Source organism: Arachis ipaensis, chromosome B9 (genome assembly GCF_059453495.1).
Source record: "Arachis ipaensis isolate K30076 ecotype BB chromosome B9, ASM5945349v1, whole genome shotgun sequence".
In the NCBI taxonomy this organism is placed as follows: Eukaryota; Viridiplantae; Streptophyta; class Magnoliopsida; order Fabales; family Fabaceae; genus Arachis; species Arachis ipaensis.
Window position 1 is genome coordinate 131,867,397 of NC_142444.1, and position 144,179 is coordinate 132,011,575.

At 34.4% G+C, this 144,179-nt stretch overlaps 7 protein-coding genes, 1 non-coding gene and 2 pseudogenes across 13 annotated transcripts; 7 read left to right on the plus strand and 3 right to left on the minus strand.

Annotated features, from left to right (window-relative positions):
* Positions 1-159: 159 nt before the first annotated feature.
* Positions 160-4,242, plus strand: LOC107619703 (low affinity inorganic phosphate transporter 1-like). Of its 2 annotated transcripts, none has more exons than XM_016321996.3 (3): positions 160-294; positions 2,360-2,760; positions 3,029-4,242. In XM_016321996.3, exons 2-3 carry the CDS (start codon positions 2,363-2,365, stop codon positions 4,173-4,175), a joined length of 1,545 nt encoding a protein of 514 aa, XP_016177482.1. In that variant the 5' UTR covers positions 160-294; positions 2,360-2,362; the 3' UTR covers positions 4,176-4,242. The 2 variants fall into 2 exon arrangements, with proteins under 2 accessions (XP_016177482.1, XP_020968234.1); XM_021112575.2 differs by having other exon boundaries at positions 162-294; positions 2,363-2,760.
* Positions 4,243-14,342: 10,100 nt separating this feature from the next.
* On the plus strand, positions 14,343-16,577 carry LOC107615875 (mRNA-decapping enzyme-like protein). 2 transcript variants are annotated; one of them, XM_016317894.3, is made up of 5 exons: positions 14,389-14,610; positions 14,708-14,748; positions 14,834-14,883; positions 15,374-15,518; positions 15,684-16,577. In XM_016317894.3, exons 1-5 carry the CDS (start codon positions 14,452-14,454, stop codon positions 15,742-15,744), a joined length of 456 nt encoding a protein of 151 aa, XP_016173380.2. In that variant the 5' UTR covers positions 14,389-14,451; the 3' UTR covers positions 15,745-16,577. The 2 variants fall into 2 exon arrangements, with proteins under 2 accessions (XP_088356449.1, XP_016173380.2); XM_088500323.1 differs by lacking the exon at positions 15,374-15,518 and having other exon boundaries at positions 14,343-14,610.
* A 7,132-nt stretch (positions 16,578-23,709) lies between these two features.
* Positions 23,710-26,119, plus strand: LOC107615874 (replication protein A 70 kDa DNA-binding subunit B-like). Its single transcript, XM_021112005.2, has 10 exons — positions 23,710-23,859; positions 24,040-24,113; positions 24,203-24,309; positions 24,436-24,532; positions 24,646-24,767; positions 24,868-24,952; positions 25,064-25,175; positions 25,417-25,571; positions 25,679-25,808; positions 25,928-26,119. Exons 1-10 carry the CDS (start codon positions 23,710-23,712, stop codon positions 26,117-26,119), a joined length of 1,224 nt encoding a protein of 407 aa, XP_020967664.2.
* A 93-nt stretch (positions 26,120-26,212) lies between these two features.
* Positions 26,213-26,883, plus strand: LOC110267141 (uncharacterized). Its single transcript, XM_088498360.1, has 4 exons — positions 26,213-26,404; positions 26,506-26,607; positions 26,659-26,661; positions 26,725-26,883. The coding sequence occupies exons 1-4, from the start codon at positions 26,213-26,215 to the stop codon at positions 26,881-26,883; spliced, it is 456 nt and encodes a 151-aa protein (XP_088354486.1).
* A 21,389-nt stretch (positions 26,884-48,272) lies between these two features.
* Positions 48,273-92,776, plus strand: LOC110266925 (uncharacterized). Its single transcript, XM_021112006.2, has 8 exons — positions 48,273-48,649; positions 49,810-50,055; positions 82,991-83,232; positions 84,124-84,330; positions 84,422-84,514; positions 84,627-84,728; positions 84,826-85,086; positions 92,457-92,776. The coding sequence occupies exons 3-8, from the start codon at positions 83,068-83,070 to the stop codon at positions 92,496-92,498; spliced, it is 870 nt and encodes a 289-aa protein (XP_020967665.2). The 5' UTR covers positions 48,273-48,649; positions 49,810-50,055; positions 82,991-83,067; the 3' UTR covers positions 92,499-92,776.
* LOC148546354 (small nucleolar RNA R71) lies at positions 68,425-68,532 on the plus strand. Its single transcript, XR_015901162.1, has one exon. It is a non-coding gene; the product is annotated as a small nucleolar RNA R71 (small nucleolar RNA).
* Positions 85,661-88,862, minus strand: LOC107615872 (protein argonaute 1A-like). The gene is made up of 8 exons (XM_021112577.2): positions 88,532-88,862; positions 88,215-88,295; positions 87,849-88,085; positions 86,990-87,106; positions 86,797-86,904; positions 86,614-86,685; positions 86,240-86,288; positions 85,661-86,152 (listed from the first exon to the last, which is right to left on the minus strand). The coding sequence occupies exons 1-7, from the start codon at positions 88,544-88,546 to the stop codon at positions 86,250-86,252; spliced, it is 669 nt and encodes a 222-aa protein (XP_020968236.1). The 5' UTR covers positions 88,547-88,862; the 3' UTR covers positions 85,661-86,152; positions 86,240-86,249.
* Positions 92,777-96,848: 4,072 nt separating the features above from the next.
* On the plus strand, positions 96,849-101,206 carry LOC107619110 (uncharacterized). Of its 4 annotated transcripts, none has more exons than XM_021112578.2 (9): positions 96,849-97,000; positions 97,110-97,222; positions 98,494-98,558; positions 98,710-98,793; positions 99,991-100,057; positions 100,197-100,319; positions 100,399-100,482; positions 100,552-100,638; positions 100,724-101,206. In XM_021112578.2, exons 1-9 carry the CDS (start codon positions 96,913-96,915, stop codon positions 100,808-100,810), a joined length of 798 nt encoding a protein of 265 aa, XP_020968237.1. In that variant the 5' UTR covers positions 96,849-96,912; the 3' UTR covers positions 100,811-101,206. The 4 variants fall into 4 exon arrangements, with proteins under 4 accessions (XP_020968237.1, XP_020968239.1, XP_088353845.1 ...); XM_021112582.2 differs by lacking the exon at positions 96,849-97,000 and adding an exon at positions 98,379-98,416 and having other exon boundaries at positions 97,092-97,222; positions 100,724-100,947; XM_021112580.2 differs by lacking the exon at positions 100,399-100,482 and having other exon boundaries at positions 100,724-100,947.
* A 29,855-nt stretch (positions 101,207-131,061) lies between these two features.
* LOC148546355 (PR5-like receptor kinase pseudogene) lies at positions 131,062-132,435 on the minus strand (annotated as a pseudogene).
* Positions 132,436-132,487: 52 nt separating this feature from the next.
* LOC148546356 (receptor protein kinase WSS1-like) lies at positions 132,488-134,986 on the minus strand (annotated as a pseudogene).
* Between the last annotated feature and the right edge of the window lie 9,193 nt (positions 134,987-144,179).

Below are 144,179 nucleotides of genomic sequence, written 5' to 3' on the forward strand. Positions count from 1 at the left end.
GTGAAATAGAATATTCTGCAATAAAGATAGATTCTTGATAGTTGTTAATCAACTTAACTCTATCTTTCTCTGCTCATATATAATAGAGTCCTTGGGAGTTAATAAATACTGAACCTCATCACATAACTCAACACAACACAACACCACACTTCACATTGTCTTTTATTGCGTTATCCTTTTTCTGTTTGTGTTCGTTACTGGTCCCTCTCCTCACTCTTATAAAAACACAGACACCACTATCATCTTTCTTCATCACTTGTTTTTCTTTTCCCTCATTCACTCCTTACTCATCAGGTACAATCTATCTCATCAATTTTTATATATCTCTTCTTTCTTTTTTCTTATTATACTTTGTTATTATTCTTGTTTTCTTTCATTAGACATGAATTAGCTAATTGTTCTTCACAAGTCTTAATTTATTTAAAATAAAGCAGAAGTTTAAATAAAAATCTAGTGGTTTTTTATGGTCTGACATAATTTGGTATGTATTCACATGAAGCTTGTGAATTTTGATCCCGTTTCCCTATTGCTGGTACTCTTCGTTTGCTTATGATGTTTCTACCTTCCAAACTTGTACAAATTGCAATTCGAATTATTTAAATAAAAAATAAAAAAAATGGCTTCCCCGTTGTCACATGATTTTTGTTTTGCTATAACTTTGGCGATATCACTACAAGAAAATAGAGTTATTTTAACACTTTATTTTTTAACACCATAATTAAATGTCAAAATTAATATATATTTTTGACAAATATCATAAATGTCAAATTTTTTATATTTTCTTGATGAATAATTTGACCGTAAAAAATTACTCCTCAATTTTGATACTCATTTGTTTTTAATTACTCCACTATTTTTCTTCTTCTTTGGGCTCTGTTAATTTTGACATCACACTGCTCTCAGTTTAGGATTATACTACTCATTATTCTTTATCTTCAAAATCTCAATTTATTCTTTAGTTTCAAGATCTCATTTCATTCTTTGTTAAAATATTTTGTTAAAAATATTTTATAGTCAATAAGTGTCAAAATAAATAGTATTTTTGACAATTAATAAGTATCACAAAAAATATATTCTCAAAATTTTCTAACAAATTATTTTTGACAACCAATATTTATCAAAATAAGATTTAAATTTTTTTCACAATCACTTATATGTTAAAAATACTATTTTTGACAAAATTTTTATTAACATATTTTCATAGTTAAAATAGTGTCAAAATTTATTTTTTTGACAAATTTTAATTTTCTTTTACACATTATAACCCTAAAAAATAATCTATATTGTTGTAGTGTATTTTCTGTTTCTACTTTTTCTCCATTCATCTCGGATCTTTTGATTTATTCTATTATATTTAGTGGTGGAACATACACTTTCTGCACATCAGCTTCTATCATTATTTTAACTAAGGGATTAAAATAAATAAAATTGGAATAGATGTAAATAGATTAAAAATAATAAGTAATTTCACCGCCTAAAAAATAGAAAATAATATTTTAAAAAAAACATTTTTTAATCTTCCATTATATACCATAAAAAATTATAAGAAATTGTATTAATTTTTAAGTAATTAATATTAGATAATTTTTTGTAAATTTTTTTATTTTTATTTTTAATTTTTTGTAGACATGCATATCATAACTAGTGGCACTAACAATCATATGATGATACTCATGGTTACACTGTGTTATGCACCTGTGAATCTCCAATCCGTGTTCATAGCCAAGCTGAACCAGCAAAGGTTGCATCATTGTGTTGACCAGTGCCAATGACTCTGTTGAAACCCGTTTCTTTCACATTGACTGCACGTGTCCTATTGTTATTAGAGAAAATATAAGAAAATAATATTTTTTTAAATAACTTAAATAATAAATTAGAAAAATTTTAATTTTAATTTTAAAATTTAAATTTTAAATTAATTAAAATTATTCATATTTAATAAATTTAAAATATAATCCATTATTTATATTATTTACAATCTTCATTGTCTATCTAACAAAATTGTTGTTATTATTATTGTTCTATCTCTACAATTTTCTCTATTTGTTATTTTTTATTTGAATTCTCAATGTTGTTTGATTACTCGTCCATTTATATAGTGGAGCGTGTCACATGCACATATTCATAAGTTAAAATAACAAGAATTTTTAGAGAATTCTATTAAAAAAAATAAACATAACTAATTTTAAAAAAATAAATATAATAAATTTTATTTTTAAAAAGATAAAATAATAAATAAAAATAAAATAAAAATTTAATACCACTCACCACCCGCACCTTGTATATTTATCATTGAGATGAGAATAGTTGTTTAATTTCACAGTTATACATTAAGCTAATCGATCTTCGTTATTATCAGAAGATGGCTAAGGAACAATTGCAGGTGCTGAATGCACTGGATGTTGCAAAGACACAATGGTACCACTTCACGGCTATTGTGATCGCTGGGATGGGTTTTTTCACCGATGCCTATGACCTCTTTTGCATCTCCCTCGTCACCAAACTCCTTGGCCGCTTGTACTACTACGATGGCTCCAGCAATCCCGGTTCTCTTCCGTCTAACGTCTCCTCTGCCATCAATGGCGTTGCATTCTGCGGCACTCTCGCCGGTCAACTATTCTTCGGTTGGCTGGGCGACAAGATGGGAAGGAAGCGTGTCTACGGAATGACACTCATGCTCATGGTTATTTGTTCCCTTGCCTCTGGACTCTCCTTTGGAAAAGAGCCTAAATCTGTTATGGTCACTCTTTGCTTCTTTAGGTTAGTATAAATAACTTATTATCCTTATTTCTTGTTCTTAGAGTATAAACATCTAATTAAAGATTTTGGCGCAATTATCTTTATATATTAATTTAAAAATAAATAATTAGTTAAATAATTTGATATATGTAACTAAATTCTCAATTTTTAACTATCAATTTCGATTATCAACTTGTTAGCAAAAAAAAGGTGCATGCAAGTCTCCAATCAAAAACAAATAACCCTAATATCTTATTATTAATAGTTGATTTATTTGTCCTTGTTTTAGGTTCTGGCTTGGGTTTGGGATCGGCGGCGACTATCCTCTCTCTGCAACCATTATGTCTGAGTACGCCAACAAGAAGACACGTGGAGCATTCATCGCGGCAGTCTTTGCCATGCAGGGATTTGGAATCCTTGCAGGTGGCATGGTTGCGATCATAGTTTCGTCCATTTTCAAGGGACTGCACCCTGCTCCGGCCTTTGAGTTCGACCACGTGGGGTCCACCGTGCCAGAAGCCGATTATGTTTGGAGGATAATCTTGATGTTTGGCGCGCTTCCCGCTCTTGCGACGTACTATTGGAGGATGAAGATGCCGGAGACAGCAAGGTATACGGCCTTGGTGGCGAAGAACGCAAAGCAAGCAGCTTCGGACATGTCCAAGGTTCTTGAGGTTGAGATTGAAGCAGAGCAAGAGAAGATTGAGCAGCAAGAAACAGGAGGAGGCAACGATTTTGGATTGTTCTCGAGAGAGTTTGTTAAGCGGCATGGGCTTCACCTTGTTGGAACCGCCACAACTTGGTTCCTTTTGGATATTGCTTACTACAGCCAGAATCTGTTCCAGAAAGATATCTTCAGTGCCATCGGTTGGATCCCACCCGCGAAGACAATGAGCGCAATTGAAGAGGTTTACAAGATTGCGAGAGCACAGACTTTGATTGCACTGTGCAGCACTGTTCCCGGTTACTGGTTCACGGTGGCACTCATTGATAGGGTGGGGAGGTTTTCCATTCAGTTGACGGGGTTCTTCTTCATGACAGTTTTCATGTTTGCATTGGCAATACCTTATCATCATTGGACCTTGAAGGGAAACCAGATTGGCTTTGTTGTGATGTATTCATTGACGTTCTTCTTCGCCAACTTTGGACCCAATGCCACCACTTTTGTGGTCCCTGCTGAGATCTTCCCTGCTAGGCTTAGATCAACATGTCATGGCATCTCAGCAGCTGCAGGCAAAGCTGGAGCTATGGTTGGTGCTTTTGGATTTGTTTACGCTGAGAAAGGAATTGGCATCAGGAACACCCTTATAATCATGGGTGTGGTTAACGTCTGTGGCTTCTTCTTCACATTCTTGGTTCCTGAATCCAAAGGAAAATCACTAGAAGAAATGTCTGGTGAGGTTGAGGACCAACAAGCTGTGGATAATGTTGTTTAAGCTTTAGTTAATAATTATGAATCTTATACATGCATGGTTGATTAGCTTTTACAATATGATTTTAAGACGGTGGTATAGTACATCATGGAGTCTTAGCTTTAATTATTAATTACGGAAAAGTCTAGGAGGAGCAACTTTATTAAAAACATGTAATCAGTAAAAAAAATGAGTTATTGAATAAAATCTTACACTATTAAAATCATCATTGATAGCTATTTGATAGGGGTGACAACACGGGTTGAATCCGTCGGGCCGACCCATTAAACCTGCTAAAAAGGATGGGTCGGGTTAGGATTTGGAGTCCGCCAAATTAAAAAAATTCGGCAAATTGGCGGGTTTTGGCAGGGCGGGACAGGCCGGTCCACCGGGCCGAAAATTTTAATTTTAATTTTTTTATTAAATAAAATAGTGATTACTATTATAAAATTAATAATTATAGAATTTTTAAACATTTTTTTTTTGTTTTTATTCTTCTTTTAGTTATTAACTTTATTTATTTTATTTTATAATTTCGTATATTTGTTCGAATTATGTGACTCTTGTTTTTTAAAATAAAGATAGTTTTATTGACAAATATTATTTTGAACAATTTTATTGAAGTTAAAAATAAAAAAAATAGTAAAAAAATTATATTATAATTTGACTATTTTTTATTTGTATTTGATTTTTTTAATTATTATTTTTTAATTAATTTTAATGAATTTTATTTTTCAAAAAAAACGGACTAGCCCCCCGACTCGCTAATCCGCCAATCCGCCATAAAGTGGGACAGACTAGCATTTTGAACCCATTTTAGTTGGCGGTGTGAGCCGGCGGCGGGACAGGACGGGTTGGGGCGGGCTGGCCCGCTTTGCCATCCCTACTATTTAATGGCTACAAATTACAAAAGTTGCTGACTCCTAGCACTCCTCATTAATTGTTATAGACTTAAAAAAGAAAGTATAAATTCTACCCAATTTTTTTTTAAATAATAAAAAATAAATTATTTTTTTATGACATATTTTATTATTATTGAATAAAATAAGTTAGTTTATCATAGTTAAACTTAGTTTAACCTAAATTTTGTTAACTTAATCAATCAGTATTACTATTTTTACAAATTATAAAAATCACTAAAAAAGTTTTATTTTATAATTTTTTTTATTTTCTTAAATCATTATCATACATCATTTAATTTATTTCAACCACAAAATAAAAAAATAAAAAAAAGACAAAAAAAGAGACATGAAATTTAAAATTCTTAAAACACTTTTTTAATAATTCTCTCTTACTTTTTTTATTCTTTCAAAAATCTTCTTTATTCTTCTTAATAATTAAATTAGGTCCATTAAAAATATTTTAAAACAATGAAACTTTTTAAATATTTGACTTTTAAAGCAATGAAAATGGAAAGGATTTTAATTGAAAATTCTTTTTAAAAATGATGGATAAAAAATAGATATAATTAGTTAACAAGAGCAATGAGAAAGATTTAAAAAAAAATTAAGAAAGTCTCCGAGAAAAATTTTTGAGAATTTTAAATTTTTGGTGTCTCTTAAATTTTTTTATTTATTCTTTTTGCTTTTGAGATTTATTTTTTATTTTATGATTAAAATTGATTAATAAATATATAATTTAAAAAAATAAAAAATTATAAATTTAAATTTTTTTAATAATTTTTATAATTTGTAAAAAAAAGTTATATCATGATTAATGGATTAAATTAACAAAATTTAGATTAGATTAAAAATTAAAATTAACCATAATAAATCAATTTATTTTATTTTATTTAATAATAGTAAGACATGTCACAAGAGATAACTTACCTTTTAGTTTAGAGATGGTTGGATAAAATATATTGATCTATATTGTTAGAATATATTAAAATCAATTAGTATTTATTAGAATTATTCAGCATATTTAAATATTTATTATAGGATATTAAATCTTTATTATTTCGATTGTCTTAACACCTATAAATACTCTTCTATATTGTATCATTATTCTACACAACTTGAATAGTTGAATAGATACAATTATTTTCTCTTCTGCTCTTTCTTACCCTTTCTAACATGGTATCAGAGCCATGGTATCCTCCTTGAAGAGGATATATTATTTTTCTTTTGGTGAAATCACCATATTTTTTACACTTTTTCTCTAATCCATTTTTCTTGTCTTTTATCACTTCTTTGATACTTTTTCACCTCACCGACTAACATATTCTCTCCGCCTTGTGTCTTTCCAAGTCGAATGATCAAATATCATTGTCATCGCTGCTTACCTATTCTTATGGAGAAATCATATAGTTTTCGCTCTCTTTCGATAGTTCCGTCTGCATTTTCTCGTGGCAGTTCCGTCTGTGTTTCGTCTACATTTCTTTATGGCAGTTTCATCTGCGTTTCCTTGTGGCAGTTCCGTTTGTGTTTTCTTGTGGCAGTTCTGTCTGTACTTTCTTGTAACAGTTTCGTGTGTGCTTCCTTTTGGTAGTTTCGTCTGTGCTTCCTTTCGATAGTTCTGTCTGCACCCGTTCCGTTAGTTTATACAATTTTTTTCTTTCTTTATTTCATTGTTTTAAATAAATTTCAAACTCAAAGTTGTCATTTGAGTTTGAGGGGGATGCTAGAATATATTAGAATCAATTAGCATTTATTAGAATTATTTATCATATATGAATATTTATTATAAGATATTACATCTTTATTATTTTAATTCTCTTAACACTTATAAATATCTTTCTATATATATATTGTATCATTTTATACAACTTGAATATACACAATTTTTTTTCACAATTCTCTTTTATCCTTTGTAATACAGACACATCTTTTACACTAGTAAACTTAGAAGAATTTATGCTGATATGTAATTTTCATAGAATTTAGAATTTTCTTAAAAAAATCTCTTGCTTGTATTCACATTTAGAATTAGGTGCTTCTATTCCATTATTTAATTTGAGAGCTACGGGGATATTTATTGTCTTAAAACTTGTTCTTCATCTAATATGTAGGGGGTCACTAGGTTACAGAGTTCAATGTATCTTCTATTGCTTATATTCACATTTAGAATTTGTTTAAAAATCAAATTTTCTTTACATTAGTTGTAAATATAGAGTAGGTAAAGAATTGCAAACATGGAGTGATTGACTGAAAAACTCTACTACTCTTCCCATAAGTAAGAAATTGCACATACTGGTAATGATTGTTTTATAATGTCCTTCATATATATGTTGTTTTAAAGGGTTAAGTACAATTTTAATGTCTAAGGTTGGGACTGAAAATTTTTTTCGTTTTCGATCTTTTTTTTTACTTACAAAATCGTCTCTAAAATTTAATTTATTTTTAAAATTGTTCTTTTTACCAAAATTTTAATTTTTATTACTCCTAATTTAAAAAATATAAAAAGAAAGAAAAAAATAGATTAAAAAAAAGGGGGAAGGAATCACACTAGGGGAGGGGGTTTTCCAGGGAAGAAGAGGGGGAAGGTGGGGCAGAGAAGGGGAAGGAATTCGCCGCCACTGCTACTCGTCGTTCGGTTCTCGCCAGTGCCACTGCTCCTCGTCGTTCAGTCCTTGCCGCCAAATCTAGTCGTTCCTCTTCCTCGCGTTCTACTCCACTGGCAGCGGCATGCACGGCGACGACTTCAACCCACCGTGATGACGACAGTGGCCAGGCTCCCTTACAGCGGCCGCAACATGCACGAACGGTGGCAGCAGTTTCTCCCTTTTCGTGTCGCATCGTCGTATCGTCATTTATCCCCAATTTTGCTTTTGTTTCTGATTTTGATAATAAGATTGTTAATCACATATTTCTGATTATGATTTTGTTAATCCACCAATTTTGATTCTGATTCTGATTTTGTTAATCACATTGTTTTCAATTTTGATTCTTTGTTCTTTTACTTCTGTTACTTCCACATCTGGTTCTGCTTCTATTTCTAATTTTGATGTTTTACTTCTGTTTCTAATTCTGCATTTGATTCTTTGTTCTTTTAATTTTGATGCTTCTGTTACTTCAGTTTCTGCTTCTATGTCTATTTCCAATTTTGCTTCAACTTTTATTTTCAATTCTGCTTATGCTTCTGCTTCATTGTTGTTGCTGAAGAAGGAAAAAAAAAAGAAAAGATGGCTTCATTATCTTTGCTTTTGATTCATTGTTCTTGTGCTTCATTGTTTTTTTTTTTGATTCATTGTTGTTGATTTTATTGTTGTTGTTGCTGGTGATTTTATTGTTTTTGTTATTGTTGATGGAGAAGAACGAAAAAGAAGAATAGAAATGAGGTATTTTGGTGAAGCAGGAGATGAGTATTTTGGTCCGAAAGACGGTTTTAAAAATAAGTTAAACCTTGGGGACAATTTTGTAAGCAAAAAAAGGTTAAAGACAAAAAAAATTTTCAATCCCTACCTTAGGGATCAAAATCGTACTTAACCCTTTTAAAACAACATATGAAAGACATTGTAAAACAATCATTACCAGTATGTTCAGTTTTTTTTTTCTTTTTGTTCATTGAAAAGATACTCCAAACTATCATTTGTCAGTGTAATCTTTTCATTTCATTATCCTATTTCTTATTTTAATTATTCTGATTTCTAATTATAGTTCTCTAAAAATAATGTGAATTCTATAGGGCTTTTTCTTTTCTTCTTCCTACTTGTTTAGAGATGACATCCTATTTTCTCAAATTTTTTAGTTTTTCATAAATAATATTTTACTAAAATTTTGATTTTTTTTTTTGTGCAGCATATCCAAAACTCATAGATTGTACCAACTATATAGGTTAGTTTTATTAAGTTTCAGAATTGTATAAATTGTCTTATCAGCTAAAGAGAGTGGATATGTATTTGTTTCACCTTTGTTTTCTTTCCAAAACTCAGTCTTTTTTTCCAATCTCTTGCAAAACAGTAAAATAGGTATGAAATCAAGTAATTTGAGTGTTGACAAAAAAAAAAAAAGAATTAAGAGAAACTTCTTTTTTCTTTTCCTTAGAATAACCATACTCAAATCATATTTATATAATATATTATTAGTTGTTTAATCTAAATTTGTTTATTTTGAACGAAATAGTTACAACTTAATTGCTTGGTAGTAATAATAAAGTCGAGGAAGTTTTCAAAAAAAAAAAGGTTATCCAGGGGGTTTAACAAAATTAGACTGATTTGAATTTTATTTTTTTCAAACTCCATCCCAAAAATGATGCCATTTTTGTATTAAGAAAGAAAAGGAAAAAAAATCCAGAGAAAAGGACAAACTAGTCCCTGACCTTTTGTCCCATGGACATTTTTGTCTTTGATAATTGGAAATTACTTTTAAATCCCTCACCTCTTTAAAAATTGGACGGATTAGTCCCTCCGTCCAAATGCCTCCGTCAAACCCAAAGGAAAAGTCTGACGTGACTCCCGTTCTGCTTACCTGGCATTACGGCTGCCCACGTGGCACATTAGTGGAAGGCAACTTTTGAAAAATGGACAAAGAAGTCCCTCGCTCTCAAAGCTACGTCGTTTTGTGTGCTGCCCTTTATATACACTCTCATCCCTTAACTTATATAGAATACCTATTACACTCACACAGCTATTACAGAATTACAATAAACCCTAAGAATACCAACGGTCAAATGCAAGATTATTTTGTTTCTTCCCCCAAAAAAACCACTATCCAGACTGAGAAGGTTCCGGTGTGTACTCGCTGTCGAAGAGGGAAAACCCTTTAGTGTTGCCTGAGTTGTTGTCTTCGTCACAGAAGGTAAGAATTCGTTGCGCTGCTTAGTAAGTCGATTGTCAGGTTCAATGGTTATGAAAGTATGAAAATTGTTTGTGAAAGGAATGTACGTGCATGTTGATAATGTTGAAAAAAAAAGTATGTGGGTTTTTCCTGTGAAACTGATCCAATGTTAGGGCAAAGAAAGTTTCTTGGCTGATTTCTGTTTCTTTTTTTGAAGAACATTGCTTTTTGAGTGTATAGTTAGTGCTTGTTTGAGCGTCATTATCTTGATAAAAAAATATATTTTTTCAATGAAAAAAGATTTTTTTTTATTTTTTAGCGTGTTTGTCAAATTTCTAGTAGTAAAAGTAAAAGCACTAGAAAAATAAAAAAAACATCTTTTTTGAGAAGTTGTAATTTACATCTTTTTTTAAAAGATCTTTTTTCCTTAAAAAAAGATGTTTTTCATATAATAAATAAACAAAAAGTACTTTTATATTGTTATACCCAAACATAATTGATAGATAAAAAGATTTTTTTACATGAGATACCCAAACATAAAATTACTTTTACTTTTTCATAAGATCTTTTAAAAAAAGATAACTCAAAAAAAGATCTTTTCTTAGAATCTCACCCAAACAAGCCCTTAGTCGATCATAGATTTTTGTTTTTTTTTTTCCAGATGATTGATGTGTTTGTGGTGCTAGTTTTCCACCATGGAGGTAGTTTTGTAAGAACAAGTAATGGTTCCCTTATTTATCAAAATGGAAAGGTAGAGAAATTTTCCAAAATGGACCTGGATTTTGTGAATTTTGGGGACTTGATCTCACTGTTTAAGGGCTTGGGGTACCAATCATACAAGGCAGTTTATTGGAATGATCCAATAAGTGCTGATGTTGAGTCGGGGTTGCACATTTTGACAGGAGATGTAGGGATTAATGCCATGCGAGAGAATAAAATGAAGAATGCAGAGACGAATGAGTTTTACCTATACTTTGACCACCCTGTTGATGAGCCTAAGATTGTGGAGGATGATGAAAACCAAATTAAGAGTCCTGTGTTAGAAGAGATTCAGAGTTCATCTTCAGATGATGGGTACGAGAGTACGGATGATGAGCCATACAAACCTCCACCACCCAGATTTGAAAGTGACAGTGACAAAGGTGATAATAGTGCTGATGACAAAGTAGGCAAGAGGAGGAGAGTAAGTAAGGGAAAGACAAAAATTGTGTCTCCAAATAATCCATCTGCAAAGAAGCCACCTGCAAAGAAGACAGGTAAAAGAGGTAATGCCAAATGCCCATCACTGAAACTGTGTGATGCACATTTGGAAAAATTTTATAAATCGGTTTAAGGATTTGCATATTTGGGAGGTGGTTTGGGACTGTGCTAAATGCACCACCATACTAGAATTCAAAGAACAGATGGAGAAGCTCAAAGGAATTAATCAGGGTCTGTGGAAATACCTATCAAAGTTTGAGCTAGCTACTTGCACTACCAAAAATACGGGAGTTACCAATGGGAAGGTACCCACGAACGACAAACAGTGGCAAAGTTCAATAACCATGGTAACCAATTGCAACGTATTATATCTCTGTGGCCAAATTTTGCGGAGTTTTCCGACGTTCTCGTTTGTCCGTGGCCAATTTGAGATGGATTTTCTCATTTGCCACAGACCCAGTGATCACCGTGACAAAATGGAACGATGTCCACTTCCAATTCCGCGCTTAATTTGGTCATTCCCTCCAACCCTTTCAAAATATTTTTATGCAGTTCATCTTTTTCTTAAATTTAAACCGTAATTAACCTCAGATAAATATTAGGGTGCAGATTTTTTTCAAGAATCCTAATAGTTGGTTTCTTCTCCCTCCTTCCAAGTGATGCCACTGAGAATTTCTAAGGTATGTTAATTATTTAATTTTAGATGCGGTTCATGATTTATAATTTTCACCCATTCTGCCAAAGTGGTTAATTTTCGCTTCTTGATTAAATAGTAATTTCTCAGTGTGGTTATGTTGTTCATTAGCGGTATAAAAATTAGATGCGGATCATGATTTGCAATTTCACTCTTTCTTTCATTTTTACCATGCATATTTTTCCTGTCGATGTTCTTTCTGGCCAAATGCAATTTATTCTTTCCTATTTATTTATGGTGGTTATGTTTGTATTTATTACCCTTTTATTCTTTATTATTTATTTATGCTGGAATTAAATTTTGATTCTATTTGACATGCATACTTGATGGATTTTTTTCATTATAAATTATTAAAAATATTTATTTTCACCGAACCCACTTTTGATCTTTATTTACAGGAATGCACTTTTTTTTTTAATTAGAGCAAGTTCGTCGTACCCCCGGCGAACTCCATATAAATTATGGAGTTCGCCATACCCCCCGGTGAACTCTATATATATTATAGAGTTCGTCGTAACCCCCGACGAACTCTATAATATATATAGAGTTCGCTGCACCCCTAGCAAAATCTATACAAATTTTCCCCCATAAATGGCCCTAACACAACGAGGCTGAGCACCCAACTTTGTTCTCGACAATCATTTTTGTAAACCCCGCTAAAATTAGTGAATAATTAGTCAATAAATTGAATTTTAATTAGAAAAATTAAAAATGTAAATCTAATATCAAAATAGGATAGAGCTATTCAAAACGAGAATTTTGACACCAATTTCGAAAAATTTGGCCCAAAATTGGCCGGATGGGCCGAACCAGTTAAACTGGGCCCAAATCGAGCCTGTAGGTCCAACCAGACCCATAACTTAAAATGGGCAGAAGCACCTCCTTTCCCATTCAGCTTATAAATACGCCGAAACAGCAAGGGGGAGAGGAGAGCTCCCTAATCCTCACTCCCACTTCCATCCGCCATAACTTCTCCATTCGAGCTCCGATCGCCGTACCGTTTGCAGCCACGCATCCAGCACGTCGAGCTCTACGTTTCTATCAGATCAATTTCACAGGTAAGCCACAATCTCATATCAGATTCTCTACCCCCTTTTGATTTGTGAAATTGAGCCCTGTAATGAGATTTTGCCAAATTTGGTGTTCTAGGTTTGATTTAGCTTGCAGAGCTTATCAGGTTTGAGTTACTTTGAGCGTGGATAAGTTGACGAAACCAAAATCCTATCTAAAATTATGAATTTGTGCATTAGAGATTGAGTTGGCTATATATATGTGTTATATATTTGTATTAGGTGGTGTGTTGTAATTGGAACTTGGAATTGTGGACATTTAGAGGCTAGGTGGAGGATCGGATTGGTGCTAAAGCCTTGGTATTTGTTTTGAGTTGTGTGGGCCGTGTATAGCATGAGTGGCTGCCTTGGATCAAGCAGATCAAACGTGGTGATCGGCCAAGGTATGGTTTAGGTTTCGCGCATTTAATATGTATGGCTCTGTGAAAACTTAGGCTAGAGAACTATATGATAAGTTGAAGTGGTTAAATGTGTTAAAATGATTAGACTTTATGATATTGATGGATAAATTGATGTTGGGCATGTGTTGAGGAATATGGTGAATTTATGATGTCTTCTTGGTGTTTGGTTATAGTTGAGCAATTGACAATATGAGTTGAATGTATATATATATATATATATATATATATATATATATATATATATATATATATATTACTTGTATAATAGGCGTGGCTCATTAAGCCAGGTGTCGCTCTCACGTTAATTTGGAATAAAATAATGAAAAAGTAGTAACCTAAAGGTAAAGCTTATTCTTTCTGTCTCTGCGCTGCTCCTTCTCTCTCGCTTCTAAGTTTCTCACTCTTTCTCTCTCTCCTCCTTCCTTCATCGTGTCAGTGTCTCAATCTCTCTATGGATCTCCTTCTTCCTAGTAAAAACCAACAAAACCGTCTGCTTCAAAACCATCACCGACGGATGATCTGTGGATTACATCCGTCTCTCGGTTATCTACTCTCTCTTTCTGGAGATTGCTACTTAGATTCTCTCCCACTCTTAATCCCAAACCCTACCTCTTCACCTCCATTTTGCATCTTCAGGTTTGTACGTCTCTTCAATCTTCGCCAATTTCTCCTGTCATTGTTCCGAAATCACCAATCCCTATGATCCCCACCTAAAACACTAACCCTAGCAGCTGGAATTCGTTGTCTGAAAGCACAGAGGAGGAGAACGTGGTGGAGGCAGCAGACCTCTCCAAAATCCCCAACCCACAGAGACATAACATGCGAGATGGACTATAATGGGGCGGAGGACGGCTCGAGACTTCTCCTTCTGAGGCAGTGACTCTCCCTCCCAAACGCAGCAGCATTGGAATGATCACACCAAGAGGGCGATGAGGAGTCAAAGAGGCGAGATGGATTATAACGGGGTGGAGGAGGGCTCGACGGGAACGGAGTTCTTCCTCTGATGTGGTGAGTGTGACCTCTGGCCTATGTGTTCTCTCTCTCCGTGGCCGACTTCCTCTTAAGGGTTTTTTGAGTTGGTTCACCTCTCTTTCTTCTCTGATTCTCCATTCCATTCCATTCCATTCCTCCTTTTCCATTCTCACTCTCAGGCACACAACACATCCAAACCCCAAACCCAACCCGCAAAATTCTAGGGTTTGTGTTTGTGGTTCCATAATGTCTCAGAACGGGAAGCTCATGCCCAATCTCGACCAGCACAGCACCAAGCTCCTCAACCTCACTGTTCTTCAGTGCATCGACCCCTTCGTCAAGGAAATCCTCATCACCGCTGCACACGTCACCTTCTACGAGTTCAACATTGACCTCTCCCAATGGGTTCGTTCCGTTATAATCTCCTTCCTTTCATCGATGCCATTCTCCATCTTTCTCTCTAACGCTTTCTCTCTCTTCTTTCTGCGATTACCATTTGTAGAGCTGCAAGGACGTCGAGGGATCCCTCTTCGTTGTCAAAAGGTCTACTTTTTGTTCCTTTCCCTTCATCATATCGCAACAATTCATGAATTCCATGATCCGATTGCTTTTTGTTTGATTTTTTCAGGAACACGCAACCGCGATTTCAGTTTATTGTGATGAACCGTCGCAATATTGGTTAGTTAGTCTTTCTGCTTTTGTTTTTTTGTCGTCAACAAACTTCTTTTAATTATTTTATAGAAAGAATTTCGCCTTTTTTTTCCTTTTTGAGGCAATCGGGCATGGTTTGGTGCGATGGTTGTTGGAAATTTAGTATTGCGAGTATCATTTCTCATTTTCTCATTTTGGGTTCTTGTCGGTAACGCAATTAAGATTTTTTTTCATATGCTTCCTGGTCCGAGGTAGAGCACGATTTTAGTTATTAGTTGTGATCTTGCCCCTAATATTGTAGGATTTGGGCTTAGGTATTGGCTATTGGAATTCCACCATAGTTGTTATGTTGCACTCAATATTGTGAGTACAGTGAAATTAGTAATTATGCAAGCTGTAAATATAAGCGTTGTAGACATTATTTTGTGGGTGAGGTATATACTTTGCTGCTATGTACATGGTGGTTGAGAACTTCCAAATATCCCTATATTTAGCCCTGGTCTGTCTGCATAAGCAGAAAATTTGGTGGATAATCTTTTGGGGGATTTCGAGTATGAAGTTCAAGTTCCTTATCTATTATATAGAAATGCTGCTCAAGAAGTGAATGGCATCTGGTTCTATAATGCACGTGAATGTGAAGAGGTTGCAAATCTTTTTAACAGGTAATGAAACATGGAAATGCCGAGTTACACATAGATAGTTTGCAATTTTTTTAATTATTATAATCGATATTGTGACTTATGCCTTAGTCTTACAGCAAAATTTTTCTCCAATTTGTATTATTTTCATGCAATTGTGTTATTCACCTAAAATTGGCTGGTTTTCAGGATCCTTAATGCATATGCTAAGGTGCCTCCAAAGTCAAAGGTGTCTTTTACAAAGAGGTAATAATACTACTATGTTTCTATCTAGCGCCACTACCTTATCCTGTTCCCATGGATTATAGGGATCGTTTTACCTATTATGTCTTTTTTCTTCTGGTTCAAATGGTGTTCTACTCTTCTATTACATCATATGAAGGAAAGAGTGAGAAAGTTGACAGAAAAGATAAAAGTGAGCTGATTTTGAAGGTTGAGACTTGTCTGTATTGAGTTGAATAAGTTTCACATCAGGCCCATGTGTTAATAGTAGCACTTAGAAGTGCAACTTCTTACAACTTTGTATAAATTACCAACTGAGAAGCTGTTGACAGCTGTCTATAACTAACTACAAATAACAGACCAGGTTAACTTACCCTGACAGTTAACTTCTAAAACAAAACACATAAACTAAGATGGAAAGACCCCTATGTACTATTGGTTTACATTTTTTATTTTATCTTGGGTGAGCTTAACTTGCATGCAAGGTCTAATGACTAGGCCATGTTATGACATGGTTATCTTAATTTTTTTGGTTGGGAGAGGTGATAAGATCATTTGTCTGTTTGATTCCATTCTTTAATCAATTGTTTTCAACATGTATAAATTGAGATGTTAATTTGAGATGTTAATGGTTTTAAAATTATCCACTCATGCCTATCCGGTAAATGTAGGTTTTCTCATTTTTAGATCCTCCCAATCTATGCAAAGCTGTGCCAGTGTTTGTACGCAGTGGAGCCCCCGATGAGCATAATCACGGGTACTCCATTTAGATTTCTTGCATGATTTTATAAGTAAGGATATATTGTGTGTTAGAAATTTCTTTATGTATCCCTTACAACTATTATCCACATGGAAAATTTTAAAATTGGGTCTTATCTTCTGCCTGCTTATATTATGTCTTAGTTAATGTAAAAAGCCATTTCTCCAGTAATAAAGGGGTTAGTTTCTTTTGTTTCTTCCTCTACTATTCTAACTTTTAAGGCCTTAATTGTTTTTCATCTGAATCTAGCTATTTGTGTCTCATATTCGAAGCCAATGATTGGTAACTTGATTGGCATGGAAGATCAATATTGTTTGAGTTTTGTAGAAAGAAAAAGTTTTGTCTTGCCAATCCATGAATATATCATGGAAGTAGGTATGTGAGGGTTTTGGGTTCATTTAATTTAAGTTTATTTTGGAATCTGTTATTGCTGTTTGTTCTTTTATTTCTGAGCATGATGTTCGTATGGTTTTGTTAATTTTTGTTGTTGGCCGCAGATGGTGAGAAAAAAAATTGATGTCATGACAGATCTGTATCATTATGTTGTGTATAATTCACCTTACCTTTGGTTTTCTTAAGGATTTTTTGTTAAAAAATAAAAATATATTGCTGCTTGGGTTAAAAAAAAGGGAAGTTTAATTGTTTTGAATTCTGAGCTGATTTGATAAGAAATTTTGGATTAAATTTACTATTATATTTTTCAATGTGTGTTTTTACATAACTTCTCTGGAACTTATATTTTCAATAAATTATTGATAGAGATTTAGTAGCTCTTATTTTTTTGGAGACTATCTCGTGTATAATTGACTTTAGCCTTGGTTTCCTTAAGGATTATTTCTTAAAAATAAAAATATATTGCTGCTTGGGTTTAAAAAAGAAAGTTTAATTTTTTTTAGTCTGAACTCATTTGATGACATATTTTGGATTAATTTTACTGTTTTCTCATCTGTGAGATGTTAAGTTTTGGATTAACTTTAACTGTTTATGTGATATCTTCAGATCTGTATTATTGTCAAAACCTGAGAAAAAATAAATTGATGTCATGACAGATTTGTATCATTATCTTGTGTATAATTGACTTCGGCTTTGCTTTGCTTAAGGATTTTATCTTAAAAATAAAAATACCTTGCTGCTTGATTCGAAAAAAAAGTGGAGAATTATAATTTTTAAATGTGAGCTGACTTGATGAGCATCTTTGGATTAAGTTTACTGTTTTTTCATATGTGATGTGTTAAACATGTATTTTTTAGTTGGTGTCATTGTGCCTTTTTTTGTCTTATAGGTGCGTTACACTTTCTTCTAAATCTATATGAATTTCTTGTTGTTTTAGCTCTAATGCTTTTGACATATGGTTATGCTTATTGATCTCTTACTGTCTTTTTGAAGTTGATATTTCATTGATGGGTTATTGTCTTATTTATTTTAATTTTTCTAATAGTGGTTTTATATCCTTTAAATTTGAGAGTATTACTATTATATTTTTCAAAATGTGTTTTTGGCATGTTTTAAAATCTTGATTTAAATTTTGACATAACTTCTCTGGAACTTATATTTTCAATAGATTATTGACAGAGATTTAGTAGTTCTTATTTATTTGGAGACTATCTCGTGTATAATTGACCTTAGTCTTGGTTTCCTTAAGGATTTTTTTTCTTAAAAATAAAAAAAATATTGCTGCTTGGGTTATAAAAAAAAGTTTATTTTTTTAAAATTCTGAACTCATTTGATAAGATGTTTTGGATTAATTTTACTATTTTCTCATCTGTGAGGTGTTAAATTTTGGATTAAGATTAACTGTTTATGTGATATCTTTAGATCTGTATTATTGTCATAACTTGAAAAAAAATAAACTGATGTCATGACAGTTTTGTATCATTGTTTTTTATATAATTGACTTCAGCTTTGCTTTGCTTAAGAATTTTATCCTAAAAATAAAAATACCTTGCTGCTTGGTTTGAAAAAAAAAAGTAGAGAATTATAATTTTTAAATGTGAACTGACTTCATGAGCATCTTTGGATTACGTTTACTGTTTTTTCATATGAGATGTGTTAAGCGTGTATTTTTTGGTTGGTGTCATTGTGCCTTCTTTTGTCTTATAGGTGTGTTTTCACTTTCTTCTAAATCTATATGAATTTCCTGTTGTTTTAACTCCAATGCTTATGGCATATTGTTATGCTTATTGATCTCTTGCTGTAATTTTGAAGTTGGCATTTTATTGATGGGTTATTGTCTTTTTTATTTTAATTTTTCTAATAGTGGTTTTATATTGTTTAAATTTGAGAGTATTACTATTATATTTTTTAAAATGTGTTTTTGGCATGTTTTAAAATCTTGATTTAAATTTTTACATAACTTCTCTAGAACTTATATTTTCAATAAATTATTGACAGATATTTAGTAGTTCTTATTTTTTTGGAGACTATCTCGTGTATAATTGACTTTAGCCTTGGTTTCCTTAAGAATTTTTTTTTAAAAGAAAAATATATTATTGCTTGGGTTAAAAAAAAGCAAGTTTATTTTTTTTAAATTCTGAACTCATTTGATGTGATGTTTTGGATTAATTTTACTGTTTTCTCATCTGTGAGGTGTTAAATTTTGGATTAACTTCAACTGTTTATGTGATATCTTCAGATTTGTATTATTGTCATAACCTGAGAAAAAAATAAACTGATGTCATGAAAAAAATAAACTGACGTCATGACAGATTTGTATCATTCTCTTGTGTATAATTGACTTCAGCTTTGCTTTGCTTAAGGATTTTATCTTAAAAATATAAATACCTTGCTACTTGGTTTGAAAAAAAAAAGTGGAGAATTATAATTTTTAAATATGAACTGACTTGATGAGCATCTTTGGATTAAGTTTACCGTTTTTTCCATATGTGATGTGTTAAACGTGTAATTTTTGGTTGGTGTCATTGTGCCTTTTTTTGTCTTATAGGTGCATTTTCACTTTCTTCTAAATCTATATGAATTTCATGTTGTTTTAGCTCCAATGCTTTTGGCATATTGTTATGCTTATTGATCTCTTCCTGTAATTTTGAAGTTGGCATTTCATTGATGGGTTATTGTCTTATTTATTTTAATTTTTCTAATAGTGATTTTATATCGTTTAAATTTGAGAGTATTACTATTATATTTTTCAACATGTATTTTTGGCATGTTTTAAAATCTTAATTTAAATTTTTACATAACTTCTCTAGAACTTATATTTTCAATAAGTTATTAACAAATATTTAGTAGTCCTTATTTTTTTGGAGACTATCTCGTATATAATTGACTTCAGGTTTGGTTTTCATAAGGATTTTTTTTTCTTAAAAATAAAAATATATTGCTGCTTGGGTTAAAAAAAAGTAAGTTTATTTTTTTTTTTTAAATTTTGAACTCATTTGATGAGATCTTTTGGATTAACTTTACTGTGAGGTGTTAAATTTTGGATTAACTTTAACTGTTTATGTGATGTCTTCAGATTTGTATTGTTATCATAACCTAAGAAAAAAATAAACTGATGTCATGATAAATCTGTATCATTATCTTTTGATATATGGTTATGCTTATTGATCTGTTGTGTTCTTAGGATTTTATTTGATGTGTTTTGAGTAAATACACATGAACTAACTATTTTTTGTTTTTTTCCCCTTTTATATTGGGGTCTGATCACGCTGGTCCCAGGGTGCCTCTCTTGCTCTCGCTCTGTAACAAGGTACTCTTTATCCTGTAATTTGGACTCACGTTGTGTGAAAAAAAATAATGGTGTCACATGATAAATTCTTTATCCTAAAGCTGAAGGTTATAATCGTGTTTTCTAGGATTTATTTGATTGTCTTTCAAGCAAATGTTAAGTTAGTATTATTTTTTATTGTGATCTGTTGGTATATGAAGGTGTTTAAAAGATCAATTGAGGATCCTTGCTGCATTATGATATGAGATTGCAGCACAGTTCTTCTGGACAAGGAAATGGGCTCAGAAAGTTTGCAACTTAAGTTAAATAATTTCTCTTTCTGCCTTTTTTTTTGTATAGAAATTATGTTTAATTTGTTCCTTTTTGTGGTTTTAATTTGTTATTTGAGATAATGCATATTTTAATATACATATTTATTATTTCCAAAATGTAAATAGTCTAAGGAAAACATGAACTCAACTTGCTTAATTAAGAGGCCTGCTTAAAGTAAAAGTATAATATGGGAGCTCACAAACTAGATACCTTATGCATCCATCCAAGGGACCATTTTTGGCAAACTAGACCCTTTTAAGTGTGGTTCAACTCTTTTGTACCTTTTTTTTTATTTTTCAATCATATCTTTTGAAGTCATTTTAATCATAGATAAAGCTGGTATGGAATCTTGCATCATATTTACCCTTTTATATTTGAAATTGATTAAGTCAAGAATCTAATTTCCTTTAACTTATGCTAAACATATTCCAAGAAAAATATGACAACACAGTTAAAGAATGCCCAAAAGCATTAGATATGAATCCAGTGTACATTAAAGCTTTAGTAAGAAGAGGAAAAGCTCATGAAAAGCTTGAACATTTTGAAGAAACCATTCCTGGTAAGTTCAAATCTTATATTAGGGGTTATTTTACTTTAAGCAAGACTTGAACTTTATTCTCTTTTGCACAGTAAGGGGGGTAAGTGTAGTTTCTCAAACTGGAAAGGTGCCACTGTTATGTGGTATTTGCCAACCTAGGGAAAGCCAGTATGAGTATCATTATGCATTCCTTATTTTTTGGATCTTAATGAAGAAGTACATGTTCTGCATACTGGTGCCATTCAGGTTTTTTTTTTCCTTTTCGCATCATTGAGTTCATTCATACCATAATTTTTTCACTTCACTAATTTTAGTTATTTTTTCAAATATCAATTGATAGATATGAAAAAGATCTTAAAAATTGATCCTTCAAATGATCAAGCTAGGAAGGCAATCAGACGAGTTGAGCCACTTGCTGCAGAAAAGCGGGAAATGATGAAGAGATGATTGGCAAGTTTCTGTTATCATCTTTATCTTGGATTTCAATTATAATTGCTATTGTATTATGTACTTTGCGTAGAATAGTGCATGGGCATTATATCCTTACATGACCTTGATTTTTCATGCATACATTTATAATTTGTTACCCAAATATGATGCTCTTTTCTTTATTTCTTCTTGCTGCTGCAAAATTACCATGAATGACGGAAAAACATCCTATCTTGGTTTCTATGTATTTATTGGCACATTCATCTAGCTTTTTCGTCCATCCGTAAGATTTATTTGCAATCTTGTGGTTGAAATTGGCTAAGTCCATATGTTTGTTTAGTCAGATGAAACTCTTTTTGAAATAAATTATTTTATCAAAGGAATTTATGGATGCCTTATTGTGATATTTCTAAGCATGGGATACTTAGGTGATAGAAAGATATACTATTATTTTATCAAAGAAATTTATTTATAATTTCTTCCTTCATTCTTCCGAAATCACCAATTCCTTGGGATGGATGCTGTTGGTGTAAATTCTTCTTTTGTATGCCTTCTGAAACTCCTTCCTTTCTTATTTTTGGTTTGCCTTAGTCACTAAACAAGAAGATGAAGAATATTTTGGAATTCAAAACTTAGTCCATGAAATTTCACTAAACAGTGAATTTCAATTTTGAATTAACATAGGCAATAATTTTACTTTAGTTGTTTCAATCTGAAATTTCTGGTATTATACTATCGGATAAATATTGAATTATTGAATGTTGCTTTGTTGTCGTTATTTTTCTAATAGTTTTTCAGCTATTTACAATTCAATAATTGAAAATGCTATGTAAATTGAGTCGGTTCACATTATCTCCTTAAGTTTCTCTAATTTCTGTGAGAAATATTTTATCCCACTTTATAGAGACGAATCTCAGGTTCTAGATTTGTTGAGTTGTATTTTTAAACGTTGTTTAGAAGTTTTGTTACTATTCTTTGTTTTATTTTCTGTCTTTTTCTCTCTTTTTTATGTTTTTATTTGCTTTGTTTTTTATTTTGGAGATACTCATCAAATTTTATTTGAGTTTCATTTGTGATATTAAATCACTTGTGGTATGAATTTTAGTTTCACTTTAATAGAAGACCAGAAATTTATTTTAGTTTCACAACCAAATTGAGTGTCAAATTCACATTTGTGCCTTTTTTTTCTCGGTTGAAAGTCAAAATTACCTGGGAATTATTTATGTACAAGTGTACACCAATTGATTTTTATTGGTAAACTATTTAAAATACTTTTTTTTTATTTTGTATCCCATCGTCTTAAATTATCAAGGATCTGTTTGCTAGGAAAAACGAGCTGCTTGATGAAGTTAATAGATATTTCTCTTTGCGTATGTTTACTTAAAATAGGTTTATATTTTCTGTTTAGCTATCGAGCTTATGTTGATATTTTTCTGAGAAGTTTGAGTCTTTGATTCTGTTCTCTTATTTTTTTTTAAAATAAAATTAGTAAAAAATATATATTCTTATTTGTTACTCTCTTTTGTTTATACGTTCATTCATTGATTGTATATCTTTTTTTTTTTTTGAGCACAATTTTTGAACTTTATTGATGGCCACTTTGTTTTTTGGTATTTCACTACATAGATAGATAATTATCTTGTGTGTATCTTCATTGGGAATATGATATATTTTCCATTGGAAATATAATTATATAGGAAGCCTAATCAAATAATGATGTCTATACTAAAAGGTGTCCTCATCTAAGTCTACCACTCCTAAATCTATGCATAGGTTTTCTTTTTATTTTTAGTTCTCGCTTTTCTCTAGGTGTTACCTCATGTTGTCTTTGTTATCTCTCTCTTCTCTCTCATCCTCTTCTCATCCCATCCTCTCTTCTCCTATTAACTTACAATTTATATAGAAGATAACTTAGGGTTAATATAGCTTACCATTTATACACCTTATTTGTGTATCAATTGTTGTTAGCTTAGGTCCTATATATAGGATTATTTAGTGGGGCCCGCAAATATCTTTCGATTGATATCTAAGGTCAATCAATATCAATATCTTTCAAATATCTATCTTGCTTCTTTTTTTCCCTCTCAAAATAAGGGTTCTATGGATTTCGAAATTCAAATTACTCAATTGATTTGTGTTTATAAATAAAGACAGAACCCATTGATCATGGCAGATTTTTCTCACATTCATGTTGCTGTTGTATGTGTTTCTTAGTTGCTGTTTGATTGACTGAAATTTGTTTTCTCTTTCATCCCTTTAATTGTATTTCAATATGACAACTGCCATGGATATGGTTAATAAGATTAATCCTGAGAAGGAAGCATGGAACCTCAAAGTTAGGGTGATTAGGCTTTGGACTGTTCCGACTTTCACTGGTCAGCTTCTCCCAAATTCCATGGAGATGATTTTGGTTGATGAATCTGTGAGTTATAGTGGTCTAAATCTACTAAAAATTTTTGGCTATTTGTTTTTTGTATTTAGATGTATTTCTCCTTGCCTTTTTTATATCGAGGTCTGAAATTTTGTTTCATTTAAATTTGATTTTTTGTTTATTCGATTTGTCATTTATCAGATTTTTAGTATAATTTATGTTGATTGGTAGGGGTGCAAGATACAAGCTACTGTTCGGAAGACTATGATTTACAGGTTCAAACAACTTCTCTCCGAGATGGTCGAGTATATGTAATGAAGCTCTTCTCTGTTGTGCCAAACCAAGGATCTTATAAGGCCACTAGGCATCAGTTTAAGTTGATTTTCCAATTCAGGACCACTGTCAGGGATGTTATCTGTGATTTTATTCCAAAATCTGCTCTTACAATCTCTCCATTCACTGAACTTTTGAAAACCAAAGAGGATTCTGATTTCTTAGTTGGTATGTTGTGCTATTTGCTCATACTTTTTTTTGTCTGGAATGATTGCAGTCTTGTTTCTTTCTGATTTGTAGAATGTTGCTTTGTTGTCATTATTTTCTAATAGTTTTTTTTAATATTTATTTCAGATGTTGTGGGTCTGTTGGTCTCTGTGTCAGAAGAGAAAGAATATGATAAAGATGGAAAGAAGATGAAGATGGCTATGATGGAACTTGCTGAAAATGAGTTAGCGTTCTTTAATTTCTACATCTTCCTCTTATTGGGATTCTTTTTTGTTTTCGGTGTGTTTGTATAGTCAAGTTTCTAATACTGTAGGTGATTTTGTTGGTTGTTTTCAGTCACAGGATTCAGTGTGCCTTATTTGGTGAATATGTTGATGAACTTAATCGATTTCTGTCTTCTGGGTATGCTGAACAGCCAGTTGTGGTTTTACAACTTGCCAAAGTTAAGGTTTTTAGAGGTTTGTATCATGTAAATTTCATTTCAGGTGTGTCAGTTATCCAAGTTCACTTGGTTTTACCACTATATTCCTGTAACCAATGTATCTATTTTTTTTTCAGGTAGAGTTAAACTTCAGAATGTTATGTTTGCATCAAAGCTTGGATTTAATCTTGACATCCCAGAGGTGGCAGCTTTTCAGAAAAGGTATATTTGTACATGTAGTTTTTGTTGTGTTTTTTGTTGTTGTTGCTGTCATTGTTTACTTATTTAAGTTGGTGCTGTATTTGTTAATAATTCTATTCCACATGGAGTTAGTGCATCCCAACCCATTGGCATTGTTGGATCTGGAAAAAATATCAGAATAGAAGAAGACTTTATGAAGCTCACACCTAGGTGTACTGTGAAGTCGCTTGATGATAACAACTGGGTTGGAACCACTTTAATTTCTTTTTATCATCTTTACTCTTGATAATTTGTGTTAAATTTTCTTTTTCTATTCGTTAGTAAAAACTGCTTTGTTTTGGAACGATATTAATCCTTTTGTCCTCTTTTGTACTTGAAAATACTATGCTGTTAGTATTTGTTTTAGTTTTTCAGTTTTAGTTTGCATTACAACTATCTTTGGTTATAATGTCTTAACATTTATAGACCTGGTCTTATATTTTTAGGCTGGAACTTTTGTTGTACTAGCGAAGATAGCTGAAATAGTTGAGGATAGTCCTTGGTGGTGCTCTGCTTGTGTGTGTGGCAGAGGTGTTCAAGTAGAATCTGGGATTTACTTTTGTCAATTTTGTAACATCCATGTTACAAATGTGACTCCTAGGTATAAATATTTTACAATGCTTCCTTTGTGTTTTGTTAAATAGTGAATTATTTCTGCGTAGTTGTTAACCTTAGGCCAGTATTTATGTGCATCTTAAAAAAATTCAGGTTTAAAGTGAAGGTGTTGGTTGAGGATTCCACTGGTATTTCTATTTTTGTCCTCTTTGATTGTGAGGCAAGTTACCTACTGAATAAGACTTGTGCCCAGCTGTTTGAACAACATCTTAAGGATATTGATGTAAGTTAATCGAATGCTATATTCTTTTTATGTGCTGAGTTTATTGTTAAAGAGTTTTCTTATCCTTCGGTTTCTACCGATTCATTTTTTCTGTTGTGTCTGTTTTATATTGTTCGTAGGTTGTGTTTGGCACACAGTCTCCTATATTCCAAGAAATTGTTGGAAAAACTATGCTGTTCAAGGTTCTTAGTAGGCCTGTTGGGATGGAGAAATTCAAAGGGACCTATCCAGTGAGGCGTGTTTGTGATGATGCTGCAATAGTTGGAATGTTTGAGCTCTCTGGTTCAGATTTGAGTCCTGAAAATGTATAAAACGGAATTCGCACCTATTGTTTCATTTTAATAAATTCTTTCTTAAATTTTTCATTTTTTGGTTGTTCCACCTTTATTCATGTCTTATATCGGATGTGCTTTGTATTATCCAAGGTTGGGTTTATACCAAAAGGAGAAGGATCATTTGGGAAACCCTCTAAGGTTACCAAATCACCGAATTTAGGATTGACTCCTTCCAGCTGCTCTAAGCTCTTTGCTGGTTTGCCTCAATGTATCCAAAAGGAATCAAGTGTTGTTGACTTGGGAGACGATGAAGATGCTAAGGTTCTATGCTTCGAGTTTCTTCTATTATTTTTTCTGTATTACTTTTCACCCTTTTTTTAATTGTGTTTAAATTAAACCTAATATGTTGTGTCATTTAATAGTGTCCTCTCCTCAAGAGAAAGTCTGCTGATGCTGTGGTGGATAAGTTAAATGAAGTGGATAGTTCTGAAAATTCATGTGATAAAGTTGATGAAAGTGAAGAGGTGAGTAGTGTTGCCATTTTTTTTGACAGGGCGCTTAATTTTATGATCAAGTTCGTTTGACTAGAAGTCATTAATTATCCCTCTAATTAGGTTTTTTCATGCAATTCTTTACACTAGGAGTATGTGGTTGGCGTTAATCGAGGCTCTGTTGATGCTGAGAAAGATGTGAAGCCTTCGTTGAAGAGGTTGAGAAGATCTTTGAGGCTGCAATTTGATGAAGCTAATGAGTCTTGTGGCTCTGGGAATGACGGCTCCTCTGGACATAGGGTTAATTGAGGTGGCTGCCCATGGCAGTTAACTAGAGCTACTGATTAGGACTAATCTAGGGCATTAGGTAATTTGGTTGTGTCCATGTAATAGCATTTGATGCATTAGATTGTAGTGGATGAGAATATTGTGTGTTTTCATGTTTTATATAATTTGTTTGGGTTGTTTTTTGGGCATCTTTCTCATGTAATAGATTAAGTGCTAGGGTGTGGACACAATATCATTAGCCACTAGGCAAATTAGCTATTTAGCCCTTTATTTTTGTACTTATTTCTTTGAAATTCAATATAATGCAGTAGCTCTTTTATGATATAGAAATCTCTCCTTCCACAATTTAGTTTATTCCTTAACTTATGTGGTTTTGCCAAGTGAATGTATGGTATTTAGATGACTGAATATTCATGTGTTGTTGAATTGATTTGTACTTTCTTATCTGTGTTATTATACCCCACTTGAATTTTAGTTGGATATGTTTAACATTTAGTTATTTATTGTTTGTAATCTAAAATTGATGAGTGAGTTGTTTCTCTTGGAATCGGTAATGTATTTAGGAGTTGGTTGTGTGTGTGTGTGTTTTTTTTGTTAGTGGTATTTTTATTTTAAAAATTTTTTATGTCTTGCAGGTCACATTCTTAACTTTATTAGAAAACAAGACATTTATTTTAATTTCATTTATGATGCTAAGTTAGTTTCTAATCTTTGAATTATTGATGTTGTATTTCTTATTGGGGATTTAATTCAGTAAATTAATAATGTTGATGCTCTGCCTTTTTTTTCACCATGTTCTCTAGACTGGAACTCTTTATCTCTTATATTTCTACCTGTTAAATGATATATCTTTATTCATTTAATGTAAAAAAACTGTTGTGATTAAAAGTGGAAAATTCTATAAAATTCTCTCTGGTGTGATATCAATTGATGGTTTCCGTAATTTGTATCTTAAAGATACGTCATGTGTATTGTTACTACTCTTTAATTTGTTCTCTTTCTGTATCTTTGATTTTTTGGGTTTGATATTCTATTCTTTTTTTTTTCTCTGTATATTCAGATATTGATTTCTTTATTATTCTATTGTCAGAATGAAGAATTTCACTTGGATGCATCCGATTTTTTGTACAAATTGATAGGGAAAAATTGGTATTCATGGTTGATCCCCAGCCCGTTGAGAGTGACACAATATGCCCTGCGTATAATGTTTTTAAAGTTTCTACATATGAGTTTATGTTAAAGTTGATTGAACGAGTTGAGAATCGTGTTTTGAATGCGGTTAGTTTAGTTTTCTCTATTGACTTCCAAGATATTTTTTAATAAGTGTTTGCTCACTTTTTTAGTATTATGCGTAACAATGATATTGTCTTCTCTATCAAAACATGTATAATTAGTGTGCTATTGTTTCGGCTTCAAATGTGGCTTCTATTGAAGACCCTGTTTCACATATTTCTGGTTCAGTATTACCTACGGTAAGTTTTCATCTCTACGTTATATTTCCGACCATTATTCTTTGATATCGCATTTTTTGTAGAACTGGTTCTTTATTGCTTAAGTGTTTCTTCTTTTATTAAATTTCAGTAAATTTAACAGATTTCATTTTTGTCACAAATCTGTTCGTGTGGTGAATGAAATTGTTTGCAACAAGAGATTGGCATCCCCATACCGTGATGTACCAAGATCTACAAAGCAAAAACTTGAAGATGCCTTTTCTAGGAGTATAGATGAAACTTGGAATGATAATAAGAAGGCATCATCATCTATGAATATTTAGGATCAGATTCAACTGTTGCTAATGTGATTTGCCTAGAATGTTCAGTTACAATGTGTGATTTAGTTTCTTTGTGTTAAAGATATGGTGTTGTAGTTTTCTTGAATTGGGTTGTTGTAAGTTGGCTAGACTTAGATATTCTGTTAACATTTTACTTGTTGAACTTCTAAATTCAGATGTTTTCTTTTAGTTGAGTAACCTACAATTTCAGTTGTAACTTTATTAGTACAGAGTGGAGTTTATGTTCTAACTAAGAATTTTTAGTATATGACTTGCGGAATTGATGCATGCATTTCTAACAGGTGGTTTGGGAGAAGCATTTCTCCTAAAGAATTAAGGTAAATATTTTGTCCTTTTCCTTTGGTCTTATATCAACTATATCTGATCATTTGTAATTTATTAGGGTTTTTTGGATATTTTTCCTGTATATATGAATTAACTATTCTTTTTTCCTTTTTATATCGGTATCCGAGTACACTGATTTCAAAGTGTTGTTTGTGGTGGAGTTACTGGAATTGATGGAGTTGGTTGTGTTAGGAGAATTACTTGAATTTGAGAACTGAGGTGAATAAATTAGTGACTTACGTATGTGTATGAAATTTCCTTTAATTATATTGGTTTTGGTTCTTATTTATGTTAATCTTCTTAATTGTGTTGTTTATATTTTTAAGTTGTATTTGTTGTTGCATAATTTATAAAGTTGAACAAGATACAACGTTCTGTGAGACAGGATTTCTATAGCCAATTCTAATATGTGCTCATCAAAATTAATGTTTTGAAAAGCAATGATACTTATGCAAACAATGAAGAGTTAGAAAATATACTTATGTATTGAGTGGTAATAGAGTAAATAAATCTGTTACGTTTAGTTAAGAATTGAATAACAAAAGTACTTTTTATTAACATAAAAAGTGACAATCCAAGAACACTGAAAAAACAAATCCAAAAGAAAGAACAGAAATTTTAACCCATGCGTTGTACGGGTCTTCTGCTAGTATATATATATATATATATATATATATATATATGCTAGTATAATGATGGTGGATGGAGGATTTATGATCATGGCAATATAATGATATGGTTGAGGTTGAGTGGTGTTTATTTGAATTTGTTGGTATTGATATAATGAATAATGATGTGATGATGGTTGGAGAGTTTATGATGATGACAATATGTGTATGTAGAATAATATGTTAGTTCGTGATTAAAGCTTGTAAAGTTGGATTGAAATGAGATGTTAATGAGCTAAGGAAATGATAGGATTGCAAGGATTGTTGTGCTATTGTTGAGGGTAAATATATTGATGGTTATGAATGAATTTTGAAAAGAAAATGAGGTTTGAAGTTTTTGAAAAACTTGGTTTTTGACAGAACTTCAGCGGTTCATAACTGGAGCCTCAAATTTTGCTTGGAAGTGGAATTTGTTTCAACTCAAAGATGGTTTTGCAAGCTTTTGAATAGTATAAATTTTGTGAAAAACAGAATTTTGTAGCAAAAGTTATGAACGTCGGAAGTTTAGGTGTGAATTATGTATTATGCAGGTGCATATAACAGCTTTCTGGGTAAACTGTGTTTTTTTTTAACAACGTACGCCCACGCGTACGCGTGGCATCGAATTTTAAACTGCGCATGCACGAGTAGCCCATGCGTGTGCGTGATGAGCCAACATGCATGACCACGCGTACGCATGACCCACGCGTACGCGTGACATGATGTTCTCACTACGCGTACGCATGGTAAGGGAATGTGCGGGCGTGCTACCTTTTTATACTCCCACTCGTACGCGTGGCCCCTGTTTCCTACAAAACTGGATTTTTGTGTTTTAAACCAGATTTTAGACTTCTAAACCTCTATTTTCATCCTTTTATCCATAAAGTATAATACTAAGTCTAGTAGCTAGTTGAAGCTAGGAAAATAAGGTAACTTGGGGATAAAGAAAGAGGTAAACATGATGAGTTATAAGAAAGAGATGTGGATGTTAAATGAAGTTATGAAGCCATGGTTTTGATGTTATATAATAATTTTGAATATTAAACGGCTTATGAAATGATGATATCTGAGATAGGAGTTTCCCTGGGTAATAGAACCGTGGCTTGCCACCACGTGTTCTAGGTCGAAACTCGATACTCTGTTGACCCTACATCGTAAGGGTGACCGGGCACGTATAAATTCCCGGAAATGGATATCCCTCATTGAGTGATATATAAATAAATGAATGATTAAATGATGAACGAATGAGAAATCTATGCATAGATTCATGGGGATGCGCAATGAGGGACAGTCTAAGGTTTTCGAACTTGTCAGGTTAGCTGGATAATTGACATATGAGTCTCATAAGCCATAGGACAGGCATACATCATGTGCATTTGTTTATTTTTTCTGCTATACATTACCTGGGATTGCCTAACTGAATATATATATCATGCTACCTGTTATATTTGCTACTTGCACTATCTGTTTCCTACTTGTGCGTGACATTGTTTGATTTCTTGTCTCTGCTGAATCAATGGTGATGGAGGAGCGGAGGAAGGGTGGATTTGTTTGATATTAATGTTAGGATTTAGAGTAGGCAGGTTTAGAACTTTTAGGTCACCTAACCCCTCTTATGGCTTCTGCTTAGAGTTTAAGTTTTATAATTGTATGCTGGAGTTCTAGGATTTCCTCTGGCATTCCTAGGACCTTATATATTATGTGCGTGGCACCTTTACCATGCTGAGAACCTCCGGTTCTCACCCCATACTGTGTTTTTATTTTCAAATGCAGGTCGAGAGGCTCCTTGCTAGGCGTCTGGATTCCTGAAGCGGAGTAGTCTTTGGGTTATTTTGAGTTTCAGTTTGTATATATATATGTACTTAGCTTTCTCTCTAAGAAACTTGATTATTATGTTCCTCATAGAGGTTAAAGGAGAGTTAGGGCCTTATTTCTGTATTTTGGGTATTTTGGGATACTTGTATATATATATATATATATATATATATATATATATATATATATATATTCTCCGGCCAGCCTTGGCTTCACAGGCTGAGCCAGGAGCTAGTTTCATTGTATTCTTGGCTCTCTTTTCACTATTTCATTTATTCATATCTGTAACCTTTAGGTTTCTTAGCATGCAAGTAATTCCGTTCTCTGAGTGATGCACTTTTTATTTTGTGATTTTGCTTTATCCGTTTTTCAAGGCTCCTAGTATATGATATTTTCCCCTATTATATGTATGTATTTACTGGTTAGAGGTCCGTAACATCACACTACCTCTGTTCTACGACTTAAGTGTAAAGCTCTGTGTAGTAAGGTGTTACAATTTTGGTTGTTGATCATTTTGTTTTTTTACAATGGCAAGAAATCCACTGTTATCCATTTATAACAATGGAGAAATGGTGTATGATGAGGATGATTCTATCATTTTTAGATCGAACCAACCAATATTTATCCATCTGACAGCAGAAATCAGTTGTTTATAGCTGTTAAAGAATCTGGTATTACTTTCCGTGGAGATGCAAGAGACAAAGAAGGTGAAGAAAATCTACTACAGATATCCAACCGAAATAGATGGTAAATTAATTTATAAAAGGTATGTCACAACTGTGTTGTCTCTACTGGTGGTATATTTATGTGAACACGCCTGTGATAAAAATGTTATGGTATTTTGAATCAGGTATCGTCTGCACGACGATGAGGACGTACGTCTTATACGATCTTGGCACAACTGCTGGGCAAATGTTCATCTGTTGGAGTTAGCTGTGTTCTTTGTCGATTTGGGTGGCCGAGGATTGTCTGCGGATACTGTCGATGATAGTCCGTTGAGTGGGCCTGTTAGACGAAATATTAGGCGAACAATGGTGGGTCTGAATATGGCTCTTGAAGGTAGTCAAGAAGGGTCTAATGTTGAAGTCGACAATGCTGAGGTGGATGACGGCCTTGAAAGTCACGAGGGTTCCGCTGTTAGGGATCTGATGATGGATCAGTATGAAGTTAACCCCGATGATGGAGACGATGCCAAAGAAGAACCATCCAAAATTCCTAACGATGGTGACGATGAAGAAGAGATGAACTATTATGGTGATAGACAAATTGCCCTGACATAGCCTGCTATTTTGCAACTGTATGACCGCCCGGACTACTTCTCTAGGTTGAATCTCGAGGCAATGATGTCCGATTGGTCCTTTACCTAGGGAGGCCCTAAAGATGATCCAAGGAATGAGTTCGAGGTTGGACAACATTTTCGGAACAAGGAAGAAGTCATGTTGGCTGTTAAGATGTACAACATCAGGAGGGCTGTGGAGTACAAAATAGTAAACAGTGACCGGTGGAGGTATAATGCACAGTGTATCCAATTTGGACCGAGTTGTAATTGGAGCATACACATATCATATCACCGTAAGATAGAAAAGTGGGAGGTGAGGAGATACATAGGTCCTCACAAATGCATGCAAACTTCGATGGGGCAAGACCATCGTTGGTTGGATTCGAAGGTGATTGCGCATCACAGCTCAGTTATATTAAACACATAATATAATATATAAACAAAGGACTATTGCAGAAAATAAAAAATAAATACCTCTCAACAAGCGGAAATCGACGAGTATCAAATCCATCCAGACGTAGCAGGGGAATACGGTGGTAGGCCTAAGACAATAGCAGGCTAACGCAACCACCTAGGTTGCGCGCACCATGCTCTGTGGCGCGGCACATCTGGCAGTACATCCAAGCCAATACAGCCGATCCCCACGACAACCTACCACATGCATCAAGGTCCTCCAGCAGGGGGAACCACCTGATGTGCACCCGAGAGTCAGATGCATCTCGGAATAGAATAGCCCCTATCAGCTGCATAATGTAGCCTCTTGTGTACCTCAGGAAGTGCACCTTAGTGGCGTCCTGCTCTAGCTCTCCGCAGACAGTGTTAAGGAACCACGTCAGCTTGACAATCCACTTCGTCTGTGACTGTCTGTCCTCCAGGCCAGGCACAACATCCAGTAACTGCTGACAAAAGTCCTCAATGGTCCGTCCTTGATGGTGCTGCTTCCAACTACCCATGCACCCACTCACATGATCACTGTCGATCATGAGTCCCAGCTGATACTCCACGTCCTGCAGTGTGATGGTCATCTCCCCGCATGCTAGATGAAAGGTGTGGGACTCAGGCCTCCACCTCTCTAACAACGCCAAAGCAAGTGGCCAATCATGCTCGAACTCAACCATATAGGCCACATACTCAAACTCGGCTCATCTGAGATATGGCCTAATCGCCTCCGGTGGCCTCGTCATCAAATTCTGCCTGGTGCGCAAGATTCGAGGCGCCTACCAAATGGAAAGGTAAAATTAAAAAAACAAAAAACAAAAAAATAGCGTCAACTCTAAATAGCACAAGTTCACTGTTCAATAATTAAAGAAAGACAAACGACAATGATATCATCATACCACTCGATCAACTCTGCCAGCAATGTGCTCGGCCTGATCTAATCTGTAGAGGGTCCCCTCGTATCCCAATAACTGTTGCTCCATCTAACCACAACCAATTTAAACAAAATAACATGTACTTATCAGCATTTGTTTCACATGAATGGGATTTGTAAACAAACGTATTTGATAAATACTAGTTATCTATCTCACTTTCACTAAAACCCTAGGCAACCCTAACCTATTAATCACTTAACCCTATATTCTAACTTAATTTTATTAAGATTTGACTAACAACTTAAACCAATTTTTCTTACTAAACTAACTAAGAAATAGACTAACAACTTATACTAATTCACATGTTAAAAACAATCAACAACTACGGAATAACATGAAATAAGTAAACAGTAACTCTAATTATAATTAGCATGCAACCACTATCTAAGAAATAATAGGTATCTCTAACTAATCTGAGAAAAATTACTCAAACTAACATATTAATTACTAACCTCAGACTGCTGATGCTGTGAATAACGAACTTCTTGAATGCCAGAATATAGAAAGTTCTAACAGAATAAAATGGGAGAAGGTTTAGAAAGAAAAGGACAAGGGACAATGGTCCCACTTTGTATTATAATGTGCCGAACTTTGCATAGAGTTCGCCGGTGGGTGCGGCGAACTCTATAATATATATAGAGTTCGTCGGGGTACGACGAACTCCATAATTTATATGGAGTTCGCCGGCGGTACGGCGAAGTTGCTCTAATTTAAAAAAAAATGTGCATTCCTATAAATAAAGATCAAAAGTGAGTTTAGTGAAAATAAATATTTTTAATAATTTATAATGGAAAAAAATCCCATACTTGAGAGTACAGATACAATAGTCACTACAATCATCATCAAATTATTAGAAGAGAATTCAATGCTACAATAATAATGATCCATGTTATATATGTTAAAATTATAAGAAGAGTACAAAAGAGTACAAAAAGAAACTAATTTTATAAATTAGTTGTGACTAAAAATCACTTTTTACATTAGTTATATTTTTTTCATATATATGATGGATCATTATTGTAACGTTGAATTCTCTTTCAATAGTTTGGTGATGATTGTTATTACTCTTGTGTTTGTATTCTTAAGTATGTAAATCAAAATTTAACTCCACCATAACTAAATAGTAAAAAATAAAAAGGTAAGAAATACAAATAATAAAGAACATGCAAAATTTATTTATGGTCAGGTTTTAATTCTGTCTTGAATTTCATCTTTAACTCTTAGTTTTGATGGCTACTTCTATATACAATGATAGTATGTTAGTATAATTTAACTCCTTCTGATAAGGAGCATGATTTGAATTGGGGTGTGAAGTGAATGAGAACTAATTTTTTGTTAGTATATTCCAATGATTTTTCAATCTTTTATTTGTTTATATGAATCTGATTAATTGTCCTAATTATAAAAAATATGACTAATTATGCTTTTAAATCTTGATGTATTTATTACTATTTAGGTCACACAAAATGACAATCGCACGACCTTGCAGAAAAGATTCAACCTGGATTACTATGGAAGAGCGTAACTTGCTTGAATGCTGTGGAAGCATCAAGTTTGCATCGGAGATGGCTTCTGCTTCTCCATTCTCCTCGTTGTAACACGCACTCGATGTGGCCTCCGATATTTGGTGTAACAAGATTAATATGCATTCTTGGTTGATAGCACTCAATGCTCACACCAATATCTGTGAAAAGTCGCCCTTCTCACATGCATTCTACACTAGTACCCCATCTTCTACTATGGATTCTAGTATAGAGGTTTGTTGCCTTTAATATTCTATTTGCGCTTTGTTATCCAATTTAACATGATGTTACCATTTAATAATTCTCTATAGTTATTCAGTCTGGTTGAAAACTTGTAGGAGATATATGCACTTAGCATGCAGTATCTGCAAAGGCATGAGTTTCCATATTTTACTACTTCTTCTGACTGGGATGCGGATGTTATATTAATGGATCTAAAGGTAACACAGATAAATTGTTATTTCCTTTTTACTATTTCCAAAATTGTTTGCTAGCACTTGTATATAACACTGTAGATAAATCAGTGCATTTTTTATCTATATAGACAAGAGTTAAAGCCAAGCCAGCATGTGAGTTTGAGTGGGCACATCGAAAACAATTTATCATCATAGAGCAACACATTGCAAAGTTTTTTCAAAAGAAAGGATATGTTCGCTCTACAACTGAATCACCAGAAATTCAGGTTGTGGTAAAGGATTTTGATCTCAACAAGAAGCCATTCTGGAAGGAGGATTTGGATCCTGTTGCTCGTGAGAAAGCTAGACGATTTTGTGAAATTTGGTATCCAGGAGAATATTATGTCTGATGTGCTTCTAGTTTAGTTTCATTGAACATAACCCCACTATATTATTAGCTCTCTTAGTTTCCTGTTCCGATTTTATCTAGGCTTAGCCTTTCTGTTTAATGTTACATTTGGTTTTTAGCTGAACATGATATTTGATCATCACTGTATGATGTACTGAAATTTCCAATTCAATTTACAATGTTGTTTTATGCTTTGTTTTCTGCTTTGATTTATTTTCCATGTGAACATTTTTATTTATACTTGGTATTAATAGTAATATTGTTAATTCCATAAACAAAAATCGTATATAACATTAATAAATTTAAAATCTTTATTATCCACCGGTGAGTGTAATAAAAAATTTGCAGGGCCCAGTCTTGCACAGCACCAAACTTAAACCACCAAAGTAGAGAAGAACATCATTTGCAAAGTGCCAACACAGATTTTATGTGAAAACAGATCAACAGATTCTAAAGTATAATGTTGTAGTCTTGGTATTTGAAATACAAATTAGAACGTCATTGTGATCAGAGTGGATTCATTTTTCTCTATATTGTAACTCTAGCAACGTGATCACTGTCTCAACTAATCAAATTCACATCATATTGTTAAATTCAGTGTGGCTAAATATAGATGTCCATGTTCTGTACATTACTAGCCAGAGAGTACTAATTTATTGTTAATACCGTAGGTAGTGATGTTTATCACATTTTTCATCAATGTTTTATCTTTCAATTTTACATTGACATGCACTCTGAATAAGGCATTTTTATTTCCACAAACTACTAGATTTGAAGATAGTATCACAGCTCTAATAAGCTCTAAACAAAAGTAACAAATGTTTGGAACAAAAAATTCATAATGGGCACAAAGGTAAAAGTCACCTTAAACATGATCATGCTGGCAAAATTGGTAAATGTTGTAAACATGACATAGTAAACTGCTGATATGACAGTTGTGTTGAAAGTGTCCAATGCCTGCAAAGGTTTCCAGATTAAACTAACAGCATTACAGCTTACATAGAAATGCTCTTATCACAAACTACTAACTCAACAAACCTATTTTTACTTCATAGACAGAATGCCAAAATGAGGTGAAGTTCTGTCATGAGTCCAGTGGAGATACTAGAATAAGTAAGATGCATGCCATTCCTAGAGTATTGCATCTCAAGTTGTATTCATCCGGGACAAATCAATTGTAATTGGGAAAAAACACTACAAAGCCTCTTGTTTAAAACTTCTCAAAATGCTATATACTGAATTACACAATGAAAGCGTGGTCATTTGGCTAGTGATATCATGACAGAAGCCTGAAAGAGGGAGAATGCATAATATTTTTTATTTTAGAAACAGCAGAGATGACTTTATTTCTAATTCTCCAATAATCAGCAAACAGAATACATTACATCACTACTAAATATGATTCCAAAGATTACCTTGTTCACGTAGTTAATTTGTAAAAGACAGCATCCTAACACAATCATTGTAAAAAACCAGCTTGGAAATTACTAGAATTTATTTGTGCCTTCAAATGTAAGCTTCAAAGCTATTCCTACTGCTTTCATGCTCATAACCAATAGTATGCAACAAAAAAGCAACTATGATAATTTTTACAAGAATCGCATGTGCAAATGCATAAGCTGCAAAATTGGTTATTCCCCCAATGATCACTGCAAAAATTTAGACATCTATACAGAATTAGTTGAGAAAATTCCCTAAGATTAGTGACATGTGAAAAATAATTACAGAACACTAAGAGATAAAATGGACAATTTTCTCGATAAAATGCCTCAACTAAGTATTTATCCAATACATGATAGATTCATGTAAGGGGGTCTAAGATAGTTGTGTACACTTCAGAAGAGACGCTTTATTGTTTTGTGACCCTGAAAAACTTAACACGTGCCAATTATGTTTTTCCCTCTTCCGGTCTTTCCCCTTACTTTTGAGAGTAAAAAAGGGGCAGTGTCATTTTACAAAAGCTCATCAAAGAGTTACGTGAATCCTTAGTGCAACAGAGTTTATGAAAACACCAGTAATGTATTTCCTTTTTAATTAAAGATATTTCAACAATTAGAAATGCTTCTAAAGACCAAAGAAAGCTGAAACTTGTGAAGCTTAATTGCACATGCCATGATTGTAAACCTTAATTGCACCTGTCCTGATTGCAGAGACTACTGGAACAACGGAAAAGCCACCAAAAGCTTCTAACAAAAGATTTTGTTCAAACCCACTCTTCCTTAAGGATGAAAAAGCTTCCGGAAAGGTCCATCCTTCCTATATTTGGAGGCTTCAGTTAAAGCCAAGAATCGCTTGAACCCTGTGGTGGCAGCTCCTGGTCCAAGCGCGACGGCCCTAGTTATTACAGACTCCCGAGATGCCATGAATCCAGCGACAGAGGGATTAGGCACCACCAGAGCCACTGGGGAATCCTGGACAATTTCATGTGTAATACGTGTTTGCTTAATTCCAGGCCCAAATTCTAATTTGAATTTAAGAAAAATTACGAAAAAGTAAAAGAAGAACAAGAGGAAGAACAACTTGAATTTGAAGACCAAAGGCCGCTCAAGATGCATACCTTAGTCGATTGCAGATTTATCAGTGGTCATGGCTTGTTAGTTGGCTTTCCTCTTCTCATTCCAGGCATCCTGTTTTGATAAGAAACAAGGGTGGGAAAAATTAAGAAGTGGGTGCCCAGAAATAAAAGAGATGAACCATAAAAGGCTAAAACAATTTGGTGTTTGCTTTGAGGCCTTTCGAATTTATGTTTTTAAAAGATTAAGTATTCAGGTTCAAAACAAATAACAATAAGATAAAAGAAAAAATAAAATAGATAATAAATAAGATAGATTTTAGATAAGAGATTAAGATTGAAATGGCCAAGATAAGATATGTGAATAGACTTAGTCATCTATTTAACAGAGTTGAGTAACTAATTCCTAAACTTGTGCAGTTTACAGTGTTATATAAGGGCTGATATTTTCAATCATTCATAAAATTTTATTATACAATACTTCCTTACCGTTGGTTTATTCATACGTCATTAGTATTATTTCTTCAATTTCATTCCCATGAGTTTAGCATCTTTTTTGTTGCAACCGAGAAAAAAGAATAGAAAAGATAGAGTAATACCCCAAATAGGTCCACAAAGAATTCATGGTCGGACAGATTTGTCCCCAATAAAATTTAACTAAAATTTTGACCTGGCGTTTTTAGTTATACACCAGATATGTCCCCATGGCAGTTTGACCCGGTCAGAATGTCCTACGTAGAGGTTAACGAGCTGACGTATCAGGTTAACTACCACGTGTCACCTCCAGGACAATTTAGTCTCCATCCAAGCTGGACAAAATGACATCATATTGGATCATGAGACGAACGACGTCATTTTGTGGAGGACAAATTTGTCCCCACCATGGAAGGCAGCGTTATGAAACGGCGACGTTTTAAATGGGGGACCAATCTGCCCAATGATTATGCTTCTATAGGGACCTATTTGTCTGATAACCTAATGTTTGGAGACCTATCTGACATATAATTGGTGACATTACCTTCAAATATATTCATTATTTTTTCTGTTTCATTGAAAATACAAGCTGATGTATCTGGACCTGGTAGCTTGAAAAATTCTAATCCTCCCTCTCATGACACTCAAATTGAAGATTCTCCTTCAGATGTCATAAAAAAATGTCTTAGGCAATCCCAAAGTATGCTAATTTTGAATGACTTAATGCATATGTTGAAATCTATTTGAAACATCCTCATAATAATTTTGTTAATTCTAGGCTCAGCAACTTTTTAGACATCCAAAGCAAACAGTAATCAGGTCCAACAACGCTTAGAAGAGTGTTAGTGCTGAGACCATGGCAGCTGCAACCAGTGGCACAGCATCTAAATTGTTTAAATTTATTCCAACACTAGGATTGAAGTAGTCTACGAAGAAATGATGCTTTTAAGGATTCCAACACCATATTTTGTTATGTTGGAAGAAATAGACCTTTTGTTATTTGGGTTGGTTTGGTTTAGTCTATATTGAAGGAAATAAATCTTCTTTTGTGTGATTTGGTTTATGTTACTACTGAACTTAGCTACTTGTGTGGTTATAATATTTTGATTATTAGTTATGTAACCATTTTGATAAATGGATGAAACAAACCAAAAGCAATGTGTTTTTTTTTATACTATTTCACCACAATTGATTTCATGCATATCCATCTAAATATAATGAGACATTTCAATCTAACAATTTAATAATCAACACAGATTAAAACTTGCCTAAACAGCTACCACATACATACAAAACACAACTACAACTACCAATACCCCCAATTATTATACCCCTAAACAAAGCAAAAATAGTATGCTTCTTCACAACTTGGCTATCCTCATTCTTCTTCAACAACAGATTCTCCAACTGCTTCACTCTCTCTTCCAAGCCATCGTTCAACATACTCATTAAGTCATTCAAAATTAGCATACTTTGGAATTGCTTAAGACATTTTTGGTGTGGCATGTGAAGGAGAATCTTCAATTTGAGTGTCATGAGAGGGAGGATTAAAATTTTGCAAGCTACTAGGTCGAGATACTTCAGCTTGTGTTTTCAATGAAACCAAAAAAGGACAATGAATATAGTTGAGGGTAATGCCACCAATTATAGGTCAGATAGGTCCCCAAACATTAGGTTATCAGACAAATAGGTCCCCTCGAATAGGCAGATAGGTCCCCCATTTAAAACATTGCTGTTTCGCAACTCTGCCTTCCATGATGGGGACGAATTTGTCCTCCACAAAACGACATCGTTCACCTCATGATCCAATACGACGTCTTTTTGTCCAACTTGGATGGGGACCAAATTGTCCTGGAGGTGACATGTGGCAGTTAACCTGACATGTCAGCCCGTTAACCTCCACGTAGGATGTCCTGACCGAGTCAAACTACCATGGGGACGTATCTGGTGTATAACTAAAAACGTTAGGGTCAAAATTTTAGTTAAATTTTGTTGGGGACAAATCTGTTCGACCGTGAATTTTTTGAAGACCTATTTGGAGTATTACTCGAAAAGATAAGATTAAGGAGATCAAAGGACAACAAGTAAGTCTTTAATTGTTGATAACCTGTTTCGTTATCTTCTTATTTTTAAAATCATTAAAACAAACTAATTAATAGTTATAAATGTCTTTATCTTCTAATTTTTTTAATCACTAAAACATACTATATCGTTATTCTACTATGTATTTATCTTCTTCTTTTTTTATCATCATTAAAACATATTAATTAATAGTTATAAATGCCACCAAATTTTTCTATATATGTGAATAACCTGCATTCTAATGTTAATACGAGCAAAAATAAATTTAATGTTTTAGTATTTTTATGAATTTGCATTTTAAAGTTTTTTTTACTCTTTTTTAAATTAAGCTTTCTTTCCAAAGTGATACCTTTATCACCTTTATTATTTTTTATATTTATTTAATTTTTGTAATATAATTATTTCATAGGATACAGAAAGGACAAATTTTCAATCCGAAATTCTACTAAATTATTAACAGTTTGTTAACCTGCCACTCAAATCATACTTTGGTAATCCGAGCAAATTACTCTATTTAGGTTGGTTAAGTCAGTACCTTTTAAATTTTTTTTGTACCAAAGACGAATTTATATAGGAGAGTGTGGGATAAATGCCTCTTTTGACACTTTATAACGTAACATGTATTATATGGGATAAAAACTTATTTAGCTCAATCCCTCATTCGATAAATAAATTTGACCCCATTCGTTTTCTTTTTAATTCTCTTCTATTTTTGCAGATTCCTGATTTTCCGTCTCCTAGTAAGACTCCTTAACCTCCTTCTTTATTTTTTTAGTTAAATATTTATGTTTATGTTTTCTGTGTTTTTTAATTCATGCAATCATGCTGCGTTTTATTTTGTATTAATGTTATTGTATATATTTTTATTACATGGTTAATAGTTAATGAATAATAAGACTCAACAGTGAAAAAAAGTAAAAAATTATTATAATTTTTTTTATATTTTACTCTCAATTGAAAAAAACTTTGGATCTGTCATTGTGTCTAACTACCGTTCTATAATTCCATAATATATGGTGTCAAGTATCCATTAACTGATTCACTTTTAAAGTTTTTTTAGATTTAGTCATTTGTCTGCTTTTCTGATACTTACGTTATGCATATCTCAGCATTTAGAACAGAGTGTCTAGCTATGATTGACAAGAGTTGGATTGATAAATAATTATATCAGCAGAGTACAAATGCGGTGTAGCTGGCTTCTTAGGTTTTGCCTTTCAAAGGGTTGCCATAAATGAAAAAATTATATGTCCATGCATTAAATATGGTTTTAAGAACATGAGAACTAGAGTTGAGGTGTTAGCACATTTACTCCAAAAAGGTTTTTCAAAAAAATACACTTTTTGGTATATGCATGGAGAAAGTGTAGTCCAACCTGAAGAAGCATCATCAAGCCATGACTTCAGAGAACCAGAGGAAAGAGCTCCGCTACAAGATATGCTTAATGATATTTTTGGTTCAGCTGCCAACAACTCTGATGGGGTTGATGGTGAGCCCGTTGAAGAGATAAACGGCTCTTTTCCAAATCATATCGAAGATGATACTCAAGAGGAATCTGAAAGAATTCGAGAGTTACTAAAGGATGGAAATCGCAAATTATACCCCGAGTGTGCGAAGTACAGCAAGTTGTCATTTATTGTTGAGCTGTATCATATCAAAGTGCTATGCGGTGCGACTGACAAGACATTCTCGATGATACTTGATCTTCTTAAGAGAGTGTTTCCTCATGCAAATCTGACTGTTTCATTTTATGAAGCAAAAAAAATTCATTAAGCAGTTAGGCTTGGGATATGAAAAAATTCATGCATGTCCAAGCAACTGTATGCTCTTTTGGGGTCCAGATAATGAGACCAAGAGTAAATGCACAATATGCAATGCATCTTGATATAAAGCAGAGGATAACACCAGTAGCAATCCAGGAGTTTTGGATACATCTGAACATATGCATAGGCTAATTCCTGCAAAGGTATTGAGATACTTCCCTCTCACTCCTAGGCTAAGAAGGTTATACATGTCCTCTAAAGCATCAAGACTATTGCGTTCGCATTCAGAGTTTCCTAACTCAGATGGAAAGTTAAAGCATCCAAGAGATAGCAAAGCATGGAAGGAGATTGATTTGTTATATCCGGAGTTTGCTGGAGATCCACGTAACATACGATTGCTTTGGCTTCCGATGGTTTCAATCCATTTGGGAATCTCAGCTCCAACATTACCGTATGGCCGGTGATGTTGTATGAAGCAAGCATCTCTTATTATGTTTATGATTCTTGGTCCAAAGGTGCCTGGTAATAATGATTGACGTTTTTCTGCAACCACTTATTATTGAGTTAAAAGAACTATGGAAGGGTGTTGACGTATACGACTCTATTGATGGAAAGTTGTTTCGCATGAATGTTGCATCATTTTGGACAATAAATGATTTTCCAGGTCTTGATAACCTGTCCAGGTGGAATACACATACTAGTCTTGCATGTCCTTCATGTAACTTTGATACAGTATCCAGGAGGTTAAAGCATGGCATGAAATATTGCTTCATGGGACATCGTCAGTGGTTACCGCATAACCACGAATATAGACAAAACATGCACTCATTTGATGGCACTACCGAACTAAGAGGCCCTCCGCCAACATTATCAGGCAGTGCTATTTTGTCTCAAATTCATAGTAGTAGAAAAAGATCACAAGAGGCTCTCAATGTTGGCAACAACCCTTTGCAGTGGAAAAAGAGGAGTATTTTCTGGGATTTACCATACTGGAAGGATAATCTCATTCGTCACTTTCTTGACATGATGCACATAGAGAAAAATGTTTGTGACAATATTTTGTTTACTGTACTTGATGACAAACAAAAGACTAAGGACAACTTGGCAGCCCGTAAGGACTTGCAATTGATGGGAATCCGAGAACAACTCCATCCATTCACTAATTCTTCCAAGTACCCACCTTCCTATTTTAGAATGACAAATGCTGACAAGGATATTTTTCTCAGTGTTCTTAAAAGTGTTTCATTTCCATATGGTTATTCTTCTAATATTTCTAGATGCATTGATTTGAAGAAAAGGAAGGTCTTTGGCCTAAAGAGCCATGATTCACATATTCTCATGGAGCACATCTTATCAATCGCTTTTAAAAGATCCCTACCTAGAGAGGTGACATCTGTGCTAATAGAGTTGTGTAAGTATTTTAGAGAAGTGTCTGGCAAATCCCTAGCCGTTGATAACTTAGAAAAACTTCGACATCGAATTGCGTTGATGCTCTGCCACATGGAAATGATATTTCCTCCTTCATTTTTCATCGTGATGGTTCACCTGGTTATTCATCTCGCAGAAGAGGCAATGATTGCTGGTCCAGTGTAGTACAGATGGATGCATCCTGTTGAAAGGTATCCTATTATGTTAATATTTTGTGGTTCATCTTATCACTAAATTGGTTGTGTCTATTTGTAATTTTTAGTCTTTGTAGATTAATGTTATCTTCTTGCAAACAGGACTTTAGGGCATTTAAAATCGTATGTCCGTAATAAGGCTGCACCTGAAGGATGCATAGCTGAACGTTACCTGATGGAGGAATATCTAACTTTCTGCTCTAGATATTTAGAGGATCGGAAGATGAGATTGAGACAAGGTTTAACTGACCAAATCGTAACGACGATCAAAATGACAACACTCCTAGTAGTTGTTCTAACACTCTTGCTGAAATTTTTCCAGCAAGAGGAAGTCCTCGCAGATCGCAAAAGATCAGTTTGTTGACACCAACTGAGAAAACACAGGCTCATCGCTATGTGCTGACAAATTGTTCATTACTGGACAAATTTCGCGAGTAATTCATAGGGCGATCTTTGTTTAAATTTTTAATTATTTTTATGTAATTATTGTGTAACTATTATCTACTTGACCAGGAAATGTAGAGGTGAAATTTCCAAATTATACCGCGGTAAAAGAAATGCAGTTAAACTCATTGAAGAATACATGCATGCCAAATTCCATGAGTGGTTTAGGGATTATGTAAGTTAGTTACATCTACTTAAAAAAATTCCAATTCTATATTATAATTTGTGAAAGCATTTTAAAATCGCAATAATCTATCACATGCAGGTGGCGTATACTGATGATGCAGATGATATTACTCTTGAAATCAAGTGGCTTGCAGAAAGACCTAATAATGATGTTGTAAAGAGATTTGAAGAGTACAACATTCATGGATTCAAGTTTCGCACGGTAAATAAAGATGAAGGACTTAAAACACAAAATAGTGGTGTAGTTATGTCTGCAATTACGACTAGTGTTAGCCGTGGACGGAATCCTATTTCAGTATCATGTGACAATACATACTACAGTAAAGTGATCGATATAATAGAATTTGACTATTTTGGCAAGCTAAGGGTTATCCTCTTCAAATGTATCTGGGTTGACACCACGCTTAATAAGGGCATTAAGGTAGATGAATTTGGGATCACAAGTGTAAGATTTTCAGAGTTGATACACACGGGCGCTCTTGAACTAGATGAGCCATTTATTCTTGCAACGGATGCGAGAATGGTTTACTATGTTGACGATCTAGTTGATGAAGGTTGGTGTTCTCTTTGTCACATGAAACCCAGAGATTCATATGATATGGGAGATTTGAATGAGAAGGATCCAAATGAGTCTTTGGTCGAGGACATACCATTTTGTGAGCAGCAAATAGAGAATCTCAAAGAATTTCCATTAGTGCGGGACGACATTAATGATCTAGAATCAAATGAAATGCATGTTGCTGTAGACAGTCATAATGTTTGTGAGGACGAAATTGGCATTGATGACTTGTAGGATTTTATTTAATGGTATATACTTAATTTATGTATTTTTTAAATGAACGTACCAACCTTGATTTACGACAACATTAACAAACGGAATCTTAACTTTTAAAATTCAAAATATTAGTTTTACTCTTATATTTTATTTATTCTCCTTATTTATTATTATTTTATTAATTTATTAGAAAAATAAATTAAAATTAACTTCACGGAAATTCATTTTCTAACAATGTGCAAAATTTTAGTTTTTTTTCTCAATCCAACGGCAGAAAATTGTTAAGTTTTAAGTCTATCTACTCTAATTTTTTATTGATGCCATATTTTTTTAAAATCCAACGTTGCAGAATTTCAAATTCTAATAACTATGTTTAATTTTTGAAATATAGTTTAAGATTATAAATTTTACAATTTGATATTTTTTTATTTAAGTATAAATTTTACTCTAAATTAAAAATGATAGTTATTTTATTAAACAAAAGTCAAATTAACATCTATAATAAAATCTACAAAATTTTTAACGCCAAAGTAAAGCTTCTTTCTCCTAAAATAACCTCAGTTATATATAACTTAGAAAAAAGAATATTTTTTGTTGGCTAAGATTCAATTTCAAAATCTCGATTAAAATGTGAAATAAAAATTTAAAAGCACAACTTAATTCAAATAATTGCAAAGTAAATTTAGATGTAATTTTTTAATATTTATCTTTTAAGTACTAATGCTCTAGAATTTATCCTTTAGGTACCAATCTTATAATCTTATCTTTTTTTATTTGTTAGCAAAAATTAGATAAAATTTAATTTAAAATATGTAATTATCTTATACTAGCAGCTCAACAGGCGCTGCCGTGCTAGTTCAGCCGCTTTTTTATTGAGTTAAAAAAATATTTTTATATTTTTATTTTTAAAATTATAAATTTAATATCAATAAATAAAAATTAATTATTAAAAATAAAATATTTTAAATTATTTAAGATATGTAAAAAATATAAAATAATTAAATTTAAATTGAAAAAGATAAAAAATTATATTATTATTATCTATAATAAAATTAAGATAAAGATTTATTAACATGGTTTATAAATTAGTTATTTATATATTATATTTATTTATTTTCTCAATCTTATTTAATTTGAAACATATTTAAAAATTTATATTCAAAACACTTTTTATCTTTATGCATAATTCGAATAGATAAAAAAATATTTCTTTAATATTATATAAAACATCTTTAATTATTTTTAATTTTATTATTATTAATTTTTATTTTAATTATATTTATTTTTATACTAAATATCTGCAAAAAAAATAAATTTTATGTTTGTTTTTTATTATTTATTTTACTTATCTATTATCGTTTGAATTAGACTTCTTACTTATTGAGTTATGTTTACTCCCAACCAAAAAAAATACTTATGAAGTCATTTTTATTTTTTCTTTTAAAGGAGTACATCCATTATATCATAATTTTAATAATTAATGTAAATTTTAAAAAAATGAAAAAATTTATATGTATTTTAATTACATTCAAGAGTGAATTATATGTACTCCTATAGTTAAGAAAAAGACTTAACTTATTCTATAATAAGTAAGTTTTTTAATCATTTAATTTATAAAAAAAAGTCCCATCTTTTTATTTATCCTAAAAATTAAAAATAAAATTAATATTCATACTTTTGATTAACTGAATTAAACTAAAATATAAAAATAAACCTTGAATAAAAATAAAAATACAAAATTTTGAATTTTAAAATATAAAATAGTTAAAAGATAAAAAATTACTTAAATATAATTTTTTTAAAGCACTCTATGAACTTAGATGAATGAATATTATATGCAAAATGAATCATGATATATTGACATAAATGATAATTTTTTATAACTACATAAAGAAACTAAACTCATAATTTTATTTTAATTTGAGAATTTGCGCCAAGAAAACCAAGCTTAATTCAAATCAAGTCTTGAATCTGCACCAAAAACCCCAAGCTTGAATCAAAACCGCCCCTTTTTATCTTTCAGTTTCGGAGCTCATTCAAACTTTCACTCACCGGCCTTAATCCACCTCTGCATGTATCTGTCTCCTTGGGCTCAGATCTCGCACCCTCGCCAGCCTCCGATCTTGTGCCGCTGGCAACATCAACGCTCGTGATACACGTGTACAAGTCACAGCTTTCACTCGCTGACGCTGCTGTACCTCCTGCTTATGGCCGCCTCCTCCGACTCAGACCTCGCACTTCCGACAGCCTCTGACAGGCTTTGCGCTCAACGTCGGGCTTTGACAAGTCACAGTCGGGCTTTGCGCTCATAGGTCGCAGCTCTTACTAGGTCACACTGCTCAACGTCGTGTCGTCAACAACATGAATTTCTCCAGGTTTTTTTCCAAATTTGATCCTTTGTAAATTTTTATTTTATCTGGTATTTCTGTATTTCAAAAAAAAAAAGAAGGGATTAGATGATGGTTTAGAAATGGGCATGTGTTTATATTATTTGGTTTGATGTTGTAAGGAATTATCCTTTTATTGCCTACCTCGTACAGAGCATCAATAGCAAATCCAAGATCGGCACAAGACTAGCAGCAACCTAGCACTTGAATCCCTAATACGGTAATTTTCTCTCAAACATGATGCATATTATGTGTGACGTTTTAAGCAAATAGTTTGATATCACTAACACATAATGGAATCGTAGTCATCATTACTACATTGACGGGGATTTTTTCTATATTGGGCTTTTCAATTTACTTATATAATAAAATGAATGCTAATCCCATTTAGTGATATAAAATTTACTCCTATTAAACTAGTTACTATGAAAGTGGATATAGTTGTTCATATTTTCAAAATTTTTTATTTACTGCAAAAATTTCCTTTCATCCCTCGAATTATTGATTTAAGCTTTGGTTTTATTATATATTGTTGTTATCTTCTCTTGCATGATCACGGCAAACTACTCAAACCTTGACCAGGAAGACCTTAAATAATTTATCATTCATGGGGCACAAATTGTAATTTTCAGTAGCACTTACATCATTAACTTTATTCACATTGCTCATAGGCAGTATCTTGCGGCATTCCTCATGAATCATATATTCTTGAATCTAGTTATATGAGTCAGTACTCTTGATGTTCATGTTTGGGTTTAATACTTAAGAGATTATAGAAGGTCGGAGGAATATTATCCAACTGAACCAAATATATATTTACCAGTTTCTAAGCAGGAAATTATTGATTTAGTATGGTTGGACATGAATGATTTCTTTCAATTATTAATGATGAAACTTTGGAAATATTCTGAATCTAAATTTAAGTTTGACTTGTTAAATATGCTCTATGATTGACTTACTGAATATGTTGTATTGGATTATGCTTAGTAATATTTAATATAGTTACATGTAGAGACATTTATGAAACTTTTTTTTTATGTTATTTGACTTCTTGTGTTTCAATTATATGAACTATTTTATGTCACTATTTTATTTGATTTTTATTTTTTCTAAATTCTTTTTATGCTGTCTATGACTTTGTGTTGCAGGCATTTAGTATACCATGAAGCATAAACGTAATATTTTCGAACAATCAATCCTTGAAGAGCTACGAAGACAAAGTAAAGACATAAACTTGAGTTAGGAAGATGGGTTGGAACAAATAAGTCTCAATGATGATGGGGATGAAATTTAAGAGATGGAGATGTTAAATCAAAGTGGTGTTGATCTTCCAGAACCTGCTACACCTAAGAATAAAAGAGATGAAAATGAGCCATTGCTTGTGAAGGTCAAAGGTAGGTTTATTCAAACTCTAACTTCTCTTTGAGTCCAATCTATTGACTTTGTGCTGGCTGATTTTTTTTCTCTCATCATATTTTTTAATTTACACAACTTAGTTTTTATTCCCTTTAGTTTTGGTTCCTTCTATGTTTGCTCTGCACAAAGCATATTTGTGAATTTCCTGTCTTCTCTTGGATATGTGTAACTATAAATATATTTTAAAATTATTGGATGGTGAATTCTATGGTGTAGAATGTAATTTTTTCTATACATATAGAATTTAGGTGGAAGCTTTTAAAAATTGATACCTGTTGTATTGTACTCTATGTCCAATCATGTCTTGTAGTCTCTTGGCTAATCAATCGGATAATTTGCAGTAATTTGTCTCTTTATATTAAGTATTAACTGAAATTAATTTTTGAATGGAAGTGTTAATTAGGCGGATTCAATTTTTTTTGTAAGTTAAAAATTTGGACCATACTTGAATTTGGGTTTTTTTATTTTAATAAATAAAATAAGTGTAATATTTACCAAAATAAATATTTTTGGAGAATTTACCGATTTAAATTTCCTTGCTATATCTCGTTTACAGTGTAAACAAGATATAGCAAGGCTGGCACGTGTATATCTCGTTTACAGTGTAAACGAGATATATATATATATAAGACAAATATCCAGCATCTATAAAAGGATGTGTAACCCTTGGTATTCTTTACACACATTTCATATCCTTTCTCTGTCTCTTTTTTCTCTCAAAAACAAAGCTGAATGGCCAGTAACAATCCATTCATAGTTGTGCTTCTTTATCCAAATTGTCGTATGAGAAATGGCGACAACGGGGTGACATTTGAGTGTCACGATCCGATATTGTTTCGCACTCAGCGTGTGGAGATGTTGTCGGATTTGAAGAGTTTGATATTGAGCAAGGTTGGTGGGAAACAAGCGAGGAAAATCGGAAGGGTGGCGTACAGGTTGCTGGCACCCATGGGAAACGGAGTCTTCCGGTTTTGACTATCCTAACTTCACGGGGATGAGCATGTGCGACTGATGTTTGACATTCATGGGAGGATCATGTGTGAACAGGTAATAGAGCTGTCCGCCGAGGTGGGTCACGGTGGTAGTGGGGGTTCTGCACACGAAACCTATGTGTAGGACGACCGACCTCTCGCACCGCCGCCCATTCATGTCGCGATTCCGGAGCATGAGGCAAAGGAGGGTGAGGATGAGTCGGACAAGGATTACGTGGCGGACAGTGGAGACAGTGAGTCTTCCGATGGTGGCGATGAGGATGAGTTTGTGCCGGAGACACCTGCAGGGGCTGTGCCGCGCCATGTGCTGCCTCCATCTCATCCGATTCCGGTACTAGCAGCTGTGCCAAGTCACTATCACAGTCTAGATCTGGACGCCGGGTTGGACACATGTTCAGAAGCCGAGAGGCAGTGCTTCAAGGTATGAAGAACTATAGTATTCACAGGAGTGCTGAGTATCGGGTGATCGAGTCTGACCGGTTAAAATACCATGTGCAGTGTCGTCAAGCTGATAGTGGGTGTCAATGGAGCCTCCGTGTGGCCCTTCGTCAGAATCTCGGATACTGGTAAGTTCAATTTTAAATGTGAATTTGAGTAGTTTTGTATGATATGTTATTTTGGTTATATATGATTTGTAAGAATAAATTTTTTGTTGTGATTAGGGAGGTTCGAAAGTTTGGTGGATCACACAGCTGTCTGGAACCCACCATATCTCAAAACCATCATCAGTTAGATAGCAGTCTCATCTGTAGAGTCATATTGCCCTTGATTCAGTCCAACCCGTCTGTGAGTATCCCGGTGTTGCAAGGTGCGGTCCAAGAAAGCTATCACTTTAAACCATCATACAGAAAGGTGTGGATAGCAAAGTAGAAGACAATTGCACGGATCTACGATGATTGGAAAGAGTCGTATAACAAGGTGCCGAAACTGCTTCAGGCACTGCAGAGCTGTTTCCCCAGCACCATATGTGACCTACGCGTCAAACCGTACTATGAAGGACACCTCATGGTGCACGACTGCTGCATGTTCGACAAAGTATTTTGGGCTTTTCCGTCATGTGTCAAGGCCTTCAAGCATTGTAAGCCATTCGTCTCTATAAACGGCACGCATCTGTATGGTAAGTATGGTGGAGTGTTACTTATAGCGGTAGCGCAAGACGGCAACAGCAACATACTACCAATTGCTTTTGCCATTGTTGAGTCTGAGAGCACTGAGTCATGGTCGTTCTTTCTTACTAATTTGATGCACCACGTGACCCCACAAGACAGCTTACTGGTTATATCTGACAGATCACAGGCCATCAAGGCCGCCCTAGGAGCCGATGATAGCAGGTGGCATCCCCCTAGGGCGTTCCATGCTTACTGTATTAGACACATGGCTACAAATTTCATGAGCTGATTCAATTCAGTCGAGGGCAAGCGATACCTCATAAACGCTGCTTACAGTCCAAGTCAAGCCGGGTATGAGTGGTACATGGATGCATTGAGGGGCGTCTCCCCGGCGATGGCGGATTGGGCTAGTCGTTTCAGAAAGGAGATTTTGCTTCAACATTGCGACAATGGCCGGAGGTTTGGACACATGACCACAAATCTGTCCGAGTGCATCAATGCTGTGTTGAAGGGGACACACTACTTGCCCATTTCGGCCATTGTACGTATCACGTACGAGAGACTGCAGAAGTTGTTTGTTACGAAGGGTAGGGAAGCGCAGAGCCAGTTGGCGGCCGGGAACCGTTTCACCCGATCAACGTGGTGAAAGCGGATGATATTGAAGCACAATAGGGAGACGGCTAACAACCATGTCCCCCACTCCTCCTCCTCACGAAACCATGGCGGACACAAAGCCTGCAGGGCGGGGTGGTGCACGAATTGTGAATCACACTTTTCACAACTCGTACCACTAACCAGCAAGTGCACTGGGTCGTCCAAGTAATACCTTACGTGAGTAAGGGTCGAATCCCACGGAGATTGTTGGTTTGAAGCAATCTATGGTTATCTTGCAATTCTTAGTCAGGAAGTCAATTATATTTATCAGTTGAATTGCGAATGAACAAGAGAGCATGGGTTAAAAGTTACTTGTTATGCAGTAATGGAGAATATGTTGGAGTTTTTGGAGATGCTTTGTCTTCTGAATCTCTGCTTTCCTCTGTTCTCTGATTCACGCACGCACGTCCTTCTATGGCAAGCTGTATATTGGGGCATCACCGTTGTCAATGGTTACATCCCCTCCTCTTGTGAAAATGGTCCAAATGCTCTGTCACAGCACGGCTAATCATCTGAGGTTCCCGATCATGCTGGAATAGGATTCACCCTCCTTTTGCGTCTGTCACTACGCCCAGCACTCGCGAGTTTGAAGCTCGTCACAGTCATTCAATCCCTGAATCCTACTCGGAATACCACAGACAAGGTTTAGACTTTCCGGATTCTCATGAATGCCGCCATCAATCTAGCTTATACCACGGAGATCCTGATTAAGGAATCTAAGAGATATTCATTCAATCTGATGTAGAACGGAGGTGGTTGTCAGACACACGTTCATGGATTGAGGAAGGTGATGAGTGTCACTGATCATCACCTTCTCCATAGTTAGGCGCGAATGGATATCTTAGATAGGAACACGCATGTTTGAATAGAAAACAGAAATACTTGCATTAATTCATCGAGACACAGCAGAGCTCCTCACCCCCAACAATGGAGTTTAGAGACTCATGCCGTCAAAGAGTACAAAGTTTAGATCTAAAAATGTCATGAGATACAAAATAAGTCTCTAAAAGTTGTTTAAATACTAAACTAGTAGCCTAGGTTTACAGAAATTGAGTAAACCATAACAGATGGTATAGAGATCCACTTCTGGGGCCCACTTGGTGTGTGCTAGGGCTGAGAGTTAAGCAATTCACGTGTATAAGGTCATTTTGGGCGTTCAACGCCAGGTTTGGATCCATTTCTGGCGTTGAACTCCAACTTTTAATCCTTTTCTGGCGCTGAACGCCAGAATTGGGCAGAGAACTGGCGTTGAACACCAGTTTACATCGTCTATCCTTGAGCAAAGTATGGACTATTATATATTGCTGGAAAGACCTGGATGTCTACTTTCTAACGCAATTAGAAGCACGCCATTTCGAGTTCAGTAGCTCCAGAAAATCCACTTTGAGTGCAGGGAGGTCGAACCAACAGCATCAGCAGTTCTTTTTCAGCCTGAATCAGATTTTTGCTCAGCTCCCTCAATTTCAGCCAGAAAAATACCTGAAATTACAGAAAAACACACAACTCATAGTAAAGTCCAGAAATATGAATTTTTCATAAAAACTAATGAAAATAGACTAAAAACTAACTAGAACATACTCAAAACTATATGAAATTAACCCCAAAAAGCGTATAAAATATCCGCTCATCACAACACCAAACTTAAACTGTTGCTTGTCCTCAAGCAACTAGACAAATAAAATAGAAGACTAATAGGTTGAGAAGCAATAATATCTCAGAGTTTTTGAGTGAAGCTCAGATTCTAATTAGATGAGCGGGACTAGTAGCTTTTTGCTTCTGAACAGTTTTGGCATCTCACTTTATCCATTGAAGCTCAGAGTGATTGGCATCTATAGGAACTTAGAATTCAGATAGTGTTATTGATTCTCCTATTTCAGTGTGATGATTCTTGAACACAGCTATTTTATGAGTCTTGGCCGTGGCCCTAAGCACTTTGTTTTCCAGTATTATCACCGGATCCATAAATGCCACAGACACATAATTGGGTGAACCTTTTAGATTGTGACTCAGCTTTGCTAAAGTCCCCAATTAGAGGTGTCCAGAGTTCTTAAGCACACTCTTCTTTTTGCTTTGGACCTTGACTTTAACCGCTCAGTCTCAAGTTTTCACTTGACACCTTCACGCCACAAGCACATGGTTAGGGACAGCTTAGTTTAGCCGCTTAGGCCAGGATTTTATTCCCTTAGGCCCTCCTATCCACTGATGCTCAAAGCCTTGGGATCCTTTTTATTAACCTTGCCTTTTGGTTTTAAGGGCTATTGGCTTTTTGCTCTTGCCTTTTGGTTTTAAGAGCTTTGGCTTTTTCTGCTTGCTTTCTCTCTCTCTCTCTTTTTTTTTCTGCAAGCTTTGTTCTCTGCTGCTTTTTCTTGCTTCAAGAATCATTTTTTTATGATTTTTCAGATTATCAATAACATGTCTCATGTTCATCATTCTTTCAAGATCCAACATATTTAACAGTCTTAAACAACAAATTCAAAAGACATATGCACTGTTCAAGCATTCATTCAGAAGACAGAAAGCATTGCCACCACATGTAACTAATTAGAATTTCTCTTATTAAAAACTCAAAATTTTATTGCCTCTTATTCAAAAGATCTACTATTTTATTCATGTTTGTTGATGATGAGAAAAATAGACTATAACTTAATTGGAGATAAAATCAAAATAGATACTAATTACTACTATATGACTCCTAAGGTAAAACTTAAAATAAGAACAATTATCACAGAGTTAAGGCTAAGATTAGAACTCAACAACCTTGAGGTTTGGAAGTGGATGTTCCTCTAGTCTGTGAGGTGCTTGGTCCTTCAAGAGATAACTCCTGACGCTTCAGTTCCTTGGTTAAGAACTTCCCTTGATTCCAAAGTGGTTTTGGAATACTCTCTTTCTTGGCTCTTGGAGTGGGTTGTTTTTCTTTAGGGGCCATGATCTTAGTGATCACGGATAAGCACACCAAACTTAGAGGTTTGCTTGTCCTCGAGCAAAAGAAAAGAAAGGAGATGGGTAGAAGGAGAGCTCCTCCCCACTATCCTGGCATTTGAACGCCCAAACGCTGCCTGTTTTGGGCGTTCAACGCCCAAATGCTGCTCTCCTGGGCGTTCAACGCCCAGTTGTTGCCCTTTTCTAGCGTTGAACGCCAGATTGCTATCCTTACTGGCGTTCAGCGCCCACTGGCTGCCCCTTTTGGGCGCTGAACACCCAAAACAGGCTCTTACTGGTGTTTTCTTGCCAGTGAGCTCCTTTTCTCTGTTTTGTATGCAGATTCCTTCTGTAACCCTGTGAACTTATGCAATTGATTCTTTACCTTGTTGTCAATGAACTCTATATAAACAAATAAAAATAAAAATAGGGCAAAATTCTTAGAGGATTGATGCCCCATGGCTGGGTTGCCTCCCAGCAAGCGCTTCTTTATTGTCTTTAGCTGGACCTTGCTGAGCTTTTAATCTAGCTTCAGCCTTGAGCACTCTTGCTCAACGTTGCCTTCAAGATAGTGCTTGATTCTCTGTCCATTGACAATGAACCTCTTATCAGAATCAATATCTTGAAGCTCCACATGACCATATGGTGAGACACTTGTAATCACGTATGGTCCCCTCCACCGGGATTTCAATTTCCCGGGAAATAGCCTGAGTCTAGAGTTAAACAGCAGAACCTTCTGTCCTGGTTCAAAGATTCTAGATGACAGCTTTCTGTCATGCCACTTTTTTTATTTCTCTTTATAAAGCTTGGCATTTTCAAAAGCTGTGAATCTGAACTCCTCTAGCTCATTTAGCTGGAGCAATCTTTTTTCTCCTGCTAATTTGGCATCAAAGTTTAGGAATCTGGTTGCCCAGTAGGCCTTATGTTCCAGTTCTACGGGCAGGTGACATGCCTTACCATACACAAGTTGGTATGGAGAGGTCCCTATAGGGGTCTTGAATGCTGTTCTGTAAGCCCATAGAGCATCATCTAAGCTCCGTGCCCAATCCTTTCTACGGGTATTTACTGTCCGTTCCAGGATTCTCTTTAATTCTCTGTTAGAGACTTCAGCTTGTCCATTGGTTTGTGGATGGTATGGAGTAGCCACCTTGTGGCGAATTCCATACCGAACCATGGCAGAGTAAAGCTGTTTATTGCAGAAGTGAGTGCCCCCATCACTAATTAGTACTCTAGGGACGCCAAACCTACTAAAGATATGTTTCTGGAGGAACTTCAGTACTGTTTTAGTATCATTGGTGGGTGTGGCAATGGCCTCAACCCATTTTGATACATAGTCAACTGCCACCAGAATATAAGTGTTTGAGTATGATGGTGGGAAAGGTCCCATGAAGTCAATCCCCCATACGTCAAACAACTCAATTTCCAAGATTCCTTGTTGAGGCATGGTGTAACCATGAGGCAGATTACCAGCTCTTTGGCAACTGTCACAATTACGTACAAACTCTCGGGAATCTTTATAGAGTGTGGGCCAATAGAAGCCACATTGGAGGACCTTGGTGGCTGTTCGCTCACCTCCGAAATGGCCTCTATATTGAGATCCGTGGCAATGCCATAGGATTCTCTGTGCTTCTTCTCTAGGCAAACACCTACGGATTATTCCGTCTGCACATCTCTTAAAGAGATAGGGTTCATCCCACAAGTAGTACTTTGCATCAGTAATTAATTTTTTCTTTTGTATCCTGTTGTACTCCTTGGGTATGAACCTTGCAGCTTTATAGTTTGCAATATCGGCAAACCATGGTGCTTCCTGAATGGCAAATAAATGCTCATCCGGAAAAGTCTCAAAGATCTCAAGAGAGGGGAGGGACGTCCCTTCTACTGGCTCTATCCGAGACAGATGATCAGCCACTTGGTTTTCTGTCCCTTTTCTGTCTCTTATTTCTATATCAAACTCTTGCAGAAGCAACACCCATTTGATGAGCCTGAGTTTTGAATCCTGCTTTGTGAGTAGATATTTAAGAGCAGCATGGTCAGTATACACAATCACTTTTGATCCTACTAAGTATGATCTGAACTTGTCAATGGCGTAAACCACTGCAAGTAATTCCTTTTCTATGGTTGTGTAATTTTTCTGGGCATCATTTAAAACGCGACTAGCATAATAAATGACGTGCAGAAGCTTGTCATGCCTCTGTCCCAACACTGCACCAATGGCGTGATCACTGGCATCATATATTAGCTCAAATGGTAATGTCCAGTCTGGTGCAGAAATAACTGGTGCTGTGACCAGCTTAGCTTTCAGCGTTTCAAACGCTTGCAGGCACTTTGTGTCAAACACAAATGGCATGTCAGCAGCTAGCAGATTGCTTAGAGGTTTTGCGATTTTTGAAAAATCCTTTATAAACCTCCTATAGAATCCTGCATGCCCCAGAAAGCTTCTGATTGTCTTAACATTGGCAGGTGGTGGTAATTTTCAATTACCTCTATTTTTGCTTGATCCACCTCTATTCCCTTGTTTGAGATTTTATGCCCAAGAACAATCCCTTCAGTCACCATGAAGTGACATTTTTCCCAGTTTAAAACTAGGTTGGTCTCTTGGCATCTTTTCAGAACAAGTTTTAGGTGATCAAGACAGGAGCTGAATGAGTCTCCATATACTGAGAAGTCATCCATGAAGACTTCCAGAAATTTTTCCACCATATCAGAGAAAATAGAGAGCATGCATCTCTGGAAGGTTGCAGGCGCATTACACAGCCCAAATGGCATCCTTCTATAAGCAAACACTCCAGATGGACATGTGAATGCTGTTTTCTTTTGATCCTGGGGATCTACTGCAATCTGGTTATAGCCTGAGTAGCCATCCAAAAAGCAGTAGTAATCATGACCTGCCAGTCTTTCTAGCATCTGGTCTATGAATGGTAAAGGAAAATGATCCTTTTTGGTGGCTGTATTGAGCCTTCTGTAGTCAATACACATGCGCCACCCTGTAACTGTTCTTGTAGGAACCAGTTCATTTTTTTCATTATGAATCACTGTCATGCCTCCCTTTTTTGGGATGACTTGGACAGGGCTCACCCAGGGGCTATCAGAAATAGGATAAATAATCCCAGCCTCTAGTAATTTGGTGACCTCTTTCTGCACCACTTCCTTCATGGCTGGATTTAGCCGCCTCTGTGGTTGAACCACTGGTTTAGCATTATCCTCCAATAAGATTTTGTGCATGCATCTAGCTGGGCTTATGCCCTTAAGGTCACCTATGGACCACCCAAGAGCTGTCTTTTGTGTCCTTAGCACTTGAATAAGTGCTTCCTCTTCCTGTGAATTTAAAGCAGAGCTTATGATCACTGGAAAAGTGTCACCTTCTCCCAGAAATGCATATTTCAAGGATGGTGGTAATGGCTTGAGCTCGGGTTTAGGAGGTTTTTCCTCTTCCAGAAGAATTTTCAGAGGCTCTTTCATGTCCTCTGAATCCTCCAAATTAGGCTGAACATCTTTAAAGATGTTTTCCAACTCTGATTCGAGACTCTCAGCCATGTTGATCTCTTCTACCAAAGAGTCAATAAGATCAACTTTCATGCAGTCTTTTGATGTGTCAGGATGCTGCATGGCTTTAACAGCGTTCAACTTAAACTCCTCATCATTGACTCTCAGGGTTATTTCCCCCTGTTGGACGTCAATGAGGGATCGTCCAGTTGCTAGGAAGGGTCTTCCTAGAATGAGAGTAGCACTCTTGTGCTCCTCCATTTCCAGCACAACAAAGTCAGTGGGAAAGGCGAATGGCCCAACTCTGACAATCATGTCTTCAATCACGCCTGATGGGTATTTAGTGGAGCCATCAGCAAGTTGGAGACATATCCGGGTTGGTTTAACTTCTTCAGTTAAGCCAAGCTTTCTGATAGTGGATGCAGGTATTAGGTTGATGCTTGCCCCAAGATCGCATAAAGCTGTCTTGGTGCATTGACCTTCTAATATGCATGGTATCAGAAAACTCCCAGGGTCTTTAAGCTTTTCAGGAAAGCTTTTCAGAATGACTGCACTGCATTCTTCAGTGAGGAGAACTCTTTCTGTTTCTCTCCAATCCTTTTTATGACTCAAGATCTCTTTCATGAACTTGGCATAAGAAGGTATTTGCTCAAGTGCTTCTGCAAATGGAATCTTTATTTCAAGAGTCCTGAGATAATCTGCAAAGCGAGCAAATTGCTTATCCTGCTCCTCTTTTCAGAGTTTTTGAGGATAAGGTATCTTGGCTTTATATTCTTCAACCTTAGTTGCTGTAGGTTTATTGCCTACAGAAGTGGTTGAAGAAGCCTTTTTAGAGGGGTTGTCATAAGCACTTGTGTGTGTCTGATCCCTCACTGGCAATTGAGTGCTAGAGTTAGAAGCTGGAGTGACGTGAGACGCCAACTCATTGTCTGTTCCTGGCGTCTGAACGCCAGAACTATGCCCATTTTGGGTGTTCAGTGCCAGATCTTGCCCATTTTGGGCGTTCAACGCCAGATCCTTGCCCATTTCTGGCATTGAACGCCAATCCTGCCTTGTTTCTGGCGTTGAACGCCAGTTTTGGGCATGGTCTGGGCGTTCAACGCCAGCCTTCCACCAATTTTCTGGCGTTTTAGCGCCAGAATTATTTCTCCCTGGGCTCTTACTGTCCTCAGGTGAATCTTGGGTGGTTTGCTCATTTCTTGGCTTTTTGCTGCCTTGAGGTGGGGTATTTAATGTTTTCCCACTTCTTAATTGAACTGCTTGGCATTCTTCTGTTATTTGTCTTGATAGATGTTGCTTTGTTTGCCTAAACTGTTCTTCCATATGTATATTGGCCATTCTTGTCTCTTGTAGCCTATCTTTAAATTCGGCTAGCTGCCTTGTTAGAAAGTCCAATTGCTGATTGAATTCAGCAGCTTGTTTTACAGGACTGAGTTTAGCAGTTACTGTTTTAACTTCTTCTTTCATGGAAGGGTCACTGCTTAGATACAGATGCTGATTCCTGGCAACTGTATCAATGAGCTCTTGAGCCTCTTCAATTGTCTTTCTCATGTGGATAGATCCACCAGCTGAGTAATCTAAAGACATCTGAGCTCCTTCTGTAAGCCCATAGTAGAAGATGTCTAACTGAACCCACTCTGAAAACATTTCAGAGGGGCATTTTCGTAGCATCTCTCTATATCTCTCCCAGGCATCATAAAGAGATTCATTATCTCCTTGTTTAAAGCCTTGGATGTCCAGCCTTAGCTGTGTCATCCGTTTTGGGGGAAAGTATTGATTCAGGAATTTTTCTGTCAGCTGTTTCCATGTCCTTATGCTGGCCTTAGGTTGGTTATTCAACCACCTCTTAGCTTGATCTTTTACAGCAAATGGAAACAGTAATAGTCTGTAGACATCCTAATCTATTTCTTTATCATGTACTGTGTCAGCAATCTGTAGAAACTGTGCCAGAAATTCTGTAGGTTCTTCCTGTGGAAGACCGAAATACTGGCAACTTTGCTGCACCATGATAATGAGCTGAGGATTCAACTCAAAGCTACTGACTCCAATGGAAGGTATGCAGATGCTACTCCCATATGAAGCAGTAGAGGGGTTAGAATATGACCCCAAAGTCCTCCTGGACTGTTCATTTCCACTTAGATCCATGATGGAGAAGACGACCCGAGATTTAAATACTCGGTTATCAATTTTATTGGGTTTGCTTAAGTAACAAACAAAACGTTTGTAAGAAAGGAATTCTTGTCGGTCTAGAAGCTATACTTACAAAGCGAATTTATTTGCGAAAATTCTAGATCGCGCGAGAGTTTCGCTCTTTCAAAATGGCGCCGTTGCCGGGGAATTGTAAACGTGTGCCTTATTATTGGTTATTGAAAATATTTTTCTTTTACTTGTTTATTTGTTTTCGTTTTTTTTCCTTTTTCCATTAGCTACTATGAATTCTCACCCCTCTCGCTTTGAGTTTGGTTCTAAATTTGTTGAAAGGAATGAAAGCTATAACAGGAATATGCATCAAGGTCTAAGCAATAAAAGATGGATGGAGCCAAAAGGATCTGATCAACCCTTTAGGCAACAACACCCTCCAAGATATCATGGGCAAGGACCACTGGTGCACAAAATTGTGATCATCAACAATGGCACCAAAGACTTGGTGCTCTCAAACGTGAATCACACTTTATCACAACTTCGCACAACTAACCAGCAAGTGCACTGAGTCGTCCAAGTAATAAACCTTACGTGAGTAAGGGTCGATCCCACGGAGATTGTCGGCTTGAAGCAAGCTATGGTCACCTTATAAATCTCAGTCAGGCGGATTCAAATGGTTATAGAGTTTTAATAATCAAAAGATAAATAAAATGTAAAATAGGACAAAAATACTTATGTAATTCATTGGTGAGAATTTCAGATAAGCGTATGGAGATGCTTTTGTTCCTCCTGAACCTCTGCTTTCTTGCTATCTTCATCCAATCATTCCTACTCCTTTCCATGGCAAGCGTTATGTAGGCCATCACCGTCGTCAATGGCTACATCCCATCCTCACAGTGAAAATGGTCCAAAATGTGCTGTCACCGCATGGCTATTCATCTGTCGGTTCTCGATCATACTGGAATAGGATTCAGTAATCCTTTTGCGTCTGTCACTACGCCCAGCACTCGCGAGTTTGAAGCTCGTCACAGCCATCCCTTCCCGGATCCTACTCGGAATACCACAGACAAGGTTTAGACTTTCCGGATCTCAAGAATAGCCGCCAATAATTCTAGCCTATACCACGAAGACTCTGGTCTCATGGAATGGAAGGCTCGATTGTTAGGAGAGGCAACCATGCGTCATGAACCAGGAGGCTAAGAGATATGTACTTAAGCTATTGCAAGTAGAACGGAAGTGGTTGTCAGGCACGCGTTCATGGGTGAGAAAGATGATGAGTGTCATGGATCATCACCTTCCTCAGGTTGAAGAACAAGTGTATATCTTAGATAAGAAATAGGCTTGAATTGAATAGAAAAATAATAGTACTTTGCATTAATTCATGAGAAATAGCAGAGCTTCACACCTTAATCTTTGGTATGTAGAAACTCTACCATTGAAAATACATAAGAACAAGGTCCAGGCATGGCCAAATGGCCAGCCTCCATAAAGGTCTAAGATAGCATAAAACTGATCAAAGATGTCTAATACAATAGTAAAGGGTCCTATTTATATCAGACTAGTTACTAAGGTTTACAGAAATGAGTAAATGATACAGAAATCCACTTCTGGGGCCCACTTGGTGTGTGCTTGGGCTGAGCATTGAGCTTTACACATGTAGAGGCTTCTCTTGGAGTTGAACGCCAGTTTGTAACCTGTTTCTAGCGTTTAACTCCACTTTGCAACCTATTTCTGGCGTTTAACTCCAAAATAGGGCAGGAAGCTAGCGTTGAATGCCAGTTTGTGTCATCTAAACTCAGGAAAAGTATGGACTATTATATATTTCTGGAAAGCCCTGGATGTCTGCTTTCCAACGCAATTGAGAGCGCACCATTTGGAGTTCTGTAGCTCCAGAAAATCCACTTTGAGTGCAGGGAGGTCAGAATCCAACAGCATCTGCAGTCCTTCTTCAACCTATGAATCTGATTTTTGCTCAAGTCCCTCAATTTCAACCAGAAATTACCTGAAATCACAGAAAAACACACAAAATCATAGTAAAGTCCAGAAATGTGATTTTTATTTAAAAACTAATAAAAATATACTAAAAACTAACTAAATCATACTGAAAACTATGTAAAAACAATGCCAAAAAGCGTATAAATTATCCGCTCATCACAACACCAAACTTAAATTGTTGCTTGTCCCCAAGCAACTGAAAATCAAATAGGATAAAAAGAAGAGAATATACTATAAATTCTAAAATATCAATGAAACTTAGCTCCAATCAGATGAGCGGGACTAGTAGCTTTTTGCCTCTTGAATAGTTTTGGCATCTCACTTTATCCATTGAAGTTCAGAATGATTGGCATCTATAGGAACTTAGATTTTAGATAGTATTATTGATTCTCCTAGTTCAGTATGTTGATTCTTGAACATAGCTACTTTATGAGTCTTGGCCGTGGCCCTGAGCACTCTGTTTTCCTGTATTACCACCGGATACATACATGCCACAGACACATAACTAGGTGAACATTTTCAGATTGTGACTCAACTTTGCTAAAGTCTCCAATTAGAGGTGTTCAGGGTTCTTAAGCACACTCTTTTTTTTTTCTTTGGACCTTGACTTTAACCACTCAGTCTCAAGTTTCCACTTGACACCTTCACGCCACAAGCACATGGTTAGGGACAGCTTGGTTTAGCCGCTTAGGCCAGGATTTTATTCCTTTAGGCCCTCCTATCCACTAATGCTCAAAGTCTTGGATCCTTTTTATTACCCTTACCTTTTGGTTTTAAGGGCTATTGGCTTTTTGCTCTTGCCTTTTGGTTTAAAGAGCTTTTGGCTTTTTCTGCTTGCTTTTTCTTTTTCTTTCTATTTTTTTTCGCCAATTTTTTTTTCCTTTTTTTTTTTTGCAAGCTCTTCTCTATTCACTGCTTTTTCTTGCTTCAAGAATCAATTTTTTTATTTTTCAGATTATCAAATAACATGTCTCCTTTTTCATCATTCTTTCAAGAGCCAACATATTTAACATTCATAAACCGCAATATCAAAAGACATATGCACTGTTCAAGCATTCATTCAGAAAACAAAAAGTATTGTCACCACATCAAAATAATTAAACTAGTTTCAAGGATAAATTCGAAACCCTGTACTTCTTGTTCTTTTATTTTTTAGAACATTTTTCATTTAAGAGAGGTGATGGATTCATAGGACATTCATAGCTTTAAGACATAGACACTTAGACACTAGTGATCATATAGTAAAGACACAAACATAAATAAACATGAAGCATAGTAAACGAAAAACAGAAAATAAGAACAAGGAGATTAAGGAATGGGTCCACCTTAGTGAGGGTGACGTCTTCCTCTTCTTGAAGAACCAATGGTGCTCTTGAGCTCCTCTATGTCTCTTCCTTGTCGTTGTTGCTCCTCCCTCATAGCTCTTTGATCTTCTCTAATCTCATGGAGGATGATGGAGTGCTCTTGGTGATCCATCCTTAGTTGTCCCATGTTGGAGCTTAATTCTCCTAGGGAGGTGTTGATTTGCTCCCAATAGTTTTGTGGAGGAAAGTGCATCCCCTGAGGCATCTCAAGGATTTCATGGTGAGGAATTTCCTCATGCTCTTGTTGAGGTCCATGATCTCTTGTTTGCTCCATCCTCTTCTTAGTGATGGGCTTGTTCTCTTCAATGAGGATGTCTCCCTCTATGTCAATTCTAGCCGAATTGCAGAGATGGCAAATGAGGTGAGGAAAAGCTAACCTTGCCAAAGTGGATGACTTGTCAGCCACCTTGTAGAGTTCTTGAGGTATAATCTCATGAACCTCTACTTCCTCCCCAATCATGATACTATGGATCATGATGGCCCGGTCTACAGTAACTTCAGACCGGTTGCTAGTAGGAATGATTGAGCGTTGAATAAACTCCAACCATCCTCTAGCTACAAGCTTAAGGTCCAGTCTTCTCAATTGAACCGGCTTGCCTCTTGAGTCAACTTTCCATTGAGCTCCTTCCACACATATGTCCACGAGAACTTGGTCCAACCTTTGATCAAAGTTGACCCTTCTAGTGTAGGGGCGTGCGTTTTCTTCCATCATTGGCAAGTTGAACGCCAACCTTACATTTTTCGGACTGAAATCTAAGTATTTCCCCCGAACCATGGTGAGCCAATGCTTTGGATTCGGGTTCACACTTTGATCATGGTTCCTAGTGATCCATGCGTTTGCATAGAACTCTTGAACCAGTAAGATCCCGACTTGTTGAATGGGGTTGGTGAGAACTTTCCAACCTCTTCTTTGGATCTCAAGTCGGATCTCTGGATACTCATTCTTTTTGAGCTTGAAAGGAACCTCAGGGATCACTTTCTTCTTGGCCACAACTTCATAGAAGTGGTCTTGATGGACCTTTGAGATGAATCTCTCCATCTCCCATGACTCAGAGGTAGAAGCAATTGCCTTCCCTTTCCTCTTTCTTGAGAATTCTCTGGCCTTAGGTGCCATTGATGGTTATGGAAAAACAAAAAGCAATACTTTTTCCACACCAAACTTAAAATGTTTACTCGTCCCCGAGCAAAAGAAGAAAGAAAGAAGGAGAAGAAGAAAAAGAATGGAGGAGAGGGAGAGAGGTGTGTATTCTGCCAAGGGTAAGAAGAAAGGGTTGTGTTGTGTGAAAATGAAGGAGGAATGAGGGGTTTATATAGGGGTGGGGGGAGGTTTAGGGTTCAGCCATTAAGGTTGGATTTGGGAGGGAAAAGAGTTTGAATTTTGGAGGTAGATGGGGTTTATGGGGAAGAGGGGATGGATGTGAATGGTGAAGAGGTGATGGGGAAGAGTGATTGAGGTGATTGGTGAAGGGTATTTAGGGAAGAGAGTTATGAAAATGTGTGAAAAGGAGAGAAGAAGGTAGGTGGGAATCATGTGGGGTCTACAGATCCTGTGGGGATCCTGTGGGGTCCACAGATCCTGAGGGGTCAAGGACTTAACATCCATGCTCCAATTAGGCGTGTAAACGCCCTTGCTGTGCAATCCTAGAGTTTAACGCCAGACTGCTGCCTGTTTTTGGCGTTAAACGCCCAAAAGTAGCCTGTTTCTGGCGTTTAACGCCAGCTTGATGCTTGTTTCTGGCGTTTAATGCCAGAAAGATGCTTGTTTCTGGCGTTTAAACGCAAGAATGCTCCTCCTCCAGGGTGTGCTATTTTTAATGTTGTTTTCCATTATGTTTTTGATTTTTTTCAGTAGTTTTTGTGACTCCACATGATCATCAACCTAATAAAACATGAAATAAAAATAAAAATAAAATTAAATATAATTAAATAACATTGGGTTGCCTCCCAACAAGCGTTTCTTTAATGTCAATAGCTTGACAGTGAGCTCTCATGGAGCCTCACAGATAGTCAGAGCAAGGTTGGAACCTCCCAACACCAAACTTAGAGTTTGAATGTGGGGGTTCAACACCAAACTTAGAGTTTGATTGTGGCCTCCCAACACCAAACTTAGAGTTTGACTGTGGGGGCTTTGGTTGACTTTGCAGTGAGAGAAGCTTTTCATGCTTCCTCTCCATGGTTACAGAAGGAGATCCTTGAGTTTTAAACACAAAGTTGTCCTCATTCAGTTGAAGGACCAACTCTCCTCTGTCCACATCAATCACAGCTCTTGCTGTGGCTAGGAAGGGTCTTCCAAGGATGATGGATTCATCCTCATCCTTCCCAGTGTCTAGGATTCTGAAATCAGCAGGGATGTAAAGGCCTTCAACCTTTACTAACACGCCCTCTACTTGTCTATAAGCCTATTTTCTTGAGTTGTCTGCCATCTCTAATGAGACTTTGGCAGCTTGCACCTCAAAGATCCCAAGTTTCTCTATTACAGAAAGTGGCATTAAGTTTATTCCTGACCCCAGGTCACACAGAGCCTTCTCAAAGGTCATGGTGCCTATGTTACAGGGTATTAAGAATGTACCAGGATCCTATTTCTTTTGAGGTAATTTCTGCCTATCCAATGCATTCAGTTCATTGGTGAGCAAATGAGGTTCATCTTCCCAAGTCTCATTACCAAATAATTTGGCATTCAGCTTCATGATTGCACCAAGGTACTTAGCAACTTGCTCTTCAGTGACGTCTTCATTCTCTTCAGAAGAAGAATACTCATCAGAGCTCATGAAGGGCAGAAGGATGTTCAATGGAATCTCTATGGTCTCTAGATAAGCCTTAGATTCCTTTGGTTTCTCAAAGGGAAACTCCTTATTGGTCACTGAGCGTCCCAGGAGGTCTTCCTCACTAGGATTCACGTCCTCCTCCTCCCTTGTAGGTTCGGCCATGATGGTCAAATCAATGGCCTTGCACTCTCTCTTTGGATTTTCTTCTGTATTGCTTGGGAGAGTACTAGGAGGAGTTTCAGTGACCCTTTTACTCAGCTGGCCCACTTGTGCCTCCAAATTTCTAATGGAGGACCTTGTTTCATTCATGAAACTTAAAGTGGCCTTAGATAGATCAGAGACTATATTTGCTAAGCTAGATGGATTCTGCTCAGAATTCTCTGTCGGTTGCTGAGTGGATGAAGGAAAAGGCTTGCTATTGCTAAACCTGTTTCTTCCACCATTATTAAAGCCTTGTTGAGGCTTTTGTTGATCCTTCCATGAAAAATTTGGATTATTTCTCCATGAGGGATTATAGGTATTCCCATAGGGTTCCCCCATGTAATTCACTTCTACTATTGCAGGGTTCTCAGGATCATAAGCTTCTTCTTCAAAAGATGCCTCTTGAGTACTGTTAGATGCAGCTTGCAATCCATTCAGACTCTGAGAAATCATATTGACTTACTGAGTCAATATTTTATTCTGAGCCAATATGGCATTCAAAGTATCAATTTCAAGAACTCCCTTCCTCTGAGGTGTTCCATTACTCACATGATTCCTTTCAGAAGTGTACATGAACTGGTTATTTGCAACCATGTCAATGAGTTCCTGAGCTTCTGCAGGCATTTTCTTTAGGTGAATGGATCCACCTGCAGAATGGTCCAATGACATCTTAGATAATTCAGACAGACCATCATAGAATATATCCAGGATGGTCCATTCTGAAAGCATGTCAGAAGGACACTTTTTGGTCAGTTGCTTGTATCTCTCCCAAGCTTCATAAAGGGATTCACCTTCTTTTTGTCTGAAGGTTTGAACATCCACTCTAAGCTTGCTAAGCTTTTGAGGAGGAAAGAACTTGGCTAAGAAAGCCGTGACCAGCTTATCCCAAGAGTTTAGGCTATCCTTAGGTTGAGAGTCCAAGCATATTCTAGCTCTGTCTCTTACAACAAACGGGAAAAGTATAAGCCTGTAGACCTCGGAGTCAACCCCATTGGTCTTAACAGTATCATAAATCTGCAAGAATTTAGTTAAGAACTGAAAAGGATCTTCTGATGGAAGTCCATGAAACTTGCAGTTCTGTTGCATTAGAGAAACTAATTGAGGTTTTAGCTCAAAATTGTTTGCTCCAATGGCAGGGATTGAGATGCTTCTTCCATGTAAATTGGAATTTGGTGCAGTAAAGTCACCAAGCATCTTCCTTGCATTGTTATTATTTTCGGCCATGTCTCCTTCTTTTTCGAAAATTTCTATCAGATTTTCTCCAGAGAGTTGTGCTTTAGCTTCCCTAAGCTTCCTCTTCAGAGTCCTTTCAGGTTCAGGATCAGCTTCAACAAGAATGTTCTTATCCTTGTTCCTGCTCATATGAAAAAGAAGAAAACAGAAAAGAAAATATGGAATCCTCTATGTCACAGTATAGAGATTCTTTTGTGTGAGTAGAAGAAGAAAAGAATAGAAGAAGAGAAATTCGAACACCAAGAGAAAAAGAGGGTTCGAATTTTGAGATGAAGAGAAGTGTTAGTAAATAAATAAATAATTAGAAGAAGATGAGAGGGAAGAATTCAAAAATTAAATAAATTAAAATAAAAATATTTCTGTTTTTAATTTAAAAAATAAAGTTAAAATTTGAAAATTAAAAAAAGAAAAATTAAATTAAATTAAATTAAAATTTAAAATAATTAGTTAATTAAAAAGGAATTTTGAAAAAGAGGAAGGTGATTTTCAAAAATTAGAGAGAGAATTAGTTAGGTAGTTTTGAAAAAGATATGATTGAAATAGTAAACTTTTAAAATCAAACAAAAAGTCAAGTAGTTAATTGAAAAAGATTTGAAAATCAATTTTTGAAAAGATAAGAAGTTAGAGAAGATTTTGAAATTGATTTTGAAAAAGATGTGATTGAAACTTATTTTGAAAAAGATTTGAAAAAGAAATTTAAAAAGATTTGATTTTGAAAATTAAAGTTGATTACTTGACTAACAAAAAACAAAAAGATATGATTTTAAAATTTAAAGATTGAACCTTTCTTAATAGGCAAGTAACAAACTTAAAATTTTTTTTGAATCAATCACATTAATTGTTAGCATTAATTTTGAAAATATGAAATGGAAATAAGAAAAAGATTTTGAAAATCAAAATTTAAAATTTTCGAAAATATGAAAGAAAAAATGAAAAAGATTTTATTTTTGAAAAATGTTTGAAAAAGATAGAATTTTTAAATTGAAAATTTGATTTGACTCATAAGAAACAATTAAAATTAAAAACTTTTTGACTAAATCAAACCAAATTTTTGAAAATTAGAGAGAGAATAAGGAAAATATATTTTTTTATTTTTGCATTTTTAATGATGAGAGAGAAAAATACTAAATTGAAACAAAACATAAAAATTTTGGATTAAAATAAAAGATGCATGCAAGAACACTATGAGTGTCAAGATGAACACCAAGAACACTTTGAATGTCAAGATGAACACCAAGAACTTATTTTTTTGAAAATTTTTAAGAAAAGAAAAACATGCAAGACACCAAACTTAGAAATTTTCAATGTTGAGACATTAATAATTCAAAAATGCATATGAGAAACAAGAAAAGACACAAAACAAGAAATTTTAAAAATCAAACAAGAACACTTACCAAGAACAACTTGAAGATCATGAAGAATGCAATGCATGGATTTTCGAAAAAATGCAAGAAAGAGATAAACATGCAATTGACACCAAACTTATGACTTAACATTAGATTCAAGCAAGAAACATCAAATTATTTTGGGTTTTATGATTTTGTAAATTTTTTTGGTATTTTTCGAAAAAATTAATTGGAAAAAGAAAAATAAGGATTTCAAAAATTTTTAATAGGAATTCCAGGAATCTTGCAATGTTAGTCTAAAGCTCCAATCCAGGAATTAGACATGGCTCACTAGCCAGCCAAGCTTTCAGTGAAAGCTCCAGTCCAAAACACTAGACATGGCCAATGGCCAGCCAAGCTTTAGCAGATACAAGTCAGACATACAACAGCTGATACTTCATTCAACTTGCTTCTGTGCTGATGAGTGGAAGCCTCGGTCCAAAAGAATTAGACATAGCTTTACAGCCAGCCAGGCTTCAACATGTTATTTTGAAACTCTAGAATTCATTCTTAAAAATTCTGAAGCCATAGAATAATTTATTTTCAAAATTTTTTTTTGAAAATTTTTTTTCAAAAATAAACATAAAAATAATAAAAACAAAAAGCTTAAAATTAAAATAAAATTTACCTAATCTGAGCAACAAGATGAACCATCAGTTGTCCAAACTCGAACAATCCCCGACAACGGCGCCAAAAACTTGGTGCACGAAATTGTGATCATCAACAATGGCGCCAAAGACTTGGTGCTCTCAAACGTGAATCACACTTTGTCACAACTTCGCACAACTAACCAGCAAGTGCACTGGGTCGTCCAAGTAATAAACCTTACGTGAGTAAGGGTCGATCCCACGGAGATTGTCGGCTTGAAGTAAGCTATGGTCACCTTGTAAATATCAGTCAGGCGGATTCAAATGGTTATAGAGTTTTAATAATCAAAAGATAAATAAAACGTAAAATAGGATAGAAATACTTATGTAATTCATTGGTGAGAATTTCAGATAAGCGTATGGAGATGCTTTTGTTCCTCCTGAACCTCTGCTTTCCTGCTGTCTTCATCCAATCATTCCTACTCCTTCCATGGCAAGCATTATGTAGAGCATCACCGTCGTCAATGGCTACATCCCATCCTCACAGTGAAAATGGTCCAAAATGCGCTGTCACCGCATGGCTATTCATCTGTCGGTTCTCGATCATACTTGAATAGGATTCAGTAATCCTTTTGTGTCTGTCACTACGCCCAGCACTCGCGAGTTTGAAGCTCGTCACAGCCATCCCTTCCCAGATCCTACTCGGAATACCACAGACAAGGTTTAGACTTTTCGGATCTCAAGAATGGCCGCCAATAATTCTAGCCTATACCACGAAGACTCTGGTCTCATGGAATGGAAGGCTCGGTTGTCAGGCGAGGCAACCATGCGTCATGAACCAGGAGGCTAAGAGATATGCACTTAAGCTATTGCAAGTAGAACGGAAGTGGTTGTCAGGCACGCATTCATAGGTGAGAATGATGATGAGTGTCACGGATCATCACCTTCCTCAGGTTGAAGAACAAGTGTATATCTTAGATAAGAAATAGGCTTGAATTGAATAGAAAAACAATAGTACTTTGCATTAATTCATGAGGAACACCAGAGCTCCACACCTTAATCTATGGTGTGTAGAAACTCTACTGTTGAAAATACATAAGAACAAGGTCCAGGCATGGCCAAATGGCCAGCCTCCATAAAGGTCTAAGATAGCATAAAACTAATCAAAGATGTCTAATACAATAGTAAAGGGTCCTATTTATATCAGACTAGTTACTAGGGTTTACAGAAATGAGTAAATGATGCAGAAATCTACTTCTGGGGCCCACTTGGTGTGTGCTTGGGCTGATCATTGAGCTTTACACGTGTAGAGGCTTCTCTTGGAGTTGAATGCCAGTTTGTAACCTGTTTCTGGTGTTTAACTCCACTTTGCAACCTGTTTCTGGCGTTTAGCTCCAGAATAGGGCAGGAAGCTGGCGTTGAATGCCAGTTTGTGTTATCTAAACTCGGGCAAAGTATGGACTATTATATATTGCTGGAAAGCCCTGGATATCTACTTTCCAACGCAATTGAGAGCGCGCCATTTGGAGTTCTGTAGCTCCAGAAAATCTACTTTGAGTGCAGGGAGGTCAGAATCCAACAGCATCTGCAGTCCTTCTTCAACCTCTGAATATGATTTTTGCTCAAGTCCCTCAATTTCAGCCAGAAATTACCTGAAATCACAGAAAAACACACAAACTCATAGTAAAGTCCAGAAATGTGATTTTTAGTTAAAAACTAATAAAAATATACTAAAAACTAACTAAATCATACTGAAAACTATGTAAAAACAATGCCAAAAAGCGTATAAATTATCCGCTCATCAACCACTCTACAATGCATACCAAGCTGATAGATATGGTGGACCCCCTTGTATTTACCAACAAGTCCCACCCTGTGCTTATAGATCATCCTCTCAACATAGCTTTGAACCACCACACTCACAAGTTCCTTTTCACCATTCATCACCATATGACCCTTATCCACCACAATTCCAATCCAATTACTTCCAAGAACCACCACATTCTTATTATGAACCCTCTCTCCCAACTAATGAATCCTCATATCCACCCCAATCTCCAATGGATGACAAACTTCGTGTTCTTCCTCAAGGGCAAGCGAAGATGCAAAGGGACGTGCTGGAACTCACTACTGCCTTAACCGAGGTGGTAAATAAATTAGCTTCCCAATATCTGAGCACTCAGAGTACTCCCATGGCTACATGTGGAGAATCAAAAGAAGAGCGTAGCATGAAGGAGACACTAGAAACTTCGGTGGACAATGAGGAGCATGGCTTTGTATTGGAACAAGTGGAGGAAGCCTTAATAGTTGTAGAGGAAGAAGTGGTTGAAGATTTAGGAGATGCTGAACCTCCATGGGAATCAAGAACTGTAAATGATTCTGCCGAGAAGTTCGAATTTGATGCCAAGGAGGATAGTGCACAACCTCCAAAGCATATACCTTGTGAAAAATTGGACGGAACAGACCAAGAAGTTGATTCCATAGGCAGTGATGATCATGAATCAAGCTCTCCTAGTCATGAACTTACATCCGCAACTGAACTCCTTGAGCCTGAAGAACCTTATCCAAGTGAATACGAAGATGATGTCGAAGTAGATTTCTCTCAACTTCCAACTTATGACTTGAGTGACGAGGAAGACATAGAAGGCTTTGATCAAGACGCAGTTGCAGTTGAAGAATCTTGTGAAGAAGTGGAGGAATTCACAGAAGAATACAAGGGAGTAAAGCTTACAGAACCACTGGAAACACCTATCCCAAGGCCATTACCACCTAATACAAGCTTCAAGTGGGTACAATCCTTAACCTTTATCTTTACTTTTCCATTTGAATATGGTTTGCTTGAAACAGATGGCCAGCTTAGAGCTCTCTGCGGCTTTAAGAGTAAGAGGGAAATGGCTCGTACTCAGAGCTGGTGTGCAAGATTTAGTAAGGTTCCATGCTTCAATCCGAAGTGCACGGATTGGTATCAAGTTCAATTGAATGGGTCTCAGAAGGCATTTGGTCATCTTGGTGAGAATACAATTTCTAAACCGCCTGGATGGAAGAATATAGATCAAGACAAAGGCGGATTTAAATGCAAAGTTTGGGATCCTGGAATCTATTCTGACATTCGTCACCCCGGGAGCCTGAGAATCTGTTTGAAGCTGCTCAAAAGCTTTACATGCCTAGTTTGGGACCCCGGAGGCTGTTGGCATTCCAAACATTGGTGGAGATTTCTGGATGAATTTAAGCACAAGCCACCATAACAGGAAGCTCATCAAATGTCTAACTTAAGGACTTTAACTAAAAGTGCTAGGTGGGAGACAACCCACTATGGTATCATCGTTCTCTTTTAGTTTTAGTTTTATTTTTAATTTGTTGATTGCTTATTTTTATTTTATTTTATTTTTATTAGTGTTCATTCATAATCTCTGCATCTAGCCGTATATAGTTTGCATTTGCATTTGCATTCTGCATATAAAAAAAAGTCACCCCACACGAGCGCGCAGGCCACGCGTGGGCGTGAGAAGGAAATCGGCGTAAAGATCCAACGCCCAGAAAGTTGGGCTGGAATCGTGCGGCTGGTGTGTGTTTAGCACAAAACGGCCCACGCGTTCGCGTCTCTAATGCGAACGCGTCACTTGCAAATCACTCATCCCACGCGAAAGCGTGAGCGACGCGTCCGCGTCGCGTGGATATTATGGCCCCCCTAAATGGAGACAGAGAGTTGCACTGAAACGACGCTGGAAGTGTGCGTCTAGCACAAATTTCGGCGACGCAGTCGCGTGCCTCACGCGTTCGCGTCACCTATCTTTTACCTAACCCACGCGATTACGTCAATCACGCGACCGCGTCAAACCCATTTCACCCTAGTCACACAATCGCGTGCTCCACGTGTTCGCGTGGATTCAAAAACACTAACCCCCTTTCACGCGAAACCCTACCCGTCGCGCCCCCATACCCCCCCCCCTTCTTCTTCTCTTCTCTGCAACTCCCTCCCTCCTATGCAACCACCACCGCACCACACCACCGACACCCCCCTTTCTTCTTTCTCTTCTTCCTCCACCACTCTCTTCCACCCCTATCACCCACCGCCACCCTCCTCTGCGACCACCACCACCGCGGCCACCGCCCCCAACCACCCAGAACCGCCGCTAACACCCTCGCCCCAACCTTCTTTCCATCACCACCCTTTACCCCTAACTAAACCCCAACCTCCAAACCGCCCCTTCTCCACTACCGCACCACCGTGCTCCCTCCCAGTGCCGCCGCATCACCACCACCATCTCTCTGCCCTCACCTCTGTTCATCCACATACCAGGTTCCGCCGAACATCGATTTCCCTATCATCCATAGTTAATTGCATATTTTTCTGTTTCTTTTCAAATTCGGATAGTTAGAGATGCATGTTTGTAGTGGATTCTAGGTGGTTAGGTAGCTAGGATGTGGTTAGTGGATTTAGGCCTGATAATTGTGTCGTTCTTGCTACTTGTTGTATCTATTTCGCAATTCTGATTTTGCTGTGATGATCATATTGTTCATATATTGTTATTCCATGTTTCTTGCTGCTGTTACACTGCTCTTTCATGTTCATGTTATTTGTGTCTATTTGCAGCTTTATTTAAATTTATATGAACTAATTTTTTTTCCTGCTGTTTATTGCCCGGGAACATCCAATTTTAGCCAAAATGCTGCCCAATTTTCTGCAAATTGTTTCATTTTCATTAATGTATTAGTTTTGGCAATTTTGCATTTTGCATTACTTAGCTATAACCAAACCAATTCATGCATGCACGGGCTCGCATTCTTATTCCTTTCGATTCCCTTATTAATAACTTGCATTATTGATGATTTCATTTTAATTTTAGCTACTCCGGTATCTATATGAATTATCATTAATAACTTGATATTCTTGCTTGACTATGAGTTGATTATTCTTTAAACTTGTGAAATTTATTGTTAACTAGGAAACCATTATCATGCCCCCTACTTTAACTTCCTTTTTACTAACTCACTACTTTCACTTTCTAACTTCCTTTTCACCTATTACCCACTTTTAACTTTCTAACTTCTCTTTTTGCTTTTTAACTAACTACTTTAACTTTCTAACTCAAGGCATGATTATTGTTTTTTCTAATTAACATGTATTCTACTTATAATATATTTTGGATTGTGATTTTTCATCTCAGATTTTTAACTCAAATACAGTCCATAATGCACATATATTTAACTCATTTTATAATTCTACTGCTCTTTTGCCACTATGTGCTTATATTGCTATTATTCTATCTGCCTACTTGTTTTCCTGCTTTTGTTCCTCAATTATATCCTGGAATTTCTGCTTTTCAGGATGTCTGACCCTCAGCGCAAAGGAAAAGGCAAAGCAACCACTGGCAAAAGGAAAAGAGGCGAATCCTCTATGACCATCCTGGACATTTTGCATGATGACTCCTGGCAGGAAAAGCACTTTACCCCGCAGGAGAAGGCTGACCAGCTCCTCACTGCCACAGATCCAGTTAAATTTGCAAACAGATACTGTGAGCTAAAGTATCCCGTGTTTGCCACTTCCAGGAACCTGTACCTGGAAAGAACTCTTAAAATTTCAGAAGAACTACAGCAGTACACCTCCGAACAGATAAAACAGAGAGGTTGGTTCTTCTTGGAAAGAAACTTGACAGAGGTCAATGCTTCCTGGGTCAGAGAATTTTACTGTAACTATTTCAAGACTTCCCTAGATGTGGTGCACCTCAGAGGGAAATAGATTTTGGTCACTGAGGAAGCTATTGAGGACATCCTCCACCTTCAGCCTAAGTCAGATCAACCTGACGATTACCAAAAGGCTGAAGAGGATATGAGATTTATGAGATTTAACTGGGATGCTGTCAAGTAGAAAATAGCCCTTGATCCTACTGTCTCATGGGTCATGGGTAAGAACACAGTGATGCCTAAGGGAATCAAGCTGATATATCTGAATGATGAGGCTCGGCTCTGGCACCAGATTCTGAGCAACTATGTGATGCCGAGCACTCATGAGATAGAGCTGACCGCTGCTATGATCACCCTCATCTGGTGTGTGATGGAGGGTAAGGACCTGTATCTTCCACGTTTCATCAGGCATTACATGGCCAGGGTCCATGTCAGAGGCACTCTCCCTTTCCCTTATCTGATCACCCAGCTAGGCCGTCGAGCTGATGTGCCTTGGGAGCTGGCTGATGCGAAGCCGACTGCTGCAGACTACAAGAAGATAATTCCTCACAGCAGGAAGTTTTAGGCTTTAGGCTACAGACCCCCATTCCTCACCACTCCTGGTGAGGCAGCCACATCTTTAGCTGTCCCATCTGCCTCCACTACTGCACCAGCCTCATCCACTGCACATCCACCTGCTCCTGAGCCCATTTATCATCTGGTGCATCGACTCTTCGCCCGCCTGGATCGTATGGAGCGTCGCAACAAGCGGCGCTATGAGCACCTTAAGTTGATGATCCGATCCGGCAGCGACATCCCCTTTGAGCCTGACACCCCTTCTGATACATCTGAGGCGGAGGCAAGCGATCATGAAGAGGAGACACATGCCTAGGCTGAGCAGGCATGACCAGAGCAGGCTGCGCCACATCATGAGGAGCACCACTAGCTACATGCCGCAAATCCGGAGATCCCTCTACAGTCAGAGCCTCCACTGCAGCAGACTGATCCTCCTACACTTATCCAGCCTGCAGACCCTCAGACCACCACAGAGACACCAGCAGCCCATCCTTCCGGTGATGACACTTCTTCACACCCAGCTTGAGTGAGCATCGAGAACAATGCTATATTTTAAGTGTGGGGAGGTAGCCATCTCTGGCTTATCTTTTTGGTGAACCACTACAGACTCTTCTATCTTATTTTTGTTTATTTTTCTGTATTTTTATTTTTATTTTTATTTTTTAATACTTACACATTGTTCTTTTGCTGTATTTTTACTTTATTTCCGCATTTTGCACTTTAGTTTATATCTTAGACATTTATTTTAGTTTGCAATTCTAAACTTATTAGTTATAGAATATGTGGATTCATTAGTATAGTTTACCCTTTTAGCATATAATAGTTTGATTTAATTAAAAATAAAAAGGAGTAAACTAGAAACTTTAGTAAATTAAAACAATCCACACACCTTGTATATATAGCATTACATGTTAGTTAGTTAACAACATTTCATCAAGGAGAAACACTAAGATTTTAAAAGCCACCCCAATATTTACATTGAGAATAATGGGAACTCTTGATTTCTACTTGCATGACATACATAACTGATATATGGTTTTTGAGCTGGAGAACACACAGCCTGTGAGTTTTGAGCTTAATTGTATGGTTGCATTCAAACCATAAATTTCATTCCTGTGTGTTTTGCCCTTCTTTTTCATTCTGATGTTCTTTTCATTGTTTTAATCTATATATCCAATATAGAATATAGATACATACCAAGAGATGATTGAGGCCATCATTTAAATTTTTCCTCACTTATCCCAATTTAGCCCACCTTTTACATCACCCTTGTTAGCCCCCTTAAGCTTTTTAATCCCCTCTTGTTCTATAACCACATTACTAGCCTTAAGCAGAAAAACAAAATAAAAATTCCAAGTTGAATCCTTGGTTAGCTTAAGATAGATATTGTGTACAATTTAAGTGTGGGGAATTTTATGGGAACATGGGATGATAAAAACAAAGTAGGGATTTAAAATGAATAAGTTATTTCAGAAATTTGGGAAGCTTGCTCATGTGAAATCAAAATAACTAAATTACCATGTGCATAGATTAAAATAATAATAATAATAATAATTTTATATTTTCAGTACTCAAATAAAGGGATACAAAAATTCCCCAAGTGCAAAATAAAAAAAAAAGAATCAATGCACATGGGACAAAATTTCAAAATTAAATTTAATGCATGAGCTTGCAACACAAAGTGGGAAAATTTGGGTCAATAGATAAAGGAACTTTAACTTATATAAAGTATATATGTTAGGTGAGATCTTAGACTAATCAAGCATTCACTTTGTTAGCTCACTTAGTCTTATACATATACCCTTACCTTTACCTTGGCCCCATTACAACCTTGAAAAAGACCTCATGATTTTTGTATGTCTGTATTCCATAGTTGTTGATTGGTTAGATGAAGAACAAAGTTTTAGAAAGCAAGGATAGAAAAAGAATAGAGTGATTAACCCAATAAACACTGAGTGACTAGAGAGTAAACACAAAATCCAGTGAGGGTTCAATAGCTCATCACTATATATCTCTGCTTAATTGTTAATTGTCTTGCAAGTTTGTGAAATACTTTTACCCATCTCAGTTGTGAAAGTGCTTTAACATTATCTAAGGTTTGGCTATGCATATATGATTCCTTGAGGATATGAATTAATTTAACCACATGTAAGCTTTATATACAAGTGAATAATAACTAGAATTGCATGACTCATTTAGGTAGTTTGCATTTAGAATAGAATGCATTGCATGAGATTCCACCATTCTAACTTTACCCTTTCTCTTGGATTTAGTATGCGGACATGCTATTGTTTAAGTGTGGGGAGGTTGATAAACCCATATTTTATGATGTATTTTGTGCTCAATTTAAGTGATTTATTCAATCCTTCACCCACTTATTCAAGTAAATTGCATGATTTTACATTCCCTTCCTTATTATGTGATATATGTGAAAAACATGTTTCCTATGCTTTAAAAATATTAATTTTAATTACCCTTTATTACCATTCGATGCCGTGATATGTGTGTTAAGTATTTTCAGATCTCCTAAGGCAGGAATGGCTTAGAGGACAGAAAGGAAACATACAAAAATGGAAGAAAAGCACAAAAATGGAGTTTTGAAGAAAAGGGCAGCGACGCGAACGCATGGACGACGCGGCCGCGTGCCTAGCGCGAAAAGGCAGCGACGCGAACGCGTGACTGACACAGACACGTGCCTTGAGCAGAACGCAAATGACGCGTACGCGTGACCAAAGCGAACGCGTGACAAGGAAAACTCCCAGATGATGCGACCGCATGACCCACGTGGACGCGTGACAGACGCCACATGCAGAAACTGCAGAAAATGCCCCCAGCGATTTTTGAAACCCTTTTGGCCCAGATCCAAGTCCAGAAAACACAGATTAGAGGTTATAAAGTGGGGGAATGCATCCATTCATTGGGAGGTCTTCCATTATTCACTTTTCATAATTTAGATGTAGTTTTTAGAGAGAGAGGTTCTCTCCTCTCTCTTAGGATTAGGATTAGGATTTCTCTCAATTTTAGGACTGCTTGTCTTCATTACAGGTTCAATGTTCCTTTAATTTGATTTATCTTTTACTTTTATTTATTCTAGTGCTTTGATTTGTCTATCTCTCTGTTTAATTATTTATGTTGCCAAATTGGCTTATGAACCCTTCATGTTAGGATTTTCTATTTAATATAATTTGAGGTATTTTAAAATTATGATTGCTTTCCTTTATTTATATAAATAATTTAGATTTTTCCCTTTTGGCTTTGGTTGATTAATTGGAGACTCTTGAGTTATCAAACTCATCGTGATTGATAATTGTTATTTTTGCTAATTGAATTGAATTCCACTAACTCTGGTCCTTTCTTAGGAATTGACTAGGACTTGAGGATCTAACTAATTAGTCCACTTGACTTTCCTCTACTTTAGTAAAGGTTAACTAAGTGGGATTAAAACTCAATTCTCATCACCATCGATAAGGATAACTAGGATATGACTTTCAAATTTTCATACCTTGCCAAGAGCTTTATTAGATATTAATTTATTAATTCCTGCAATTTATTTTCCTTGTTCAAACCTTTCAAAACCCAAATTCTACCTTTTCCATAGCTAATAATAAGTCATACCTCCCTGCAATTCCTTGAGAAGACGACTCGAGGTTTAAATACTCGGTTATCAATTTTATTGGGTTTGCTTAAGTGACAAACAAAACGTTTGTAAGAAAGGAATTCTTGTCGGTCTAGAAGCTATACTTACAACGCGAATTTATTTGCGAAAACTCTAGATCGCGCAAGAGTTTCGCTCTTTCAGGTACACCACATCCTGCAGGGTGATAGTGACCTCACCCCACGGGAGATAAAACGTGTCCGTCTCTGGACGCTATCGCTCCACCAGTGCCGAAATCAGGAAATTATCAAAAGTAAAATCCCTGAGAGGCACGGTATCGCCGAATCCGACCTTAGTTAGATACGGGACGATGGCGTCTCGTGGAGGTAAAGTATGGCTCACTCACCAGGGCAGTAGGAGGCGAGGCCTCTGAAAAATGATAACCAAAAATAATATTTAAATTATATAAAATCATTAATAACTTATAGATTATTTTTTAACATTTTAAAAAATTAATTTTACTTTTGATAATATTTATCTCTCAAAACTCTCAAGATTAAAGATTCCTATTATTACTTTTATTACAAATTAAATAATATAATACAACAAAATAAAGTCTGAAATTTCTAATAAAATAAAAATATCAAAATTTATTAATGTAAATAGTATTATACTATAATGGCATTAAATTTATAAATACTAACAACATAGTACAGGAATAACAGAGTTCCAAACTAATAATATTTATGTCATACCAACCTAGCACAAGCGGATAGAGTTCTAAATTAACAATACAGACCTAACTCCTAACTCATTTACCAACGTTTCAGATCTTCATGACTACCCTAACAATGACAACATCATTAAATTTAACAACTATAACGAAACTAACCTCGAAGTCGGCCGCCCCAGCGTAATGTGTCATCTCATTCAACCTGTTTATGTCCTCGTCATTCTCCACCTGGCGTGCCATCACTGTTTGGGTCAAAGGTATAGTCAGAAAGGGTTAAAAAATGGGAGAAAGATGTTGACAAAGTCAAACTAGGGCCCGGAAGTCGGCTGTAAACGACTTCTATATATAGGCGCGCACGGACCGTATCTCGTTTACAGTGTAAACGAGATGATAATGCGTATATCTCGTTTACACTATAAACGAGATATACACGTGTCACGCTGATGTGTCATATCTCGTTCACAGTGTAAACAAGATACATGCATTGTCATCTCGTTTACACTGTAAACGATATATGGTAAGGGAATTTAAATCAGTAAATTCTCTAAAAAAAGTTATTTTGGTAAATATTATATTTATTTTATTTATTAAAATAAAAAATCCCTTGAATTTGGACTTAAATAAGTCCCTGATTTTTATTGTTATGGTTGATTAATTATTATAATTTGTCATTTATAACTTTATCAATTGTCTGTGATCAAAGAAAGAAAAAAAAATACCAATAGTCACCTTTGATTATTTTAATCAAAGACAAAATAAAATAAAATATTAAGAAAAATAAAAATCTAATTTTAGAAAATGAATCACGATGTGGCTTTATTAAATTCTTATCATTTTTTTAGAAATTATTAGTATTTTTTTATTTTAATACGAATTTTAGTTTCTTTAATTTTCTTCTCTCATATTTATGTCAGAATTTAATTTTATTGAGAAATCTGATTTCTGTTATATATTGTTATTATCCCAACAATCATATTTAGATTGTAAGATTATTTGTATCAATGGCTACTATTATATACTAAAATAATAATAAATAATAAATAAAAAAAAGAAAGAGAAAGAAAGGCTATATATTTATGAAGAGGGATTCAAAGTTTTAGATATGATAGTTCTATCTGTGTTATGTGTATTTTTATTGATTGAGAACAATAAATGTTATTAATGACATTTTAATTCATTCGACATTCAAGTTGGTAGAACAGCCTTGAACCATATAATCTAATTTCTTGTTTTATTAAAGCCGCACTTGTTTAATTGATAAGTTTAGAATTCTAGAGACAATTTCTTAAAAACCTATTGTGCTTTTATTATCGAATACTATATTTAATTTGGTATCGATATGTGTATGCAATTTAGATTAATTAGTGATATATATATATATATATATATATATATATATATATATATATATATATGTGCAATTAATTTGATAAATTTAAGTTTGTCATTTATGCCATTTTGTTTTTCTTTTTTTAATTTTGGTTTAATTTGACTTGACATTCTTCCATTAATTCAGACACCTCTACGGGAGAAATCATCACTTGCAAGATGACAGCGATTTGAGTTTGGGCCTTGAAAAAAAGTGAAAAAGTTATGATAGAGTTGGCTGCAGATGGACAAGGTCGAGATAACAGCTCGAACCTGTTTGTGAGATTTCTTGGTCAAGTAGCTCGTCGAATTATATTTTGTCCCATATCAATCAAAAGTTGGGATAAAATGCCAGAAGATAACACAAAAAGACAGTGGAAACTTATTGAAGTAAGTCTATTTTACTTTGATGTGCATTTTTATTAATTTATTGTTATCCTAATTTAGCTCCTAGCTTGCCTCTATTTAGGTTTGCATTTTCTGTTTATTATTGTTATTTCTTGTTAAAAAGAAATTGTGTAAGAGCTGAAATCTTGGTGTAGATAGATTCATTTGGAGGTACTTTAAGTGAGCTATAACAGGATGCCATTGCTCTATGTTTTATGAATTGATTAGGTATTAAACAGGTACTGCTGCAGGTTATATGCTATTGCTATCAATATTGTCAAGTTAGTTGCATTTCATTCTTAGGAGTTAGGATACACTTCCTAGATTTCTTTTCCCGTTCCAATTGCTAATTTCATGAATGTTTTGAAATTAATATTTGGAATTCGAAATACTTAAGAGAAAAATTTTGTTAAGATATATAGTTGTCTCAGTTTAATGAAAACTGACAAAATTACAATCAGAAAAACTTTAGCTCTACCCTAGCAGAATTCAAAAGGGGCTATGTATTTGAGGTGGTGAGTTCTCTTGCATCTAGGCTTGTATATTGGATTCCTTTCTTTTTTTTTGTTCACACATGTTTATGATCACATTACAGTAAGAATGTTCATTATAAAAACTTATAAGTAGGCCTTTGTTATGCATCATCCATTTTCTCAATCTTTTTTCTTTTCAAATATCTGCCGTTGGGGCTAGACAGCTATCTGACACAACATTGTGTTATAGTACACTGTTATGAATGTTTCAGAAGTGGATAAACTACAATAAGCACGGGTTAGGATTAGCTTTAAAAAGTCTTTTTTTTTAAATATTATCTTTCTAAGATATAATCTGCAGTATGGTTATCAAATCGCATATTTTTTTTAATAATAGATCTCCTCTATAAAATATTTCAAGGAAAATTTTGAGTTTGATTATGCTGCTGGCGTCAAATGGGCTCTGAGGACCTTAGGTGATAGATGGAAGGCCCATAAGTATAATTTACGAGGAGAATACTTCTTTCCTAACAAAAGAAAGGTAGAAATTCTGGCTGCGAATCCCTCAGACATACCGCCTGTTGAATGGACTGCTTTTGTGGATCATTATATAGATCCTAAAACAAAGGTAAATAATTAATCTATGCTTTTTTTATTGAATATTTATTATGGATATCTGGTAACATTTATTTACTAGTTTCTTGTTCTTGAAAATATAGAAACAATGTTTGCAAAACGCCAGAAATCGTGAGAAGTTTATAGTTTCACATGCCGGTGGAAGTAAAAGCAATGCTAGAAGAGCAACTCAGATGGTATTATTTTTTTTTTTTTGTTATTGAGTCTAGTACTGTTATACTATTCCTATAAAATTAGCGGTTTTAATTAAATTTGTGATTACTTTTAATATTCTATTTATTGTATTAGGAGAAAAAATTAGGAAGGCCTGTATGTCGAAGTGAGGTTATTGTATCAACTTTGCTAAAGAAATATGGGAGTTATGTAAGCGGGGAAGGACAACGATTAGCTGTGAGTGTCTCAAATTTTGTTTATATGGCTGTATATTTTTTTATATGCCTTGATTATGTCAATACTCTACTCCAATGCGATGTGCATTTGTTTGTAGGAAAAAATAGTAGAGCATTTGTCTGAAGATCAAGAGCGTGCTGCCACTGAAGGTATTCATTCAAAAGTCTTGGCTCATCCGGATGATGCAATTGGAAAAGTTTGCGGTCCTGAAAATGGTAAGCGAGTACGTGGCTTTAGTAATGCTGCATGTCCCAGTGGTTTTGGTAAGTCAAAGTGCATCTTTGGAGGGGCAATATGTGGAGGTTCTAGCAGTGCATCGCAACAGCATGTTACAGATTTAGAGAGGCAACTTCAAGAAGCTAATTACACTACTACATAATTGATTTTTACTAACATTTAAAAAATGTTACCAAATCATATTAAAATGTTACCTATGTATATTAGTAACATTTTAACAAATGTTAAATATACCCTATGTTACTAAAGAGTTTTGCTAACATTTTTCAAAAGATTTAATAACATTTAGTAAAAATGTTACAAAAGCTATTCTATAGTAATATTTTGAGAAATGTTTCAATAGATATTTCTTGGTAACACTTTGAGAAATGTTACAGTAGATAGTTTTTATAACACTTAAAAAAATGTTACCATAGATATTTTTTGTAACACTTAAAAAATATTACAATAGACATTTTATGTAACATTTAGAAAAATGTTACCATAGATATTTTTTGTAACACTTAGAAAAATATTACCGTAAATATTTTTTGTAACACTTAAAAAATGTTACAAAAGATTTTTAGTAATATTTTTTTAGTTATATTATATTATTTTTTATTTTATATTTTACACAATAGAAATATACTAAAATTAATTACTACAACATAAAATATTTCATTAAATTCACAAAATAAAATTTTTATAAACTCTTTCATTAATCAATAATCATTATACAAGTTTGCTTCGTGATGCAAATAAAATGAGAAAAAAAATACTTATAACACTTAAACCCTATTTCCATTGCGAATATCGCATTTGACAACACCTGACAAGTCTCCTATGCGCTCTTCATGCAGAATTGAACTTGGAGAATTTGATTCATTCTTTATATTGGATTTCATGACATGCTTAATTGCCTTGATGGCCATGAATATCAAGATATCAACAAATCGACTGTGCAGTAGGAAAGCTTTTCTATCTCTGACCACTCTCTCCTCTTCAGTTTTGCAGGAAAGAGAAGCCAATACTACAAAATCTAAAGCCCATTGTCTAAGCTCATATTCACCATTTCTACCTTGGCCACCACCATTACCACCCCAGCTTTCGTCCTCAGCAGGAAGGGCAACAAAGTTTGAAGGTGACTTGGCAATAAATGGAGGGACAAGCCAGGTATTTGCTTGGAATCCATATGAAAGATTGCCAAACTGAACGAGATAAATTGTTAGAAAAAGAAAAAGGAAAACACTTTTTTATTTAAAAGAAAAAATAAAATTAGTTGGTATAAATATTACCTTGTTATGTTCAGACTTCAGAGAAAGCTTTTATTAAAGATTCATATGCCTGCACCAATCAAAAAATTATTTAAAAGGATTTCAATAGAAAACTTGAATTTCAAAATTGTGCTTGTTTAAAATTTACAGAACAACCAACACAGAATATAGAAAATGTTATATCTAGTGTATCTAGAACATGATTAGTAATTGAATATCTATACTACAAGACATGTCTATACTATTTCGAGAGGATAAATTATTATGGTTATATCTATACTACAAGACTCCTTCATTTTCTAGTGTATCTAGAACATGATTAGTAATTGAAAGATACTATTTCGAGGCAAAATCACTAAATCATGACGGATAATTGTAATGCCGGAGCACACTACCTTGTTCATCATGTTCCACTGACCAACTTGGGGTAAACAGTTCTTTTCTTTCCCACTTTCATGGTATTTAAGCTGCAGTTCATAAGTGCTACAAATTAATGAATAGTGGGGAAAAAGATATATTACATTTTCAGAATGCTACATGCAACACAAACCAGATAAATAGATGGAGAAACACATTACCCAAGGGGCTGGAAGAATTCGTGCTTCAACAGAAGCTAGCTTTTCACTGATTTTAAGACCAAATTCCTTTGCATAAGGATCTTTATTATAAGAATTATGTTGCACTGTCTGCATGGATTACCAAAGAAAAAACAACAGATGCATGAATAGAAGAACATTGTGTTTTTTGTTATGAAGTTTTGGTTTTAAATACCCGTAAGATGTCGTTTTTGCGATCGCGGGGTCTCTGGCAAGTAACTTTGAGCAGTGCAGTAATTTGCTTCTCATTCAATCTTTTTGTATACCTTTGCCCCTCCACAATCTTACAGGCCTGAGAAGCCAAAATCCATGTAAGAATAGACAAAAGAATCATTATTAAAAACAAGAGAGGTTGCTTCACTATGAAATAACTTCCCCTACCTCCATGGGTAAGTAGTTTGCCTTATTTTGGTTTCCTACTTGAAGGCAAGGAAGGTGAGTGTATTGAATAGTGAAACCATACATCTCTTGAAAGTATTCAACCACTGACTTCATAGTTGAGTTCTCATCAACAGGGAACCTAAAAGAAGCACATCTTCATATTAAGTCATCAACTACGAAATCATTTTATCATAGCTTCATACTAGAAAGAGAAATAACATATACAAGTTCTCTTGTTGGTTAAGAAGTCAATCCTGAAACGCGATATTTCCTTCTTACACTTTCTCTGTGTGTTACTTCAACCTTCACTCCTCTAAACAGAGTGATTGTCCCAATCAAGTTGTTGTTATAATACAGTAACGGTTTCTTCACACTTTCACCTACTGCTTTCAGTCCCCCGAAATGTATCACCATCAAACATTAAAATTAGTCTAATAAGTCAATTTTTCTATTTCAAGACTTGTAGCGGCTCTAATTCTATGTCAAGAACTATAGGTAAAAGAACACAAAACAATTTTATATCTCTAAACAATAGACTTCTATAAGAATCTGCAACTTGCTCAACAATTATGAATCATTTTCAAATATATTTCATGCCACCAGGCTAAAGCAATTTACAGTTATATCATGATGATACGTGTTCAGAAACAGACCTGTCCAAGAGTTATAGGAAGGAGTCTTCCGGTGGGAGGTCCAGACTGGCTACCGCCTAGAGTACGAGATGAGAATGCACTGCTATATATCAGTCTCCATCTTCCTTGCAATTTATCGAGGTCAGCCGAGAGATCAACTAGTCCTCCGACAGCTTTGAGTTCCTTAGCCACAGCATCCGCCTTTCTCAGATCATCCTCATTTGCAGCAAGACCTCTATTCAGCCTAGAAACAGCACTCTGCATAATAATTCTGCAAGTATTAAAAGCCAAATCCTAGAACAAACATAAACTAAACAAAAAGCAGCAGTGAACATGATAATAATTTCTTTTTCCTTTTTTTTTCCTTTTCTTCTTTTGTCATTTTACCATGTTACCACTTCTGGCCAACTCAGTAACCCTTGCATTATTCAGTGGTTGCAATAACCCCAATGGCCACCCCTCAATATCCTACAATACAAACATCAAAATCAAATCAATTGTGTTCAGAGAAATAATTAATGTCCATTTTTGGTAGCAGACAATGGATAATGAAAACGAATCTCATCAATGCATATCAAATAAATAAAATTGTAGACCCACATCCTCAGAATCATTACAATATAATAGAAAAAATACATAGATAATTCATGAGGATAGTTCCAAAAACAAGAACAAGCTAATGGGTTATTAAATTTAAAATGTACCTGTTGATGAGCCATGTTTGCAGTGATGTTGTTCAATATTTTGGGCGCAAAGGCCAAGCTCAGATGTTAGACAAGACTGAAGGATTCGTCATTGTTTCAGTTTGCTCTAAATCTCTGTGCACTGTAACACTCTGATTATTTGAAATCTATAGCAAGAGGCAAGGGCTATGATAGAAAGAATGCTATGGTGAAATGAAATCTGAGTTTGATAAGAACAAGAGAGAGGCATATCAACAAAGAAGAATAATGGGGTCAAAAAATGAGTGGCAGAATGTTGATCATTTGCAAGAACCCATCTTCTCTGCTTTTTCTTTACTACTGTTGACCATAAATGGAACCATACTTATTGTTTCCGTATACTAAAGTGTCCTTAGAATAAAAATAAAAACAAAAATTATACTTCTAATCAAATTATGAAAATTATTCTTTTATTATATATTCTTGCATGATAAATTTAATCATATACATATTTAAAACATAAGAATAAGCTTTGTTACATATTTTATTCTATATTTGAATTAAACTCTAATAATTACCTTTATGTCATTGTTTCTACCATAATAGATGCTTTATTAAAAGGTTATTTTTGTCCAGATTTTAACTATAATTTGAATCACAGGAGCCATAGAACTTGGTTCCTACATATTAGACATACATTAAATGAGATTAGTAAAATGCAGGGGGGGATAGATGAGACAACAATAACAATAACAATAATAATAGTAATCCATAATAACATCTGCTAAATATAAAAACTATACAAAGACCTTAGGATAGTTTTTCTTCCCCATATATCAATGCATATATAACGGCCTTGATTTTTCCAAAAGAAAAAGCTTCCCCCCGAAAAAGAGATTCTACTCTTCACCCCCCATTACCTTCGGTGATAAAATATTTACAGAGAAAAGCTACCATTCTTGCTTTGCTTAATTGCTTCCCCAAAATAAATCTTCACCCGTTCCTCCCCCAATTTGAAATAACTCCAATTCCACCCCACTTTTCTTTCTATCATTCTCTGCACAATAAAATTGGCAAAATTTAACTATCTGATATATTTGGCCACATAAAGGTCATAGAATAACTGAATAAGCAATTAACAAATTTAACTATATGATATATTTAGCCTATTTAAACATGAAACTCCAAATTTTTTCTTTCAATCAAAACAAGTTAATCAAATTTCAACAGTCTTTCAGTTTTAAAAAAATTTAAAAAGAAATAATTGAGAGCTAAAAACTGGTGCTTATAAGAAAGTAGCAACCATAAAAAGCCCCCAGGGTTACTTGAAAGGGCGGAAGATTGATGGTTTAGAAGTTATAATAAATACTCGTTGCAAGTATAGTTACTAAATCAAGCAATCAACCTTTCTTACAAACGTTTTGGTTGTCACAAGTAACAAACCCCTAAATAAATTGATAACCGAAGTATTCAAACCTCGGGTCGTCTTCTCAAGGAACTGCAGGGAAGTATGTTCTTATTATTGGTTATGGAGATTGTAAATTGGGGTTTTGAGAATGAGGAGGGAATAATCTAATTAGCAAATAAAGTAAATGAAGAACAAGCAATTTAAATGGCAAGTAAAATAAATAAATAACTGTAAATAAACTTTTGGCAAGGTATGAGAAATTGGAGGTCCTATCCTAGTTATCCTTATCAATGATGATGAGAATTGAATCTTAATTCCACTTTGTTAACCTTTACTAAGATAAAGGAAGGTCAAGGGATTAATTGGTTTGATCTTCGGATCCTATTTATTTCCTAAGAAAAGATTGGGATTATTGAAGTTCAATTTAATTAGCAAAGATAACAATTATCAATCATGTTTGAGTTTGATAACTTCTGAGTTACTGATTTCTTAACCAAGACCAAAAGGAGAAAAGTAAATTTACTGGAATAAAAATGTCTTCAGATGGGAATAACAATAACATAGATAAAATAAAGCAAGATTAAACTAAAATACCTCAAATAACATTAATTCAAAAGAGTAATCTGTAACATGAAAGAATTCATAAATTAAATTGCAAAAGTAAATAAAAAGGAATATTGAACCTGATAAAGAGATAATCCGGAAAGCAAATAAAATCCTAATTCTAAATCCTAATCCTAAAGAGAGAAGAGAGAGGATCTCCCTCTCAAAACTAAATCTAAATCATGAAAACTAACTAAAGTGGAGACTCTCTTTTTGAATGGATGCATTCCCTCACTTCATAACCTCTGGTCTATGCCTTCTGGACTTGGATTTGGGCCAAAAAGGGCTTCAGAAACCGCTATGAGCATTTTCTGCAATTTCTGGTGCGTGGCCTCTGTCACGCGTCCGCGTGGGTCACGCGGTCGCGTCATTCGGAGTTGTCATTGCCACGCGGTCGCGTCAGTCAGGCGGGCGCGTCGCTGCTTCTTCGCGCTTGGCATGCGTCCGCGTCGCCCATGCGATCGCGTGGATGCCACTTTCTCCAAAAAACTCTGTTTTGTACTTTCCTTCCATTTTTGTATGTTTTCTTTTCATCCTTTAAGTCATTCCTGCCTTAGAAGATCTGAAACTACTCAACACACTAATCACGGCATCGAATGGAAATAAAGGTAATTAAAATAATTAATTTTAAAGCATAGGAAACATATTTTTCACATACATCACATGATAAGGAAGGGAAAGTAAAACCATGCAATTAATATGAATAAATGGGTGAAGGATTGAATAAATCACTCAAACTAAGCATAAAATATATCATAAAATATGGGTTTATCATTACTCAAAGCAAGAGTTTACCTCAGTTTACAATTCAAAAACTATGCAAGGGCACAAAACTAGTGAAAACACAATTATCTTAAACCATACCTCTCATTTAAAAACCAATTAACAGAACAAGAACACTGACAATTTTCAAGATTTAGAATAAAAGACGAGCTAAAATTTAAACTTCATAGTATAGTATACATAAATCAAATAAATTCTGAAATATTCAGAGAAAAAATGCAAAATTGTCAACAAAATTGTCAATGACTACAACCACCTTTAGAAGTAGCTTTTGCAGCTCTTTGTACCTCCTGCAAGGCTCGTCAAAGATCCCCAAATGTTAATGCATAAATTAATTTATTCGAAGAAACAATTCCTTGAACTTTATTCGAAGAATCGAAACCACATCTTCCAATAGTTTCAGAGTAAGAAGCCCTTGAAAATCTCCCCAAAAAAAGTGAATCGAAGCCCTTGAAAGAATTGAGGAATGAAAAACGGAGAGATCAGAAGTCTTAGACTAAAATTTGTCTGAATTCCATAGTGCTAAACATAGGGAATTTAATTTCTTGAAAATCAACTACAGTAATCATAATTTATAATAAAAATCAATGCATATATTAACATATTCCAGAATTAAAAAGCGCTAAATTAGGGGTTGGCCACGCATTCGTAACATAAATTAACACATTGAGGATCGAAGGATGACCTACCTACAGGACGACGGCGACAACAACTGCGAGCGGCAATCAGAGACACTTACAACGAGGAGGACAGAGGAGCAGTGATGACTTAGGTGAATTGAGAGAGTTCAAAGATTGCAGTCTCACCAGAGAGATATCGAGAATTGAGATCAAGCCAAAGCAAGATCGAGAGCAGATCGAACAAGAGCCAGATTGAGATTGAAATTCAGTGAAATCAAGCTCGAAGCAAACGCACGAAGGAATAAGTGATTAGATTGAACAGTGAGCGAGATTTGGATCTGAAGAGTCCGAGATTTTGATTTTGTGAGCAGTGAGTTTTGCTTGTTCTGTAAATGTGAATAAGTAATTAGGAAAAGATAACACTTTTTAAAAAATTAAATATATTTACTAATATTTATAAATAAATGTTACTTAATATTTAATTTTATGACCATTACTAGCACTTTAATAAATGTTAAAAGAAAAATGTTACTAAATCTTCAAAATGTAATAGTATAAAGATCAAGTGGTAACTCTCCACAGATTTATACAATAAAAATACGGTGATGAAGTACCTACCTTCTGTGCCACACATTCAGTCGGAATGATGCACCTCATGTCATGTTTATTTTAATTTTAATTTATATCTAGTTTATACTGTTATTAAAGATACTTTTATTTTTTGTCGTACAGAATTATAGAACATGATTTTTGTTATTTCTTTACTATATATATGAACAATGCATATGCTTTAATTTACCGTTATTACTTAGTTTGCTATTTTTTTTAATAGTTATTATCGTTGCTTTGATTGTTTTTATTGTTAAAAAATTATTTTAATATGTTAGTATATATATATAGAAATAAATATATGCAATATCAATTTAAAAAAATATTCAATTAGTAATTATGGTTGAGAGTTTTTTTTAAATTAAAAAAAAATTTAGCTACAGATTTATGTGTTGGTAAATAGCCCATAATATTGGCCACGGAAAAAAACGTGGAAAAAAACCCAGCCTGCCAAATATTTTTTGTGCATGTTTTTTTTCCATAGAAAAAACCGTGGCTAAATAACCCAGCAATGTTTACCCATAGAAAAAATGTGGCAAAAAAAGTCCAGCCTGTCAATATTAGCCATGGTTCAGAGTGTGGCCAATAACGTAAAAACCGTGGCTATTCAGATGTCTCCACGGGTCATAAAACTGTGGCTAACCAGCCGAAAACCGTGGCTAACTGAAAAGGCGTCACCCTTATTAACCATGAAAATATATTCGTTGTTAACGCTTAGTCGCCACGGATTTTCTTGATTTTAGCCACGGTTTTTTTCGTGGTTAATCACCGCATTTCTGGTAGTGTTGGGTGAAGGCATATTTCTCACATGGACCAAAAGTGGACAACCTCACAAATAACATGTGTGAGGTGTTCAATGCAAAGATAGTCAACTATAGAAGCAATCCTATCCTCACAATGTGTGAAGAAATTAGGTGCTATCTGATGAGGAGGATGGTCAAGCATAAAGAGTTACTTGGAGATTATCTTGGAAAGCTCGCACCTGTTTAGCAGAAGAGGATGGATCGTCTAATAATGACAAGAAATACATGGCGTGTAGAGTGGATAGGTGACGACAAACATAAGAGGTTCGAAGTAAGTCGTAAAGCTACAAAGGTGGACGTGGATCTCATCAAGCAGACCTGCTCATGCAACAAATGGCAGCTGACCGGTTAGTTTTAATTTATTGTTAAGCACTTTTTTCATAACTAGTTCATGATGTTTTCATTATTGGCTGAATGAGTACTGGTTCATGATGTTGTTCTATTTTATGCATGCCATGTATCCATGCCATTGCAACCATAAGGAAGAGGCATGATCATCTTGAGGATTATGTGCATTCATAGTTATGCATGGAGTCAATCCATAAGACATATGCTCATTGTATTCAGCATGTGCCAAGTGAGGAGTTTTGGACAAGGACTGAGTATTCAAGGTCGGATCCTCCCATCATAAAGAGACCAATAGGCAGGCCAAAAGTACACAATAGACAGAAGGATCTAGCTAAGCCAATGATGCAGCAAGGTGAAAAGCTGAAGAGATCATTTAAAGTAATGTGTAGTAAATGTGGTGCAATGGGACATAACTACAAGACATGCAAGGGCGCTCCATCTGATCCCAACTAGAAACCTAAGACAAAGAAGGACAAGAAAGGTTCCACATCTTAATCATTAGCAGTCCTCCCACTGTCACAGTCAGCTCCATCTGTTAATGTAAGTAAATTTCTGAAGGAGTAATCTGTCTAATTTCTTAATGGTTAGGAATTTATGTGTCTGATTACTGTATGCTAAGAAATGTATGTGTCTATTTACTTTATGGGCAGGATGCTCCTAACACCCAGAGTGCTCCATCTAATCAGGATTATAACATACCTAGTCAGCAACTCATGCCTATTGTAAGTTATTGAATTTTAATGTGAATTATTGATTTAATAATGACTAGTTTGACTACTTGAAATACATGTCAACGCAGATCTCAAGTAGTGTCACCCCAAGTCCTTCCAACCCTGTGGCAGCAACACCAGTGGCATCCCAAATCAGGCTAGGTCTAGTAACTAGAAGGACACCATTTAGGCCTCCACTCCAAGTTCTATCTACAACCCACCAAAAAGCTCAAGTAGCTCCATCAAAGATCAGGCCCAAGCAAAAGATATTCAGGCCACCACCTCTACTATGCCCCAGTCCATTCCCACCTCCAAGTCAGCTAAATCCACCACAGCCTCAATCTCATGGTGCTCCATATCCACATCAGCCTACAATTGGCCCTTATCCACCTGGCTCACATCCACCTCAAGTCAGGCTAGGACCAAGTGCAGCAGCTACCCAGGAGACATTAGCAGCAGCAACACAGCTATAACTAGACTATTCAAATTCATCCCTAATCCACCTTCCATCAGGCCAAAGTAGTGAAGAACTGTATGACTTTGGGCATCCCACTATGCCTTGTAATAGCTTTTAGTAAACTTGGTATTGCATTTTGATTGATACTTATTTCTGCGTATCCTTGAATTAGGATCTGTATTTTGTGTTTGAGGCTTACTTTTGTCATGTTAAGCTTCATAAAACTATGCACTTTAGGAGACTTGTTCATTTTGAAAAGCTTTCATTTGTGAGGTTTAGGAAACTAGCTATGACAAACTTGTTTATGTTATTGAACATCAACTTTCGAAGCTTATGTATGCAACTATTAAATCTAATTCTTCAACGTTTCCATGTTTTTTCAGATATTTAAAACATAATTTAAACATACTGATATTATAATTTGAGATGCATTTAGATTACAGATCCATAAATAGCCAAAAATGGCATGTTTCAATACACAAGAAAAACCTAGAAAAACCCATTCTCTATCATGATTTATATAATTCATTTCTCAAGCACTAGATACATAAATAGCTACACAAACAGCACATATAATTACACCAATACACCAAGCTAATGGATTTTTCTTCTTCTCCAAAGCAATAATCTTCTCCTCCAAAACAGCCATTCTATGATCCAATTCCTCTTTCTCTTCTACAACTTCAATCTGTATCTCACCCAAATGTCTCTTATCAGAGATGCAACCATTGCTTCCAATTCTAGCAAGATGCTCATCGACCCAAACAAAAAATTTGCAATGAGGTTCCTTTCCCTATCAAAATTCCTAAAATCATTTATTGTCTACAACCATTTCAGATCAAACCAAAACAAATTTTTTAACTTACATTATAGAATGGGCAACCCAAGAAGATTCTATTAGGGTTGCTAACAGTCCTGGACATATACATTATTGCATAAACTCCACAGAAGCACCTCGGGGCGACGGCGTCGTTTACATCTCCAGCATGCACAACACATGGAACTAAGCTTGAAGCAGAATTTTCTTGTCTTACTCCACTTACGCTTCTTCTTGAGGTTGATGATGCTCTCTTCGAAGCCATTGTTGATGTACGTAGAACTCCTTCCTCACCACCAGCCACCACCCTAAACGAACAAACCAAATCAATTTGAGGATTAGGGCAGCACACAAAACGATGTAGCTTTGAGAGCGACGGACTTCTTTGTTGGCCTTGTCACTTCCTCCTCTCCTAGCCTTGTCACCACGCCGCCAGTCCCTGCGCGCCTTGCCTCCATCTGTGTTGAAGCTATTGTTGGCTCTGTTGTGGCTTGCCTCTTCTTTTCTTCTCTGCCTCCGCATCTTGCTTCTCTTTTATTGTCGAACCTGAGTTCGGTTCTGCTTCTGACCTTCTACAAAGGCGAGCTTTTTTTTAGTTATTATATATTAGAGAAAAGGATAAATAGATTCTTGACCATTTGATTCGCGGACATTTAAATTCTCGTTTAAGTCTTTGAGAATTTGAAAATACATTTAAGTCCATGACCTTTTCAAAATTTGGACATATTGATCCCTCATATTCACTTGAAAAAATCAAATGTGACTCCCATTGTACTGACCTGGTTGATACGGATGCACACGTGAGACAGTTTTTAAAATTGGACAAATTAGAATCAAAGATCGATGTGTCCAGATTTTGAAGAAGTCAGGACTTAAATGTATTCTTAAATCGAATTGTCCTTGTCTCTATATATTAATATGTTTGCTTTCTCTTTCGTTTTGATGGTTGTTGTTTTAATATAGGTTTAGAACAGATAAATTGATGTTAATTGTTGCTGTTTTATTTGTATAGAATTGTGTCAATACTTAGTTATCAGATTCGGCTTGAATCGACCGGTTTGATCGAAATTCCAATCTCCCCGTTACCTGACCAGGCCAAACCACCCTCCGAACCGCTTAAGCATCAGACCCGCAAAAAACCGCTTCGCGTCCATTCGTTTTAAAGCAAAACTGGAAAGGGTCATGCATGCTTTTTTTTTTTTTTTTGAAAAAAAAAAAATTGAAAACGAGGACGTTTTCTAGTAAAGGAATGCCAAAATCGTAATATGCTCGGGGAACGTCTCCTTCCTCTTCCTCTCGCAGTCTCGCACCCACAAGGGCACCCCTCAGTGTCTGAGTCTCGTCACTCTCTCGGTAAGCTCAAGCTCTCTCATCTCTCTCCCTGTCGCTCTCGCACTCAAGCTCTCTCGCACTGCCTCCGGTCTCGCACTCAAGCTTGTTGTTGCTCGTCACCGTCTCGCAGTCAGCGCGCGCCTTCCCTGCGCTCGTCATCTCCGGCGGCAGAAGCAGCACGTCCCGGGCTGGTCGTCGTCTTTTTGCTTCGAGCCTCGCCGTCAGCAGCTGGTCCCCGATTTGGTGAGTTCCAACAAATTCCCCTTTTCTTTCTTGCTCAATTCAATTTTGCTCAATTCAATTTTGTTGCTGTAATTCATCAGTGCACCTTGATTTTGTTGCTAAAAGTTGAATTTGTTGCTGAAAATATCACCGAACTAATTTTTTGGTTGCTGAAATTCATCAGAATTGAATTTATTACTGATTATCATCACTGGAGCTTGAATCTGTTGTTGTCTTGCTGAAATAATCACTTAGCTAAATTTTTTGTTTCTGTAAATCTGTAATCTTTTGTTGCTGAAAATGATCATATATTGAATAAAATTGTTCAGTTAAATTTGTTCCCATGCTCTTTTTTTTTCTTGCTAGAATTTAAAAAATGTCGTCATCACAACTCAGTTGCTATTATGAATTATTCTTAGTATTGATTTGTGAAAAATACACAAATGTTGATATAGATGCAAACCAAAATGAAGGAAATGTTGGTTAAGCTTCAAATTTGTTCTATGAAGATATAGATGCCGACTTTGAGATCACCTCTTGAATTTGATTTACCTGATTGTGTTATTTTTTGCTCTTTCACTTGTTCATTTAAATTGAGAAAGTATTTTGTACTCGTGACTAGTTTATATCACTTTTTACATCATTAGTTATTTCTACAAAATTGATACTTAATGTTATTAATATGTTTGTGAAGACATGCATTTTAAGTTTTAACTGTAGATTTTAATTTTTTATTTTTATAATTTTACATTTTTATTTAATTATGACCGAGTCAAGGAGGTAAATTAGTGACCCAACGGTTGAACAAATGACCTGGTGATCCAATCGTATGACTAGGTCAATTATCGGTTCGGTTTTGATAACTATGGTTAGTAGTATGTATTTGTCAATTTGAGTTACTAACTTTGTAATTGTTGTTAATTGGAATTTTGTTAGTTATTGTATATTAATCTGTTTTGATGCTAGTGTTGTGACTAAGGAATCATTGAACTATTGGTGTTGTTGCACTTAGCTAATAGGTTGTGATAGTTTGATTAGATAATAGGTTGTGACTTTGTGGTTATGTGATAGTGTGATTAGATTATATGTGATTGCACTTAGCTAGTTTATATTTTTATTTATGTGGGACCGGACCAATGATTCAACTAGTGACCCATCGATTGAACTAATGTTCCAGTGACCCAGTAGTTTGTTTGGTTCCATCACCATTTACCGGTTCGGTTCTAACAACTATGGTTAGTAGTTCTCAATCTAAAAGAACCTCAACAAAACCTCACTCTTACCATTTGCAGCATCGGGTACGGCGACCCAAGAGTCACGCCACCGTCACCGCTGGAGTCACTCTCACTGGAAGGAGGTATTTGTTACACTTTCTTCATTATTTTATATTGGTTCAGAAGTTTTGGATTTTGAGCATTGAGAATATTACTTGCCAGTTCTACAGCTGAAGCTTAATTATTGTAACTTCTTTTGGCCTTCATTGCTCTCTCATTCCAATTTCTTTGCAGAATCAAAGCGGAGGCTATGAAGGTGTTTAATATAAATGGAGCGACACTTTCTCTTGCACTCTACACCGATGTCACCAATTCCAAGTTAGCCTCTCTCTCTCGTTTTCTCTCATTATTCTAAAAACAATCATAAATTATGGAATATTAGCAACCTGTTATTGGAAATTTACATGTTAGTTGTTAATGAAAGAAAGATTTTATTGCAGTTTTGACTTGTTTGAAATTTGTATTTCTTCAAGTTATTGAGACTTTTCGTCATCCCAACTATCAGGGAGGCGTTGTAGTCTATAAACACCATTTTGTTCCTTTATCATTTCATTAGGTTAAATGGTTATTGGAGGTAATTGATTGGTCCAGTAAACATCAAAGTAGCTATGATAGAACAGATCATAAGGGGCTTTATTTTTATTTTTTGGGTATTGATTTTGCAGTGATATTTTTTCTTTGATAATTACAAAAATGATATCTTGTTTTCCTTTTGTATAAGGAAGAGTGATGTAACTTAGCAAACAAGAAACAGAATTTGTTAGCTCTTGGGTAGGTAGTTATTTTCGGTTTGATTTCTTATACTACATCATTATATATATAAGGCTGATACTGTTATCTATGAGTACTTTCTTTCAGTTTCTTTAGAATTCATTTCACATTTTGAAAACAAGGAAAGTAATTAGTACAATGTAGCAATTTCGTAATTAATAATGAAAACTTATCAACTTCAAATGAAAACAAACCAAACCAAACATATCATAAGGTAGTCACCAAACAAAAATATATATATATATATATATATATATATATCATAAGGTTGTGTTTGGATTTTCCTTTGAGACTAAAATACGCAACGGCGAGTTGGAGACAAAAATTGTGTGTCCGTCTCCGCAACCAAATGAGTTTTTTTTTTTTATCTATTGGCTCTTTGTTTGTGTCAGAGATAGTATTTAGACGCAGCCTAAGGGATCACTTTAACTGGAAGTTATAATTCATGGTAGTTAGAGTTCAGTTTTCCACTTTTTCTTTTGATAATAAGAGTGTTTAGTGAGGCTAGTGTTCCAGCGGTTAGAAATGGTGACTTATAAACTAGTTGCTCCTTTCTAATTGTTTTAGAATGGTACCTGCAAATTCTTTACTCTTTCTATCATACAATGAGTCTGTAGAAGACTAAAAGTAAATATATGGAACACATTGTAAAATGTTTGCTATTTGTAATTGATTCTAAAGATTGGGATCCTGCTTCCCTGCCCTTTCGATAAATTATGTGATGGTATTCTTGTTTTCTCATAGGGAGCTCTTGGAAAGTATGCAAGCTGGGACATTGGAGCCAGAAGTTGCATTCCTCAATGCTTTACTTGTATTGTTTCTTATATTTGTGCTTTATGTCATACCCAGCACCATTTATATCCATGACTCTAGTGCTTAAACCATTTTCAAATTTTAATGATGACTGTTTTTCATCATTCTAATGTTTCAATTGTTATCAACTGAACCAGATTCTAGATGTTTTTCCTCTTCTAGCTGCTGCGCACAAGACACTTGTAGCTAAGTCACGGGATTCTTTGACCACACGCACTCTTCACTCAGAGCTTATTTACAATTACTCAGGGTCCAAGCATGTAAGTATGCATTTGTATTTGACTGATTCTGGTTCATTTTCCAATTAAGTAGGCTAACTTCTCCTTGTATCGTGGATAGATTAGTGAATCTTTGAAAAGATGTGGTATCTCAGATAACACGACATACATCCTTGCTGCTAGATTTGATGCTACTCCTAATGAGGTCGGACAATTCTAAGACACCTTTTTTTTTTTTGAGTATGTAACTTTAGTTCATCTCTGTCGTCAATAGATAAAAGCTATTGAGAAGCTCATTAATGGAAAAGAGATTGAACTGGAGGAGCTGGAAGGGAGAGCAAACCAATCCCAGATACAAAAGGTTTGAAAGGGCACTGATTCTAATTTCTAATGACTTCGTATTGTTTTGTTCAGACTATATGATATTCTAATTCTTTCTTTTTCAGCACTACAAGATATATGCTCCCGAACTCGGAGTTTCATCACTTGCAGATGCAATAACTTGCCGAATTGCTTCTCGCGATGCCTTGTGAGAACGATGACTGTGATCTGCATGTATGTTACAAGTTTCGGTCTCTCTCATTGATCTATTTACAGAATCAAAAATGCTATTCGTACATCAAAATTAGCCACTAAAATCAGTCACCAATGTATTTGTGTATAAATACATGTGTGATTTAATTTATTTTCATCATATATTTGTATTCTGGTATGTATTTTATACTGATGACTAACTTTGGTGGCTGATTTTGGTGTACACGTGACATAGTCCTTATAGAATATGTAAAAGAAAGCTTTTAGCTTCCATAAGAAGTACGTTACCTTTCCATGTTTCCTACATTTGATATTTATTTTAGTCAATCTTACTTGAGTTTCTGTAACATTTCTTATGGAAATTGGGAAATCTAAAGTAAGCTTGTTGTTATGAATTTGTATAGTAACGTTTTATTTTTATTTTGGTTTCTAAATTTATTATAGTACAATAAGGTTGGGTTTATTTCAAAATTTTCAAAAGGTAATTCTAATTTTTTTACCGTATAATTGAAGAGTTTTAGTTTTTGCAATATATATATGTCAAAATGTAATTTTCAAAGTAAGAAAAAAAATTATGTTTGCCAAGTAAAATATGGAACAAACCCACCCCAATAAAAAGCAAAGTCAATTCATTTTGCTTAGTAACATATATATACTCAACAACTATTAAAGACTTAATTGTCTTTTATTCTAGAAAAATTAAAAGACTACTATAACAATGCTTAATAAAAATATAAAATTAAATTAATATATTTTTTTGTTTAATTTCAATATATTGATAGTGTAAAATAATTTTATATAGTCATCTAATTAGATATATATGTTTAGATAATTTTTAAGTAATTAACCTAAAAATTAATTATTTTACTAATATAATAATATAAGATAAAATATTTGTGTAAATTATTTTTATATTATTTGTATGAAAATTAAATTCTATATTTATAAATGTAAAAAAGTATGTTTAAGGGATAAACAAAATGGCACCTAAAAGTTTACATGACTAATAAAAATAACCTATAACCTATAAGATTTGCACGGCAAATAAGTTTTTGAATTATTTAAAAATGTGACAAAAATAACTAATAAATATTATATTTTTTTATAAGTGACAAATTTTGTATTTAACAAATAATTAATCTATTTGATCTAAATTTTTATGAGGATGAAAATTTTTTTTTAATAATGCTTGTAAAAAATTGTATCAAAATCAAATTTTTTTTAAAATATTTTTAATATCTATTTTTTTGTCGTATTTTTAAATCTTTTAGACTTATTTGTCATTCGTAATTTTTATAATATTTTTGTCGGCAATATAGACTTTCGAGTATAATCTTAGTAGTTTACTTTATGTCTAACAGTTAAGATATTATATTAGAGGTCAGCTCAAATTCGAAAAGTGATTGCACAAAAATTATTTATCATTTATTATAAAAAAATAATTTCATTAAGAAAAAGAAAAAGAAAAAGCTGTCAACTTTTTTTTGTTTTCTTTTTTTTTTTCAATAATTGCATGGCATTATGGCAACGAGAGAGTGAGTGAGCGATTTAAAGATTAGTGAGCGATTTAAGGATTCAAAGTTTAAAGTTCGAACGACAAATCAGTGACTTCTCTTTCTGCAATTCTGTGTCTTCTTCCATTCCATGGACGACTTCCTCACTCTTATTTGCACTAATTCTCCATTTGGACGCTTCTCTTTTTTCTTCTCTCTTCATTCATCTTCCCTCTTTTTTTAATTTCTTTTTTTTCCTTTTATCAAGGAACAAACGGTATTCCAATTCCCATGTTTAACAATTAGCGACAGTGTGTGCCACATGCGTTTATTTTTCATTCTGAAGTCAACCCCCAAGTGACTGTGACTAATTATTAAATCAACACTTCAAATATGCACTTTTTTTCCATAAATGAATATTTGAATCAGAGTCATCACTTTCTGCGTCGTGCTATATCCTTATCTGATGCGAGATTATAGAATTGAGGAGTTATGGGCTTCTGAATCTGTTTCTGCTTTGTAATTGTGCTTAGAATTAAGTTTATTGCACGGACAGATTCAGGAATTTGACAAAAGAGGAGCAGAAAATTAAAATATTGTATAATTAAATATAATATTATATATTTAGTAATACGGGCTTGTTATACATACAAACAAAAATGGCCTACAAGTGTTACAAGTTGGCCCAGCCCATCAAAAATACACGCGCACTCACTCACTTTGACGGAGCGTCATTTACACGCGCGCAACTCAATGGTTGCGCTTCGCAAAAAGTGCTCGTTATGGCGCACTCTTCCACTTCTTCTTCGAAGAAAACACAAACCGTCCATTTTCGAGCAACATTGCAAACTGCAGAGATAGAACTCGTCGCGAAGATTAGAACTCTTCATCAACACAAGATAGAACTCTCGATCAACAATCTCCAGAAAAAAAATGAAGATATATTACTTAAGGTACGTTACTATTTTACCCATCTTGTATATTTTTCACATTTCGAAATCGAAGAACTAGCTTTTACTGTTCTTCTACGTTCTTCTAGGTTTTACTGTTCTTCTTGTTCTAGGTCTCATTTTACTGTTTTTAATGTTCTACTTGTTCTAGGTTTTACTGTTCTTCTTAGTTGTTCTAGGTGCTACTGTTCTTCTTGTTCTAGTTCTTCTCGTAACTGATTTTTGGGAGTATATTGCATAATTTGGTGGGTGTATATGGAGTAATTTGTTGGGTGTATATGGCATACTTTGTTGGGTGTATATTTCTGAACTGATATACTGTAATATAGTCAACATTTGCAACTGTTCTAATATTTGCTTGTCCATGGGTGTATATTGCTTGACCTTGTAATGTTGCTTGACCTTGTATATTTATGCATGTTTGAGTAATATCTGACTGATATCTATGGGTGTATTTTTCATTTCAGAAAAAATGGCAGGCAGAAACCAAGCTGAAAAAAATGTAAGAACAAATATATGTCTTAGATGAAATCAGTTTTTCATAATAGAAATATCTCTGACTCTAATTTTGCTTTGTTTACAGCAAACCAAAGACCTTAAATGTGCAACCCATTTGTTGAGTGACAAATTCAGAAATATGAGCGAGGAGAAGAAAGAAATTATTAGGGATTTGGGATTTGGTGGCCTGATGCACATCCCGCCGCTAAGGGTGCATCACCAAATATTAAGGGAGTTGTCTAACTCCTTTAAAGTAGGGAAAAACAGACTCGAAACCGGATACGGTTCTTTTAAAGTAAGACCAAAAACAATAGGGGCTGCGCTTGGCATCAACGCGTCAGGTAACTCGCTACAAACATGGGTGTATATGAGCCATATTCAGGTGTATTTCAATTGATGCTTGGGTGTATTTGAACTGATTTTCATACTATGTTGTTTTCCTTTTTGTAGGAGATCTATTTCCTCAAAAAGTCAATTATAAGGATCTTTCTGAAGACGACAAATAAATTTTTAGAAGATTCCAGGGTAAGACCCTCAAAAATCTGACGGATGAGATGATGGCTATTGGCGTTGATAATGAACAGGATCGCCTCATGTTCAAGAGGATTTTCATCCTCTATATACAGATGGCGTTCCTGTTACCAACAACAATAAACAAAATCTCACATGTGCATCTGGCACCAATTTTCAAAATGGACACAATAACAGAGCGGAATTGGGGAGCACATGTTTTGAATTTTATCATCAAGGGCATAACAGATTACAATCTAAAAAAGAACAAGTCAATTGACGGCTGCCTGTTTGTCCTGATGATAGTTTACTTTCATCTATCCAAAAATAAAGACAAGAAGAGGGCAGAAAGACCTCCAGAACCCTGGATTGCCAACTGGACTAGAGAGCAATTGATCGAAAGAATGAGGGCAGAAATGGAGGAATATATGGTAAGTGAACAAAATATCTTGGGTGTATTCTTGGGTATATTTTATTTACCTGAATGCTGCTAATTAAAATTTCTAATGTTTCAGGGGATTGTAAAGATGGCGGAAACAAAGGAAAAAATGAAAAAAATAAAGAAAAAAGAAAAAAAAACAAGAAACCAAAAAAACAAAAAAAAGGAAGGCAAGTTCAACATCATCATCTGAGACTGAAACAACTGATAGTGACCATTCTACCTCTGAGTCTGAGACTGAAGAAGACTCAGAGGATTCACCAAGAAAACAACCCAGCCAAAAAGCCAAAAAGTAAGTAACATACTTGGATTTATTTTGTTTATCCAGTTGGATGTATTTTGTTTATCAAGTTGGGTGTATTTTGTTTATCCGGTTGGGTGTATTTTGTTTATCAAGTTGGGTGTGTTTTGTGCATTAATTTGGGTGTATTTTGTGCATTCATTTGGGTGTATTTTATCCCTTTAGTATGTTTTTAAATAATGATTGTATGCCTTTCAGAATGGAGTCCAAAAAAAGAAAGAAGATTCAGGAGGATTCTGATTCAGAATCTAAATCAATTGATGAGTAATGTTCTGAAATTATTACTCCTTTCCTTTGGGTTTATTATCAAGATTTCATGTATTAACAGAGTATCTTTTATTAACTTATAGAAGCAAAGAATCATCACCAATGGAGAAGCAAAAAACAAAGAAAAAGACTCAGAGAACACCAAAAAAGTATGCACTTCTTTGGATAGTATTTTGTGATCAAATTAATTTTGTATTTCTGATTCATACTTATTTTTTCTCTCCAGAACACAATCCAAAAAGAAAAAGGTCATTGTTGAGGATTCATCTCCTGAGCAAGCTCAATCCTATCATGGGTACAGTACTTTGTAAGCTATATTATCGTCTATCATCAAAATTATATTTGTTAACATGTTCTTTTATGCATGTACTGTCAGATCTGAAATTGGAACTGAAGAATTAGATGAATTCTTAAGGGAAAACAATGAAAAATCTGCTGCACAGGGGTATGTCTTGTTGGGTGTATATTTCAGATTTTAGGGTGTTTTCTTTGCTAATAATTGTTTCTTGTTTGGCAGGGAGAAGGAAGCTGACTTGCGATCGACGGAAGGTCACTATATCTCATCTAAAATGTAAGAAGCTTTATTTGATAAAATCTTGTTATCCTGATTTAACAGTATGATATTTTTTGTGAATAACATGTACTCTATTATGTTTAGAATATCGGACGTAAACTCGGAAAGTGATGATCCTTCCTCTCAAGGACACACAGACCAAAGTAGCATAAACAAACCGGCAGAGAGCATGTAATTTCTCTTTCAAATAACCGTTGCTTTTGTTCTTTTATTACCTTCTACTTCTAATTCTGTATATATATTTTTTAGAAAAAAAAAGCTCTTTATTGTTTTATTCGAGAAAAAAAGGCAGGAAAAAAAAGCAAAAACTGCAAGTATGTAAGTTCTCAAAAAACAAAGCCTGTCTTTCTTTTGAATGCTTCGGGTGTATTTTTTACTTTCTTAGGGTGTATTTTAGGTTGAGTCTGGTTGAAGAGTCAGCCAGTGAGCCGGCTGAAGAGAATATGATGGTTGTGAGGGAAGAGACACAGTCGAAGCGCTAGCAATGTGAGTTTTTCAAGAAAATTTCAACCTTATAACCTTTTTATTTTCGGAAGCTTTGTTAACCTTTTATTTTTCATCTTGTTTAGAGTTCCGATTCAAGTTTGTCTACCACTGTCCCAAACAACCACTATGCTGGAAATTGAAGAAACACCTGAGACAGAAAATGAACCAACCCCTGTGCTACAAATTGAAGGAACTACAAAAAGGTAAGAAATAGTCTTGGGTGTGTATTTGGTTACCGTTTGGGTGTATATTGCACCTGTTGGGGTGTATATTTTCACGATTGATCCCTAACTAGTTTTTTTATAACATGATTAATTTTATGTAATCGTGCAACACTCCTGAACCCCCCCCCCCCCCCCCCCAACAACTTGAAGAAAGCACACCCACGCTTCCCCCAGCTCCATCTAAAATGTAAGTTCATTAGAGTAAAATCAATGTTTGGTTATCATTTGTATATTCTTATTTTTATAATACGTTATACATGATCACGCAGTAATCCAGCCCCAGAAGACGCTGCTGCGCTGATGATGATGGCACGGACAGCATCGTATGTTCCTAAAACAGATCCGATGCCATCATTCAGCCTTGGCTTGACTGATTCAAGCCAAGAAGAAGCAGCAACACAGGAGGGAGCGTCAACGCAAGATGGAGGGAGGGCAAAAACTCCAAAAATCCCAAAACTGCTAGAACAATTAGGGGATCTGATACAAAAAATTACAAGTGGTGGGGTGACAACAAAAGAAAAAAGTCCACAGATTTCAAAGGAGAGTGGCACAGAGAGTTTCGAGAAGTTTGAAACTCCTGCGAGGACGAATCAACATACTTCTGACATGAAAGAGAAATGCTACCTCTGGGCCATACGAGTGAAGAAATACGCAGATGGACTAACTAATGAGTTTGACACCGTCTGCACACTCCAAGCCCAAGATAGATACATTTTGTCAAAACTCCACCTTGCATCACTCGCACCTGAAACACAATAAGAAGCTGAGGTAATATTACATTAACATTAATATTTTTATCACCAAAATTAACTACAATCCTGATTGTTGTAAAATTGATTTCGGCATCTTTTTCTGGATTGTCTCTACCATGTGCTTCATCCTAAACCAGCAATTGATTAAAAGGTTTCAAGAAGAAGTATACTGTCTCCCCCTGATATTGTGGTAAGGGTTGCTTCAACAAAATTTGGGTGTATTTTCTGTATACCTTTGGGTGTATTTTCTGTCTTAAATCGGGTGTATTTTATGTGTTCATTTGGGTGTATTTTCTGTGTTAAATTAGGTGTAAGTTGTTTATTCATTTGGGTGTATTTTATGGATTCGTTTGGGTGTATTTTCTGTATTCATTTTGTGGTTCGCAATTTTTGCAGAACATGGCCCTTGGAAATCATCCACAAGGGGTATTCTTACAGCCTAAAAACAATAAGCCATTCAGGGTGGAAGACTACCCAATGTTTATACCCTTCTTGGACCTTAAAAAATTAGCATAACATCGTTATGTAAGTTTTCATTTCTAAAACTTCTTATTACCATTTTTTACTTATGTGCCAAATAAACTAAAACAGTGTTCAATCTGAACATATTTCAGATTTTTGCACCTGTTTATCATTCACAACATTGGTGGTTATGGTTGGCTGATACAAGAAAGCAGAAATTTTATATAGTCGACCCATATCACACGAAATCTCCATCCGATGAGAGAACTACCCTGAATACATTCATTGTAAGTTGGTTCTGTGTTCTGTATTTTAATAGTTGGGTGTATTTCTGTTCAATATAAGGTGTAACTTTGTGAATTATTCATGTATTACTGATTTGTTTTGTGTTTTAAGGGATATGTAATTTCACGAATTAAAGTATATGTTGGGGGGCACCTCTGAAGACAAGGGACAAGGACAAAAAAATTGAACCACCATACCTAAACATCTCGGGCCAAAAGACAAGGTATAAATCTTTCACTCTGAAAATTAAACTTTCCTATATGTAATTTGTAATTTATTTTCTTTGTTTTCAGCTATGACTGTGCTATCTACGTAATGAAGTGGCTTGAGATGTTTTAGCTCAAAACATTAAAAGGCGGAAGTATGAGTGGGACAATTGGACCCAGGTAAATGTGTTTAAAACTAAATAACTCTGTATTATATTACTCAATTAACATGGTTGATTAAACAGAATATTCTTTTTAACTGTAGGACGAGGTGGACCACTTTAGAGTAGAATATGCTTCCCGGATTCTATTCCATGAAATGAATCAAGACAAAGCTGAAGCCATTAGGGGAAGTAATGCAATAAGACTGTCCAAGCCATCCTCATTGTTATTGAGTCCATATTGTCAGATAGATTCTAAGGATATTGACACTGATTAATGTAAATATTATATAGTCTTGTAACAAATTGAACATATGCTGTAAAAAATTGCCAATTATAATCCAGTTTATTATAAAATTTCTTTCAATAATTAAATTCTCTCTATTGTATTCAAAATGTCTGAATTGCAGGTACTGTAATATGAAGGAAAACATCAAACCAAATATACACCCATAACTTGACATTGTTTACACCCAAAGAAAGTTGAATATACACCCAAACATCTATCCCCCTGATGCTTTATCCCTAAAATCCTAAATCCTAAACCCTAAACCCTAAACATTAAAATCTAAATCCTAAACACTAAACCCTAAACACTAAAACTTAAACCGTAAACCCTAAAACCATTAAACCCTAAACCCTAACCCTAAACCCTAAAACCTAAAACCCTAAACCCTAAAACCCTAAACCCTTAAACCCTTAAACCGTAATAAAAAATAAACAATATTTTATAACATAAACAGCATATTGTGAAATATATATATTTATATATATGTAAAATGTGAAACACAATAAAATTCACAAAATACACCAAAAAGAACAGTTCTTTTACACCCATATTCTGTAACTATACACCCAAAGAGTTATCCGCTGCTGCTGGTACCCTGAACTGATAATTCATAACATGTCCTTGATATTGGCTAGAGTTTGAATGCACCACTGATGCAGCATCAAAGAGGTTTAACTGAATATAACAAACTCACATATTAGCTAAACTATTAACGAGAAAATTAAACTCAATCACCACATATTTAAAGAACATCACTTTTACCTCGTTTAAAGCTTTCGTTTTCTTCTTCTTTGTGGCATTTGCAATCTGTTTGTCCAACTTTGAACCTAGCCTATTTTTTGGACGTCCTCTTGTTCGAATCCTTGGAGGGCTTTGAAGCTCGTTAACAGATTCCAAGTTGGCGTCTTCGTGAGATAAAGAAGATGTCCCCTTCCTTTTGGCTTTCAATAATTCCATCTCAACCATGATGTTATCGTACGCACGGTGCAGAATTGCGGTCAGCTCCTCCGATTCTGATGCAAATTCGCAAATATTTTGCGAACAAAAAGCCAATTAGTCAAACCTCTTGCTTCTTGGCTCCAACAGTGGCTCGTCGTGGCTGCTCTTGATGTATGTGTGTCGCCTCTTTACCTTTTTGCTCCATCGTTTCAATATATATCTAGTGACACTTGGCTTACTCGTTCAAAGCTTAACACGCTTAGTGCGTGACGGCACAATATCCCTCTTGACTCGAATAATAACCATTGACATTTTACCTCAGCTGCTACTGAGTCGTAAGTAACCACAAACTTGTTGAATATTGAGCTGGAAACTTATTCTCCAACTTCGTATACTGAATAGCCTAGAGCGGAATTTGTTAATCTAGTGATGCAATTCGCCTTTCCTCTAAATTGTGCTTGGACTTCCCTAAACTTTTGATGAGTGTACACATCTTGAAACTGAGCTTCAATGGAGGATTTGGTTGCACACAGTATGACTGTATGAAAATCTGCAGCATCTGATTCTCTCTCTGCTTGCTCCCTGCTTCCGAGGCAATTATCATATTGTTTGACAAATTGAATAAGCGAGCTGTTCCGGGTAATAAACTTGTTAAAAAATGAATGCATGCTCTCGCTCCTTTGTCTGCTTCTCATCCCTGCCCAGAAGTGGTGATCCAGATAGATTGGAACCCATATATGATGGTCTTCATAGAAATCTGCAGAATACACCTAAAAACAGACTATAAATACACCCGAAAAAAATTCAATTTACACCTCTGCTACAGATTTTAAACAAACATTACCTGAAAGCCACTTGTTGTCCACAAGACCAAAATTCAGCAGAAAATCATTCCAATTCCTATCAAATGAGTCTTTACTATGAGAGTTCCAAACAACTTGGCTCATTTCTTGTTCAAATTTTGCATGTCCCATGTACCCGTTTAATTTGCTTGGAATCTTCTTCATGATGTGCCAAATACACCAATGGTGAATCGTTGTTGGCATACAAGCCTCTAAATCCCTTTTCATTGATGCGCATTGATCGGTGAGAAACCCTTTCGGAGCATTTCCTCCCATGCAACGAAGCCAACATTGAAATAACCATTTGAATGATTCAATTTATTTGTTTTTCATCAAAGAGCATCCAAGAAGTGTTGACTGACCGTGGTGATTCACCCCGACAAAAGAACCACAAACCAAATTATACCTGAAACAAATTACCATAGTGCAGAATGAAAAATCATTACGTACACCCAACAAATGCTTTGTATACACCCAAAAATAGGGACAGTTTATTACCTGTTTGTATTGTAGGTGGTGTCAAATGAAATAACATCTCCAAAATACTCAAAGGCAACTCTACTTCTTGCATCGGCCCAAAAAGCCAGCTTAATCGATTGATCCTCCTCGAGTTCAAGCTCAAAAAAGAAATTATGATTCTTCTCTTTCATTCTTAACAAATATTTCCCGAATTCCTTTGCATCTTCTTGTTCAGAAACATTCCGCACTTCTCTCGTAATGTAATTCCTCACATCCTTTTCAATAAAATTTAACTCGCGATGACCCCTGGCAGCCGCAACAAATGATTGTTAAGTTTTGCTCGGTCTAATACCAGCCTCCTCGTTATTCTCTATTGTACGACGAATGGACATGCTTAGTTCTCTGTGCTGTTTGAGCATCTCTGCTTTACTTGGACAGCAAGGGTGTGAATGATCCAGCACAACCTTTGAGATGATCCAAGCACCAACATCCTTCAATGTGTGTATATAAATTCTTGCAGGACAGTTTAAATCGGCTATCGGATTTGTCTTCTCGGTCGGAGATATTTTAGATTTTCATTTTCTCTCTCTGCTACATGTAATCAATTGATTCTTAATCTCGTTTCCCTTCCTATTTGTGCTCTGAACTCTTGTAGAAAAACCTGCAGCCTTGGCGTAGTTCCTGTAAAATTTTCCAGCATCTTCAAGGGTGGTAAAGGTCATTCCAACCTTGGGAACAAATTGGTCATCAACAACAGAGAGAGGCTGCAGAATACACCATGTCAAAAACTAAGAATACACCCAATCATGTCTGATCTAATACACCCGAACGACAACAACTCAACTAAAATAACAAAAAAAGCCATAAACTGTAAATACACCCACACTTCTCCCTAAAATACACCCAAAAAATTCTGATCTACACCCGAGCGTCTGCTATAAATTGCAGATAATTATTCAAAACTAATACATTAGATTCAATCCACAGATTTATGTTCACCCGTTAATTTCACAGTCAATGTTCACGAATTATTCAGCTAGACAATGATATACGAATAACTGCAACAAAATTCAGAGTAATCGTAGTTAGCTGAATGTAAATCAAACCTCAGAAACTTTGTTAGATTCAAATTCAAAATCCACTTCGCCCTGATTCAGCTGACAATCTGAGGTTGAATCATCCATTATCTTCAAAATGAGTTCAAACTTTGATTTCAGAAACCAGAAAATAAAAAAAAACGAAGCTGGAGCTACAGAGAGAGGAACTCACGTCAATGACGAAGAACAAACCAGTGAGAAAGGAGGGGAAAAGAACGATCGAAAAGGCAGGGGAAGACGCGTGAGAAGAAGAACGAAGAAATTTGGAAAGAAGGAGAATGAAGAAGGAAACAAATCTTTTAAAATTGGTAGCTATATATTCGCGGGATCTGTTATATAGCCCGTGTAAGCTACGTAACACTAGGAGCGCGTTTTGGGGATTAGGGGTTAATTGACTTGTAAGGCTTACAAGCCCTAATCGCTTGTATGCAAAGAATTTCTGTTAGTAATATATATAATCATAATTAATATTTTTTAATTAAAAATACTAATAAGTGTTTGTTATATAAAAAAGTTATCTTAATTCTTATAATTTTTTATTTTGAATTCGATAAAATATAAAATTTTTTTATTTTTTTAATTAGTTTACTTTGTTGAGTATTATTGTAACAGTAAATTATATTTTTATGCTTTATATCATAAAAAAATATGCTATAAAATAATATAAATAAATTATTCTAAAAGTTTATCTATCATATATCTTTAGGGCATATAGTAAGATATAAAACAAGAAAGTTTTTATTATAAATATAAAAAAATTAAGTTTTCAATGCATTTGTTGTATATTAATTAAATAAAAATATTTAAAACCTTTAGGGCATATAGTAAGATTATAAAACAAGAAAATTTTTATTAAAAATATAAAAAAATAAGTTTTCAATGCATTTGTTGTATATTAATTAAATAAAAATATTTAAAATTTTTCACTAGTGATAAATTTATCATCATGTATCTTTATAGTAGATGTTAGCTAAATCCTTGTTCTAATAACTTTGTTATATATATTTAAAACATATTCATGAATAAAATATATAAAATATAAAGGTGAGTATCTGGTGGCCAAATATGACTAAGGATTGACCATTCAATAAATGAGATAATATTCAATTTGCTCTCTGAAATTACACTCGAGTCTTAATTTAGTCTTTAAAATTTTAATTGCCTCAATTTAGTCCCCAAATTTTTTAATTGACTCTATGATAGAAACCACTGCAGGGACTAAAGTGATTAAAATTTGAAAAGTTTGAAGATTAAATTGAGACAATTAAAATTTCAAGGACTAAATTAAGATTCGAGTGTAACTTCACGAACCAAATTGATTATTATACTATTTTTTCTTCAATAAACAGATTACATGTGGTATGTAGAATATGTAGTGAATAAATTTTGTATTAGCGATTTTGTATTATGGACTAACGTGTAAAACAAAACTGTTTTGTATCATGGACTAACGTGTAAAACAAAACTGTAAAAGAGAGAGAAAAATATCAACACTTTATAACTTTGTAATTAAAAGAATAAAGGAACACTCATAACAAATTTATGGTGATTTAACTAATAATTTAACTTAACAAAATGAACTTAAACTTTGATTTAAAAATCATGATAAAATTTTGAATTTAAATTTTACACATGCTGATAATAAATTTATGGTAATTTATATAATAATTTAACTTAACAAAATTGAATTAAAATTTTGTTTAAAAACCATGAGAAAATTTCTTACAATACGTTGAATTTAAATTCTTATGAAAATAGCAAAAATGTTTAAACTAATAATAATGTAACTTAAGAAATTGAATAAAAATTAAAAAATAAAGTTACGAATATTATCAAGAAAATTGACTAATCATTAGTTAATAATTAATATAAAAATAAAGGAAGACATGATGATGAAATATTTTTTTTTTTTTAAATATATCATACTTGTGAAATATATATTACAAGAAGGACTTATTAATAAAAATCGAATTTAATTTTATTATATTGATAATATAAAATATTTTATATAATTATTTAATTATTTTTTTATAGAATAATTTATACGGTTAATAAAAAAATAATTATTTTTGTTGATATAATAATTCATAATTGAATGTTCGTGTAAAATATTTTATATTAATAGTGTATCAAAATTAAATTTTTAAAAAAATATATAAATATAATTGTACATTAAAGATTTAATTGGGATAATGAAATAATAATTAATTACACATTTTAATTTATTTAACCGCAAGTTTATATTTATTTATTAATTTTAAATTTAAATGTTATTAAGATATTTTTGAAAAATAGCTATTTTTCATCTTGTGTTTAGCAACTGTATTTATTAGGGTCAAATTAGGACTCATTCAACTTCCACTCTCCCACATGTTAAATTCTGATTTGTTCTTTGATTTTAGCCATCTTAACCACTCAATTCTTACATTCACCAAAGATAAACCCAAAATATCATCGTTTTAATGAATTTACTTAATATGATATAATTTTAATATAATGAAAAAATAAATAAATTTAAAATAATTTATTTTCATATATGTACTATAATATATATAAAAAAATTTAGTTATTATAAATATTAAAATATTTATATGATAAAAGATGTAAAAATTAAAAAGAAAAATTATTTAAAAAAAATTTAAATATATAAAATTTAAAAATTTATTTAATTGAAAAGTGATTAACAATAATATCTTTTTCAATTTAAAAATAACTTGCTTTTGAGTTTAATAATTTAATTATTTATAAAAACAATTACTTATTACTCTATTTTTCATATAAAACATAAAATTATATAATATATAATAACTTTATATACTTAAAATTATTAATTTTTGGTTAAATAGAGCCGTTTTTTATTTTTTATTTTTTTATTGGATAAATAGTTCCGCCATTAAGAAATAAATAGTACATTATAGATTAAAAATTAATATCATAAATGGTTCATGCAATCATCATCACTTGCATTTGTTCCCTGTTTAACCGTTATGGACTGAAGAAAGAGATACTCAGGCTGTTTTGAAGACGTATATGCTTATTTAGAAATTTCATTTTTAAATTTGTGCATTGAGTTTTTTTCCCTAATGATATTTACATATACTAATAATAATAATAATAATAATAATAATAATAATAATAATAATAATAATAATAAATTATTATTATTATTATTATTATTATTATTATTATTCATTTCTTCTTATATGTATTAATTTGATTTTTCTTAATAATACCTATCTTTTTGGCTTTGAAGTAAATATAGTGACAACTATAAGATCCGAATAATTAATAAATAATTAACTCATAAATTAATATTTATTTTAGAAAATTAAAAAATTAAATTTTATAGTATAATGTGATAGAGCTAATTAAAATAAGAATTTTGACACTAATTTTAAAAAATTTGGCTTAAGATTGGAACAAACGGACCAAACTGACTGAACCGACTCCGTATTGGGCCCAAGGCCCAACCCAAAACATAAATGCACATAAGCTTCAGCTCATTCTTCTTCTCACCATGCATGCTGCACTGAAACACATAAGGGAAGGGAAGGGAAGAAAAGAACAAAACCCTCACTTAATCTTCAAAATCCAAATAACTTTTGATTTTGAGCTCCGATCGCCGCACTATTTGCGGTCATGCATCCAAATGAACTCTACAAAGTCCAGTACATAATAAGGTGAGGAACCCACATTCTCAGTTTCTATTCTCTCTTCTCTAATTCAAAAATTTAGTATTTGGGGTTTTGAGATTTCGATGTTTTGATGTGTTTAGGGTCAATCTAACTTGAGGAGATTATTGGGTTGTGATCCTATGATATCTGGAGAAGGTAAGAACCCTAACTCTTTGTGGATTTTTGAGATTTTGAGTTTACGGTTTAATTATAGTATATATGTGGACTAGATTGAATATTGTTGGTGTAAAATAAAATTGGAGGTCAAACTTGTGAAATTGGAACTCATTTGAAGAGAATGGAAGTTTGAGATCAATTTTGGAAGTTAGGATTCATTGGTGAGGGGCTGAGATTGATAGCTTGTGGTGAGGAAAACGCTTGTAGTGTTCCGGGTGTATCGGGGAATTGGCCAATATATGGTTTCGGTTTCTCGTATCTAAAATATAATGTGTCATGAAAACTTAGGCTAGTGACCGTAAAATAGAAATTGAATTATTGATGTTGTTGATTGGTTGAGATGGATTATTATGTATGTGGTTGATGGTTTTGGAGGTTGTGATTGATGCTCTTGTTAATGATATATGTAATTTGTATATGATATTGATTGATGTGTATAATGGTTAATGAATTTGAATATTGTTGAACTTTAAATATTGAGTTGAGATTGATGAAAGTGAAGGATTGGTAAGTTGTGGGATGAATGATGAGGTTGAAAATATGAGTTGGGAGTGTTTGATGCTGATATGATAAGGTTTGCGTTGGTTTTTAAAAAGGTTTGGAATTGGTATGTTTTTGAAAGTGGAGGTTTGTAAAGTTTAATAAAAACTATGATTTTGACCAACTTTGGCGGAGCATAACTTGGCCTCCAAACCTCCGATTTTTATCAAATTTGTTTAGAAAGAAAATTTGGTCTGAGAGGTTTATACCGTTTGAAAAATAGAGGAAAAATATTTTAAAACAAAAAAGTTATGCGCGATCAAAGTTTGGTGTGCAAAACTGAGATTTTGGACTTAGCAGCTTTTTGAAACTTCTACTAAGCATGCGTACGCGAGAAACACGCGCGACACGATCAATTGCTACTACCTCGAGGGTTCACGTACGCAGGATGTGTGTTGTGTACGTGAACGTGTCGCTTTCTTTGGTTGCATACGCGACCACCTGGCACGCGACGCGAGCAATGCTCTCAGGTTGAGGAACTCGCGTACGCAAACCAGTGACGCGTACGCGAGAGGTCAAATTTTGTAAGAGCGCATATGCGAAAGGTGACACATGACGCAAGCATACGCTACAAGTTGCACTCCTCGCGTACGCGAGCCCATGTTTTCTCAAAAACTTGATTTTTTTTTACTCTAAATGCATTCCTCCAGCTTTCAAAACCCCTTTTACTCTTGTTTAAGGCCTGGTAGGTGGAATTTGGGTAGTGAAGTATACTTAGGGTTGTGAGGAAGGTAACTCATTGATGAAGAAAGTGATGAATTAATGATGAATCATGACTGATAATGATTATATGAGTGTACTAATGATGATGGCGGAAGTGCTGCTTATGTTATGAGCCAGATGGCTATATTGATAATGAATTATGGCTGATTATGAATATATGATTATTGATTGATTATGTGGTTGTTGCACTTCCAAATATCTGATATACAAGTTTTTCTGGGTTAAAGCAATGGCTTACCACCACGTGCTCCAGGTTGAGACTCGATACTCTACTGATCCTATGTCGTAAGTGTGGATGGACACTTAAACCTTTTCGGTGAGCTCACCCCCGTGGATATACACTGGTGTGTGTTATATGATTATGAATATTTATAAATTGAGATTTGGGAATGCGCGACAGAGGGATAGTCCAATGGTTAGCTACCAGGACTTATCGGGTTGGCTATATAACTGATAGATGAGACTCATCAGCCATAGAACAGGCATGCATTATATGCATCTATGTGTTTGTTTGGTGTGTTTTGTTTAGTGTATTTTGTTTGGAATGCCTAACTGATTGCATAAACTACTTGCTACCTGTTTATCTGCTGTATCTGAATCCCGATTGTGACTTCCTTGCATGTAATAATTGTGTTTGAAACAAAGGATTCCAGTGGCGGTTGGGAGGTTCGGAAGAGTTGGAAAGAGGAGTATTAGATAGAATGAAGACCCTTAGTTAGTTGCCTAATTTGTTTTTGATTATTTATGTTATAAGATTAAATCATATGTCGGAGGTTCTAGGATTACCTTCGGTTTTCCTGGAACATTATATGTTAGAGATGTGGGCACTATTACCATGCTGAGAACCTCTGGTTCTCACCCCATACATATTTTATGATTTTCAAATGCAGGACGTGAAGTACCTCGCTGAGGCATTCTGGGAGCTTCTTATAGCGAAGATCTTTTGTATTTTGGGACTTTACTTTTGGCTATTATGTTTTTATGTAGATACTTATTATCTCCACCACTTATGTATATGATATATTACTCCTCTTAGAGGTTACTTTGGAGAATTAGGTTCTACAAACTGTATTTTGGGCAAATTTGGGGACTCTCATGTATATATGTATATATGCTTATGTGCTCTAGCCGATTTATTTTTGCGAGCCAAGTCAGAAGCTTTGTTATTTGTATCTTGGAACTCTCTCTTGTGTGTGTGTGTGTGTGTATATATATATATATATATATGATTAGTTTGTCCTCGTCCTTCTCGGTTTACGTTTGCTGCTAACATTGACGTAAGTGTTATGCTTTTCGATTTAACACTTTTGCTTTAACTTTTCTTCAAAGGCTCCTAGATAGCACTTCTTTTTAACTATGTTATATATATAATTTTACTTTTAGAGGTCGTAATACTTCACCACCTCTATTTTATGACTTAAGCATAAGATTCTGTGTGGTAGGGTGTCACAACAACTATTATTATAAAGAATAAATACACATCTCAGTCTTTGATAACTTTTTCGAAGGACAACGATTTTTTTAAGGAAAAAAAAACCTACTTTTCAGTCATTGATATTTTTTTTCATGAGACAAGATAAGTTAGCTCTTCCGTCAATAATCTATCTCTGGAGTTAATGGACAGTGAATACGTGGCATATTAAGATGGTGATGTGTCTGTTACATGCCAACCTGCTGGATTAACATATTAATGAATCACCCAACCCGACTCTTGACAATTCTTTAAAAATACAACTTCGTTCCTTTTAGTTGTGCAAAACATGAGCAAATCCATTGAACTCTAAGTGCATCTTTCTCCTTGTGTAGAATCTTATCGGTGCTACCACCATGAATCATGGAAATCATTTTTCAGAAACTAGGAGTCACACTCTGCGTGATTATAGTGTTGGCAGAGACAGTTGGAGCTACACTTTTTTTTTGAGAGTGTTGGACAGCCAAAGAAAAAAATTTATGTTTTCAAGATGTCATTGTGACACCTACGCGATTCTCTTTCAATCTTGCACAAAATTTAACTCAGATAGGTTCTTCTTGAAATGCCCTAATTACAATATAAGTATTGATTTATAATTTTTGCATGAAGTTGATTTTATATATTTTTTAAATTTAAAAAATATATAATTTTTATATTTTTACAATTAAAAATTTTAATTTTCAAGCACCAATTTCACATTGTAACTTTGTAAGTATTTTAACTGGCTAGATGTATTAGTTAATAAAAATACTGATGAGGACATTACTTTTGAAAATACTATTTTAATGGAAAGGAGATTCAAGGAGTTAGAAAACAATAGAGTGAAGAGGAGTAAACATGGAATTGAATTTGAAAATTTAGAATGAAATTGGATCTCAAGATGGTAGATATTACTTCAAATGTTTTAGACTTACAATTTTGGATAAAATTAGTATCCTAATTGCATTAGCCTTTAGAGAATGCCCTAAGATGTTGTCATCATAGTTATGAGAAGCGATTCGATAATTAAACTAGTCAGATTATCGAATTGATAATTAAATAAGCCAGACTATTGAATCATTAGTTCAACCGATGGGTCACAGGTTGAATCAGTCATATTTTTTTTAAAGAATTATATAAAATTTTATTTTATTTTTTTATTTTCATAATAAATATTTTTTCTTTAGTTTATTTTGTATTCAATGAATTATTATTTTTAAATTTTAATAACTCATCAATTAGTTTCACTACAAGAAATAAAGGGTTTAGCCACAGAAAAATCGTGGCTAAACTCCAAGATAACGGTAGCAACCATACATTGCTCACAAAAGAATATTTGTGGCTAATCGGGAGGTTCTATTTTCAATTTTCTACGATTTTGGAGTTATTAGCCACAGTTTTAAACATTGTAGAGACCTTCGAAGAGCCACGATTTATATATCATTGTCCACGCATAATATCGTGGCAAAATAAGAATAATCAAATCGAAAAGTATAATTCTACCACACTTCATCCGTAGTTAATTTGTACAGGTCGGATTTTTTAACCGCAATTTTTTTTTGTGGCTAACATCGGGTTATTTAATCACGCTATTTTTCTGGCTAACTCACACTATTTTTCACATACTATCCGTGATTAATTTGTGCTAATTTGCTACGTTTTTTTAGCTAACTTATTTTTTTTAATCTTTTTTATAATTTGTAGTCTTTGTTTTAGCTTGGGTGTGACTAATTGAACAATTTTATTAAATTAAAAATATATTTATATATATAGTATTAATAAGAAAAATCAAACCTTTTAAAATATAATATTTAATATTTTTTAATAAAAAAATTATACTAATAAAAATTCAGTATAATAATAAAAAAATATACATATACTTATTATAATAATAATAATAATAATAATAATAATAATAATAATAATAATAATAATAATAATAATAATAATAATAAGAGAAGTCTAAATTTGTATATAATAAAAAATAAGAAAAATTTTAACATAAATAAAAAAAATTTTAATATCTTTTAGAATAAATATATTTAAAATTTTAACTATTATTTATGAAATACACCAACTAAATATTTGGCATATTACTGGATAGACTAGGGTTTTGATCAACATATTTTGATAACAAAATTTGTGCAGAGTTGCCAATTAGATTTTGGTTTTTTCATATTCATCTAACTTTTTCTCTAAAGTTTTAACCTGCTTCTCTAAATTTATCACATGTTGTCGAGATACATTGTTGAAGACTCCACCGGTCACAAATTTAAAAATACGTTTAGACTTGCCAAAATTATGCACACGCCGTACATTTTCAGCATCAAAGACCTTCCCAATTACATCGTTCAGATGAGTCAACACTTTCAAAAGAACTCCTTCAGCAACAGCAGTTCTTGGTCTTCAGACAAATACTCTAATATTTGCTTCTACACAAAAAAATAGATTAGCATATACAAAGTTTTAATTTATAACATTAAATTACATATTAACCTAAAACAAATAACATAATACACTTACCGCTAAATTGTGCCCACCATTTACATAATTTTCATTCTTTTTCACCAGAGTTGACAGAATAATTTCACTCCAATGTATAAGTCTTCCTAAAAAATTTTTTCTATCATAATATAGTTGCATTGTCAACACTTGTTTTAGAATAACCACAAATACAATAGACAAAAAAAAATTAAAATTGCATATATCTTTGACATTCATAACTAAAAGATCATTATTATCTTTTTTGATAGGTGCAGTTGATTGTTCTGTTATCACTCTATTATGCTCATTCGTCATAATTCATTAAAATAGAAGCAGAATAATAAATAATTAATACTAAATGTTAACTAATTGATATTGTATTTGACAAATTTAATTTATCTTTGCATAATAATATATGAAAAGAAATACTAAAACTAATATTTTTCTAAAAAAATAATTATAAAATACATAATTAATAATATATACCAATTAAATAATATATAAACAAAAACTTAATTTATAATTTTACAAAATAATTTTTAAAAAGATAATTATGCATATAATAAGAGTACAGTACTCACAAAAATACGTATCAAGTACTAAACCATGTAAATAAAGAGTCACAAAAAAAAAACCATGTAAATAAAGATTAACTTTTTTTTTAACTAATCTTTATTTCTTTTAAATCCAACAAATGATAAAAATCTTATTTTTAGTAAAAGGTTCACTGAAATTTTTTTCTACTTAAACATTACTGAAGTTTTTATTATCTATTCAAATTATATTATTTTAGCTAGATAAATTTTATCTTTATAATTAATTTAAATATTAAAATATTATCTTTACTTTTATAATTTTTATTTTATCTAAATTTATTTTTTTTCTAAATTTAATTTTATAAATTTTTATTAATGTCAGAATATTTAAATAAAATAATATTATAGATTCGTAAATTTATTTAAAAAAATAAATTTATTCAAGCGAGAACGAGAGAGTATGTAGAGGAAACAGAATTAGAAAAATAATTTGCAAGCAAATAGAGAGAGGGGTAAGGGGAGAAGGGCATAATGGTTTCTGGTATGAAGAGATCGGTTATAAACTTCGAATTCAAAGACTACGGAAAAATATTGTTTGTGGCAAAATATCAAATTTTAGGCACGTATTTTGTGATAAATATAAGATACGCTCGTATATTTATATTACGATTTAGTGTTTGTAGTTAAAATTTGGTGGTTAAACTCCATTTTTATAGTAGTATTTAAATTTTTAATTCATAAAAAAAATAAAAATAACAATCAAAGAAATAAAAAATATATTATAGTTAATAAAATATTATTTTTCTTTAAATTCGTAAATATAATTTAATTGTACTTACGTAATATATTTAATAAAAAGAATTATGTACAGAAAATAATATTTTTCTAGCTTAACCGAGTTTGATCAGGTCAGTTTAAATTGATTTTTAACGAGTTTGACTACGTTTAACCGGGTTAATTGTTTATCCAATTCAAATGATGATCTAATTTGAGTTGATGACCGGATGATTAAGTTTTCGGTCTGACTGCTCAAATCATACCAAATTTAATAATTATAATTTTCATAACCTTATTTTTGACATGTTGTAATATTACTGTGTAATATTTTTAAGATGTAACTAAATTTATGTAAGATTATATTTTATGTTAATAAATTTATTATCACTTTAATCTAAAATTATATTGTGTTAAAAGAAATTAGATTATACTACAATATATAATTACATCTTTTAATAAATGAATATATAAAAATTTAGGTACAGAATAATTATAAGCTAAATTTAAAATATATTCCAAAATATATGTTTTATTAATCTGAAAACAATTCCTATAATAAAACTTTTATATGTGTTATATGCTAGTAAAAATGGAACTATACACGCAATTTAAAATAGTACCATTTGAAAAAAGTTCCTGTAAATGCAAGCTGGTAAGGCTTAATTAGCGTGGTTAGATTATTGATAACTTCTATTATATACAATCCATTAGAAAATAATCTAAAAATATTATTTAACTTAGTATTTTTATATGGTAAGAATTTGGGTACTTAACTATTTTAGTAGGGCTAATCAAATGTACTGCTACTAATAATATTGTATCATTTAGCTTTAGTATCTTCTCAAGTAGTCACGTATGTTCCTTTGATCTAAATTTCGTATAACATTTTCTAATTAGGACAACTTAAATAATCAGCAAAGACACCATAAAACAAGTGTCACCAATCACAAAGCTCTTCTTTCTTAATAGTAAAATTTAATGAATGAACTTTAATTTAATATCGAGGCATGTAGCGTTTATTTCTCGTTAAATAATAGGACAAGATTTCATATGTGCGATATTTAAGCATTTCATTGGAAGCAACAACTACAACTGCACTGTGTCATAATGCATGAATCTAACTTTAATCACTCAGAATCATCATAATATAAATCATCAATAATATATATATGGGGTTATATGAGAATAACATTAAACATGCTAATGCTAATAAGCTGCACTAAGTACAAGAAGAGTATAGGATATTTTACAATCATATTGACATAAGACATTTATATGTGATCTCATACGAAACTTTTTTCTGTGATTAAAATTGTGTCGTGTTTACTGTTCGAAAAATACAACACAAGTTTTGGAGGAAACGACACTGACTCAAGTTTTTCGTGTAATTTTCCACAATTTTAGTCATTGATGACCTGTGCCATGGATTTGCTTGAAGATACCACAAATTTATTAATATAATTTTTTTATTATATTATTTTTTTCTGAAATATTTGAGTATTTATAAAAAAAAAAAGAGAAAAGTATAAGGATATAATGAAAAAAGTAAACAATGTAAATAATGGAATAAAAAAAATAAATTTTTTTATTAATTAATTATTAATAATTTCAGATTTTAAAATTTTAAAAACAAAAATTTTAAATTAAACCAAATCAGTTGCACCTATTAGCACGCTAACCTCCCTCCTCTATTCGCAAATTTCGGTCTGCAGAGTAACTCAGCTGCTGCCTTACTTTATTTTCGCTCTTCGGTTAGACGTCGCCCAGACTCCAGCTGCCACCGCCGCCCAGACCTCTCCGCGAACGTGCGATCAACCTCTACGCGATCGCGCCGCACAAGCTCCGGACAGCCTTCTTTGCGTTGCCCACCCGCCGTCGGCCGTGCAGCCTCTCCTGCAGCCCACTGCATTCACCGTCCCAACGTCACCATTCGCGACAGATCCGATCAATATACAGGAATGTACGCGGCTAAGGAAGTTTAATCATGGTTGCTTCTTCTTTTCATTCATCTCCTTCTACTTCAATAGCCAGTTTAGAATTGTCATTTTACTAGATATGCGGATAGTTATTTTAATTCTCACGTGGATGATTATTTTGATTGGATTGGGTTTAGTTGTATATAATTAAAATGTAAGACCCAAAATCTTTGAAAAGTCTTATTATGATCAAGTCTCAAATCCTACAGTTATTTATAGCCTTAATTTCCGAGATTATTTTATTAAAGATAATTATGGCAAGTTTTGATTTATTGGATTTGAGATAAGTTATGATTATTATCCAATTTTATAATTATTGGATTATTTTCTATATTCAAAGTATAAAGTTGATAGTTATGAAATAATAAGGATTTTTATATGACTCGGATTAAATAAAATATTAATACTGTTACTTTGGAAAATAAATGATTTAATTATATTATTTGTAATTATTGGATTTGGGCATTTTATTGAGAATAATTTGTAAAATTGATGAGCAAATAGTATTTTCTATGTACAATAGTGTTGGATTTAATTTGGGTTCCAATTACTATATTATTCCCAATTTTGTGAAATTACCATAATGCCTTTAACCCTAATTTTCAAAATGAAACCCTAAAACCCTAACCCGACCCATTTTCCCCCAAGACCCAGCCATAGCACCCACAATGTACCCTCACCAGCAGTAGTAGCACGCGTTGCTTTCCTTTCTTCTTGAACAAAAGAGAAGAAACGGCAGAGGGAAGGGGAAGAAGGGAGATGTCCGCCGGCGCCACTAAGTCTCGCCACCACCGCCGATGCCTCCGAGTGAGACGCCGAGCTGCTGCACGCGGGGAAGCGTCCCGCCACCGCGTCCTGCCCAGTTGAGGCCGCCACCGTTGTTCGCGGGCCGACTCTGTCACAAATCGGGGCTGAGGCGAGAGTGGAAGAGACTGACGGAAAGGCCTTGCAAGGAAGGTTCACGCCGTGCCGCCGCTAGTGCTAGAGTCTGACGCCGCCTGTCACCGTCGCGAGCTTCCTTGCCGTTGCCACAGGAGCTGCCTTTGCCGGTGTCGTTGGAGGCGCGAACGGGAGAACGCCGTTGAGAGGGGAAACATGAGCTGCGAGCCACGGGTTGAGGAGAAGTTCCACCTTCGTTGCCACTAGAGGAGTTCCGTGCATCGCCGCCGAGGGTTGCCGTGGGTGGGGAGAAGACGCCGCCGCCTCACGCCGCTGCCACCATCTGAGCTCGTTGCTGCTGATGATGGTAAGCCCAAACCGCCGCCGGCAAAGGGATTCAGGCCGCCGCAGGTGTTGCTGCCGAAGAAGGGAGCTGCATCTCCGTGATTCCGGCCGCCGGGAGAGGTTCTGTGACATCTGGGAGCACCGCCGGAGCTCCGAACTCAGATTTTGCCACTTGAGACCTTGTTGCCGTCGCCGGAAAAGTTTGCCGGTAAGGGTTTTATTTGAGGTTTCTGCCTTTTTTGGATTTCGAGAAGGTTTTAATGTTGCGCGGTTTTTATAGTTGGTCCACCAGAGATTCTGGCCGCCGCCGGAGCTGTTGCCGGGTTCGAAATCGCAGCTGCTTCGTTTCGCTAGTTCAGTGAGTATTTATATTTCGGAAAGCCTCGCGTTAGTATTCTGTTTGTTCGGTTAATGAATATGAGTTTTGATAACGTGGGGTCGAGTCCTGATTATTATATGTTGCGATTAGTGTTGCTATGATTATTGCGAAAGTGGCTGGGAGCTGAGGTTTTGGTTGCCGTCAGTTCGGGTTGAGGCGAAAAGGACTTGATGAGGCGTTTGGGTTATGGAATTGCGTTTTGAGGTAGGGGCGCTTTCCAAAAACTATGTTTTGTGTATTGGAATTATTATATATGGATACTGGTGCGAGATATTGTGTATTTGGTGATTGTACTGCCTTATGTATTATTTGATTGACTCAAATGACTATGGATGTTGGTTTGGCTGAATTGTTGTGCGGCTTTGTGAAATGTAATGTCTGAAGTTGATTCTTTAAAGATTTGAAATATGAGTTTAATTCGTTGAGGATTGGTTTGAATTGAGTCAATTATTTTGATGATGTGAAAGATACAATACTCTTGAAATTCAGCCTGGGTTGCTTTAATTGATTTGGTTTTGATAAATGATTTATTGTTGAACCGATTCTTTAAAGATTTGGAAATGAGTTAAATCGGTTGATATTGAGTTGATTTTGAAATGGTTTTCTTGAGATATGCCACTGAGGCGACTGTTGGATTTAGCTTGCTTTGAATTGATTTCTGGTTTTGAGCTGTTGAAAAGGAATGAGAAACGGTTTAGTTGGGACCCGAACTGGGTGGCAAAAGTCCAAGTTTTAGGGGAGGTGCTGCCGAAATTTCTACGAAATCCTAGTCTTGTTTAAAAAAGTTATTTAAAAAGGATTGGATTTGAGAAGTACTATTTGATTTATTAAGAGAATATTTATATTTTCAAGCTTAATTTATTTAGTGAACTTTATGCCTTGAGTTTGACTTATTTAGGAATGAACTATTTTTACCGTTTGAATCACCGAAGGAAAGAATGATGCTCTAATATTGATTTCAATATAAAAAGGAGCTTTTAGTGATTTCAAAGGAATCTAGATTTTTGATTGAGTAATTAAGTTTGAGGCATTTTGGAAGAGTTAGAAAAATGGGTTCCAAAAAGAAACCTGAAAGTGGTTTGATTTAAATGAACCGGTTCCTTTTCAAATGAGTTGGTTCTTGGACCGGGTTGGAACTTGTGATTTTGTATGGTTGGTTTCATAATAAATTCAGTTTTATTTACTTGAACCGAGAATCCATGATTTTAAGAGTTTCAATGAATTTTAAGGAATTGATATAGTCTGACCTTCCCTAAAGACTTGGGACTCTGCCGAGAAACTTTTGTTATAAAATCTCATTGTTGTATGGGTGATTTTGAATACTTTGAAATAAATCCTTAACTTGCCATGGTTTTGGAAGTTTTGGAAAGAGAATGCCGAGAGTGGCTTTGTTTTAAAAAGGGAACTCACTTTGAGTAAATTTGGCTTATGAGCCTAAGATGATTTGAGAAATGAGATCTTTAAAGCCAAGGCTGAAAAGAGTTGAAATTTGATTTCAAAGTGAAATAGCTTGAGAAAAGTGATTTGTGGCTTAAATGCCGGTTTTATGAATTTGATGATGTTGAATGGTGGAAGTGCTGTTTTATTGTGGGCCGGAAAGGCTGTGTATGATTATGAATATTGGCTGGTTCTGGATTGAACCGTGAGCCGGAATGGCTGTGTATGATATTGATTTATGGCTGATTGCCGAATGAGTTATGGGCCGTATGGCTGACTATGAATTATGAATTTAAGCCGGATGGCTGAGACGGATGTTGATCCATGGCTGGGACTGAATGAATATATGCTTGAGATACCTGGGTAGTAGCAAGGGTTGTGGTTCGTCCCACTTGCTCCAGGTTAGAGACTGTGACGCCTGGGTAGTAGCGGTAGTAGTGGTGATTCCACTCACTCCAGGTTGAGCTTTTAAACACCCTCCTGGGTAGTAGCCGCAGTAGTGGTTATTCCACTGGCTCTGGGTTGAGCGGGTAGTAGCAATGGGGTTGTAGCTCAAACCTACTTGCTCCGCGAGGGGTGTTTCTGTCCATGGTTAGCTACCAGGACGTGTCGGGTTGGCTATATAACCGACAGATGATATCATCAGCCACTAGGACAGGCATGCATCATATGCATCTATGTGACATTGTTTGGATGTGCATATTATACTTGGTTTGCCTATGTGATTAATTGCTAATTGTTCTACTTGCAATAACTGTTTGTTTGTGCTTGCATCTTCCTATTTGTGTTTGCTACTGGGACTCTGTTGGATTGTGGTGATTGGTTGATGGTTGAATTGTTTGGGCCTAGAGCCGTGGTTGGAATGAGATGAACCGATGGTTGATTTCGATTTTGTGTTTCTGGTTTGGAATAAAATATGAAAGGCTATTTTGGTTCAGCATAAATAAACCGTTTTGAAAGGCTTTTGAGTTTTTGAGAATTGAACGGTCCTCCTTTCAGAAAAGATTTTCAGACTTCACTTTTGTTGTAAACCGTTGTTTTTGAAAAGGAGGCATAAGACGGTTATTAATCACTGGTACGGTTTATCTTCATGTATTCTATTACAGTAATTCCCAAAAATCCTCTACTGAGAACCCTTTCGAGGATGATGTTCTCACCTCCCTACATTTTTCCCATTTCAGGATATGGGCGCAGAAGTTACGAAGAGCTTATTTAATTGTTGTTGTGATACTCTGTATTGTTTTAGTTATGGTTTATTGTACCCTCGCCTTTATCTTGATATAATCTGTAAGAGGGATAGGAATTTTATTGATTATTGTTTGTAATATTATTTATATATATTTTTATGTATATATATATATGGATGTATTCTTTATGAGCCTTTGTAAGTTGTATGGTATCTATTGATGTACGTTATCGAACGAAAGTATTTTTTTGAGCGGTATTGCGGTTTAAAGTTTTAAACAGGCTCATATTTTAGTATTAAATAGTATAAGTTTCGTCGTAATGTCTGAGCTATCAGAGTCGCGCAGCCGAAAGCGTGAGCTTTGGTAGTTAGGGTGTTACATAAAATATGTTGGATGTTCAATTCATTAGGCATGCGGATGATTATTTTTATCCTTAAGTGGATGGTTATTTTTACTAGGGGTGATCTACGCTGGTGGCGGCATGTGACAAGCCAAGTAGCGACAGTAAAATGGGATGATTATTGATAAAGGTGGGGTGTCAGTCGGTTGAAAAAGTAGAGGGTGTTGGAGTGAAATGATTTAGTAAATTAGGATTTGAAATGGTTATTTTTTTTAAATAACGACTAAGTGAATTTTTTTATTTAGATAATTTGTGGAATGTTTTTTATTTTTTATATGTATTGGACTAAATCTGCAGCCTATTATTTACATTGTTTAGATTCTCTATTATCTCCCTAACGGAGTTGAAATATTACCTTATAGCTAAGATCTTCATATATCAAATCAAAAAAATACATTTCACTTCGATACGACTTTTTATTATTGAAGTTCTTTCTTTGTCCAAATATTTCAAGAATTAACATATACCATAACTATATACATTAAATTTACTATCTATGAGGTGTTAATTTTTGATTGATTGATATTTCAATTAATATATCTAATTAGTAACTATACTAATAACTTGAGCTGTTTAAATTTCACCAAAATTAATATTTTAACCATAATAAAAATAATTCGTAGTTAACTTATTGTTTAAATGACTCATTATATAATTTTTTTAGAATATTAACAACTAAATCCTCCTTACCCAAATCTTCGTCCTCGAACGAAACAAAGAAAAACAACTCTTATACATTCTTGCGTTTACTGGTTTATGTTCATTAACACTCTCTTTTTTTTTTTTCACGGCTTTCACTTCATTTTAACATTATTGTTAGATCTAAATCCTTTATGGTCACCAAAATTAGATAATATAGTAGAGACTAAAATTAGAGTCTACACTTGTTACGAAGTCATCAAATTAAAAGGAGATATACTTTCAAAGACATGATATCGCACCCAATGGTATAATAATATTTTTTTATATATATAAATGATGAATTACTTCTTTTGCTTAAGAAGGATAATTCTTTTTTTATATGGTCATTGTTTTCTGATCAAATCAAAACTTCGAGAAATTTTTTAAACTGCACCTAAATATTTTTTATATTGAGACGACAGGTTCCCTATGCTTTGTCTTAGCTATAGGGCCTAATTAATTGTTAATTAGAATTAATATTGTTTAAGTTAGTAAATTTGTAGTAGCTTTTCAATAACTTCTTCCATCGTAGTTATTCCGACAACTTCTTCCATGGCAAAGAATATTTGGGGAGGGAATTCATTTATTAATATTTTAAAAATTATACAATGATTTTTTTCTAAATAATAAGTTGATTATAAATTATTTTTATTATGGTTAAAATATTAATTCTAATTAAATTTACATAATTTAAGTTATTAATATAGTTGGTATAATTAAATTAAAATATCAACCAACTAAAATTAACATATTATAGAAAATAAATTATATATTATTTTAGAAAGGATTAATAATGTTGGCGTGAACTGGAAGTCTCTGCAATTGGATTATTAATAACTTCTATTGTATGTATAATTTATTTGTAAATAATTTAAAAATATATAACATTATTTTTATATTTTAACAACTTGGGTACTTGACTATTTTACGGGGCAAATCGATCAAATTTTAAATGTACTACAACTAATAATGCATGTATCATTTACCTTAAGTATCTTTTTAAGAGAGGTAGTCAGATATATTTTCTTGATCTAAATTTTGTATAACATTTCTTATTATATGAATACAACCCTTCTGATCTTTCTTGTTTGCTTGATAATAGCAAAGTTTAATCAATGAACTTCGATTTAATAGGACAGAGGCATGTAGCTGTTTTTAATTGCTTGTTCAATAGGATAGGATTTCATATGTGTGATATTTAGACACTTCAGAAGAAACAACTAATAATGCTTTATCTCATGATGCATGGACCTAGTTTTAGTCTCTCAGAATCACCATAATATAAATCATCAACATATATATTTTAGGTCTAACATTAAACATGTTTAGCTGCACTCAAATACAAAAAGTATAAGATATTTTATAATCATATTAACATGAGACATTCTTATTAATCTCATATGTGGAATTACTCTCTTTTGTAGTTGTTGAAATTGTCTCATATTTACTATTGGAAGATATATCTAAAGTTTCAAACAGAGACCTCTTAGGAGAATACAACATAGGCTTTGGAGGAAATGGCACAGACTCAAGTTCTCTATGTAACATTTCCACAACTTTATTCATTGATGGCCTATGTGATGGATTTGGTTGAATACATCACAAACTTATTAATATAATTTTCTTCACTATATCATTAGTTTTATCTGAGATATCGGAGTATCTGTTAAGAATATTACTTTAATCAAGATTTTCATATATTTTATTAGAAAAATATATTTCACTACGATGTGATTTTTTATTGTTGAAGTTTTTTCTTTTTCCAAACATCTCAAGAATCAAATACCATAACTATATACATTAGATTTATCAGAAAATTTACCATATGTTCGACTAAAAATTTCTGATGCAATGTAACCTAGAGTTCCTCTTGTACCTAAAATAGATACATTACTCTCTTTCTTTTGATAGATTCGAGCTAGTCCAAAATCTGAAAGTTTTGGACAAAAATATTCATCTAGAAGAATGTTTTCAGGTTTTATATTAAGATGCAAAATTTTTATTGTACATCCTTGATACAAGTATTCTAACCCTTAAACAATACTAATTACAATATTGTGCAAAATGCTCCAATTCAAACTACAAAAAGTTTCAGAAGATTCTGTTTTGTGAATGTATTTATCTAATGAATCATTAAGCATAAATTCATGAGTGCTCTTTTACTTTGATCATAACAAAATCATAAGAATGAGACAATATTGATATGAGAGGTCCTATTAATACTAGCAACTTCATTTATGAATTCTTTTCCACTTCTCTTAGACTCACTTAATATCTTCACAGCAACTTAACGACCATTGGTTAAACTTATTTTGTACACAGTGCTATATCCACCTTATCCTAGTTTATCACGAAATGAATTTGTCATTCTTTTTACTTTTAAATAACTAGATCGCTTTGATGCCAAAAATTTATAACTTTTTATAAAATCCTCGACGTGGTGGACATTGTATGTTGTCTTGAAGATAACTCGATGGATTAAATTAAGACACCTCTCGCTGTTGTAAAATTTACTCCAGCACTAGCTATCGATATAACTCTATACATATGCAAAAAATGGAGAACAATTACATACACTAACTTGGATCTTTAGAAGAATAGCCACAATAAATATGAATAACATGACAGAAGCAATTATTATTATTATTATTATTATTATTATTATTATTATTATTTGGATAAATCTAAAAAATAAACAATTAGCCAAGTTAGACACATGACAACAGAAACAAAGTTAAAAACCATCGGAAATCAATAAAAGCTAATGCTACTAAAATAAAAAGATAACTAGTAACTGTTAAAAACAATAATTTGAAATTAAAACTTTTCTCTTAAAGATTCTTAATAGGTAGGTGGAAGTACCTATAATCAAAGGAGTTGAGATTCTATGGTCAGAAGCATTAGGAAAATCATTGCCTGTGGCAATAAAGTTGACGTTTGGTGAGAATTTGGGAATATTTCCTGCAAGGTAGTTTGTTAGAGACATTCACAACTTCAAGTTCAGGCAATATTGTCAATCCTTCAGGTATTTTACCCATCAAATTATTGTCATCCAAATACAATTTTCGCAAATCAGTTAATTTGGCGAATGCAGGTGAGATTGTGCCCGTCAATTTCAGATTTGATAAATTCACCATTTTGATTTTATTTTTGTCATCGCACCTGATGAAACGCCAACCTTTACGGGCATTATTTCCTTTCCATGTACGTGCCAACAAAAATTGGATACTTGAATTCTGCCGCAATTTCAAGCAAAATGGTCACTTTGTCATCACAAGGTCCAGGATCTTTGTGACAAAAGCCATTTGTGGTGTAAACACCAAGATTCGTACTATCAAAAACACTGAAGGTAATATTTGGTAGAGGACCTTGCAAAAGTTATAGCCCAAATACAAATCTTCTAAGTTTTGAAGAGCGATGAGAGAATCTGGGACCGCACCTGTTTTACAAAGCTGTTTTATGTTCTTGTAGAGGTATTGGATTTAATTCCTTAAAGGACTGTAAGCATGTAATAATAAGGCTTTGTTGCTGTTCTGTGAAATCAAAATTGTGTCTAATTATTTTCATTGTTCTTCTGGGAATTTTCTGGTTTCATCTGTGCACGTGTGTGAGTTGACAGTTAAATTTAATAGCTATTTTGAGCTTCAAAAGAAACACACAGAATTGGACGCTGACATGTCTTCCAAAGCTTGCAGATGTAATAATCTAGTTTAATTTTTCTTTAAAAAATGATCTTGTTAAATTTGGTTTCTTATGTGTATACTTTGATAATATTTGATTTATTGTCATTGCTTTAAGGTCGAGAGGCAATTCAGTGAATGCTCAAAATCTCTGCAGTGGAATAAAGATAGAGTGAGGGAGCTATATACAAAGCTTAAATCCTTGCAAGAGGTTGCAAATGTTCCATGGGTTTAGCCATTATATACAAGATTAATTATGTAGACTCTTCTGCTTTTCATGTTTTTGGACTAGATGAGGAATTGAACAAAAGGAAATGAAAAATCTCGATTCTAAATTAAGAGTTTCTTACAATCTTGAATATGATGAAATAAAGGAGGGGCGGAACATAATAAATTCATGTGGGGGATAGATATTAGATAACAGCATATATTAGTAAAAGAGGGAGACAGACAACTCGAGAGAATTTGAGAGAACAGGTTGAATTTCTAATCTTTCATTAATTCGAATGAATGTCTTTCCAACAGGTTAAATTTCTACTAAATATTTTATGATTTTATATTTTTAATATTTATTTATTATTTTATTAAGATTTTGTTTGAAAAAGTTTAGAGTTTATTTGTTTAATTTTTAAATTATAAAAAGTCACAACATTAATATTTGGTACGATTTTTAAAATTAATTTGTGATTTTTTAAAAAATTATTTAAAATATGTATGAAAAAATAAAAAAATGTGATTTTTCATCTTTTAAAAATTGTATATCACTCTCTTTTAAAATAAATATTTATATAATTAAAAAATCGAACACAAAATAATTTATTTATAAATTATTTTTTATTTAAACTCTTATATTTTAAATTCTATTTTCAAAGTTATTAATCTATATTTGTCTTAAATAATTTATTTTTTTTATATTGAATTTTTTTCTTTTCATTTTGAATCAATGGTGAAGATTTTAATTATATTTTTAAAAATCAAATCAGATTGATCGGTTTAACTGAATTAATAAAAAATCGATCTTCTAGCGGATTCGATTATGATAAAAAAATTCTTTGACAAAAACGGATGAAAAAATTGATCATGGTTAATCAATAAATCGATGAACCGCTCCAAATTTTTAAGGAGTGGCTTGTTTTTTATTTACTCTCTAAATAACGTCGTTTTATTAAAAAGAATTGAGTAAAGTAACAAATAAATTTTAAAAAATTTATATTTTAAATAGATTAATCCCAAAAAAGAATTTATATTTACTCTCTGCCAGCTTCTTTGGCGTCGTCCTCGTCCTCGCCTCTGGTCTCTGTTTGTCCCTAACCCCTCTGCCCTCGTCCTCGCCTTTGGTCTCTGGCCTTTGTTCGTCCCCAACCCCAACCTCCCTGAGTCCCTGTTGTTTTGATTTGGTTCAATGATTTCAATCGCACAAATAAATTATTTTAAAAAAAAAAGGTTAATTAGTATCTGTAGGAGGATTATCATTGTTTTGATCATTGTTATAAATGTTTGGAAAAACTGGAAAAAGCATTGTTTTGATCAACAATGTAGTTAAGAAGTTAATATCATTGTTAAGCATTATTTGGGAAAACTGGAAAAGCCGACGTAGGATTACTTACTGTTTGCATGTTATTTACAACATAGCAGCTGAGGAGAAAAGAAAAATTTGTTTTTGTCATTTTGGAAAACAGTTACACGCTTGATTCTACTGTGGCAGGTTAATGGTTATGCTTGTAAATAATAACATTTCATTCTTCAATAAAACTATGTACAACAATTATGATGGATATTGATAGTTCTGGATTGATTCTATCACCAATTTGATATGATCTTTTAAGTATAGCATTTACCTAGCTCCCTCTAAAAATTGGTATAGACATGATAAATTGTTTTGATCATTGTTATAAATTGTTAAAAAACTTAATTTTGTTTTGAAGATGAATGTAAATAATGATCAACATACAATCACAAGTCAGTGTAGGCCAACAATCACAATTTTTATGTTAAATTGTGAAATTTTGAACTTTATTAAAAATCTATATTATATTTTTAATTTTATTTTTATTTAATATTTAATATTTAATTAAACCGGTTCGATCACGATTCGATTATGGTTAGACCTCTGAATCATTGAACTCATTTGTATAGAGTTTACGTCCCTCGAATTACCAAAATTAACCAACACCCGCGCCCACAGTTGAATCTTCAAATCTTGCTGAGGAGGCACTACATGAGCTCAAGAACAGGATATTTAATCTGGAAATGGAACAAGATTTGAAGTTTAAAGTAAAGTGCAGGATAAAGTAGTAGAGAATGAATTTTTTTTTTTAATCGAAATTCAGATCTAACATTTTCTATTTTGATTCTCTTTTTTGTTCAGCAAGGAGCACATTGTCAGGTAGTACAGATCCAGTCCCAAGCTGTGAGAAACTGATCGTGACATTCATGCTTTGTTCAATGATAGCCAAATACTTTCACTGCTTCAGCATGTTTTTCTCTCCATCAACACACGCTTCTCTTCCATCCTGGTATATAACTATATATATAATATATTTTTCGTTTTGTAATTTTTTTTTTTTTGCTTATTAATACTGAGGATGCATGTATGAATTTTTATAGCTGAGGCCTGATATAAGTCATCAAAGTTGGAATGTGGATATTATTGATGAGATAGAATGTAGTAGTTAACAATTAAGGGAGATTGTTGTTTATTTTGTTCAAAAAATTGATTGCTTCAATCCTGTAATTGTGGTTACTGATTATGTTGGCCTTTTTTGTTTAATAGTTGAGCTGGATGAGGTACTACTTATTTGTCTTCTCCTAGATATTTGTAAATCTTCTTGACTTGGATTCCCTTTTTGCTTGAAACTCGATATGCAAATTCATAATAGAATGTACTTTTGTTGACCATTTTGGAAGTTGAATTTTCAAATATCTTAAATTAAGCTTTAAATGCCAGTATATCTTTGAATATTTTCTGTTGTAGACATAGTTCCCAGGTTAAATACCTGTTTACATCATTGAAACAGGCAAGGGCACACCAATAAGACATGTTTTAGGCAAAAGCAAATGTTATTGGTCTTGCTGGAAGGAACCCCAACACTGTTGAAGGGTGAAATGGCAATGGTAGCATGCTAATTATTTAATGTTGTCTTTTTTTTAATCTAAATTTATGTGATTTACTTAGAATGGTATCAAGAAATGGTAGTCTAATTCCTTGTAATTTTTCACCAGTAGAATGCACAACCAACAATGTTGTCTTTTCTAATTGCAGCAAGTTTAGTTGGATGTGCAATTAAGCAGCTTATAAATGTGATTCAGGTTCATATATTTTATGCAAGATATTCATTGGGTCATTCAAAATTGTTGATATTGTTTGATTTCGAATATTCTTTTAAGTATCATGATAATGGAAGATTTGGAGGGTTAAAAAGTTTTAAAGTTGAATGATCAATGCTGACAGAAATTTCATTTGCTAAATGCAATTCTATTACAGGTGAAGAAAATGAGGGAGCACTATCAGAAAAATGCTCAATGTGGTGAGGAAGGAAGTTGAGAACTGCGTCTGCCTTCATTGTGTATGATATTCTTTTTGGCCAGGTGAGGTGGTTTCTGAGTTCTCTTGGCCATTTTAGTTCACTTTTTGCTATTTATTCACGGTTTGGTTTGTTTTCATGATGATATAATTAATGATTTGTTTCCTTTAGCTGTTGTTCATTATTTTTTTTAATCTATTTGTGTGTTTAAAAAAATGTAATTGAATCTTAAAGATTATTTTACTATCCATGGAAGATGCTGTCGGAAGTTCTAGCTTTTTTGAAGTTCCTCCATTTCTCTATCCAAAACATGTTGATGATGTATCAAAAGATTGGCTGCTGAAGCAGATCACAAGATTATTAGAGGTACATGTTTATTTTGCAAAGCACATACCCTGTATTCTTCTTAACTGGAGGATGTGAACTTTATGTAGATGTGAGAAGAAATTCATTAGAGGAGGCTCTGAATCTTTGCATAGAACATAAATTGCAAGGGATAGTCTCTGAAGTCAAAGGAATATTTAGAAACCCTGAAGCTGTAAGAAAGATCAAGGAGTGTTCAAATAAGCTTTGTCTCTTTACATATGGGAAATTAAGCAACGTTCCTGAGGCAGTTTACATGCAACATCTAATGGAGATTGATGGTGTCATTGTAGATTTTGTTAAAGAAATAGCAGTTAGTTCTTGATATAAATGGTCAAGGGATGGAGGGAAAGTTGCAAGTGAAGAACTTAAAGCCTCAATTCTCACAGCAAGAGCTTTCTTCTCTTTTGAAGCTCATTCCAGAATTGATTCAAATGTGAGGAGAATAGATATGCCAATTTTTTACTAGCCAATTGAATTTTATTTCATTGTGTTTTCTGATTTTGTACATGAATGGGATTACATGATGAAAGATTATTAACCCATAAGTTACACTTAAACAGGTTCACATCAATGTAATGAAAAAAAGAATTAGTAATAGATTATTTATTATTTATGATCAGAATTTTTTTAATCTCGCAATAAATTAAAATTAAATCTTTCTACATTCAAGTCGGAATTAGTTATTGGTGTATTTATTTAGGCTACTTATATTTTACGCTTTGAATATGATCTTTTTATCGGCATTAATACGAAATACTTATGAATTGAACTGCATATATAGTATGTTTACACTTGAGTTCACATAATTAAATTTATACATGTCATCTGAATTTAGAGTATCTTATTCAATTTCTCTCTATATTGAGACATGTGACATTGCAGCAGCTCATTATCTATATATATAATGATTTTCAACTAGACAATTGATCAAAATCGCATTGAATGTTCTCTTGGAAAAATATATCTAGTCACTCACTATGAATGTTGGCAAGATGTAATACTAATTTATTTTCCTTTCAAAATTCTTTGTTTGGTTATTGTCTATACGATGTTGGTAGGGAAGTTGAGATGATGTTATTTGTGGATACATTAATCCAATTTTAATTTAGAGAAATTGCTGAAACTGAGCACGCTAGACTTCTCTTAGGATCTTATCTCTTTTTTTAGTAACTGTTGACAATACTAGGTTTTGCATCTTCTTCTTTATGGCATGACCATGGTATTGGAGGCCCTTAAAATATAGAATTAGTAGAGTGCAGAAGAAAATAAAAGTTTGGTCGTTGCTTTAGTTTTCTTTTCTTAGATTTTGTACAGAATGATTTACCTATTGTCCTTGCTTTTGTGTTCTGATACAAGCTTGAAGTTGAATTATGCAATGAGTTTTAAATTTGATAATTAATATTAATAGTGTTTTAAATTTTAGATTCATTTTTCAACTATAATAATTGAAAATTTTGACATTTTGATTGTTTGAGAAAATGTCTGCATTAATGATGAGTTTTTAGATTTTGAAATAGTTAAAACAAGTAATAGACGAACGAATTAGCTTTTAGTTGTATATATTTTATTCTTTTTATGTTAATAAAACAAAGACATCAAATAATAATTTAGACAAATCATTAAGGTTTTGCTTAAAGGAATAACACGAATAGTAAACAAAATTTAAAGTCTTAAATAATATATGCTCTTTTGGCTGAATTTCACATAATGAAAATACTCAATTTATTAAAAAATAATACATAGAACTTATCATATATATTTTTAGGGTAAATTTTGCTGTACTTTTTTTTAAATAAAATCAATTGGTATTCCTTATGTGAATGCAAATTATGATTTCAAAGAGCAATGATATGCTTATTCATTTGTAGAATAATTTGATAAAAGTTATTCTTCTATATAAAATAGACAGAAAAATAAGTTCAGAAAAATATAAATAATAATTTATTGAAATTTTCTTTTGAGTGAGAGAGATGAGAGGTAGAGAGAGAGAGAGGGGGTGAGAAACACTGGGAGGGGTAGAGCTAGGACTTTGAGCAGAGATTCTAGGGTTTGGAATCGAGAAGAGTACTACCGATTGAAAAATAAGTCGTTCTCTATCTTTGTAGAACATCTTCCCGAAGATATATCGAAGAAGGAGCTATTTTGTAACACCCTAATATTCAAATCCTTATGCTCGAGTCATAAGTCAATGATATTACGGTGGTACGACTCTCAGGTGGATTTTTAATAAATAAATATAGGTAATTTCGAAAGGAGTATTAATCGAGAAGCCTGAAAAGAGTAGAAATAAAATCGCGAAAACGTATCTCTCACGTTTCGACAACAAAAGATAAACCGTGAAGCCGAAAACGATATACGGACAAGGCGTAGAGGAGATTAAGAGATAGATAACAGATAGATATATATAACATAAGTAAATAGCTACTAATCGTGACCCACGAAGTTTAGGTCGGCTAGAGTACATTATGAAATTAGTTGACAACAGTATATCCTAATCTCTCCCGAAGGAAACACGAGAGCCTCTATAGGCAAATTCAAAGAGTTCAATACATAATATAAACTTTCCAAAATAAAGGTGGAGAGATTCTAATCAAAACACAAAGTAGAGGAAATAAAGATCTTCGTCGTCTCTCAGACGACCCACAACTCACTTCTGAGCACCTGGACCTGTATCTGAAAAAACAAGAGATATATACGGAATGAGAACTCCGGGCCCATGGGTTCCCAGTATGGTAAAAGTGCCAAATAAATTCAATGTACTGCAACAAAAACTCACTAAGCATCCTAAACTTCTTCACCAATTATTCATCCTAGGTTCTCGCTAATCCATGAATAGGCAACTATCATAAGGGAGTGCTAAATTCAATTCATGTTTCACATGTTTCCCAACTCGCTGACTCTTCCACGAATCAGACTCAGAATCATAAGCAAAACCATCACCAGTTGTTCTGCCTCAGCAGTTCTATATCAATACATCATCATGCAATCGCATCATCAATTCATCCCATCAAGAACAGCCCTCACACCCACCGACACCAGCATGAAGGGCCTCTCAGTTGTACAAACACAAGCAATACAAGCAAGTAATACACAAACATGATACAAGTAGAACAAGTAGCATATAGTCAGGTAACATGGCATATATGATGTAGAAATCCAAGACAAATGGCAAACCCAAACAATTCAAACATATGCAAATGATGAATGCCTGCCCTATGGCTGATGATATCATCTGTCGGTTATATAGCCAACCCGACATGTCCTGGTAGCTAACCATTGGACAGAAACAACCCTTGCGGAGCAAGTAGGTTTGAGCTACAACCCCCTTGCTACTGCCCGCTCAACCCAGAGCCAGTGAAATAATCACTACTGCGGCTACTACCCAGGCGGGTGTCTAAAAGCTCAACCTGGAGCGAGTGGATTCACCACTACTGCCGCTACTACCCAGGCGTCGCAATCTCTGACCTGGAGCAAGTGGGACGAACCACAACCCTTGCTACTACCCAGGTATCTCAAGCATTGGCCCGGAGCAAGTGGGACGAACCACAACCCTTGCTACTGCCCAGGCATCTCAAACATATATTCATTCAATCTCAATTCATATTATCAACATTCATTGTTACCAAATCTCAAACATTAACTTGGAGCAAGTGGGACGAACCACAACCCTTGCTACTACCCAAGTATCACAAATAAACATTTATTCATAATCACCCTTCATTATTATCAATCCTCAGACAATGACCCGGAGCAAGCGGGACGAACCACGACCCTTGCTACTACCCAGGTATCACAAATACACATTTATTCAAAACCCCACGATTAAACTCGTTTATCATAATCCTCCTTTTCCGTCTCATACCCGGAGCAAGTGGACAACGCCACTGCCTACTACCCGGGGTCGCACATCACATTTCAATATTTTTTCATTATTATCCATTTAACATATTCATTCATTAATCATATATGCATTTATACTCAGCCATAAACAATAATGGCTTTGCCATAACCCGGCAATAACTCAGCCATCCGGCTCATGGTCCAATCAAGAACGGGTCATTTATCAATAAATATAGCCCTCCGGCTCATGGCATACACGGTACTTCCACCGTCATCCTCCATATCTCATATAATCATCTTTGATCATCATTGATCATAACTTTTCACCTTGCTTCACTCGCAAGTTACCACATCCCCTAGCTCATTGCTAGGCATATCAAAATGATTTAATACATAAGAGGTGAGATCGGAGGCTTAGAAGTATGAGATTTGGCTTTTAAAACTCAAAAATCAACTTTGGCATGAAAACAGGGCCACGCGTACGCGCACTCCACGCGCACGCGTGGATGGCCACAAAACTCATCAACGCGCAAGCGTCATACGCGCGGGTTGAAAAATAGCCAAACGACGCGCAAGCGTCAGCCACGCGTACGCGTGGGTGCTCTTGCGCCCCAGGCACAAAACTGGCACAACTCTGGCACAACTCTCGGGAAAATAGCTGGGCATTTGGTGCAGCGCATCGATGCGCCCGCGCACACCACGAGCACGCGTGGATAGTGCCTTCTTGAAGAACGACGCGTACGCGCCAAGTGCGCTTACGCGTGGAGGGTCATTCTGCTAAAAATTTTCTAAGTTAAAAGCTGCAGAATTTACAAATTCAACCCCTAATCTTCCGACGGACATAACTTTCTCATTTTAAATCATTTTTCACCCGTTCTTCAAACGGCATGGACATCCCGGATCCAATTTCATTTCTAAATAGATTTGGCACAAAACAGAGATCCGTATTCCAAGTTATGTCCCGTCAAAGTATGCCCGAAAACCATGTTTTCATACAAAACCACTAGGTGCCATTTTCAAAACAAGCCATTTTCAACTCTTTTCAAAATCAACCAAAACATGCCAATTTCAACCCTTTTTGAAATCAATCAAAATGTACCAAAATCCACATCAAGCCATCCACAACTCACACATTGACACTTTACTAAAAATTCCCAAAACCACATCTAACCATTTTAACACTTCTCAATCAAATGGCTAAAGGACAAACACAGTATCATGTCATACATCCTTCCTCATCCCAATTTCCAATAATACCATTTCTAATCAACCATCATTATACGTAATCAATATCATACTCACTATCACGTGATTTCACCCACAAATCAACCTTAATCATTCCCCAAGCATATATCACAACATACATATCTCTAATGCATCATCATACCATCAAGGCATCAATAATCATAATCACATATATGATCACATAATATATCTCAACCGAACCAAACATACCTCGTCTACATAATTTCACCCAAAATTACCAAATTCCATACTTCAACTTCTCAAACCTTATTATTCAATAACCAACCTAATCATTCATATATTCATTATCTGAAATTCATCCAATCACTTGTGCCATCATACAATGCATACATCGACTTACCTTTCTTACCTCTTTCCGGCCTCCGATCCAAAATTAACGGCCTCTGGCCCAATTTTCACAATTTAAATGCATAAACCACAAATCAATACTCATTACCCAGTACATCAAATTCTCAATACACCAAGCATACAAGGTCACACAATTCTCAACCCAATCATTAATTCACATTACATATCAACTATGCATATTAGCACCAACCATTTACACAATCCAAACTTAATCCTAGGGGCATCTAGCCTAGGAATTCTCATCACAACACACGGTATTTAAATGAAACTTAAACCGTACCTCTTATAGCCAAACCAATTGAGCCTCTTCTTTGGAATTCTTCACCAACCTTAGCTCCAAGCCTTACCAAAGCTCCTCAAGCAATACCAATCTCCCAATTGTGCACCAACATCACCAAATACACTAACGTAACCAATGTCACATACATACATCAACCTAGGGCTCATAAAAATGACAAATCACAAGGGTTTGAGCACTTCTTACCTCAGCCCATATGAAGTAGGGATAGAACCCACTTAGAATCCATGTTGGAGTATCCCTAAACACCCAAAATCACAAGATTTCAACACTAACTACCCAAAAACGTGTAACAGTGGGGAATTTCGAAAACTGGGCAGAGATGAATAAAATACTCACTACCAAACTTAGATAGAATTGTAGAGGATGAGAAGAGCAACGTGTGGCCACAAACGGCTCGTCAATCAGAGCTCCGTAGCTCAAGTTATGGTGGTTTGAAGATCAAAGAGAGTTAGGTTTTCTCTCTTCTCTTCTCTCTTCTCAAATCAGCGCCCCAACCCTTCTTTTTAGGGTAAAATGAGCTGAAATGCTCACAACTAATGTTTATATATGTTGGGTCTTGGGCCCACTTAGGTCCGGTTCACTTATTTTTGCCCATTGGCCCAATTTTGGGCCAAAACCTTTAAGATTAGCGCTCTAAATCGCACTTTAAATATTTCTACCTTCCCTAATTATAATTCCTCATTTCTTAATCTTATTTACCCATAATCAATTTCCTCAGTTGTAGTACCAGACAGATCTCAGCCGGTACTGCCGGTCAAAATTCCACTGCGCACTTTTACGCAGAAAACTATATTTTCTGACTCGGAAAAATTCACTGAATCCAAATATCATATTTAAATTATCAAATTCCAATTGTCAAATCTTCCAACCATATTCGCTCCTATTTAACTTATTATTTACTAAATTTCGGTTAGACCGGGTATTACATTCTACCCCCCTAACAGAAATTTTCGCCCTCGAAAATTCCATCCATCACTATCCTCTCCCTCTGCCAAGCTAATTACCACTAATCACAGCTCAACTCCAAGCATAACCTCCAAACTTACTTTCTTATTCTCAAACCTTCGAATTTCTACATGACTTGCTGTTATAAAGTCTCTGACTCATCAATCAAAAACCCCTTTCATTTCTAGAAAGCAAATGAGTTTGAAATAACAATTTAAC

Coding starts and splice junctions, on each gene's coding strand:
- LOC107619703 (XM_016321996.3), top strand. CDS start 2,363: ATGGCTAAGGAACAATTGCAGGTGCTGAATGCACTGGATGTTGCAAAG. Junction 2,761..3,028: donor GTCACTCTTTGCTTCTTTAG/GTTAGTATAAAT, acceptor TCCTTGTTTTAG/GTTCTGGCTTGGGTTTGGGA.
- LOC107619110 (XM_021112578.2), top strand. CDS start 96,913: ATGCTCGGGGAACGTCTCCTTCCTCTTCCTCTCGCAGTCTCGCACCCA. Junction 97,001..97,109: donor TGAGTCTCGTCACTCTCTCG/GTAAGCTCAAGC, acceptor ACCGTCTCGCAG/TCAGCGCGCGCCTTCCCTGC. Junction 98,794..99,990: donor ACCGATGTCACCAATTCCAA/GTTAGCCTCTCT, acceptor GTTTTCTCATAG/GGAGCTCTTGGAAAGTATGC.
- LOC107615874 (XM_021112005.2), top strand. CDS start 23,710: ATGACAACTGCCATGGATATGGTTAATAAGATTAATCCTGAGAAGGAA. Junction 24,114..24,202: donor CTTCTCTCCGAGATGGTCGA/GTATATGTAATG, acceptor TTTCCAATTCAG/GACCACTGTCAGGGATGTTA. Junction 25,809..25,927: donor AACATCTTAAGGATATTGAT/GTAAGTTAATCG, acceptor TATTGTTCGTAG/GTTGTGTTTGGCACACAGTC.
- LOC110267141 (XM_088498360.1), top strand. CDS start 26,213: ATGTGCTTTGTATTATCCAAGGTTGGGTTTATACCAAAAGGAGAAGGA. Junction 26,405..26,505: donor GAGACGATGAAGATGCTAAG/GTTCTATGCTTC, acceptor GTCATTTAATAG/TGTCCTCTCCTCAAGAGAAA.
- LOC110266925 (XM_021112006.2), top strand. CDS start 83,068: ATGATAGAGTTGGCTGCAGATGGACAAGGTCGAGATAACAGCTCGAAC. Junction 84,729..84,825: donor GGGAAGGACAACGATTAGCT/GTGAGTGTCTCA, acceptor ATTTGTTTGTAG/GAAAAAATAGTAGAGCATTT. Junction 85,087..92,456: donor TAGAGAGGCAACTTCAAGAA/GCTAATTACACT, acceptor AAAATGTAATAG/TATAAAGATCAAGTGGTAAC.
- LOC107615875 (XM_016317894.3), top strand. CDS start 14,452: ATGTCTCAGAACGGGAAGCTCATGCCCAATCTCGACCAGCACAGCACC. Junction 14,611..14,707: donor ACATTGACCTCTCCCAATGG/GTTCGTTCCGTT, acceptor TACCATTTGTAG/AGCTGCAAGGACGTCGAGGG. Junction 14,884..15,373: donor GATGAACCGTCGCAATATTG/GTTAGTTAGTCT, acceptor CTGCATAAGCAG/AAAATTTGGTGGATAATCTT.
- LOC107615872 (XM_021112577.2), bottom strand. Junction 88,086..88,214: donor TGGCCAGAAGTGGTAACATG/GTAAAATGACAA, acceptor ATTATTATGCAG/AGTGCTGTTTCTAGGCTGAA. Junction 86,905..86,989: donor GCAAAAACGACATCTTACGG/GTATTTAAAACC, acceptor TAATCCATGCAG/ACAGTGCAACATAATTCTTA.